The sequence below is a fragment of the Pipistrellus kuhlii genome, unplaced genomic scaffold, assembly GCF_014108245.1.
Source record: "Pipistrellus kuhlii isolate mPipKuh1 unplaced genomic scaffold, mPipKuh1.p scaffold_m20_p_22, whole genome shotgun sequence".
Taxonomy (NCBI): domain Eukaryota; kingdom Metazoa; phylum Chordata; class Mammalia; order Chiroptera; family Vespertilionidae; genus Pipistrellus; species Pipistrellus kuhlii.
In genome coordinates this window covers 3,928,711-4,069,123 of record NW_023425521.1, presented here as the reverse complement: position 1 = coordinate 4,069,123, position 140,413 = coordinate 3,928,711, and the positions used below count along the sequence as shown (strand labels likewise).

Sequence of the window (140,413 nt, the reverse complement as noted above, 5' to 3'; positions counted from 1 at the left end):
TTGTCCAGAAAAGGGGGGAGGGAGGTGGGTATCTTGCTTTGGAAGGAGGCTCTGGGCAGGCTCTTTGTGACTGTGGGGGTGGGGTTGAGTGTTTACATGACATTCTATATCACAAGATTGATAGAATGTTTATAACAGATGTTTCTTATCTTCCCCCTACCCCCCTCAAATAAAAGTCAAGACTTTTTCTTAAAAGTATCTTTGACACTGGTATGAGAATTGCAGTTTCCAATACACATCCTCTCCCTCAACTATTTGGAATATTTTAGAACTTTAATTCTAAAGGATTGATTTGAGGACCAAGTGGGGTGGGTGGGCCAAGTATGCCACAGAACTCAATTTTTCACCATCTTTTGTTTCTTGGTAATAGTGCAAATTAAAAGCTAATAATCATAATAATAAAGTGCATTTAATTATCTTCTAGAGATCTAGCCCTTTAATTGTATTTAACAGGGTTGTAACATTTTATTAGTTTAACCAAACCACACCTCCCCCTCCCCTCTACCCACAACTGCTCTGTTGGGGAAGGGGGAGAGAAGAGGCCCCCTGCTTGGGGTTTTGCTGTTTTAGCTAGATGCTGAGGGGGAAAATGGTGCCTGACTACCCTTTGTTGAATGTTTGGGACAAGGGAGAAAGTAAGTTAGAACCCCTACTTCCAAGTGTTAGTTTATGTTGGGGGAGGGGATCTGGAAATGTTTGGTGGTAATTGAAGTCGTATGTGGGGCTTTGTTTAGAATTGTATGAAGTCTGAGGATTTCAGCTGAGCCCCTTTCCCAAAATACAGAACCTTCTCCCAAACCGTCTGTGCCGAAGACCAGAATCCTACATTAAAACTAGCTTTTCCCCTAAGGGCATATGCGAAGTTCCAACGTAAGTCTCCCTCAGCTATCAAATAAGCGGGTAGGGTGTTACCGGGCTGCAGCTCCATTTGTTGCAGGATTTCTAAAGGAACCCCACAAGGCCAGCAGGAAAGAGTTAAATTACAAACAAATTGTTAGTGCCCCTCCTGGAAAGAATGGTGAAAGCCTGTGAAGGGGTGTGTGTGTGTGTGGGGGGGGGGATAGATTTTGCAGTGACTGGATGGAACCCAGTGGGAAGAGGAGCGCTGAAGATTTGGGCGGGGGGGGGGGGGCCCTCTCCCACTTCTAAGGCCTCAGCATCCCAGCTCTGTGTGCTGTGGGCATTTGTCAGTGGACACCCGTGCTATCAGCGGAAGGAGATGGCAGATGAGCCACACTGACCTCTTCCTTCCCTGAGTAGGGGTGAGAGGGAGAGAGTTTTGGTAAAGATTATTCTTCTCAACCCCAGAAGGAAAACATTTCACCTGAGGCCCCGGGCCTGGGACAGATCTCAGACCACAGCTGCTTTCTACCTGCCCTCCCCTCCCCTCCCCTCCCACAAAGCAGCAAAGCTGCTCGTCCGCAAGATTCAAGGCATCTGTCTCCGAACTCCGCCTTCATTGATCAGACTTGGGCTTTTCTTCCCCTTCGCCAAACTCCCCTCCTGAAAAAATAGCCCCTTAGCTACAAACTCTTTGTCCTTTAAGAGCCAGCAGGAAAGGATAGGAAAGTTTTCCAAAACAAAATTCTTCTGAACATCCCCAAAGAACGAGGACCAGTAGAATCTGGAGCTGCTGCCTTCTGGGTAATTTTTAAAGCCCCTCCAAGAGTGTGTTGGGGACCTCAGACCTGGGATGGATTCTAGAAGTGGGGAGATGCTGTCCCGGGGTGCAGGAGGCACATGTCTGGCTAGGGGAGCCCAGTCCCAGCTCCTGCCGCTTCCTAGGCATTGTCCTTTGGTAATTCCACTGCTCACTGAAATAGGGCCCTTCCTCTTCGAGACCCACCCTCCTCTCCTCTAAATGGATTGAACTGGGGTCCACTAACCCCTCTGAGCACCTGAAAAATCTTTGGGCCTCTGGGGATAAAATGGTCAGATCCCCTCAAGAACACACAAGTTTGCATTTAACTTTAGAGAGTTTATGGACCTTCTAGCTGTAAAACCCTCCTCCCCCCAATACCCTGCCCCAAGGTAGTTTTCCAAATTTTCTGATTCCTAGTTTAGACATTTCCTAGTCCTGATTACTGGGTATCTCCAGTTCTCCAAGGGGCAGCTTTTATCTTCTCAGGCTAGTGTTCCCACTCTCTAATCACCTCTGCTGGGAAAAGGGTATATAGCAGGGGAAGCCATCAGGCCTACAAAACCAGGAACACTGAACCCAGATTATTCATCGATCCGGTTTCTCTCACCGGGAACAAGTTATCTAGATGCAGCAGTGGAATGAGTGTGTAATATGTGTAGCGAGAGAAAAGAAATAGGAGAAAGACAGAAACACACAGACCAGCCATGTGTAGAGTACAGGCTTTGACATGAGAAAGTGCCTAGCTCTGAGTCCCAGCCCTCATCTGTAAAAAGCACAGAGTGACTGTCCCAGCAAGGTTGTTGCAAAGATTAGATCAGATGGTACACCTACAGAAGCCAGTACATAGTAGAAGCTCAACAAACTCTTCCGATCTAGGATAAACTCCTAAAAATACAGGAGAATCCCTGGATCAAAGGATGTGCATTCTTTGAGGACTTTTTAACCTATTTTGTTCCTGGCAGTTTTAATAGACTAGAATGATTTTCTGCGCTTCCAGTTTTTCTACTTGACTCAGGGTGCCAGCTCCCAGTCTGGAGGCTCCTTGGGGTGGTAGTGGGCAGTGTTTCTCTCCCCCCTTCCCCTGATTAGGACAGAAATGTCTTACCCGCCTGAGTGAACAGGGCACGAAGGTGGGCGGGCTCTCTCTCCAGCTGGCTTTGAAGCTGGCTAATTAGGGCGAGGGCTGTCACAGCTGGCTTCCCCGGTGCCTCCCCCTCCCCCTGCTCTGCCCCATCCCCAGACTCACAGCCCGAGTGCCCCTCCCTGGGCTGCCTTGCCTTCCTATGCAGACGTGCTGCGCTTCCAGGTTCTACGGGAAAGGCTAGGATTGGAGGCCGGAAGAAAGGACAAGATGGGACTTGGGACATGGAACAAGCTCAGAGACCATTGCCTGGGTTCAGAGAGGGCCGCCAATGGCCCCAGGCCCCCTCCTTATTCTAATGAAGCCTGGAGAGGAGCCGGCCTGGGCTGGGGGCTGAGCCCTGGGTCCTTTGTTTGAAAGCCAAGCTTTCTGAAGGCTCCAGCCTCCCAACCTGGCCCTTGTAATTAGCCCCAATCAGAATGTTTATGTCGGGGCCTCGTGCGGAACTCAGAGCCCCGTGATTTCATTCCAAACCTGGGGGAAGAAGGGAGGGGAAGGGATTTGTGTGGGGACTTACAAAAAGGAGGATGGGGATGAGAAAAACCTGGGGTGAGGGGAGAAGCAGAGGTCCTGAGGCTAGGGGCAGGACAGCCACTCCCATTTGACCATCGCAGGGGTCAGTACCCCTTCCAGAATAGCTGGTGCCCTGGCATCCTGACCCTGGCCTGGGCTGCATGCCTTCTGGACAGGCTCTGTGGGTGGGTGGGCTTGTGCCAATCGGAAATGGCTTGGATGTAATTAACCCAGCTAATCACCAGCCTCAGCCTGGTGGAAGGGAGGGTAGAGCCCAGAGCCACAGCTCCCCCAGGAAGCTTCCCTGTCCCTATTCTTTTTCCGATGACTGGGGCCTAGGATGTGCCAGGCTCTGAAGCTGATTAAGATGGTGGAGTCAGAGGGTGGGCAGGGAAGTAAAGATGCTTAATTCTCATCGCTGGCCTTACTCTCAGGAGAAATGTGAGAGGAGGAGTGGGCCTGAAGTGGCCATGCTGGGATGGGGGTGGGAGGTGATAATAGGATGGGGCGGGAGGGTGAGAGGATTCTCAGCCACTGCTCCCAGGTGGCACTGGGTGTGTCCCAGACTCAAAGTGAATTTCCCTCTAGGTCTAGGCCTCCCAGGGAACTCTCTGGGGACGAATGTGGCTTTTAGGGAATTCTGAGTATGAGTATTGGGTTTAGTGCCCTGAGGGTGGGGAAGGGGCAGACTGTGGGGTTTGAGCTTCTAACACTCCTGCTTAAAATCATACAAGGCCTCCAAGAAGTGTTCCAACTCCCTCCCTCATTCAGCCTCTCCCTCACTCAGCCCCTCCCTCACTCTGCACATAAAGCTTTCCAAGATCTGGATCTGGCTTCTACTTCTCTAGACTAATGTCCCATGTCTTTCCCAACACTTGTATGTGCCAGCCTCTGGAACTCTTATGTTCTTCCATGACTTTGCACATATTGTTCCTGTGGCCCCAATGCCCTTCCCTTTCCCTAGCCTAGCCATTAGCTATTGGTGCCTCAGAAGTTACATACGGCCAAGTGGCCCCTCTATAGATAGCCTTTATCCTGTCCCCACATTGGGTTCTCACTTGTGACAACACATCCCATTATTGTTATTCGTCACCTTTTCCTTCTTTCTTTTTTTAAAATATACTTTCATTGCTTTCAGAGAGGAAGGGAGAGGGAGAGAGAGAGACAGAAACATCAATGATGAGAATCATTGATCGGCTGCCTTCTGCAAGCCCCCTGCTGGGGACCGAGCCCACAACCCGGGCCTGTGCCCTTGACTGGAAACGAACCTGGGACCCTTCAGTACGTTGGCCAATCCTCTATTCACTGAGCCAAACAGCTAGTGCTCATCTCCTTTCTTAACTGTGACCTCCTTGAGGGAGTCTGTGTTTGGTCTTTTCTATTTCTCTAAGCCTAGCAATATGCCTGGCACATAATAGGTACGCAAGATCATAGGCTCTGTAGCCAGACTACCTGGGCTTGAATCTTGCTTCAGCCCCTTGCTAGCTATTGACTTTGGGCAAGTTAATTAACCTCTCTGTGCATTGTCTATAAACAGGGAAAGTAATTATACTTACTTGGCTAGACTGGTTTGAGATTAAACAAATTCAAGTAAAATGTTTAAAGCAGTGCCTGGCACATAGTAAGTGCTTAATAATTGCTAGTTAAGCTTATTCATTTATGTGTTGGCTCTGTATATGTGTATTTACTGCTTACCAAGAGTCAGGAACTTGCTAAGCTCTAGAGATGCACAAATTCAACCCCTGCCCACATGGAGACTTATCATCTAGTTTGTGGAATGAATGAATGGATAAGTATCAGGTGTGGTGCTTCTGAGTTTATTTGATATGTGTCTTTGTTTGTTTGTTTAAGTTGTTGGTTTTTAATGTGCAAGCCTTCATTAATTTGTACCCTTGCTCAGGGCTCATGAATGTTAGAGGCTTTAAAAAATGTTTTTATTAATTTTTAGAGAGAGAGGAAGGAAAAGCGAGAGGTAGAAACACCGATGAGAAATATTGATGACAGAGAAACAGGCTGCTTCCTGCACACATCCTACTGGGGATCAAGCTGGAAACCAGGACATGTGCCTTGAATGGGGATTAAACCAATGACTTGTTGGTGCATGGGATGATGCTCAATCAACTGAGCCACATCGGCTGGCCAGGCTGTTTGTTTAAATTCTTAACATGTTATTATTATTATTATTATTTGAGGGGGGGGGGAGGGAGGGTAAGGGAGAGAGAGAGAGAGTGAAACATCGATTTATTGTTCCACTTATTTATGCATTCATTGGTTGATTCTCATATGTGCCCTAAGGATGGAACCTGCAACCTTGGCATATCAGGATGACGCTCTAAGCAACTGAGCTAACCACCCAGAGCTGTTTGGTATGTGTTTTGTTTGAAAGTGTGTCCAGGCTCAAACATGGAATCGTGATGTATCTATTTGGATAGTGTAAAACAAGGAATGAAATTGAGGATGATCCCTTATAAACTTGACATGTGTAATCTAGTGTTTGGAACATGTGGGGAAATTGTCCAGGACAGAGGGTCCTGGAAGTCTTCTGTTTAATCTTCACTGCTAATGAGAATGTTAAAGACTTTTTTTTTTTTTCCTACAAAGCAGAATAATTACTCTCATACAAATATACCCTGAACACATCAAAATTTTTATTTAACTCATTCATTAATGAAGGAACCAGTAAGATGTTCAAAGGAGAACTCAAAGAACAGAAACATAGCTAGGCCATCAAGAATACTAAAATAAATTTGCTTAATGTAAAAGCAGGTAATATCCAGTGGGCAATAATCAATTGCATCTCTACCAGACACAATTTATATTTTTATGGACAAAAATAATTTTCATTATCAATTGTCTGGGTTGTGAAATAACTGTACAATAATAAAACTCAGAGATAACCTGCAAGGACATAGTCTTCTCTCTGACCGTTTTTAAGTCCTTTAACAGTTTTCCTTAATAAGAAGTTCTAAACTCAGATACCTGAAGATGACAAGTGCTATGCACACCTTCCAACCTATGAGCTTTAGAGTCAGTAGGAAGCTCCTTTCTATCCAGAGAGAGCTGGATAGCTTCCAGCCTTCCCCATGTCGGCACAGCCTTTGTCCAACATTCTTCCCAACCCTTGTTCCTCTCTCCTCCCTCCCTTGCCTTCTTCTTTTCCATCCCACCACTCACATCCCCTCTAATTGCACAGCCAATCCATTCACCCCCTACGCGGTAATTACTATTTATTTATTTAATCCTCACTTGAGGATATTTCTTTCCCCATTGATTATTAGAAAGAATGGAAAGGAGGGGGAGAGAGAGAAACATCCATGTGAGAGAGACATATCGATTGGTTGCCTCCCATATCAAGCCTATAATCAAGGTATGTGACCTTGACCAGAATAGAACCCAGGACCCTTCAATCCAGTCTGAGGGCCGATGCTTTATCCACTGGGCCAAATAGGCTAGAGCATAATTACATTTATTGAATACGTTCTATGTGCTAGACACTGTGCTAAGCACTGTATATTCATAATAGCATTTAATGTTCAAAAGAACTATGAAATGAGTTCTATCTTTACCTCAAATTATAGCATATTAAAGTAACTGAAGTTCATGGAAGCAGCTGTTCCAAGAGCATCTAGCTAAGCTAGTCAGAGCAGAGCAAAGGCAATCAGACTCTTAACCACAATACCAGAAATACAAATGAGGTCGGTTTACATGCCAACTGTAATAATTGGTAGTGGCTTCCTGGAGTATTGTGTTCAGTTGGATTCAGTTCTGATTTAGTGGGAGATAGTGATGAAATCCACTAGTGATGTCTGGTCACAGAATCAAAAAGAATGGAAAGGTTGGCAAGCACATTAGGTATTTGTCAGGCTGGCTTTTTTTTATATTGTCACCTGCATTATTTCCTGGACATTTTTTTTTTTTTTACATTCCTGATAGCCTCTTCCTTTAAGACCTGAACCCTGGGCCCTCAGTGTCTGAATCTTATTGCCAATTTTATAGAATTTTGCTATTCAAAGTGTGATTCCATCTCCTTTCTCCCCTGTCCTCCCCAACTCCCCAACAGTCCCATCCCTGTGCTTGTTAGAAAAGCAGAATCTTGAGTCTGACCTCATACCTACTGGATCAGAAGCTGCATTTTAACAAGATTCCCAGAGGATCTGTTTGTACCTTCAAGTGTGAGTCAGAGGATGGGCAGGGAAGTTAAAATGCTATGCATCTAGGGGACTTCCACCTCAATTGCACCTGCCCCCACCTCAACAGCCAGAATTATCTTCGAAGAAGGTGCTGGCTCAGGCCCAGGTCTGAATATTTCTAATAGGCCCTAACACTTAACCCAACAGGACCAGGTGGGTTTACAGACTATTTCAACTGAGGCAGGAAGACTTGAAGACATCCTCCCCACACTGATAAAACCTTGCAGGATTCTCTGACTTTTCCCACTAAGAAAATGAGTGCCTCTGGGGCTGCTGGACACTGCTGTAACTCAACACCACATCTTTTCCTGTTTTCTAAGTCTCCCTGGGGGTCTCAGGAATCCAGCCCAAACCATCCACCCTAGCTTTTGGCACCTTTGCCCCTTCTCATAGGAGCTCAGGGAGTTTGGGTGGATTGGAGTGGAGTTGGATAGTAGTGCAGAGATGTGAAGGGGAAATAGTTGTTGACTCGGAGAGCAATAACTGCTCATTTAATCATTGGTTCAACCGGTAGTGTTGGGAACTATTCCGTGCCAGGCACTGGAGATGCAGCAATGACTAGAGCCTGGTCTATACTCTTGAAGACATGTAAGCAGATAATTGCAGTATCATGTGATAGAAGAGGCAGACACTGAGACTGTCAGGAAAAAAAGGGCATTCTATGCAGAGCAAACATCATGGGCAAAGCAATGGAAGAACACAGCATGATCAGACAATAGTGAAGAGAGTGTGCGGACACAGAATGAGTGTGAAGGAGAGTGGCAGGGCTGATCTAAGTGAGGATTTGGGCTGATCCCCAGCAAAAATTAAATCTCACGCTGGCTTGGCTCTGCAGCACACGTCTGAGCCAACCCTGCCTGCTTTCAACACCAGATCTCATTTCTTTGGTGATTTGAGCCAATCAGAATAAGGAGACATTTACACACACACACACACACACACACACACACACACACACACCAAAGGACTTGTTAAAGCCAAATGTTAGTAGGTTTTGGATTCATGCCCTCTCTCCAATCAACAACTGACTGGATTCCATCCCTATAAACACCCCCTCCCCCTTCTCACACCAACAGGAATGGATAGTGAAGTTTAACTTCCTGGGAAATAATTCTAGGCAGGACTTTGGGTCTCCCTGACTTGAGACATGGCTAGAGATAAGCACAGGCATGGCTATATGTATGTGCCAGATCTGACCGTGTGACTGTGCCTCTGTATGTGTGTATAGATGGATATACATGTGAGTGTACACATGCATACCTCTGGAAAAGTGTGTGAATTGGTTGCCTTGTAAGTCTCAGGAAATATAATCCCTGAGACTTGTCAGAGAAAGAGGGTAAACCATCTCATCTATATCCCTTTGGGATTCACATAATAAACTTTCTGGAGGGTCAAAAGTAAGGTGGCTTTAATACATAATTTCATATCCTTTTTTAAGATATATTTTTATTTATTTTAGAGAGAGAGAAGGGAGTAAGATACAGAAATAGAAACATAGGTTTCTTCTGTAAACCCCCACTGGGGATTGAGCCTGGGCATGTGCCTTGACCAGGAACTGAACCGTGACCACCTGGTCCATAGGTCGATGCTCAAACACTGAGCCACACCAGCAGGCAAACTTCAAATTCTTTGACACTTCCTGTTGAGAGGTGGGGTCTATGTCACTTCACCTAGAATCTGGGCTACTTTGACCAATTGCATACGGTGGAAGTGATGCTCTGTGACTTCCATGCCTGGGTCATGAAAGCCCATGCAATTGCAACCTTGTTCATTCGAGCTGCCTGAGCTGCCAGGTAAGAAGTCATACTGTCCTGAGGCCACTATGCTGGAGAGGCCACATGAAAACACTTAGTTAATAGTTTCAGCTAAGTCCAGCCTTTCAGCCATCTCTACTAACACACCAGACATGTGGGTGAAACCATTCTGAATCCTCCAGACAAGGCCATTCACCAGCTGAATATCCTCAAGTATCCTTAATATCATCTGTGGAACAAGTAAGCCCTACCCAAATTCTTGAGGAAAACAACAGAATGAAACATCCTTTTCTCTCAACACCCCTTTCCTGTGGACCACCATACCTGCCCCCCTCCTAGGACACTGTATTAAAAATCTCTGTTTCAATCTCTGCCATTCACTGTAGATGTACACAAATGACTAGCTCCTTCTCAGGACTTCTGGGTGTGTACATCCACACACACAAACACACACACATTCATTTTCATCAGAGCTTGGTAAAATTTCTGTTGATACCATCTCAGAGATCGGGATTTTTGCTTTCAAAGGTATTAACCTGACTCAAGGTCCTACACTAGTAATTTCTCTTGTCCTTCTTTTCCATTCTTTCTTCATGTCATTTAAAGTATAAAAACTATATGACTACATGTGCTCAGCAGTTCCTAAGTTGGTGCCCAATGATCCCTGCTTCCTAGTGTTCATGTCCTTGTGTAATCTCTTTCCTGCGTGGTGAGGGACTGAGGCCTGCCAACACCATGTGAGTGAGATTGGAAACAGACTCCTATTCCCCATCTTATCCTAGTCAAGTCTTTGGATGGGACTCCAGTCCCAGACAGCAGCTGAACTGCAACCTCAATGGATATGTTGGACCAAAGCTACTAAGCTGTGCCCAATCTCATGACCCACAGAAACTATGAGATAATAAATGTTTGTTATTTAAAACTACTAAGTTTAGGGTAATTTTTTTTACATAGTAATAGATAGCCAGCAACTGCACATTGAGGGAATTTTGGGGTATAAACAATGTATGCACTAAGTATGAAATAGATATAAGAAAATCCTTTTCTCAGTCTATCCATTCGTTCACTTGTTCTTTCAACATGCTTTTATCTGCTTCACCCCTAGGTGTACAAAGATGAATGATACCATTTGTTTCTTTAAAAAAAAAAAAAAATTATTTTTTTTACAGAGAGGAAGGGAGAGGAATAGAGAGCTAGAAACATCAATGAGAGAGAAACATCGACCAGCTGCCTCTTGCACAACCCTCACCAGGGATGTGCCCGCAACCAAGGTACATGCCCTTGACCAGAATCGAACCCGGGACCTTTCAGTCCGCAGGCCGACGCACTACCACTGAGCCAAACCGGTTTCGGCGAATGATACCATTTCTGTCATTGAGGAGCTTTCAGTCTAGTGGAGAGGCAAACTTGTAACTGAATTATTAAAATTTTAGTGAAAAATGCTTATAGGGAAGATTCAAGGTACCGGGCAACACAAAAGAGGGATAAAATAATTCTGCCTGGAGATATGAATAAAGCTTCAGAGAGAGGACATTTATTTTGGGTTTTGAAGAATAAGTAGGGGTTTGACAGACAGATGATGATCCAGAACTTCTTCTGTCTGATCCAGTTGGTAAGAGCTGCATGTACATACTGCTTCCAGAATTCTCTTTCTAAAAAACAAATCTCATCACACATTCATTGGCTTAAAATCTACCTAATTTTCACTTTACGTAGGGTAAAAGCCAAAAGCACCTTGACTGCCTGGTCAAACTTGACAGCCTCCCCTAAACTCGAGTACCGAGATCCAGCCACATGGGATGACCTGTAAGTCCCCAAACATACTAGAAGGGCAGGTGGGCAGGGGGAAGGTAGTAGAATGTTTTTAATGTCAGATCAAGGAAGCCAGGCTTTATGCTGTAGGACGGAAAACCAGTGGAGGGACAGGTAGATGGGTGATGACTATATGGGTAAAATTGTTCTCATTATGAAGTTAGCCACAATATAAAGAAGTCCAACCACCCTGCAGGAAAGGGAGAGGCTATGTAGAAAGAGAGGGAGAGGGACAGCTTTGGGAGATGAGAGAGTCTGAAGGGAAAGAGAGACGCCCAGCCAGCCCCCAGCTCTCCTAGCCATGCCAGAAGAGGCGCCAGACACATTAGTAAAGCCTCTTGGATGCTCCAGGACCATTGGAGCTGCCCAGGCTTCAGCCAACACCACAGGGAGTGGAGGCAAGCTGTCCACACCAAACCCTGCCCAAATTACAGAATCATGAGCAAATAAAAGATTTTTCTTATTTTAGGCCACTCAATTTTGGGGTGGGTTGTTACTCAACAGATAACCGAAAGAGACAGGGAGGGGCAGGGGAGAGAGGCTAGGAGTTCCGTTTCTTGCGCACCTCTTCTTTAGAGTTCCATACCATGGACTGTTGCTTTTCTGTTTTCTCTATTTCTTCCTTTTTTTTTTTTTTTTTTTTTTTTTTTTTTTTAATATATCTGCTAAACACCTGCAGCTTTATGATCCAGAACTTCTTCTGTCTAGGGGGTTCAGGTGTCCTTGTCTATTGCTTGCCCAGTGCCCACATCAACTGCTCTGAAATCCAATTGCAGGTTAGTTCCTATTTCCTTGGTTTAGCCTAGGGTTGGTTCCAATTCCACCTTCAGTCTCAGGAAGGAATTTTTTCTTAAAAATTCTGACCTCATACTCTTGGGGGAAATGTTATTTCTTTGCATTCCTTTATCTTTAAAGATAAAGTAGCTGTTTGCTAAGTGCTAAATGAATGACTAATGAGACTCATTTGGAGAGAATCCTAAATTGGGTCCAGTTCCTGAGTTTCTGCCACTAACCACAACGCTTGTTTCTCCATTCATGCAAGGAGAAAGCCTCACTTCACCTTCTCTCTCCACCTCACGAACTGATCCTATAGCTTCAGGTAGAGATGTATGGTAATGATGAGTTAGAGGGCTCAGACACCATCAGTCAGCCATCCCCTCTGGACCTCCATGGAGAAATGGCAGGGCCCACAGGAGGTCTGTCTATATTCCTCAGCAGGGACCTGGGGAGGGAGGGTGTGTCTTCGCCATTAAACATGAAGGAAAGGGGATAACAGAACCCATGCTTACTCAATGGCCCTCTCTTCCTCTAACACAGGCTGCCACCAAAAATTCAGTCAGTTGGGAATCTGCTGTTATGTGGCTCCATGTCTAGTGTACTCAGCCTACCCACAAATTGGGATTCTGCAGGGCAGGGATCATCCCCCTTCCTCCGAATTGCCCCTCCAGGGCCAGGAGACCCAGGGGGTCTCGAAGTTCCTGCTGACTGCTCTTTGTGACTTGCCCAGAGCCCATTTCTCCCCTGTGCCCTCAAACCCAACTCTAGTCACAAAAGAATCTAAGAAGGGACTCAGGGGACACTCGTCTAGCCTTCTTATATTCAAGATAAAGAAAGCAAGACTTACGTCAGAGAAGTCACTTGTCCAAAGTCCCCAGCTGGTTCATGAGGCCAGGACTCCCACATTTCTAAGCTCCCAAGTGGGTGCCCTCTGCTGCCTACACAGCCTGTTACAGGCTCACCCTCACCCACCTCCCTTTTCTATTCTAAAAATTGATTTGAGAGAGAGAAAGAAACAGATTTTTGTTGTTGTTGTTGTTCTACTTATTTATGCATTCATTGGTTGATCCCTGACCAGGGATCAAACCCGCAATCTTGGTGTATGGGGATGATGCTCTAACCAACTGAGGTACCTGACCAGGGCCCTCTCTTTTCTTTTTACCATTCTTTCTCTTCTCACCTTCTCTCTAGCACATGCCCATGGTAGGGTCACTTCCAACCGGGGTGAGGGTGGTCAGCAGGCAGTCTTTCCTAGTGAGTGTGGGACTCCCAGCATTTCTGAACACCGGAGGCTGACGTGCATGTGTGCCCACATGCTCATCCACTTCCAAACTTAACACAATTGCAGGTGCTTGGGAACCAAGGCACCTGCACACAGGGAAAGCCACACACACACCTTCCTTAGAGTCACTGATGCTATCCATTAGTCCCCCCACTCAGATGGACTCTGGCACAAACACAAGCCATAGGTCTCCTTGCCTGGCCAAAGCCCTCAGTGTCCTACAAACAAGCCTAACTGGTGGCAACTGGGTAAAGACAGCTGAATGGCCCGTCCTGGCCCTTGCTGCAGAAGTGGGAAAGAAAAGACAGACAGGTTCAGAGCTGTCATCACCACAGCACATCTTTGTCCACTTAGGACTTCTGCCACCGGGTCCCTAAATGTCCCTCCCTGAGTGCATAATGGGAGGGTGAGGACCCCACTTACCTTTTTCCTGCTCTATTGCCACCCCTCTCCCCCTTCTTGTATAAGAATCTATATGAATGAAACTCCTGCCAGGCCATGGATTCCATCTGAGACACAGCTGGATCTCTTAAAACACTAGGGGAAATGTTTATCTTTCCTTCAGTTCTGTCCTGTCACCTCCTCCTGGGCATTGCCAGCCAAGGGCACTGCCTGGTGAGACAAATTAGGTAAGACTGACTGGGCCCCTGGTACCTACTGCTAAGAGTGTGAGCAGTGTTGGGGGAGGTTGGGCAGCAGAGCAGGAGGGGGAGGGGCAGGTAGGGCAGGAACTGAGATGTCCCGCCAGAGTTGCTTACCTTTTCCCTTCTAATCTCCTCCCCACCCCACGCTACCTCCAGCCATTCTAATGTCCCCCGCCTCTAGAAAAGCTGAATTGGGATTCGATCCCCAGCCAGTTGTCCGAGTTCCGGAGCAGCTGTCCCAGGCTTGGGGGGCGGGAGGGGGAGGCAGGAAAGGAATGCTGGGGCTGAGGCCTGGGCTGCCCCAGACAGAGCCGGCTCTGAATTCTGGGAATGTTTGTGCAGCTGGAGCCCATTAGGGGAGGGAGCCCGGCCGCTTATTAATCCCAGCCTTGTTCCCTGGGAGGGGCCAGGGCCCTGCACACGAGTGGAGGGGGACGGGGCTCCACTACAGGAGGCCAGCTCCCAGCCCTCAGCCCCCTGCTTGGTGAATCTCAGACAGAAGCTTGGAGATCTTGGGGCCCTGCACCTCGCTTGTGTGGTGCACATGTGTGTGAGGAGTTGGGCGTTTGGCACATGTAAGGGGCCCATAGGGGACACAGTGAAATTTGACAGAAGTGCTTCTACCTGGGGAGACAGGAGGTACACAGTGGAGTTGAAGGGGTACTGTATACTCCCCAAGGACCCTCACCCCCCAGCCCCCCTCTCCCCCACCACGCACACGTTCCCGCTGGCACCCTAGCTAGCAGGAAAAGAGAAGGAGGAGATGAGTTCCTATGCCTCAAGTGTTTGAATATATGCACAAAGAGGGCTGAGGAGTGAGTGTGGAGGCCACCACAGAGGTCATATCCTGCAGCAGCAACGAGGGATGCCATTAACAGAGTCTCCAATGTGAGGAGACTCCAGTGTACAACCTGCTCAACCCACACACAGAGCCTTGGGTGTAGAGTCTGGGAGCCTGGGTTGGTTCCAAGCTAGCGCTGCCGTAGGATATGGTACAGAGTGGTACACTGAAACCAAAAAAAGCCTGTTCCAGCTCCACTGACCAGCTGTGGGGCCCTAGACGCATTTCTTAACCTCTCTGAGCCTTCTTTTATCCACGACAGCCACAAGTTGGGGTAGGGTCTGTCCGATGCACCTTATAGGGTTATTGTACTGATTGTGTTCCTTTATCTGTCTGTGTATCCATCCATCCACCCCACAAACTTGAATGGCTACCATATGCCATAAACTCTGCCGAGTCCACAAAAGCAAATAAGGACCTGGCCATTAGATGTCATCCTTATTAGTATGGGGCGGAATTAGCCACATGCACAAACATAGTATAAATGCGCAAAGTGCTCTCACTCTGTGTCGTGGAGAGTGGAAGAGGAAGCCCTGCTGGCTATCCTGTTACATATGTGTTCTTAGGATGACCCTGTAGAGGTGCCCTGTGTAGGATAAGGTCCAGTGCAGTGTGGGAAGAGGCTGTGGGAGGGTCCTCTGGGACACAGCTGAGGTCCTTTTGTTCTTAAGCATTCACTCAGACCTAGCTCAGGCTGGGGGTCGGGGCTGCTGAATGCTCAGGGTAATAATATCAAAAAGGCTCCTGAATGAACTCTACTAGGACTTTGGTAGCGTGGGAGCTGTGACAAAAATCCCAATGCCTTCTCCAAGGAACAGGGAGGGAGACTATGACCATTTCCTCAGAGAGGGTTAGTTTTGATGCCTTTCCTGAACTACATTCTCAACTCTTCAGGGACATGCTGAGGTGAGGCTAGGGCGAGTGGGAGAGGGAAGGTCAGTGAAGGGCAGGGGCCAGGGGCCTTGGCCAAGGGAAGGAAGAAGGGCTTCTCCCCTCATCTTCATTCCCCACAAGTCTCCCTTCCTTCACAGGGGCTCCAGCTCAGTTCGGGTGAGCTCCTTTCACCACTTCTGAGAACTGCCCAGGAGGACAGGAGCTACAAAACACCAAGAGTGGTAATTACTGTGAGAAAAAAGATTGGAATCTTGGGATGGGCAAGGAATGAGAACAGCTGTCTGAGAATTCCCAAGTCATGTCCCAAAGTGCCGCTAGCCATTTCAGGCACAGACTCTAAAAGGTACTCCTGCCAAGACCGGTTTGGCTCAATGGATAGAGCGTCGGTCTGTGGACTGAAAGGTCCTGAGTTCGATTCCGGTCAAGGGCATGTACCTTGGTTGCGGGCACATCCCCAATAGGGGGTGTGCAAGAGGCAGCTGATTGATGATTCTCTCTCATCGATGTTTCTAACTCTCTATCCCTCTCTCTCCCTCTCTGTAAAAAATCAATAAAATATATTTAAAAATAAATAAATAAATAAATAAAAGGTACTTCTTGTCCAAGTGCCTCACTGCTCTTAGGTCCTAGGCTACATGGCTCAGAGACTAACACCAGGGCTGTCTCTGTTAATGAGAATTGTGGAGGTGAGAAGGAGGCCCACAAAAAATCTGGTGGCTCAGTTTCTGCTTTTAGAGAACCCCAGTCTAATAAGGGAGATGGCCCCTGCCCTCAGGAAGCTTCTATTCTTATATGGAAGGGAGACATCTTTGTCCTCTAGAAACACCTAGTTTGATGGTAGAGACATAGCTTTTGTCTTGGAGAAAACCTCAGTCTGATGCTGGAGGCAGGACATGGACACACACACACTCCTAAGACATACAAAAAGTGCCGAAACTGGCTTGGCTCAGTGGATAGAGCATCGGCCTGCGGAATGAAGGGTCCCAGATTTGATTCCGGTCAAGGGCATGTACCTTGGTTGCGGGCACATCCCCAGTGGGGAGTGTGCAAGAGGCAGCTGGTAGATGTTCCTCTCTCATCGATGTTTCTAACTCTCTATCCCTCTCTATCTCTCTGTAAAAAATCAATAAAATATATACATTTTTAAAAAGACATACAAAAAGTATAAGCATGGAGTGAATGTGAGAAGACCTAATGAACTAAGTATCAATAGTAGAATGAGTGATAGGGGAGGAGAAATGCAGAGTTAATAAAGAAAGGTCCTGGCCCTAGCCGGTTTGGCTCAGTGGATAGAGCGTTGGCCTGTGGACTGAATATATTTATTTTAAACTATATATATATATCGATACATATATATATATAGTTTAAAAGAAATATTCTTTTTTTAAAATAAAAAGAAAGAAAGATCCTGGAAGAAGACCCATAATGAAGGGGACTACAGTGGGTCAGGGAGAGCACTTTCCACAGATGCCCTGACTGTGGACTCTGTAAAATGTCCAGACTGCACTGGTTGATCACTAAGATCACTTCCAACTCTAACTGCCTAGACTTCCTGGCCCCAGCCCTCTCACCCCTGCTTCCTCTCCCTCAGAGCCTCCCCCACCCTGCCCTTCCTTTCGGCCTTCCATTTGGTCTCTCCTGAGGCAGGTGGTCCAGCCAGCTGCTTGGCCTCCGTGGAGATGAGATCCCACCCACAGTGTGGGATGGTGTTCAGTGGGGATGGGCTGTGACCTCAGGAGCTGACAGCTGGGTTTGGGGCTCAGGCTGGGGGCAGTGGGGTGAGAACATGGCTTGTGGCAGCCTTCCCCAATACCCTCAAGACGGAGCGATTTGTGAGGAAGGAGAGAAGGGTTCAGTGGATGTCCTGGGTTCAGGCTGTGGTGGGTCCGGGTCCTTAGTGGAGGTCTGGGAGGAGCCATCAGGGAAGAACGGGTTGAACTCTACTTCCCCTGAGCTAGGGGATATTGGGACTAGAGGTGGGCCAGGCTGGATGGTTCCTGCAGCTGCTGGGTGTGCTTGCTGGGAGAGAGCTGGGAGGCAGTGTGGATTGGAAAGGACAGCTGGGTCTGCCAGGAAGCCCTGCCTGACACCCCTCCTGAGACACTTCCCCTCCTCCACCCCACACACATGGGCTGAGATGGGGGAAGGGGGTACTCTCCACCTATCCAGAATAAGAGGCCAGACAGAGACTGGGAAGAGATCAGAGAGGGGGTTAGGCATAAGGAGCCATGTTATTTCATCAGAAAGGCTTACATGGAAAACACTTGGGTCATCCAGCAATAGATAGCGGCCGAATGACTGAATAATTGGGTGAATAGAGGACTTAATTCCCATTTTCACTGATTTACCCTAGAGTACTTCCCACTAATCTTTTGCCCTCCATGCCACTGGTTCTGAAACTTTAGCAGTGCCTGAGAGTCAGCTGGTGGGCTTGTGAAAACATATTGCCACCAAGGCCACTCACGTGAGAGACTTTGATTCAGTGGGTCCAGGGTGGGGGCTGAGCACTTGAATCTCCAAGTTCCTACGTGATGCAGATGCTCCTGGTCCACAGGCCACACTTTGAGTAGCACCCTACCCATTCTTTTTTCTCTTCTTTTTTTTTCTTTCTTTCTTCTCTTCTTGCTCAGCTGTCTCATCCCTCTCCAAGCCCCTGCCTGTCCCCCCATCCCACAGCACAAGCTACCTCAGCTGTTAGGGTCTGAGCGCATGGCTGGGGGCAGAGGGCCAGGGTCAGAGTCTCCAGGAGGAGAGGGCTGAGCTCAGCCTGGCTTCTTTTGTCTGACCCAAGCCCTGGCAGCATACTGGGCTGATTCTCTATTTCCTCTTTTCCTCTCTTCCCCAGTGCAGTGACCTTCAACCTGTAGGGGCCCCGAGAGTTCATAAGTGGACCAAGCATTAGCTGTAGAGCACACAGTTTCCAATGTCATCCAGGTTTACATGCTGTTGTTCTTCAAATATGTGTGGATGGTGTTGTGGTGAAAAAAACATAAAATCCTTTAAACATCTTAATGAATTTATACTTTCTTTACATAAAAAATTATAAAATATATTGGCACTTTGTCAAGCTGTCTTTTGTCCAGATGAATGATCCTTAACGCAGACTATGAGAGTGTGAGGTCTTGGTCTAAGCTACTGCTCCAGCCTCATCTAGGCTCCCTCTCTGTCCTCACCACAGAGGCCTTATTGCAAGTACACAAATGGACCTCTGGCCTCAGGGCCTTTGCACATGCTGTTTTCTCTGCCTACAATAATGCAGTAATCTATTTCCCTTCACACCCACCCCCTCTACTTCTTGGCCTGGTTAGCTCTTACTTTTCCCTCAAATTTGGGCTAATCACTTCCTTAGGGAATCTTCCTTATCCCCTTAACCATGTTAATCCCTCTACTAGAAGCTCTCTGCCACACTCAATGTTGTTTTAATTTTACATTATGTGTAAATTGATCAATTTCTGATTCCCCCATCAGTTTGAAATTCCTGTGAGGCAGAGCCAATTTGTTTTTCCCACTTATTATCCACTTTCATAGCTCTAGAGCCAACCACAGTGCCTGGCACAGACCAGGTGTTTAATAAACATACGATAACCAATGCAGTCAATTAGCCAAAGGGCATATAAAAGATCCAGGGGCTTGCAGCCAATCTGGCACCAAAACACAAAAGTTAAAAACAACCTGTACACATGGACAGCTGCTTATTGGGATTTCTGACCGCCTGTTCTCCTGGCTTTGGCTCCTGCAGTGAAGGCGAGAGAGAAGCATAAGTGACTTGCAGGCATCCAGAATCATAGAAGTGGGAAGAAACAGAGAAAATTGGAGGGAGAAGGGCAGATGAAAGAGAAGGCAGAGAGAAGAGATGGAGAAAACAAAAACGGATCTGAAGAGGAGAAAGAGGACAAAGCACCCTTAGGACAAAGTGAAAGGAAGAGAATTTCCAGAGATCAGTATGGGGTCACAGGGTGGGGTCAAAGGGTGTAATTTGACTGCCTTGCTTGTGACCTCCTCCAGCAGCTCAGCCACCTTCTCTCTTTCCCCATCCCCACTCCCGCCCCCTCTGCCCCAGGAACTGGGCTAGTTTATTTTCTTTGGGCAGGCTTCCTGAAAGGGGAGCCTGGTTTTCCTGACACATGAAAAGTGTCTCAGACTGCCGTCTGACCTTTCCTGCAGAGCCCCAGCTCCAGGGAGTTTGTCTGACACGCAGTCACACACGTGGACACAAGCACATATTCTGGCACATGGTACACACATGCACCCTGGGGCCCCAAGGGTGAGTCTGGGAGTTGTGTGACACAAACGAGTCTATATACAGGCACGCTTCACATGTAGATAAGATATAAGGCACATACACCCGAAGCATACATGAGCACATGGTACCTATGTTTGTGTGCTCAGCACATAGCCTTACTTGCTCACACATGAAACATTATTTCAAACACTCAACTGTGCCCCTTTCTACTCTTCACTGTACCATTGGTGGCAAGAAGAGTTAGAGTGATGGACATGTGTGGTGTGACTGGCAGTGTAAGTGGCTGCTGTGGCCCAGGGCCAGCTGCAGCTTCTCCTGAGTCAGAGGAGGAGCTGGCCAGAGAGACCACCCACTGTGCTGGGTTGGGCCCACCCCTGCCTGTGGGTGGGAGAATGGGTGTCTATGTCCCTCAGGGCCCCCCCGTCTGTACTTCCACAGAGGGCTCCTGGGAACTGGAAGGGAGTTCTCTTCGGTACTCACACTTCGTTTGCCTACCCTCATTATCTGGCGTCCAGTCCACTCTGCTGGGCCCAGGGTTCCTGCCCTCTGAGACCATCCTTGTCAAGCAGTGGAAAGCTCAGGGGCTGCTCTGCCCCCTCCCCAGTGATGGGACTGCAGTGATAATGCTAGCCTCTACTACATACCACTTGCTAGGTATTTCATGCACATCATCTTATTTAATACTTCTACCGAACCTTCGAAAAGCCTTATACCCTTCTCTTAGGAATGGGGAAATTGAGACTTTGGGGGGGCGGGTAAAGAAACTTGCTTCATTCATAGAGCTAATGACATCAAGAGCTGGAATCGGGCCCAAGGTCTAATGTGGCCCAAGTCCATGGGCTTAAACACTGTGCCATACCACCTTAACTTTACTTGCTGTAAAAACACCCACCTCAAAAGCTTTCTGGGAAGAAATTGAGATGATTTTTGTAACATGGCCTAGCACAGTGCCTGGGACACAGGGAGCATTTGAAAACTCAGGGTTTTTTCTTCTTCTTTGGGTTCCTGTATGGAGAAAAGGGGACATGCAGCACTCCCCTGACCAGTGGGTGGAGGCTTCAGCAGCAAGGGGTGAAGGGGGTAGGGTAAGCAAAGAGGCATTCCTCCCCACTCTGCTCCAACCACCACCCTCTGCTCCAACCACCACCACTCTAACCTCTGGAGCCTGGTCCTCACGGGAAACCAAAGAAACAGTGATCATCATACCAGCCCCCAACACTCACCCACATCAACCTACCCACTATTGGGGTGATGAGGCTGGAGAGGACAAGGAAACTCCCCACCTACTGCTTGTCCTCCTCCTCTCTGACACCCCCGGAAAAAGGAGGCATTCCCAGACTCCCAGACAGAAGGAGGAAGGGGAGGGGCAGGGTAGAAGGGGAGGAGGGACCGCCACACACTGAAGCCTTTGTGGGACTCCCAAGCGTGGAGGTGGAAACACTTCATATATCAAGTGTGTTTGTCCTTCCCTGGGGAAGGTAGGGCAAGGGGGAGGGAGGACAGGGTGGAGGCTGGGCAATTGGCAAGGGCCTGAAATAGGAAACACCAGTGTGTAACTTGAGTCGGTGAAGAGGGGGCTGCTCAGAACCTTTCTTGAGGAACTGACCTGTTCTTGGCTTCTGGGATCCCCACTCAGAGGCTTTGACTCCCCTTCTCCAGGCCCCTATTCACTTTGCAGAAACACCCCCCCTCCCCCGCCCCCGTCACTCCTTCCAGACGCTGAGCTCTTCCTGCCAGGCTCCACAGTTCCCTTCCCTGCTTCCCACTCCTGCTCATTCCTTAGCCTGCCCCTCAGTCCTTCAGCCAGCGTTTCCCTCCCCCATCTTCTACTATAAGCCCTCGCCCCCTTCCAGTCCCTGTCCTTTTTGAGCCTAGGGGACTCCTAGCTGCCATCCCCCTGGTTCTCCTTCAGCCCTGTCCTTGCCTTCTTCTCCCCAAACCGCTCAGGATTCCAGCTCAGTCTCCTCTAAAGGTTTCCTGTCTCTGTTCCTGACTCATGGCCCTGACACGGTCAACATGCTAACAGGGATGCTGGGGCTGCACTGAGAATCACCGTCCCAGCAATTGTAATGAATAGCGCTGCGATGACTTTGGAAAAGTTAGTGCTCTTCATTTGCTTATCCAAGAGGTATTTACTGAGGGCCTCCCAAATGCCAGATCCTCTGCTAGATGCTGGACGCCTTCCTGGAGCTCACAGTTCGTACGCAATCCCCTTAGGCTCGAGGCAAGCGGGTTCCCTGTCCTGGGAGTCTCCAGTAGCTCCCACCCCACACAGCAAAGAGTTCGTGGGATGTGCCTACCCAGGGAAGGTCCCCTCCACTCTCCCTTCTAATACCATGCTCTAGGTTCCTAGCCCAGGGTGGTATGGATCATATTGGAGGCCGAGGAAAAAAGAAATCAGTGATACAAATCCTGTCTTTGTTTAAAAATTTTGATATTTTCCTTATTATGGATCTTTTGCATTAATTTTTTAAAATATTGCATTAAATATGATTTTTCTTTATTTCTGAGTTTCTTGGTATCCCATAAGTTTTACACTTGAGCTGAGGGCCTCAATGATCTCCAGAATTCCCTCTCCTCCCTGCATAATGTCTTCAGTGATGCCTCTTGCCATTGATGGCCTCTCCTTTCTCCAAACTGTGACATTTACTGCCAGTGCCACTCCCTGGGTCCTCACCCACACTGCCTGGTATCAGCCCTCCAAAAACTACTTTGTGCTGTTATCTAACTTGTGAGTGTGTGTGTGCATGCGAGTGCGTCACCATGTCCAGGGAGCTGGATTATTAGTGTTTTAATAGCAGTGACGATGTATTATTTTATTCTTTAAGTTTCCTACAGTGTTAGGCTTGGAAAAGAATGGGTTTGAAATGAGCCAGAGACCTAGGGTTTATGCTGGCCCTGCCCCTTATTAGTTATATGATCTTGAGCAAGCTAAGCTCTCTGAGTCTCAGATTTCTCATATATAAAACAGGATAATAAGGCCTGCTTGGCAGGGTGTTATGAACATAAGAGGTAATATATATATAAAGGGCCTGACAAAGTGGGCAGTCAATAAAAAGTTAACCATAATAATTATATTACTACACATAATACATTAGTACGGAGTTTATATTTTTTCTGTGCCTGCTATTATATTGTTAATGTAACAGTTATAATCATGTATCATTAAAGGCATTACATAAATTAAACAACTGAATAGGATGATCAGGAGGCTCAAGAAACTTGAGGGAAAGGAAATGGAGCCTTTCTGACTTGAGGCTTTTCTGACTGGGAGAGCCTGAGGAGGCCTGGAACTGGACTGCTTTGGTAAGGGGATCCTTGGAACCCGTGGTTCCTCCCTGAGCATTTGGCACAGGAATGAGCAATACAGGGCTCAGATTTAATCCTTCCACGTGGCTAAAGCCTCTTGACCCTGAGCACTTCATTTAGCCATACTAGCCACACCCTTGGCACATCCCTGTCCCTGCCCCACTAGCAGAAGCAGCTGCATACCAGGCACCACCTCCATCTGCTGCAGAGTTGGCCAGTCTTCCCTAGTGGTCCCACTACCCCAACATACCCCACAGTGCCTGCCTAGGAGAAACCACGGGAACGGAGGGCTGGGAGAACAGGAGACACTGGATCCCAGCTCCCAGGACCACCCATCCTGACCTCCTCCCCTATGATTATTAAAAACATATTTCCAAGGGATTAGCAACTATGCCAGGGATGTTGATCACTAACCCTCATCCAACCAATGGTTTTAATCACCAGATGCAGCCATATTAACATTACTAACTAATGAGCAATCTGCTAAGGCAGAGTGGACACTGGGTGAGGGGTTAGGGTAGGGAGGGAGGCACCTGCTATATGACCGAGTCAAGGGGCCACCCTGGGAAAGAGTGACTTAAAACCACATCCCCCTTAATTAGGAGACTAGCTTCTTAGGACATTGAAGACACTAGTTTGAAGATGGGGAGCCTGTGTCCAGGTATTCTGAATTAGCACATCTTGGGGGAACCCTCAGGTAAGCTTCCTTTGGGAGAGTCCACAGAACAGGGAACTCACCTATGCCTAGCGAAATTTCTAGACTGAATCTCCCTATAAAAACCTAGCTCTTGGCTCCAAATGTGAACAAAAGTGAAGGAGATTCTGATTCAGAGCTTGCCCATTGTCTCATGATATCTAAGTCCATTCCTAGTGCTACCTCCATCTCTTCCAGCTGGCGTCCCACTTTCAGCAAGCAGCTGTAAAGTATCATCCAATGACTCAGGCATTGGTGCCTTCAGGTGCCCTTTGTCTGGGAACATTGAGAGAACATGGACAGTTAAGAAAGCAGAAGGACATAGGCCAGGAAGATGATACAAGAGAAAAACAGCATCAGATGAGGTTGTGGAGGGAGAGGAGAAAGGTTAAGGAAGGCGTGGAGACCCCTCTGGTTCCTAGGGACACCCTAGGAAAGAAGGTCTTGGGCCCAGAGAGGACTCTGTCTTTGTAGAGCATTGTTAGAACCTGTTGCTTTCAACAACTGATTACCAAAGACCTGGCTCTATTACTATGCTTACTCTTTCTCTTTGTTACTTATTTCTCTCTACTTCTCTCTCTTTCTCCCCTTCCCTGTGTCTTTTTCCTTCCTTGTTTTATGTTTTAGCAAATGGCTAATGCCTGGAGTTGGCTTTCTATTCACCCAATGCAGATCCCCCCCGGAGACTCCAAGGAGCTCTGCCTCCACGCAGGCCACCAACTCTGCATCTGTAATTATCTGCCTCCGTCAAAGTAGCTTCTCCATCTGCCGCACCTGGACAGAGCAACCCTTCTCAATGTACATACTCCATGCTAGGCACTGGGGAACGTGTCACAGGAAGAAGTGGACCTGCTAGAACCTGCAGGATCAGAACTAGGAAAAGTTCAGGTTCCAGAGCCAACTGGAGCCAAATATGAGTGCAAATAGTTGAGTACACATTCAGTGAATCAGATTTCAGAAAGCAGGGAAAGGCTCCCCTGAAGAAGGGACATGGGGTGGAGAAGGAGCTGGGATCTAGGCCACGCACAGAGGGGCAGAGATTGGGAGCTGGAGAGTAGAGAGCTGTTAACCTAGAGTGAGCCCATGGCTCTAACATGAGGGCTGGTGTGGGGGAAGGGAGATGTGGCAAAGGCTTGACCCCTGGAAGCCCAAACTAAAATGTCTGGTATAAATTTGAGGGGGGTGGAGGCTCATCTGGGAGCCCTGGCAAAGGAAAAAACCAGTCTCCTTTTGTGTGCCCCTATGTACCAGGTAGAGGGAGGCTTGGGGGAGACAATGTCCTGGGGGCAGCCGTCACGGAAATTGTCCCGTCACCTTCTCCCCCCCCCAGGCCAGTTTCACGTCTCTGAAACACAGGGCCCCAGCAGCCCCTCTTGCCCCACCCTGCACAGGCACAGCCGGTGACAGCAGAACCGTCTCTGAAATAAACACCATATAAGAACAACAACCCCCAGAAACTCCAAAAGGGCTTTGATGTTGGGGCCAAGGGTTTTGACTAAACAAACTGGAAGCGATTTAGGCCAGAGAATGCTGGCGGCAGCGTGCTGAGTCAGCTGCACTGGGGAATTGAGTCAGGCCGCCAGGAGCTAGTTGGGGACTCTATCCTCCCCACCCCTCAACCAGCCACCCTGGGACCACAGAGACCAGTCCAGAGAGGAAAGGGTGTGTGCATCTCCCTGCTTCCCTTCTTCCTCCTGCCAGAGGGGCTGGGCCATCTAAGGACGCCATGTCCAAACAGAGAATGCTGGGCTATGAAGCAGATGGGTGGGCAGAGCACGCATCGATTGCCCTCTACTTCTACCATGTCTTCCCCTCCCCAGCCAGTCCTCATTTCACATGTCTTTATGAAGAACTAATTCTAGGAATAAATCTTGCCCCAGTCTGAAATGTTCTCAGCCCCACAACAACCACCTCTCTCTAGCGCTAAGAGTGAGAAGTTCAATCCTTGGAACATCGTTAATTCCCTCCCTAGAGGGTGGCCTCTGTGAGGGCAGGAACTGTGTCTTGTTCATCTTTTTATCTAGGGTAGTGCCTGATGAATGAACAGATGAATTATCACTTGGGGGAATCTTGGAGGGTTAAAGTCCTAACTTTATCATAAGCCTCAGTTTCCTCTGCAGAAAGCTAACAAGCTCATAAGTGCTTTTATATACACCCATATACATACATACATAAGTGCATATGATGATACAAAATGTATGTAAAGCGAGTGCCCTACCCAGTGTCGGACATGCAGCAGGTACACAATGCTGGGTTAAGTGTTATGATTTAGGCTACTTCCGAATTGATCTGTAGCTCGTTTGTAGCAAAATAAGACACTACAAGCCCTGGCCAGGTAGCTCAGTTGTTTAGAGCAACATCCAGATACACCAAGGTTACAGGTTTGATCCTCTGTCAGATCATATACAAGAGGCAAATAAAAAAATTTTTAATCCAGGTCTGGGGAGCTCTCTAGAGCATACTTTATAGAATTAATGTTATAATGTTTCTTAACTATTATTTAAAATAAACAGCAAAATATATATATTTTTAAAAAGACCCTACATTTGTAAATGTGCACAGAGGAGCTTAGGAGAATGCGGCCTGACTCTCCTTCCAGGGGAGCCATTCAGGCAGGAAGGCAATAGCAGCTCCCTCCCCAGCCCAACCCCAGGAGAGTGGAGAGAGCTGAACCCTGTGGTGCCTTTGTCCATTAGAGAGTAGGGGGACCCCCTAAAAGAGATTCTCTGCCCTATAAGAAGGTTCCTCTTTGCTCTTCCCTCTGACTGTACTCTGGCTGTTTCTATCCCTCATATCCTCTCCCTGAAGGCCATCTGTCTTCCTGCCTTTTATTTTGAATCTTAATTATTGTTTTACATTTAATCACCAAGGATCTTGAGTAATAAGATCCTGAAAGAGCTAGTGAGGTCTCCCCGGCTGGACTGACTCTCACAAAGGAACAAACCAAAAAACAAAACAAGGGAGCCACTCCCGGAGGCCCAGACACGTGCTTACACAGTTTCTTACACACACACACACACACACACACACACACACACAGTCCTATACACTAACAAAGAAGTACAAGGAACATGGCGTGCCACACAAACACACACGCACGCACTTAGATGCACACACTGTTTCAAAACATAGCATCTACACATACACACACACACACACACACACACACACACACACACACACTCAATATTAACAAAGAAAGCAGGCGCGCACGGACTCACAGGAGGCCCGATGACTGTACTTCAAGCTTCACCTCCCAACCCAAGCCCAAAAATCTGTCTCCAATTATCTGGCCCGTGTTGGGAGCAACAGGAAATCCAGAGCTGCCTCTGTCTTCTGGGGGAGATGCCAGGATTTCAGCCATTTCTCCATCATTGGAAAACAAAAGCCTTCTGGCCTTGCCTCTTTCTCCCCGCTTCCAAGTCAGCTGGGGCTAGGAGTGGGAGTGGGGGTGGGGGTGGGAGGCGGGTGAAAAACTGAACCTAAGAACTGCTTGCCGAGCCTGGGAAAGGGGCCAGAGGTCTCTGCACCCTGATCATGTGCCTTTCCAGCTTTCCCCCATACACTGAACAGGGCAGTTGCTTGGGTCAAGGACAGGGGCTTACACTGGGGACCTCAGAATCAATACTGACCCAGACACCAGCCTCCTGGAGTGACAACACAGCATAGAGGAACAACCACCAGACTTACAATCAGAAGACCTGGGCTTGGGTCCCAAATCTGCAGTAAACCAGCTGCCAGTGATTTCACTTCTCAGAAAAGAACCTTCCTTAGAAAATGGGAGTAATAACAGCGACACGCCTTACAGGATGGTTGTGAGTAGTGAGCTTGTCCAAGTATAATACTTATGTAACTGGGAGAAATAACCACACAGGTGTCATTATTGGCTATGGAATGGCATCCCAAGCTACGTAAATGGCTGACCTCCCCACAAAATAGGAACCTCTCCTCTCTCCTCCAGAGGCACCTGGCTATTCTCACAGAAGAGAAAACACTCTTTTGAGAAACATGGATCTGCTCCTTCATCCCTCTTCCCTTATTAGATGGAGCAGGTCTCACCATCTTGTGGTTTTCCCACTTGACTGCACAGCCCACTCCCCACCATACCCACTCTCTCTGTTCCTCACGTTATCTGGAGACAGTGGAAATGGCTGGGGGTAGTGGGAAAACTACTGAATTTGGCCGTCTTTCTTGTTTTTAAAGACACCTAACCCAGGGCAGCTTATCTTACCTCAGCCCAGCATTAACTTCCCTAGACAATGGGCACCCTCCACTTGGCTTTGTTTAGGGGAGTGTTAGAAATTGTGACCATATTCCTGTGATGGTTCCCACAAGGGCTTTACTGAGCTTTTGAGGGACTCTTGCCACCATCCCAATCAATCTCAAAGTGCTTCGGCACTTTGTAGGATGAACAGTTGAGAACATCTGCTTCTGTGAAATAGTCTTTCATTATGCTAATTTGAGTTCCTCCTCCAGACTGGGCGTTCCCAGAGACCAAACTCTGCCTCCCCCATCAGACAAGGAGTTTTGGGTCACCCTCTCAACACTCCAGTCAGGCCCTGGCCCAAGCACGGAAGGCGAGCAGGGCAGTGTGATGTGCTGGAGTTGCACAAGGTAACATTCAACAGCCCCCTCAGGCTTTTCGACTGAGACAATTTTGTCAGAGATCTGTACTTCAAGGAGGACTCGAAATAGAAGGAATCTGAAGACAACTGAGTCAGATGGAAAAGGAAGATTCCATCCCCAGCCTACTTTCTTCCTTATATTATGAAAGATCTGATGGGCTGATGTGCTGAATGGGAAGCAGAATGATGGAGAGAAACCAGAGGGGGTAGGAGGAGAGGGGAATGAGAATGTGAGTGTCACAAGGAACAGCCTTGAATGGGGGGAAAAGAATAATGAGAGGCTCCCTTGGAGGGGCCCTGCTTGACTGTCCCTGACTCCAGAGCTGGGGTCTGGGCCCCACAGTTAGTCAGCAGAGCCCTGATTTCGGGCAGGGTCAGGTGCTGAGATACCTCCCTCTTCTCTCTTGGAAAGCACAAAGAGGATAGCTTTTCTTCTCCTTTTAGGCTCCCAACACGTGGCCTTTTGACATGTGGAATTCTCATGTGGGGTCAAGGGGCATGCAACAGTCCAGCTCCACAATTAAGAGGTCCCAACTCTGCTTGCCCAACCTGGCCCTTGGAGGATTGCTCAGAGGGTCCACCCACAGTCCAAGCGGCCCTCCTTTGAAGACCAGGCTGCGAGGTTCAGCTTTCCAGACTGCCGAGGGGAGTGAGTCACGGTCTAACAATGTGATCTGTCAAGTACTGCAGCTCCCTGGGCTGGTCCTGCCCACAGCCTCCTGCTGCCTGGATTCTCATTGGGCGTTCCTCTACAAAATGTGGAGATCACACTGGTGGCTTTGCTGTGCATTCCCCACCGTCCTTGGCTCCAATTATTACTTTCCATGTAACTGATTTAAGGGGGGCATCTAGCCAAAGAGATGGGTTAGATGTGGAAAATGCCAGAAATATGGGGCAACTTTTCCAGAATTTGATTCCAAACTTTTAGGGAGTTAAGAATTGGGGTAGGGGGAGAGCAAAGAGGGTCTATGTGGCAAAGAAGCTCGATGGGTATGGTGTTCAGTACAAAAGATTACGAGTATATACTAAAACCCATGAATGGTACACTTTAAAAGAGTGAACTTTAGTCCTAACCAGTTTGGCTCAGTGGATAGAGCATTGGCCTTCGGACTGAAGGGTCCCGGGTTCAGTTCCAGCCAAGGGTAGGTACTTTGGTTGCGGGTACATCCCCAGTGGGAAGTGTGCAGGAGGCAGCTGATTGATGTTTCTAACTCTCTATTGTTCTCCCTTCCTCTCCGTGAAAAATCAATAAAACATATTTTTAAACAAATAAATAAAAATAAAAGAGTGAACTTTAGGGTATGGGTTATCCTATATAATAAAAACCTAACATGCTAAGTGTCTGGTCATCCAGTCAGCTGTTCAACCAACCAAAGTGTAATATGCTAATGATATGCTAAGGCTTCTCAACTGCTCGCTATAATGTGCACTGACCACCAGGAGGCAGATGCTCCAACCCTTAGGTTAGCTTACTGCTGGGGTCCAGCCTATTGGGACTGAGTGAGATGTGCTGGACATGCCCTGGAGTCCTCACAAGGTCCCTCCCCAGCTGGCCAACCTCCCATGTCCCTTCCTGGCCCTAATCGTGCATTGGTGGGGTCCCTCAGCCTGGCCTGCACCCTCTTGCAATCCAGGACCCCTAAGGGGATGTCAGAGAGCCCGTTTCAGCCAGATCCCACAGGCCAGGCCAAGAGACCCCACTGGTGCACGAAGCTGGTTTGTTGTTGTTGTGTGTATGTGTATATGTGTGTGTGCTTAATATATTCTATTGATTTTTTACAGAAAGGAAGGGAGAGGAATAGAGAGTTAGAAACATCGATGAGCCCTGGCTGGTTTGCCTCAATGGATAGAACTTTGGCCTGCAGACTGAAGGGTCCCAAGTTCAATTCCTGCCAAGGGCACATGTCTGGGTTGTGGGCTAGATCCTCAGTGGGGGGCATGCAGGAGGCAGCTGATCAGTGAGCCAAACCAATTAGGGCTACTGTTGTGTTTTAATGAGTGCCTGAGTGGGAGGTAGGTGAGTCCATTCCCAGAGGGAAGTAATGCTGGTTGTGTAGGGTGAGTTGCGGGATGAATAAGATGGTTAGAAGAACTTACTGCCTCCAATTCAAATGGATCTGTATTTGTCAGCCCTACTATGAGCCTTCAATCTCTACGCTGGACATCCTGAAACACCACCACTCAAGTGACCCCTTTCACCAATTCTGATAACACTTCTCAGTGTTATCTGTAAACAACCTTGAGATCCACCCATAGCAAACAGGGTGTGCATTTAACCTCATTTTGGACTCGTTGTGTTCAGTCTTTTTTTTCTTCTGCCTTTACTCTCACTTTTAATTTATGCCATCTTACATCTTGTGTATCTTTTAAGTCTCTGTAAATCTATTGCACAACAGGCAGGATAAAAATAACATTTTTAAAATATAAAAATGTACTCTCATGTACATTTTTTCTTTTAGTGCTCTGAACAGCCCACGTGGAAGGTTGAAACGATGAAGCTATTTCTATTTTTAGGCTGAGAGATTAAGGGACTTGGTCAAGGTCATCTGGCTTTTGAATGGCGAAGTAAGAACTAAAATGCCGGTATTTGAACTCCAAGGCACCAATCTTGCCTCTACAGAAGGCACAGAAGAAAGCCCTGGAGGAAAACCAGGCTGTCTTCCTCCAGCCTTGCCAGTGCACACATCACCATCTAATACTGCAGACAGGCCTTTTAACAAGTGTCTGTGCCCATTTGCTGCAGCGGGAGAGACCAGGGCTGCAGGGAAGGAAAGAGTTGGCTTTCCATTTCTCCTTCCAAGAGCTCAAAGCTAACAAACACCCCTCCTTTAGGTCAGTTAGATACATCACCATGTTAGCTTCCCTCAGAAAAGGAGCAAACAGGACACTGAGCTCCCAAGCCTGAGGCACAGGTTCCCACTCTTCTCTATAGGGTGCAGTACAGGTTGACATTATCTCCTGACTTTAGTGGGGTGGGGGTCTCTGAGTTGAGAGAAGACACCTCTTATTGGAGGGTCTGAAGGGATGGAGACAGCCGTGGCAGTGACAAGTCCCAAACTTTTTCTCATCCTCAAAGGCTCCTCTGACTTAAGAACGTCTCATTGATAAACATTGACCAACTGTAGGGGACACATAAATGGGTCTCGCCCAGTTTTACTGTTTAGAGCTTGGTGTGGGAGAGGGTGGGAATGATAGAGCAAGAGAGAGCAGACCTGTGTCAAGAGAGAAGCAAAAGCAAAGCCTGACCGGAGAGCTAAGCAAGGAAAGATTATATCCTGCTGGGGGATCTGAACAGGAATCTTTGGGGGCCATTTTATTTTAGAAGGATCCAGAAAGATATATAAATTTTATTTTCTTTTTTCTTTTTGAAAAACTGATTAGCCTAGTTTTTATTTTATTTTCTTAAATATGTTTTTATTAAAATTTTAACTCTTCTTTTTTTAGAGAGAGAGGGGAAGGGAAAGAGGGAAAGAGAAATAGAAACATCAACCAGCTATCTCCTGCATCCCATTTACCAGGAATAGAACCAGCGACCTCTTGTGCATGAAACGATGCTCAGTCCACTCAGAGGATGACCCCAGTTTTTAAACAAAGGATGAGGTGGGAAGAGAGAGAGAGAAGAAGGCATCAGTGATGGAAGGGGAGCAGAGAGGAAGGTGTTCTAGGCACAGGAGACCCAGCAAGGACAAAGGCACAGGGTGGAGTGTGGGCACACTTGAGAAGCGTTGAGTAATGTAGAGCATGAGGTAGTGGAAGAAAGATCTGAAAAGGTAGACGGGAGCCATATCACCACAGAGGCCCTTAAATTCCAAGCTAAGGAATTTGCACTTCATTTAGTAGGCCACAGGGAACCTCCACAAGTGACTGGATTAGAAGTGTGCTTTAGGAGGAGAACTCCAGCAGCCGTGCAAGGGACACACTGGAGGTCCCATTAGAAGCTACTACAGAATAATGCAGGCCTTCACATGGATGCTGTCTTGGGAACTGTTAGGCAGGAAGATATTCAAAATTTCCATGTGTTGATCCCCCCCTTTATTGTGAGGAGAGATACAAAGATGAACAAGGAAGAAAGACGCGAGCTTTAGACAAACTGATTCATAGCGTTGGGAGGAGGCAGGTGAAAAAGCTTTTACTCTGCAATGGGGCCAAGGATTCTGGGACACAAAAGAAGGGGCGTTTGAGAAACAGTTCAGAAGTCTCCTACATAGAAGAGAACATTGATCCTAACCTCATGCCTTCCCCATTTAATCTAAATAGTACCGCATTTTCCATTTAGCTGGCACCTCAGCTGAAGAAGTTTCAACCAGCCAGTCATGAAGCAAACAACATCCACATCCACAGACAAGTGCTCAGGTTCCTGCTCTTTGTCCACCTTCCTCACAACCTAGAGGGGCTCGGATGAGAAAACTGAAGCACCGACTTGCCATTGGACTCGGTGTGTCTGAGAAGCCCAGAGACTTGGGGCTAATTCTGACCTCAAGGCACATGTCCCTAATTGGGTTACAGGAATTAGTCTAGAGAAACAGAGAAAAGGCAAGAAACTACATTCTCCTCACTCCTAAGCCTCTAAAGAAGAGGTCAAGCGAGGTCACCCCTGCCTGACCTAGTGAGGATGGCCAAGCAAGGAAAATGGCTTATTGGGGGTTATGATCAGGCTAGTGCAGGGCAGGCAGGAAGACAGTGAAAGTCAGACCAGGAACAGCTGGGGGAGGATACCCAACCTGGTGCCTGGCTCCCAGGAGGCACCTGCTAATTACTTACAGATTGCATGAATGAATCTCAGAGGTCAGGGGACACTCATTTTAAGAGAAATGCAATAAAAACTGTGACGAGGAAGCATCTTTCACCTATGAGATAGGCAAAGACGAAAAAGCTTGATAAGACTGTGTCTGTGAGGGTGTAAGGAACAGACCCTTGAATGCCCTGCTGGTATAGCCATAAGTGAGTAGCTTCTGTGCAAGATGATTTAGCAATATTGATGGACATTACAAATCTGTGTGATGTGTAGGCAAATGATTTCACTTCTGACAATTTTTTAAAAATATATTTTATTAATTCCTTACAGAGAGGAAGGGAGAGAGACAGAGAGCCAGAAACGTCAACCAAAGAGAAACATCGACCAGCTGCCCCCTGCACACCCCCCACCGGGGATGTGCCTGCAACCAATGTACATGCCCCTGCCCGGAATCAAATCCGAGACCCTTCAGTCCACAGACCGATGCTCTACCACTGAGCCAAACCGGTTTCGGCTGAAAATTTATTTTGAAGAAATGCATATGTGCACAGCAGCCTATGTACAGTGTTTTAATTTGAAGATTTGTTTGTAACTGAACACTATAGAGAAGAATAGGGGACTAGTATATTAACTATGAGCTATCCACTCAATTAAATATTATGAGTTATGATGTGGACTAATCAGCAATATAAATTACCTAAAAAAAAAAAAACACTAGAAGAAAAAGAATAGCGTGTATAACATGATGCCATTTGTGTGAACAATAAAAACACTGTGTGCATGTTTGTATGCTACCATTTGTGTGTGGGGAAATACATATTTGCTTATATAAACACAGAATATCTCTAGAATGAAACATTAGAAAAATTTGGGGTTTGTCCCTAGGTTGGCAAACTGGGTAGCTTTAAACTTTTTTTTTTTTTTTTTTTTTTTACCATGTACAAGTATACTGACTAAGACTTTTTAATATAAAGAAATTTAAAAAGAAGAAAATGTCAGAGAGGCAGGCCTATGGCTGTTTCTTTCAAACGGGGCTCCTGAAGCAGGGCCGTGCGGTACCGGTGTGACAGTCTGCAGCACCCCCTGCTGTTTGTGAGCACCCACTGCACAAAGTGGGTGCTAGCTGACAAAGCAAGGGATTCATTGACTGAACACTTTAAGAGAAGAAAGGATATCTTGTGGTGTTGGAGCTAGATGAGACTTAGAAAGGACAGGATGTGGCCTGTGGCATTGGGAACAGGCAGTCCGGGATTTGAGTCCCCACTCTGCCGTTGCCAGCTGTATTTCCTTGGACTCATGACCCTCTTAAGTCTCAGTTCTTGCCCCATAAATTGGACTAATAATGTATACCCTTAGGGTTATGAAGATCAAATAGAATACAAAATGTGAACAGTGCTTTAGAGTTGAAAAAGTGCTATAAAAATGCTCGGGGATTATTTTTAACTAGCCTCCCTCGTTTTATGAGGTAATAAGAGGTAGAATAGGGCAATGGTTAAGCTAGAAACTCCACAGCCAGAATACCAGAGTTTGAAGCCCAGCTCCACCACCCACTGGCTGGGGTGACCTAGGGTAAATTACTTAATTGGGAGACCTCTGTTTTTTCATCTGTGAAATAGGTTAACGTTTTCTTAGGGTTGTTCTGACAATTAAGTGAATAAATACATGCAAAGCATTTGTTATAGTGACTGGCACACATTAAGTATTTTGTAAGCATTTGCTATTATTGATTTCTTATACTAGAGGCCTGGTGCATGAAAATTCATGCACTGGAGGATGGGGGTCCCTCAGCCCAGCCTGCCCCCTCTCAGGAGCCCTCAGGGACAGAAGGCAACCCGGTAATCAGGGGAAGGTGATGTCCCCATCACACCTCTGCTGCTGCCACTGCCAGCAGCACAAGCCTCAGCCGGCCCTAGCTTAAACCTGAGCCCTGGGTGGTCCTGAGCAGCTGGGCAGCTGCCATTGGCAGCTTGCCTGCACCTCAGGCTGGCCTTGGGTTGTTGGGCAGCCAACATCCAAGGCTTGCCTGTGCCTCAGGCCGGCCCTGGGTGGCTTAGGGGGCTGAGAGGACTGGGGGACTCCAGAGGCAGGCACACAGAGCAGCCAGACCTGCCTGGGAACGGGTCCGACTGTGCCACATGCCTGCTGCCCCGGCAGGGCTGAGGGGACTGGGCAACACTATTTTGTGGCTATGGGCACTGCCACCTTTGAGAGCATGACAGTCAATTAGCATATTCCCTCCTTATTGGCTGTGGGCACTGCCATATTTGTGAGGGTGTGACAGCCAATTAGCATATTCCCTCTTTATTAGATAGTATGTAATGCTTATGTACCTTATGTAAATGCTTGATAAATTATGTCTTACCGCCAAGACCGGTTTGGCTCAATGAATAGAGCGTCGGCTTGGGGACTGAAGGGTCCCGGGTTCGATTCCGGTCAAGGGCATGTACCTTGGTTGCGGGCATATCCCCAGTGGGGGGTGTGCAAGAGGCAGCTGATCAATGACTCTCTCTCATCGATGTTTCTAACTCTCTATCTCTCACCTTTCCTCTCTGTACAAAAATCAATAAAATATATTTTTAATAAATAAATAAATAAATAAATAAATAAATTATGTCTTACCACTCTATAGGTGAATAAATTGAGGCTTCGAGAGAAATGTGACTTGCCCAAGTCACTCAACTAATGAGTAGTAATAATTCCACCCCATAAGAAGCCTAAGGCACCTCCTGGACATAAGCACTCCAGTGTAGAGGACATTCCCAGGTAGGGGTGTAGTTCTTCATTTCTGCTACCTGAATTAAATGTGGACTAGTTGGGGAGTAAGGAAGGGAAGCCATGAGGTAGAGAAGGTTTAGTGGGAGGAAGACATTGAGAAGAACAGGGCTTGTGGGTGGATGAAGAGGTGTGCTGTGTCAGGGTCTATGAGAATTTAGCAAGGAGATGTGGCACTAATAGGAAACTCAGTGGGGTTTAGGGGTATAGGACACTAGAAGAGCTTTATTTATTTATTGACACTGGAAGAACTTTAGGGGAAAGAATCAAGGATGAGGGATTTTCAGCTAAGTCCTGGGGAGATAAGAACTGAAAGATGATGCTAATTATCATCCTCAATATGAACAAATATTTCCTAAGAAAGACAATATACAATAGTATAGTGGAAAGAACACTAACAAGTATTTATTGAGCATTTACTATGTGGCAGGCATAAGCCAAACAGTCAAAAGACTGCTATTTGGCTCTGGCCAGTGTGGCTGGGTTGGTTGGGTGTCATCTCATGCACTGAAAGTTTGCCGTTTCGATTCCCTGTCAAGGCATATGCCCAGTTTCAGGTGGGGGGCATGCAGGAGGCAGCTGACCAAGGTTGTACTCTCACATCTCACTCTAATCTTTTCTATTCCATTCTGTTCTTCTTCTTTTTCTTTTTTTAATACTGGTTATATCTCACCAATTGATTTCACAACTCACCAAAGGGTTACAATTTGCAGTATTAAAAACTGGTAACGAGTGTGTGAAAGGCATAAGGACTAAAAGCTGGGTTTGAGGTCTAGCTCAGTCATTAGCTGTGTGGCCTCAGGCAAAATTAGTTTGTCTTACTGCGCTTCATTTTTTATTTTTAATCTGGAAAATGAGGAAATTGAATTTAATGATGCTTAAAGATCTTTATTTTTAAGAATTGGGAAAGATCACCAAAAGCAAAGGCAAGTCATTAGAAACGAAGGCTAAGATCATCTACACCCTCGTATTCTCAATGACTATGTTATGGATACAAAGTTGGACAGTGAAGAAGAGTGATAGGAAAAAAATTGGCTCACTTGAAATATGGTGCTGGAAGAGAGTGCTATGATACCCTGACCCACCAGAAAGATAAACAAATAGGTCCTGGAGCAAATGACACCTGAGACATCCCTGGAGGCAAACATGACAAAACTGAAGCGTTTCCAGTTTGAGCACATCATGAGAAGGCAGGATTCTTTAGAAAATACAATAATGCTGAGGGAATAGAAGGCAGCAGGAAAAGAGAAAGAAACTATGGGATGGATTGACTCCATAAAAGAAGCCACCGCATGAGCCTACAGGAGCTGAGCAGGACAGGATAGGATATTGTGCACATCACTCATTCACAGGATTGCCAGGAATCAGAACTGATTCAATAGCATGTAACACAACACCCCCACTCCCAATGCCACACACACACACACACACCAAAGAAAATTCATACACAGTACTGGGGACTGGGTTTCTGTTATTATTGACTGAATTACTATGTCATCTAGAAGGCTAAGCTGTTAAAAGATCATCTAATAAAAATCGTTATTGATGTTAGTTCTTATTTAATATTCCCTTGAAGGAAAGGTCTTATAGACATTTTATAACGTGTCAACTCATTTGACCTAATTTGGTCATTATCATCACTTATTACCTCTTCAAAGTCTTTATTATGCAGTTAAATGATGATAATGGCTTAATCGTTTATAGCAAACTATAACCATGACATCACAAAAACTTTATAAGCAGGTAGGAAAGATGCTATTATTTTTCTTAAAAACAAAACACTTTTTAACAGATAAGGAAATTAATTAGGACTAAGTGTCTGCATTCACAAAGGTCACAAGAGCTGCTAATTGGCATGGCTGCATCATAAACCCATGCCTTGTACTTCCACATCCAGGGCCTCTGTCCTCTGAGAACACAGATCCAGGACTAGACATCCCAGAGGTGGCCTATCTTTCTGTAACTTTGAGGGGAAGTTGGGCTGGAAATGGCAACTGACTTGGATCTCTCTGACATCCCTGAGCTTCACACATTTTCTAGAAGACAGGAAATAGGGAGATGCCAAGTGTGGGTCGATTAGGAAGAGTTGGAACTTCAGGTACCCACTGGGATTCTCCTGCTTAGGAAAACGATTTCTCCTATCTTTACAGTGGAACTTGCTGTGCCTGACTTCAACTTTATTTACCAATTCCAGCTCCAGCCATGATGACAGTTGTAACACCTGGGCCAGCCATCATGGGACTCCATCCAGAACATAGGACATATTAAAGCAAAGAATGAACTTGATTCTTGATAGCTTGACCAGGGCATGACATGAGGTCATGTGTGAGAGAAGCAATGATTCTTTGGTGCTTCCTATTTTATTTATTTATTTTTTAAATGGTTGAAATTTATTTATTTATTTTAAAATATATTTTATTGATTTTTCACAGAGAGGAAGGGAGAGGAATAGAGAGCTAGAAACATCGATGAGAGAGAGACATCGATCAGTTGCCTCCTGCACGCCCCCTACCGGGGATGTGCCCGCAACCAATGTACATGCCTTTGACTGGAATTGAACCTGGGACCTTCCAGCCCGCAGACCGATGCTCTATCCATTGAGCCAAACCGGTTTCGGCTGGTGCTTCCTATTTTAATAATACACCTCAAGCAGGAGGGCTTAGCTGTTTCCTTAAGTAAACCGGCTGTAACAATGAAAGTAGATACATGAACTGGAGTAAGATAACAGGTAGCCCTTGATGGCAAAAATATATGGAGGAAATACAGCATGATAGAAAGTGCTGTGTCACCCTTGCCAGTAAGTCTCAGTTGGTTGAAGCATTGTCCCATGCACCAAAGGGTCAAGGGTTCTATTTTGGGTCAGGACACATACCCTGATTGTGGGTTCTATCCCCCAGGCAAGTGCGAAATCAGCTGATCAATGTTTCTCCCTCACATCTCTTTCTCTTTCTAAATCAATGGACATATCTTCAGGTGAGACTTTAAAAGAAAAAGAATTAAACAAGACAATGTGTATGGCAATTAATAGGCACTTAATAAATGGCAACCAGTAGTATTACATTATCTGAAAGTAATATGCCATATGCTGAATTCCCTCTTTATTCCCATTTAAATCACACTCTAGGCAGTCTCCTGACACCCTGCTGAGTCCAATATAGAAGTTTTGGTAACAATCAATCAAAAATAATTTAATGAGAATGTGACGGTGTAAAGCCAGTGCCAGATGCTATGAGGGTGGACTGGAGAAAAGAAAAAAGTAGCAGGTTTACAAGGCTGTTGAAGAGCAATAACACAACTAGCAGATGCTTAGAAAAATCACAAAGCAATTTAGCAGCAGATTAACAGAATCCAAGTTGAGTTTTGGGCTATTGGGTATGCAGAAACAAGCATGGGGATACAGTGGCATGATGGAAGATGGCCTTATTCAGGTGAGGTTTCTCTATGATTTTGAACTTGAATGTTAAGTTTCCTAAATGCACAGTAGACCCTGAGATTTTATAATAAAAATTCAACTTTTTTGTATGTGTTAAAAATTTGTGGAGAGGGTGGAAGGGAGTGCTTAGTGGGTATGGGGTTTACTTTTAGCGTGATAAAATTGTTTTGAACCAGAAAGAGGAGGTGTTACATGACAGTGTGAATGTACTAAATTGTTCATTTTAAAATGGTTAACTTTAGGTCCTGGCCTAGTAGCTCAATTGATTAAAGCATCATCCTGATACACAAGGTTGTGCCTTTAATCCTGGGTTAAGACACATAAAAGATTCAACCAATGAGTGCATAAGTAAATGGAACAACAAATTAATGTTTCTCTCTCTCAAATCAATCAATAAAATAAAATAGTAAAATAAATAAAAATGGTTACTGTATGTTACATGAATTTCAACTTAGTTTTATTTTATTTTTTAAAAACATTTTTATTTAATTTAGAGAGGAAGGGAGAGGAAGAGAGAGATAGAAACATCAACAATAATAGAGAATCATTGATTGGCTGCCTCCTGCACACCCCACACTGAGATGTGAGCCCACAACCCAGGCCTGTGGCCTGACAGGGACTCGAACCGTGACCTCTTGGTTCATAGGTCGACACTCAACCACTGAGCCACACCAGCCGGGCTCAACTCAATTTTAAAACTCATGGTATGAATATATGCATAACCCACAGACAATAGGGTGCTGAAGGCCGGGGAAGGGGGGGAACAGGGTTGGGCTGGAGGGGCAAATGGGAGGGAAAAGGGGACATATGTAATACTTTTAACAATAAAGAATTATTTTAAAAAATAAAACTCATGGAAATAAAAATTAATAGTTTAAAGACATAGGCTTCCCAGTTATTAGGAAATATTTTAAACTACAGAAATTAAAACAATGTGTTATTAAGACAGGAATAGACAATAGACCAAGGTAACAGAATGGAGTCCAAAAGTAGAGACAAGTGTATTTGAGAACGTAGCTAAATAAAAGTTAAAATCAGTGGGGAAAAGATGAATCGGTCAATAAATGCTATTGGAACAAATGGCTAACAATTTAGGAAAAAATAAAGCTAGACCCATACCTCTCAGTTTATACCAAAATGAATTCCAGATGGATTAAAGAATTAAATGCAGGAGAATGAAACCATGAGAGTTCTAGAAAAAAAATACGATAGCTCATTTTATAATCCTCGGGTAATGGGAGATTTTTATAGGTTTGACATGAAGTCTTAGAACCCAAAAGGAAAATATTGATAGGTTTGACCATACACACAAAACACACAAATGAAAGCAACTTCTGTATGTCCTGCATGGTAAAAATTACTATAAACAAGGTTGAAAGACAATTAACAAATTGGGAAAATATTTGCTACTCATGATAAATAACTAACTTCTTAAATATACAGAGAACTTTTACAAGTTACTAAGAGAAAATTAATTACTTCATGGGAATCATTAGTTTTTTTAAAAATGAAAAATTTATAAAAGAAAAACTGAATGGTCAATAGACATATGAGAATATGTTTAACCTCATTAGTAATCAAAGAAATACAAATAAAGCCAACAAGAAGATAGTATTTATGGATTACTAAATTAATAAAGAAAAAAATATGACACCCAGAATATGGATCCTCTTACACCTCTGGTAAAGGTATAAAATGGTATAACTTTTCTGAAAGGCATTTTTGTCTCATGGATCAACATATTAAATAGACTTAATCTTCAATCAGAAATACCACTATTATGACTTTATCCTTAAGAGTTATTAAGAGAAGTAAACAAAAAATAATGGGTGAAAATTGGGGGGAAACCTAAATGTTAATCAATAGAGGATTGATTCACACTACTGGAATACTATGTAGTCATTTAAATAGTGTATACTTTGAGAGATGTACCATGATATATTGTTAGTTGAAAAAAGTAAGTTGTAGAATCACATTACACTATACTATAATCTCATTTTCATAAAAAATTAAAAGCTGTAACTGAGTATGTTTGTTTGTATTTAAAGTAAAAAAAGTATGGAAGGATTCATATAAAACTATTAATACAATAGTAGATATTCCTAGAAGGGAGTGGAAAGATGAGGGGAAGAAAAATTTTAGTTTATACATTTCTATAATGTTTTAAAGCAAGCATGTATTACTTTTATAGTCAAATCAAATAGATTTTAGGATTTATGATAAGTTATAGAATATTTGCATAAGAAAACACTTCAAAGAAATATAGATAGATAGACCTAGATCTACATAAAATATTGTCTGGTGAGATATTGTCTGTTTCACAGTGTGTCTCCCATCTCTTTTATAACATTAACCTTGAACTTGTTAAACATGCAAATTCTGGAGTCACACCCCAGATCTATTCAACCAGAAGATATGTGTGTGTGTGCGTGTGTGTGTGTGTGTGTGTGTGTATATATATATATATATATATATATATATATATATATACACATATATAGAGAGGGGAGGGGGAGAGAGAGGATGAAAGACAGTGAGAAAACATATTCTTATATATTATGCTCTTTTTCCTATAAAAAAAACTGATGTAGCTTCTAAATTTATGGCTAAATATCTAATTACCTGTCAAGAAATCTGATCTACATGATGCCAAAGCCATCTAGATAAAAAAAAAATGAAACTTTCTGCAAATAAAATATTTGGTGCTATGTAAACTTAAAAATGTTAGTTTTAAAAACTTATATTTTATCTCTTTAAAAAAAAAACACACAGTAAAAACCCACATTTTACTGATCATTTTCAAAAGACATCAGTACTATTCTGGCTAGCAGGAAATTATCTCAATGATGGACTTAAAAACAAAGTGACAGTGATGTTATAAATGTCAATTTCTCCAGGAGGCAGCAAGTTCTAGAGTCAGCTCTGGCACCCCAGCTCTGTGATCTGGACTCCTCTGAGGTTTTTCATGTGTACATTTGAGGATTGGGTCAAATGATCCTCAACGGCCCTTCCAGATCTAAAATTATATAATTCTGTGGTTCTAGTAATTTGAATTTTGCTATATTCTATTTTGTGAGAAAGAAAATAATAAACAAAGCTTTCAGAAAGTAATTTTAATTATATATTGTTAACTGAGTCCAGTCTCATTTCATCTGTAGCTCCAGTGCTGTACAATTATTATAAAAGTTCAGAATCTATCCTGAGAGCACTGTAAGAGGCTGAATAAAAAAATTTATCCGCCAAAACTGGTTTGGCTCAGTGGATAGAGCATTGGCCTGTGGACTGAAGGGTCCCAGGTTCGATTCCAGTCAAAGGCATGTGCCCTGGTTGCGGGCACAGCCCCGGTAGGGGGTGTGCAAAAGGCAGCTGATCAATGTTTCTCTCTCATCAATGTTTCTAACTCTCTATCCCTCTCTCTTCTTCTCTGTAAAAAATCAATGAAATACATATTAAATTTTTTTTTATCCTGGCCAGTGTGGCTCAATGGATTTAGCATCATCCCATGCACCAAGAGGTCGACTCCCTGTCAGGGTACATACCTGGATTGTGGACTTGATCCCCAATAGGGGGCATGCAGGAGGCAGCCGATTAATGATGTTTCTCATCGCTGTTTCTATCTATCCCTCTGCCTTCCCCTCTCTTTAAAAATCAATTTAAAAACTGCTTATGTCATGGTTATCATAATTCTACTATTGGGTATTTTATTCTTTTCTAATTACATAAATATTTGCTAATATTTATAGGGTATATAACAACTTCCATTTAACCAACATATGGAATACATTGGAATACTTCATTTCTTGCTCATTCTGATTAAGTGGGAGTTCAATGAATCTGTCTCTCGTTTGAGGAATTCAATAAGTTTTTATTTTTGGCAGTTCATTAACATTACTCAATCTTTGAGGCTAGAGTTTGTCGTCTTTAGGTGATAGATGGGGATGTGGAATCAGAACAATTTAGAGTTGGAACTTTAAAGGTTGACTGATCTAGGGGTGTCGAACTCAATCAGAGAAGGGGCCAAAATCTAAAATCCAGCCTAAATCGCGGGCCGAATGGTTTACTGAACAGTCATAAACTGTCATTGTGATGGAAACGCATCGGAGTGCAGTGATGACAGCGCGGTGCGGGCCACATTGCAAGGCCTGGCAGGACGGATTTGGCCCGCGGGCCTTGTGTTTGACACATGTGGACTTAGACCCTTTATTTACCGATGAGAAAAGTAAAATCCAGAGAAGACAAAGGCCAGATATTTGGAGATTATCTAGACAAGAGCTGCAATAAAACATTAGGCCACTCAATCCTCAGCTTATTTTCCAATGGGAACCTCCCAACAGATTTCCCTGTTGGTGCCCAATATTTTACGATGTGCTTCATATTAAAAGCCAGGCTTGTTTAGGGCTATCCTATGTGACAGGTGGTTCCTGTCTCTTCCCAGCCCCAGCCAAGGGCCTAATTTCAACTCAACTATAGAATCTAAGGAAAGAGTTCTTAAATGAATAGAGATATAAGGCCCTTCCTTTACTTTGACAATGAAGTGTGGTTGAAATGGGGAGCAATAATTCTCAGTCCCCTTTTAATCATTGATATTTACATCTTAATAATGTTCAAGGAGCTTGCTTACAAAGTAGTTCATATTAGAAAGTTATACAGTCCTAAATATAATCAGTAGAGCAAGGAAGAAAGGAATGAAGGTGGTGTGCATAGGGTGGGACTGGGAGAGGGGATAGGATGGAGGGGGGGGTATTGAGAACTCCAGACGAGTGCAATCTATTAAGAAGTGATATCATGGGTAGAAGGAGCATGTTAAGGAGGGAAAGTCATAAAGAACACTATTGCCAAGAACTGTTATCAATTAACATTCTGGAAACCACAGCCATACTTCTCTTCTTTGAGATCCTATAAAATGAGACCATAAAGATTCATTGAGCCAACAAGGCTGTGGCTGCGGGTGGTAAGGAATAAGGATCAAGAGGCTCACAAAGGAATCCAGACGTCTGCTTCACTGAAGTGGAAAAACCATAATATGTGGCAGGACAAGTTGCTTAGAAGCCAACTAAACTAACAGAGAGTAGGCATAAGGTGGAGAGAGAGAGAGAGAGAGAGAGAGAGAGAGAGAGAGAGAGAGAGAGAGAGAGAGAGAGAGAGAGAGGGAGAGAAATTCAAGGTGTGTCACTGAGTTGGAAAGAAACAGCCAGTCCTAAATCATAGAACAGCCAGCTCTAAATCATAGGCTCACCTCTCAATTTGATGGAAATGCCAGTCCTGGGTTCTCTTGTCCTCTGGGAAGGAAGGCCCTACCTTTGGAGAAAGAAGCTATTGAACATCTCTGTTCCCTTTTGCTGAATCCATAAGTTCCTTGTGCAGTTCTAGGAAAACAAGAACATTTTGGGCTCACTTCTTTGTAGGTTAAATATTGCATTAGGTCAAAATTTGTAACCCCAGCTGGGGAAGGTTAATGGGGGGGGGGGGGGGGGGAGAGGAGATATATCTACTACTATAATGTAATATTTTAAACAATTTAAAAATTTTTTGTAACCCCAAAATACTACTAATATTTGGACAAGCAGTTGGGCCTAAAAGCTACGCAGAGGTTAGGAACAAAGAGTAGGATCAAGTTAAAAGTAAGATAAATATATATATATATATATATATATATATATATATATATATATATTTTTTTTTTTATTTTTTTTATTTTTTTTTTTTTAAAGTAGGATCCTCTCCCGGGGAGTATATGGCAGCTGACAGTCTAGAACTTTTTCTGCAAAAGGCCAAATAGTAAATAGTTTAGACTGTAGACCATGGGGTCCTTGTCACTTTTCTGCCATTGTAGAGCAAAAGCAACCATAGACAATACACAAATAAATGAATTTGCTCATCTACTCTCTCATCATTGATGTTCCTATCTCCCTCTCCCATCCTCTCTGAAATAAATAAAGAAATTTAATAAACAAATACTTGTTGAAAAAGTGTTAAAAAAAAAAAAAAAGAGTGAGACTTAAAATAATATAGAAATTGGGGCTGCTCAAAATTTGCAACTATTAGGTGGGCTGTGCATTTTCAGGAATATTCTATAAATACAGAATCTATTTTGCACCTTAAGAGTAAATAATCATCCAATTTGGAAACCACATCTTTCGTGAATGTCCGTTGATTACCCTTTGGTAGAAAGCTTGCTTGCTGTGGTATATTACAATGTGCAAAGCTTTAATGAACTTTTAAAATAGGTCTCCTCATAAGTCCTTGAACTTTGTGACCTAAATTAAAACTCTGGATCATAATTTTTAATTGGTAAAATATTCATAGTAGTTTATTAAAATTATTAAGCACTTTGATATCGATACAGGTATATCTTTATTAACTTTTTAAATTTTTTAAAGAAGCTGTTTTCTGGTCCATTGATGTCAGAAGACCCCAAATATAGTTTGGGGATCTCTAAAATTCAGGAGAAACTTAAAGGCCTAAAGAAAATTACTTGTAGACATTTTTCTATGGTGCCTTTTTCTGGTGGCATTGCTATGAACCTTTTCTAACATCTGGTTTCAATCAACACTGAGAAATAGAAACTCAGTTTTGGAGGGCAATGAAACAGATATTCAGAACTCTTACAAAGAAACCCCTAGTTCAATGTCTAATTCTTTGTTTAAGTATCAAATACAATCCCATTAAAATCAATTCAAGAAATGCTATATTTAGAAAAATATCGCCCAACCAGCATGACTTGTTGTTTGAGCATGGATCTATGAACTAAGAAAGAGGGCATAGGTCAAGGTACATGGGTGTGGGCTCCATCCCCAGTAGAGGGCATGAAGGAGTCAGCCTATCAGTGATTCTCATTGATGTCTCTCTCTCTCTCTCTCTCTCGTTTCCTGCTCCATTCCCAGTAAGGAGGAGTGCAAAAGGTAGCTGATCAATGACTCTTTCTCAACATTGATGTTTCTATCTCTTTCACCCCCTTCCTTCCTCTCTCTGAAATAAATAAAAATATTTTTTAAATTTTTTATGGAAATGGATAGTGGTAATAGTTGCACAACATTGTGAATGTACTAAGTGCCAATGAATTGTATACTTGAAAAGGGTTAAAATGGTAAATCAGGAATCCAAGATGGCTGCTCGGGTAGGCAACTAGCCGCAGCCGCACACAACAATTTCAACAAAATACAACTAAAATATAAAATGGACATTACCCAGAACTACAGGAAAGTCGACTGACTGGAAATTCTACAACAAGAAGCAAGGAGAAAACCAGAAGGAAGCGCGGAGGAGCTGTAAAAGCCCAAGGTACGGAGACACGCTGTGCGCGCAGAGAGGACAGAGCCGGAGAGGAGGGAGGCCGAGTGCCTGGCTGGCGGTCCCAAGCGGGAAGGAGAGAAAAGCTCCGACTGTGCTGGGCCCAGCTCCAACTGCTCTGAACCCCAATTCTAGGCCAGACCCGGGGGACCCAGGCTCATCCATAGGGAGCCGGGCTGTAAGGCGGGACTCCAGGGAAGCGGCGAAAGGAGGTCCCGGAGGCGCCACACTGCGCACAGAGAAGGGCCGGCCGGCTGTGCCGCGGGATTGCCCTGACAGGAAGGAGACAGGGGCTCCAGACTGCTCTGAACGCCACCTCCAATCCCACTACCAACTGAACTGAACCCCAATACCGGACTCATTGGGGGAGAGCATAGACAGTTTGGCAGCAGGCGAAAATCGAGGGCACCTTTCTCTCAGAGGCGCTCGCAACAAGTACTGAAGGATCCTGAGTCTCAGGAGTCGCATAGGGCGAGGCTGACAGAAGCCAAGGCTGTAGGCTCCACCCTGAAACCCCGCCCCATCAGGAAAGCTGCCTGCGAAAATGCCTAAACCAAATAGATCACAAACGAAAGAAATGGAGGACAAAAAGAGACTGGATATAGAGTTCAAAACCACACTTATAAGTTTGTTCAAGAATCTCCTAGAAAAGGCCGATAAAATAAACAAGACCTATGAGGATATGAAAAGAGATCAACTAGAAATAATAAGGGATCAACAAGAAATAAAGAACACATTGTCTGAAATAAAAAATATTTTATGGAGTCCTAAAAACAGAATGGAAGATCGCAAGAATCAAGTCAAAGATTTGGAACATAAAGAGCCAGAAGACACTCCTCCGCAGATGCAAGAAGGCCAGAGAATCCAGAAAGTTGAAGATAATGTAAGAAACGTCTGGGACAACTTCAAGTGAACCAACATCAGAATTATGGGGGTCCCAGAAGATGAGAGAGAGCAAGATATCGAAAACATACTGAAAGAAATAGTGACAGAAAACTTTCCCCACCTGGTGAAAGAATTAGACTTACAAGTCCAGGAAGCGCACAGGACTCCAAACAAAAGGAATCCAAAGAGGACCACACCAAGACAAATCATAATTAAGATTCCAAGAGCAAAAGACAAAGAGAGAATATTAAAAGAAGCAAGAGCAAAGAAGGTAGTTACCTATAAAGGAGCACCTATACGATTGTCAGCTGATTTCTCAACAGAAACCATGCAGGCCAGACGGGAATGGCAAGAAATATTCAAGGTGATGAATAGCAAGAACCTACAGCCAAAGATAATCTATCTAGCAAAGCTATCACTCAGATTCGAAGGTCAGATAAAGAGCTTCACTAATAAAAAAAAGCTAAAGGAGTTCATCACCACCAAACCAGAATTATATGAATTGCTGAAGGGGGTTCTTTCAGAAGAGAAAGTAAATAAAGATAAAAATTATGAACAACAAATATGTAACTATCAACAAGTGAATCTAAAAACCAAGGAAACTAAAAAAAAAAAAAAAATCTGAGGAACAATATTAACTGTTGAATATAATAGAATCAGAGGTATGAAAGGGGAGTGAACTGTTTATTCTTGGGGAGAAGGGGAGAGGGGGATGTGGGAAGAGACTGAACATAAACTGTGCACCTATGGATGAGGACAATGGGGGGTGGGGAAAGGGCAGAGGGTGGGGTGAGAAGGGGGGGAAAGGAACATTTGTAATAATATGAACAATAAAAATTTATTTAAAAAATAAATAAATAAATAAATAAATAAAATGGTAAATCATATGTATATCTTATTACAGTAAAAATACATTAAAAGATTCATAACTTTTCAAGCTTTTGTGGGTACTATGAGACAGAGAGAGACAGGCAGAGAGAACAGTAATTTCTCAATGCAAGGAAGGGAAATGAGTTTCATGCCAGTAATTTTAAGGGTGAGGTAGGAAAAGCCAGGTCACCTGGTCCACTTTCTAAAATCAAAACTAAGTAAAGATCCAAAATAACTATCAGGTCAATATGAGCCAATAAAACTTGTCCCCTTTTTCTATTTTAATTTGTGCTGAGTTAAAAGAGCATCTTCCACTTTACTGCTTCTCCAGTTTTCTGGGTTTGTTTGGCGGGGGGGTTTTGGTTGTTTTTTTTTTAAATTTATTTCTTGTTTATTATTTATTTATTTTTTTAGAGAGGAAGATTGATTTGTTGTTCCACTATTTTATGCATTAATTGATTGATTCTTTTTAAATTTTGTTATTTTTATTGATTTCAGAGAGGAAGGGAGAGGGAGAGAGAGAAACATCAATGATGAGCATGGATCAGCTGCCTCCTGCATGCTCTCTACTGGGGATGGAGCCCACAACCTGGCATGTGCCCTTGACAGGAATCCAACCTGGGATCCTTCAGTCTGTAGGCTGAAGCTCTATCCACAGAGCCAAATCGGATAGGACAATTAGTTGGTTCTTGTGTGTGCCCTGACCAGAGATTTAACCCGAAACCCTGGAATATGGGGACCATTCTCTAGTTCAGTTGAGCGACCCAGCCAGCATTCAAGTTTTCGTTTTATTTTATTTTTAAATATATTTTATTGAATTTTTACAAAGAGGGATAGAGTTAAGTACATCGATGAGAGCACACCCCCTACTGGGGATGTGCCCGCAACCAAGGTACATGCCCTTGACCAGAATTGAACCCGGGACCCTTCAGTCCACAGGCCGACGCTCTATCCACTGAGCCAAACCGGTTTCGGCTCAAGTTTTCGTTTTAAATATAAACAACCTATAAAGTGCTTATTTCGTTTACTTTTATCATCTTCAATATTCCAATGCACACAAACTTTTTTTCAGCATTGTCTTGGAACAAAAACTCGTTTTTCTCTGAGATACCACATCTCTAAACGGGACTGCCAATGGCTTGTCCGGTGCATATAGAAATGAACTTTGTTCAAAAGTTAATTTTGAACAAAGTGCCTTCACCCCTCACTTCCTGGGACCTAGGACCGAGGGCGGCTCTCGGGAGTTTCCCAACACCCCATTCCATAAGGGTTTTCTCACCCTCTGTAAACGGGCATAGGTCTATTATTCTCCGGGCGGCTCCAAAAGATTCTGGGAGTTGGGGGAGGGGCTTAAGGGACAAAAAAATTAAATGTTGGCGACAGACGGGCAGCGGATAGGTTTACGATTATCAGCCAGTTGCTGAGCGATTTCTCAAACCTTTCCACCAGCTCCCTCACTTGTCTCACTCGGTAAGCGCGCGTTCTTTCCCTTCCACGCCCCGCCCCTCCACTGCCCCATTAGCCAATCATCAGGCTGGTGCTTGCCAGTCCTGGCCAATCCCGAACCCGCTTCCTCTGAGCGGGAAAAGCTCAGAAACTGCGAGAGAATGAGGTCTGCTAACCGCCCGCTCGCAGCCTTGTCTCTGGGGGGTGGAAGGTAGCCGGCCCTAGAGGCAGTTGCCCATTGGCTAGGCTGCGGGCCAATGAAGGGGGTGCAAAGCGGGGGGCGGGCCTGGGCGGTTCGGTGCGGGGTCGCGAGGAGGGGGTGGGCAATATAACGGCCTCTCCCCCCCCACCCTCCTTCCCCGCTCCGAGCCCCCCACCCACGGACCCGCTCCAGGCAGCGCCCGGGGCGGCGGCGGCGGCGGCAGCGGCGGGGTGCGGGCTGAGGGAGCCGGGCCTCGACGCCCCCCCTCACCCTGGTGCCCCAGGAGCTGTACCGAGTCCCGGAGGGGCTGAGGGTCCCATGGAGGTGAGAGGCGGACACCCCTGGCAGCTCCCTCACCCTCCAGGCCTAAGGGAGGGACTTGAGGTAACCGGTGGGGACGGTCAGGGTCTGGGTGGCGACCGGACTTGGAGGATGGCGACCGTGAGAAGAGGCTGAGGAGAAGGCGCGTCCCTAGACGCCGTTCTCTGAGGAGGTCGCCTGAGGGCAGGTCGCTTTTGAAGAGCCTCGACGGGGCGCCCGGGCCGCGCCACGGGAAGGGGCTGAGGGCGCGGCGACAGGTCGGGCGGGGGTCGTGGGGTTCACGGCGGCGCGGCTGTCAGGACTGGCCGGGAGGCGGCGACGCCCGGGCTGCCGTGCGGCCTCCTCGTCGGGCGGCGGGCGGCGGCGGCGGCGGCGGCGCTGAGGCGATGGCCGGCGGTGTAGGCCAGCGAGGGCGGGCGGCGGCCGCGCCGCGGGGATAGAGGGCTGGGAGGGGATCCGAGGGACGCGCGCCCCGGCCCCAAGTTAGCGTCCTGGTCGGGGATTCGGAATTGAGTTAGGCTGTTAGGGGAACGGCCGAGGTGAAGAGTGATGCCATTTCCGCCGTGGCTTCGCCCCGCGTAATGTCTCTCTCCGGTTTCCTGTTCCTGCTCGTGCAGCCCAAGGTGGCGTTCCGCGGAGGCGCGAATCGCTGCTGGAACCTCAGTGCCGACCCCAGCGGCAGACTAACGGATGTGTTCGGCGGCGTGATGTCCGGCTCCTCTTCCTTCTATGATTGCTACAAAGCGCAGGTGCATTAACCCGCTCTGCCCTGTGTTAGACGGTTTATGTATTCGAACCAGATTCATTGACCTGAGCCGAGTCATAGGGGTGTTTTTAAATCGCTCCAAGTTTAAGACCAGAAAGCCATGACAACATTTCACAGAATACATACTTTGCTTTGAAAACAAGTTAAGGAATACGATTTTTAACTGATTGTTGTTTTCGTCCTGTCTTCAATGATGTCAGAAATGTACGAAAATACGTATTTACTTAGTAAGACCTTAAAAATACTCCCCCCCCCCTTCAAGCATTTATTGTAAATCCGTACAAACATACTTTTGATAATTTAAAGATGAAACTCTTGTCACTTCTCTATTATCTGGCTTCAACAGTGTCTTTCAATACTACCTTTTACCTCTCCTAAAACATTTAAATTTTGTTAGTCATATTAAATTGGTCTTAGGATAATAATGTAAGTCATTTTCATTTGAAATTATTTAACCAGGACACCAATGTTGATATTGTTGTACTTTGAATTATAACAATATCCTGAAATAAATTATTTAATCTACACATAGCCTTACAAAGTGTTATGCCCATGGTATAGATTGAGAAACTGCGGCTCAGAAAGCTTAATTTGTGTCCACAGTGACAAAGCCCAAGTGGAACCCAGGTCTTTTCACTGCCAAGACCAGCATTTCACTGCTCTCTATAATGTTGACATCACTACTAAAATGTACTTGAATTTATTTTTAGTATATCAATAACATAAACAGTAAATTTTGCAGTTACCTGGATCTAATTAATATGCCAGCCCCAAGTATTTGCACATTTAATTTCTGTAAATGTTTTAACTGAAAGAGATCCATATATTTAAAGTATAATTATGTTTGAATTCACATTACTTTAGTTGCTTGTTTTATCCTGTAATATAAAATTTTAATCAATCTTTAAAATATTTAACTTCTCTAATACTTAAAACTTATTTTAAAATATGAAATATACTTGAAAGAATTCCCAAAATATATTTGGTTTCCAGTACTCTTTACCTCATTTGATATTTGAATATGAAAATGCTCTTTTGTTTAAGCAATAATTTAAAAATTATGGACAACCCTGGCCCATATGATCAGTGATTAGAGCAACCCCCTGTGCACCATAAGTTCTCAGGTTTTTGGGTTCTACTGTTTGCTTCCCAGTCAAGAGCATGTACCTAGGTTGCAGGTTTGATCCCTACCCCTTGTGCTAGAGACAACCAATTGATGTGTGTCTCTCACTTCATGTCTCTTGCCCTCCCCCCTTCCTTTCACTCTGTATCAATGGAAAAATATCCTCCATTAAAGGATTAAAAAACAAGATGGACAATAACTTATGGCATTTTGGATTCTTCACACCTAAAAAAGAGTTAAGGTGGGCCTATGAGAAAAACTTCAGAACTAAAGGAGTAAAGTTATGAAAGGTTCTAAAGATAAAAGTTACTAACATCTAGAAAGATAGTTTTAGTGGCACTCTTAGCAAAATGGTTGTAAAATCTTTGAGATTTTTTTTTTTTTTTTTAGATTCTTGATGATGGATAATTTGAAAGTATTTTCATATTTTATTAAAGTATAAAAACAATTTAGGAATACGGGAATACTTTATGTCTTCTCTTTTTATGTATTTTTTTTCAAATAGGTTTTTATTGATTTTAGAGAGAGAGAGGAAGGGAGAAAGGAGAGACAGAAAAATGATGAGAGAACCATTAATTGACCTCCTGTACAAGCCTGGTGACCTCTGGGTTCATGGGACATGCCCAACCATCTGAGCCAAACTGGCCAGAGTAATCTAAATTTTGATTAAAAGAATAAAAGCAGCCCTGGTTGCCCTAGCCCAGTGGTAGGCAAACTCATTAGTCAGCAGAGCGGCAAACCGCGGCTTGCTGCATGGGACTCTCGAGCCACAGTTTGCCAACCACTGCCCTAGCCAGTTGCTCAGTGATTAAACCATCCACCTTAGGACTGAAGGGTCACGGGTTCGATTTCCAGTCAAGGGCAGTACCTCAGTTGCAGGTTCCCCAGCCCCAGTAAGGGTGCATGGAGGATACAACCAATCAATGTTTCTTTTTCACTCCCACACTCTAGAAATCAATGGGGAAAATATCCTAAAATATATCCTTGGGTGAGGATTTAAAAAGGAATAAAAGCAATTAGAAAATAATTTTGTCAGGATTATATTCTTCTGTATTTATAAAAGTACAAGTGGGACAAAAGTAGGTTTATAGTTGTTTGTATGGAAAACAATATAATAATAAATAATAATACAAGAATAAACTCTGTGTTTCACATACTTACAACGGTAAACCTACATTTGCTCCAGCTTGTATAAAAAAAATAATTTCTACTGTGTTATATCTGAGATTTATACTGTCATTATATCTCAGGTTTTATTCCTTATTTAGAGAGTTAAAAATTGTGAACCTATACTTTCAGACTTCTTTAAAGAAGCATTTTCTAGAAAAAAAATGCATCTAAGTGTTTAATCTTTGCCCTAGCCAGTTTGCTCAGTGGATAGAGCCTTGGCCTGTGGACCAAAAGGTCCCAGGTTTGATTCTGGTCGAGGACATGTACCTCGGTTGCAGGCTCCCCTGGGCTCATGCAGGAGACAATTATTTCTCTGTCTTTTCCTCTCCCACTCTCTCTAATCAATGGAAAAATATCCTTGGGTGAGGGTTAATATATGTTTAATCTTTTATTATTATACTTGGAGCCTGTTTGCAAGAAGATTCCTGCAAGCGGCCACACATGACACTGCCCCGCCCTGCCCGAGTTTTCCCTCTGGCAGCTGCCTTGCTTTCTGCTTTTCCTCCCTCTTCCTTCTAAGCTGTCTTCAGTCTTCATTCCTCCCTCCCTCAGTGTATGCAAATTAACTGCCAGCTTTGTTGGGTTAATTTGCATTCTTGCTCTGATTGGATGTGGGCGTAGCAAAGGTACGGTCAAATAGCATTTTTCTCTTTTATTAGTGTAGATTCATTCTATAATACTATTTCAAATATTTTAAATTATTTTTACTGCTCAATTGTTTTTGGAAGGAGATAGGATTTTAAATCATTAACATCTTAAAATTCAAACTTTCACTTTATTTACTCAGAGTTCATTATATTGTAGAACTGTTCATGCAAAAAAAGAAAAATTAATTGCCATTTTTCTCCTAATTGAAGTAATATCTTTAAATTTTCTGAAGAGATTATAATGTTTTATATATCATCTCATTTTTATAATATATCTTAGAAATAAAAATGAGACTGAAAATTAAAGATACTGTTTTAAAATGCCCTAGACTCTAGGGCCTAGAGGCCTAGAGCTAGTTAGCTCAATGGGTAGAGCATCGGTCTGTGGACTGAAAGGTCCTGGGTTCAATTCCATGTTCAGGAGGCAACAAATTGATGTGTGTCTCTCACATCAATGTTTCTCTATCTCTTTCTCTAATCCTCCCTTCCACTCTCTAAAAATCACTGGGAAAATATCCTTGGGTGAGATTAACCAAAAATAAAAGAAAATTGCCCTAGAATAGGAATAAGAAGGCCTTGAGTTTAGGTTTTAGTTTTGTCACCTTGGGCTCAGTAACTTGTAGCCTGTTTTCTCATTTTTCTATTTTAATAGAATACCCATGTCTCTGGGTTGACTGAATATAAGAATGTATATGAAATTTGTTTGAAATTCTATATAAATGTACATTAACTTTTTTAAAAAGATTGGGAACATTAAGACTTTTATAAGTAATATGTGAAATATAACATTGCTAGTGTCCGCATTATGTTCAACAAATTAAAACTACAATAATTATAGGTATTTTAGACTAGGTATAAGCAACAAGTACCTCCAGGGATCAGATTAGATCTGCCAAGTGCCTGTTTTTTGTTTAAAAAACAGCATTTTTTGGAATACAGCTGTGTGCATTTGTCTTCATGTTGTTATGTTGTTTATTGTTGTTTCCTTTGTTGTTTCCTTTTTCTTTTTTCTTTTTTGTAACCCAGCTATTGTTTTTCCCCATTGATTTTTAGAGAGAATGGGAGGGGGAAAGAGACAGACAGACAGCCCTGGGATTGAACCTGCAATCCATGTACCTGCCCTTTACCAGGAATTGAACCTGTGAACCAGCCAGGGCTATCTATAGTTGCTTAAGGAGACCTTATCAGTCAGCAAACCCTAGTATATATTATTTGGTTCTTTTTCTTTTTTTTTTTATCTGGCTCTTTACAGAAAAAAATTTGCCAATCCCTGGTATAAAGTAAGCTTAAATGGCTAAATCTAGATTTGATTTTGTCTCTCAACTCTTACGCATGTATTATTTCCTCTTATTTCTTATTTACCACTAATATTCTATAATAAAAATGGCTGATACATAAGCATTTCTTTAAAATTTCAGAGTGAAGACAATGTTGACCTAAGGCAAACCTATAATCCACTTTCTTCATCAACTGAATATGCAAGTTCTGTAGATTCTTCAATTTTCTATGCACCATGGTCTACTTATGGAGATGATATTAAGCCGCCTTCTAATTCTCAGATTAATGTAAAGAACAGGTAAATTAATTAATTTTATTTTTCAGGCTAAATTAAGTATTTTTAAATTTGATTACATGGGAACCCAATTGTATTAGCTCTGTTCCCTATATCAGCATTTTAATTTTATCTTATTAATTTTTGTTATGACATAATTTTGTGTTTATCAAACTTTTAGGAAACCCTAAACTCGGCAGTTATCTTATACTAGAGGCCCAATGCATGAAATTCATGCACAGGGTGAGGGAGGGGGTGTCCCTCAACCCAGCCTGCACCTTCTCCAATCTGGGACCCCTTGAGCGATATCCAACTGCCCATTTAGGCCCGATCCAGCCAGGATCAGGCCTAAATGGGCAGTTGGACCTCCCTCTCACAATCCAGGGCTGGCTCCCAACTGCTTGCCTGACTCTGCCTGATTGCCCCTAACCGCTTCTGCCTGCCAGCCTGATCACCCCTAACCTCTCCACTGCCAGCCTGATTGATGTCTAACTGCTCCCAAGCTGGCCCAAAAGCCCCTAACTACCCTCCCCTGTCAGCCTGGTCACCCCTAACTGCCCTCCCTGCTGGCCTGGTCACCCCTAACTGACCTCCCCTGCAGTTCTGGCCCCCCAACTGCCCTCTCCTGCAGACCTTGTCCCCCCAATTACCCTCCCCTGCAGGCCTGGTCCCCCAAAACTGCCCTCCCCTGCAGGCCTGGTCCCCTCAACTGCCCTCCCCTGCTTGCCTCATCTCCCCAACTGCCCTCCCCTGCTGACCTAGTCTTCCCAACTGCCCTCCCCTGCTTGCCTAGTCTATCCAACTGCCCTCCCTTGCTGGCCTAGTCTCCCCTGCAGGCCTGGCTCCCCCCAACTGTCCTCCCTGCAGGCCTGATTCCCCCCCCCCCAATGGCCTTCCCCTGCATGCCTGGGTCCCTCCCAATTGTCCTCCCCTGCAGGCCTGGTCCCCCCAAACTGCCCTACCGTGCACGTTGGGTCTCCCCCCAAACTGCTCTCCCTTGCTGACCTGATCTCCCACAACTTCCCTCCCCTGCCAGCCATCTTGTGGCAGCCATCTTGTGTCCACATGGGGGTGGCCATCTTGTGTCTTGGAGTGACAGTCAATTTGCTTATCACTCTTTTATTAGATAGGATAATAAAAGCCCAGCAAACCATATCAGCAGAATGACCACTCAGCCTATCACTATGAGGTGCACTGACCACCTCTTGGTCCCTTTCCCCAGCAGGCTCCCATTGCCCTGTGGTGAATAGGGAACTGGAGTGGGTAGCGAGGGTGGGGGTGGTGGTGATGGGGGACTGGTGAGTGAGTGGAACAGCCAACCTCTTGATCCCTCCTCCTGGCCAGCAGGCTCCAATCACTTGATGGCGAATGGTGACCTCGGGGGTGGGTGGCAGATTCTCGTCATTGTAGTTTCTGTCTCTCCCTCTCCCTTCCTCTCTGAAATCAGTAAAAACATTTTTAAAATGTTTTTTATTGATTTGAGACAGAGAAGAAGGGAGAAGGATAGAGATATAGAAACATCAATGAGAAATATAATCCATTTGCTGCCTCCTCACTCCTACTGGGGATTAAGTCCTGACTGGTAATCAAATCAGTGACTTCTAATACACTTTTCTTTTAATATATTTTTATTTCAGGAAGGAAGGGAGAGAGAGAAAGAGAAACATCAATGATGAGAAAGTATCATTGATCAGCGCCTCCTACACACTCCCTAGTGGGGATCAAGCCCGCAACCTGGGCATATGCCCTAATCAGAATCAAACCAGGGGACCCCTCAATCCGCAGACTGACGTTCTTTCCACTGAGCCAAACCGGCTAGGGCTAATACAAGTTTCTTAATATCTCAAATGATCATTCAACAGCTAAATGATTACTAGTACTTGCCCATCTTATGTTATGAAGATCAATGAAATGTTTTGAGTGTTATGCAAATATAAGGTATTTTTATTTTTAAAATGCCCTAACACTATTAAATGTTAGAAAGGAAATATGAGAAAACAAGAAGTTACAATTTTAAAAAATGTATTACTTCTAGGAACAAATTACCCAAAATCCATAAAGGGTAAAAAGGCACCAATTTTTCTTCTACTTATGGTTTTTACATTTTGTATTATTTAAACAGTGTTAGTCACCAGGTAGCATTTCAGATATGTGGAAGTCTAGTCACCTCTTTGGCAAGGATTTAGAGATAGTCTCCAATTCTGTTATATTTAAGGGACAACTGCAATAGTGCTGTGTTATCTAGGATGACCATATCACATTTTACTTTATATTCCAATATAAAGAGATACAAAAATCAAGCAACAGGTTCACATGGCTTTCAAATTGCAAATGAAAAGTCTGAGTAAGTGTTGGTGGGAGGATGTATAATAGGACCGAAAATGCTTTCAGGAGCAGCCATAGTACAGTACCAAGCATCATAAGTCAGAGATTTGTATTTTGGTAACCTAAAATGAATTGTGTTTTGGAGAAATAAGAGGTAAGTATACATTGTGACTAGACATAGGATTTGAAATGAAGGAGAAGTATTTATGTAACATAGTAAGCTAAAGTGGAAATTATTCTTGAGTTGTTCCTTTATTTGAAATTATGGTATAGATTCAATCCAAATATTTTATAGAAAATAATGGTAAGATAAATCTAGAAATAGAAATCAATATATTATATTTCAGTGTGAGTAAAATTTGTTGTGTAATATTTACTTTTTAGGATTCAAACAGAAAGAAATGACTATGGCAGTGAAACAGACTTATATGGACTTGTATCTAACATTTTAGAAGAACAAGATAAGTCACAGCCATATTTTGCTGATGGGTTAGTATGTCATATAAACTACACATTGCATAGTGAGCTTTCAAATTCACATACAGGATGGTGCAAAAGTAGATTTACAGTTGCAAGTATACAAAACATGGTTTATTCTTGCTATTATTATTGTATTGTTTTCCTTGCTATTGTTTTGTTTTCTTGCTATTATTTTGTTTTCTTGCTATTATTGTATTGCAAACAACTATAAACTTGTACAGTAAATTATCCTATTAACTATTATTTTTAGTTAATAGAGGATCATCTAAGAGTACACATCTTTTTATATATATTTTTTTTAATTGATTTTTCACAGAGAGGAAGGGAGAGGGATAGAGAGCTAGAAACATCGATGAGAGAGATACAGAGAGATACCTCGACCAGCTGCCTCCTGTACAACCCCGACCAGGGATGTGCCCGCAACCAAGGTACATGCCCTTAACTGGAATCGAACCTGGGACCTTTCAGTCCACAGACCAATGCTCTATCCATTGAGCCAAACCGGTTTTGGCAGAGTAGACATCTTAATTCAAATACTTGTTTTTAGGAGTCGATTTTGCTGAGATCATTGCATACAATTAAAAGTTTAAATCTAAGGTTTAATTTGCTATTAAGAACTTTCATTTGGAAAATTATTCTTGCATAATTCAAAGCTATTTCCCTTGAGTTCACAAGCTAAGGTGTAGCTTAAAGAGTATAAATTCCAAAGGGAGAGAGAGAGAGAGAGAGAGAAAGAGAGAGAGAAAGAGAGAGTGTGTGTGTGTGTGTGTGTGTGTATATCCCAAAGAATAAAACTAGCATTTCTCCTGTGCAGAAATGCATATGGATTTTATTCATTTGGTAAATTTTTAAAAAAAATATATTGTTTTATTTGGGTATGGAAGCCATATTACCCAAATGCTTTATTTCATAACTAGGGAAATATGCAGCACATATGTAAACAAATAAAATATTTTAATTTCAATAATAGTTTCAACAAAACACATCCTTTTTCATTGAAAAAATTGTAGTCAATGATACTTTTTGTATTATGTAATAACTCTTAATTAAAGGAAAAATTAACTTTGTTTTCTATTTACTATAGATAAAATATTATATAAGACTATGCAGTCATCAGCCTCAGGCCTTAGTTAATGCTTGTTAGAAAAGACATATTAAGATTAAAATACATATTTATATAGCACATTTCAAGCAATAGAGAATTATTTGAATGTAACGGTAGCATACAAGACAAAGTTGAAAACGATTAGAGAATGGGGAGGTGGGTGAGATAAATGTTTTTGAGAATCTTTCCTACCTTTTCCACTAAGGACATAAAATCTTTTAAAGTCTAAATTGTAATTAAATATATTTACTTGTTCTAGGACCTGCTCCTCCAATTTAAAGTCAGTTTGGCCAATGAACACAAGCAGATTTGCAGATCACCATGACCTGTTAACAGAAACAAAAAGGCCAATAGATCCAGCCATCTCTCAGCAAGCTTTTTATACTGGTGAATCTGTGTCAGCAGTGGAAAAGCAATACCTTCATAATAGTAATATCACACCACAACAAAAAATAGATGAACTTTATCATGGATTTACTGGTTTAGACCTTGAAGAACAATGGATGTACCCCTCACGAAGTGATCATTCTAATTGTTACAATAGTCAGGCAAATGATACAGCTAAGACAACATTCCAAGAATATCCATTTGTTAAAAACTGTTTTACACCACAAGCTGGCCTCTCTGAGGTCATGAAAGAATCAGGAGCTGATACTTACCCTTATGGAAGAGATAAAATGTGTGTTAAAAGTCTTGAAGCACCATTACAGCAGAAAAGGGCAGAGATATTTCTTTCCCAGTTTAATAGATACAATGAGAGTGCAGATTATTGTAGATACCCAGAATATGCTCATCCTAATAAGGCTAAACTTACTAAGTGTTCGAATTTTACTGTCCAAGATAGTAAAAAATTAGCCAATGGCACACCTGAAACACCAACTGTAGAAGCAGACAGCTACACAAAATTATTTCAGGTTAAACCAGCAAATCAGAAGAAAATGGAAGAAACAATGACTGACCAGCAGAATTTCACATTTCCAAAAACTACTCCACACCTGACAGAAAAACAGTTTGCAAAGGAAACAACATTCACTGCTGATTTTGGCTTAAAATCAGAATATGGACTAAAACCTCATACAGTTTGTCCAGCTAATAATGATTTCACTAATGTCACAGAAAAGCAACAGTTTGCTAAAGCTGACTCCCCAAATTCTGAGTATTTTAAATCAGTGACTTTATTGTCAAACTCAGCAACATCTTCAGGAGGTATCAACTTAAATAGGCCAACTTGGATGAATGTCCACACAAAAAGTAATACTCCTATTCCTTATCGAAATCAAGGTAACTTGATGAAATTAAATAGTCATTTAAATGCAGCTTCAAAAGGTTCTAACCATTCTTCAGATTTCCCCCAACTATCATCCACAAATTTAACTCCAAATAGCAATTTGTTTCAGAAGTATTGCCAAGAAAACTCTTCAGCATTTTCTAGTTTTGATTTCAATTATAATGGTGCAGAAAGAATTCAATCTGTCAATCACATGGAAGGACTGACAAAGACTGCAGAAGAAAATCTCTTTGAATTGGTTACAGATAAAAAAATAAAGCAGCCAAACGGATTTTGTGATAATTACTCAGTTCAGCAGTTTGGGATCATTGAAAATGTAAACAAACATAATTTTCAAACTAAGCCTCAGAGTGGACATTATGATCCTGAGGAAGGTGCAAAGCATTTAGATGGATTATCTCAAAATACATATCAAGATCTGTTGGAGGCACAGAGTCATTTTAATAGCCACAGACAGGGAAGTGGAGATAACAATATTAATATCCGTATAAATCGCACACAGGCGTCATGCTTTTCTAATTATATGATGGGAGATTTAAGACATAATCAGAGTTTTCAACAACTTGGTTCAAATGGGTTTCCCCTAAGGTCCACCCACCCATTTGGCCATTCAGTTGTTCCACTCTTGGATTCCTATGATTTGTTTTCTTATGATGAGTTAAGCCATTTATACCCTTATTTTAATGATATGATGTATGGTGATAATTCCTTTTCTGGTTTTGTGCCAACTTTTGGATTTCAAAGACCAATTAAAACCCGTAGTGGACCAGCCAGTGAACTTCATATTCGTCTGGAAGAATGCTATGAACAGTGGAGAGCATTAGAAAAGGAGAGAAAAAAGGTAACACAAAGCTATCCAGTTAGGAGTAATTTGGTATGGCCCCTACATCTTTTATCTTAGTGTGCTTTGAGTACTTGCTTTATTTCTAAGCTGAATTCTTCTCTAATGGCAGTATTTGTTAAATCCATGACTATAAGGAATTAAGTGATTTAAAGACAAAAAGCTGAGTGGGAGGAATGGAGACATCTGTAATAGTGACACCAATAAAAATAAAGCTTAAAATAAATATGTAAAGAATAAAAAACTAAAAAAGTTTGGGGTTAAACAGAATTGTTACTTATGTAAAGCTTATTTTGCCAATGAAGTAGACTTTTTCCTTAATGGGTGTAAAGTTAATTTCTTTTAATTTTGAAAGTATTAAACTGTTGGAGTGTCCAGGTATTTTATTTGAATTAAGTATGACAGAAAAATACTGTAGTTTGTATTTGTTGCCTTTTGATACCAAAACAGTTACTTAAAGCAGCAATTTTCAATTTATGCTTAGGCCTAAGAAAAATATTACCATTGAATCATCTTTGGAAAATTCATCATCTAAAAATTACATAATTTTTTACAGACTGAATTGGCCCTTGCCAAGAATTATCCAGGAAAAAAAGTATCCAGTACTAACAATACTCCAATTCCAAGGCTGACTTCCAACCCATCTAGAGTTGATCGCTTAATTGTGGATGAACTTCGAGAACAAGCCAGGGTAAGTTATAAAAACTTCCAATAGTAGACTTTTAAATTGCTTGATAAATTCTTATAACATTTCAGTAAGTAAGAATTCTAAAGGATTTTAAAATCACACTTATGTGTAACTCTCTGACGTATATTCTTTTCCATGTTTGGTCCTAGAACTGATTAATATTTAGGAAAGGAAAAATAGCCCCACTCAATTATTTAAAGCTAGGTTTAATAACTTAAATGGTTCCTCTTCAAACCGAAATTGGCAATGGAGTTAACAGAAAGAACTATTTCAGTGGAAAAATATTGATTTTACCTAGCTTTCAGCCTAGGTCAGTTGAGATTCTTTTATCAAATTTGTAAATTTGGCCCTAGCCGGTTTGGCTCAGTGGATAGAGTACCGGCCTTTGGACTGCAGGGTCCCAGGTTCAATTCTGGTCAAGAGCACATACCCAGGTTGTGGGCTCAATCCCCAGTGGGGGGCGTGCAGGAGGCAGCCAATCAGTGATCCTCTCTCATCACTTATGTTTCTATATCTCCCTTTCCTTCCTCTCTGAAATCAATAAAAATATATATATTTTTAAATTCGTACAATGGAATTTATCGATGTGTATACTAACATGGATTATAGCCAGATGTTATGTTAATAAAAACTTCAGTCTTATATTTTCTTAATACCATTCCAAATTAAAACTCCTTTTTCTCAGTAATATATTTCTCAGCAATAAATCAAAGGATTCAAACTGTGATTAAGAAATATACTTTTACCAGCTATTTAAAAATATTTTTTAATTGATTTCAAAGAAGGAGGGAGAGGGAGAGGTAGAAACATCAATAATGAAAGTCCCCCACTGGGGACTGAGCCCGTTGACCAGAATGGAACTCAGGACCCTTCAATCCACAGGCTGACGCTCCATCCACTAAGCTAAACCAGCTAGGGCTTGCCAGCTTTGATAATGTGTCACATTAAGTTAGGTTATGTTTATAGTTGCCATAATTTTTTAAATCTATATTTAGCAACATTAGATCAATAATACATAAAGGGAAAAATATTTTCACATGTACTATTTTCTAATATGCTAGTTTGTAGAATTCTGAAAAGTTTTTAGAGTTTATTAAAAATCACCAGTGCAAATTTACATTTATCGCTTATTCAAAATGAGTGTCTTACTTAAAAAATATGTAATTGCCCTACCTGGTTTGACTCAGTGGATAGAATGTCAGCCTGCAGACTGAAGTTTGATTCCAGTCAAGGGCATGTACCTTGGTTGCAGGCACATCCCCAGAAGGAGGTGTGCAAGAGGCAGCTGATGGATGTTTCTCTCTCATCGATGTTTTTAGCTCTCCCTCTCCCCTTCCTCTCTGTAAAAAATAAATAAATAAATAAATAAATAAATAAATAAATAAATAAATAAATAAAATTAATAAATATAAAAAATATGGAAAGTTCATTGAAAATTTTTATATTGGGATTTTTTTTCTGTTGTTATCCCTTCAAGGATCTAGCTTAGGGGTGTCGAACTCAATCAGAGAAGGGGCCAAAATCTAAACTCCAGCCTAAATCGCAGGCCGAATGGTTTACTGAACAGTCATAAACTGTCATTGTGATGGAAATGCAGCGGAGTGCAGTGATGACAGCGCGGTGCGGGCCACATTGCAAGGCCTGGCGGGACGGATTTGGCCCACGGGCCTTGTGTTTGACACATGTGATCTAGCTGGTTGTACAATTGGGAGGAAAATATTTAGTACCTGTATACTTTTTTTTCTATGGACCTAAACTGGCATAAACCTATTTCAAAGAAACTTGATATGAATGTGAGAGTAGAGGCTTTGATTTAGGTGCCTTCAGCTTCTTGAGAGGTATTTTACTATTTCCAGTCACTGAACATCAAGTGCTTATGTGAATTTTAAATATTTTTTAAATTGATTTTTGGAAAGAGGAAGGGAGAGAAACATTGACTGGCTGCCTCCTGCTTGCCCCTCACCGAAATCAAACCTGTAACCCTGGGCTTGTGCCCTGACTGGAAAATGAACCTGTAATCCTTCGATGTAAAGGACAATACCCAACGAACTGAGCCACACTGGCCAGGGCAGTTTTTTGTTTGTTTGTTTTTTAATAAATTTTTATTGTTCATATTATTAATGTTCCTTCCCTCCCCCCCTCCATTGCTCTCCTCCACCAGGTTCCCACCCCACCCTCTGCCAGGGCAGTTTTAAATCATTTAGTTAACAAGGGCAGTTATTCAAAAAGTTCTCTTTCCTCATACCTTCCAAGGTTAGAATTTGGGAAACAAGTTAGGAATATGAAACATACTCCCCTTACTGATCTAATATACCAGTGCCCTTTTAAAAGGTTAATTAACCAGAAGATTGAGAAATTTCCTAATTTTTCTTAGCAGTTCTGATTTTATTTCAATATAATTTAAGTCAACATTTTCTGAATTATTGATTCTTTAAAACTGCCACTAGCTCAGTACCATTATCTAAATGTTTCTGATTTCCAAAAGAACACTGGAGGCCCATAAAGGATTTGTTGAAGTGAGGATTGATCAGTCTAGGATTTCTCCCTTTTAGTTTATTTTTTCCCCCTTTAGATGACAGTATCTCTTTTATTTTATTTTTTTTAGAAGATAGGATCCATCTTTTTTATTATTTTATTGATTTTTTTACAGAGAGGAAGAGAGAGGGATAGAGAGTTAGAAACATCGATGAGAGAGAATCATCGATCAGCTGCCTTTGCACACCCCCTACTGGGGATGTGCCCACAACCAAGGTACATGCCCTTGACCGGAATCGAATCCAGGACCTTTCAGGCCACAAGCCGACGCCCTATCCACTGAGCCAAACCGGTCTCGGCTAGATGACAGTACCTCTTTAATAACACTAGTTGCCAAAAACAGTGTTGGATCTTGTATTTGCACTTCCTGTTAATGATATGGGAATGTTAGGTTTGAATTTCCCATTGTTGTGTATTCCCATTAACTGATTACCTAAAAAGCTTTTAGAATTAATAAATACAAGTAGGCACAAAAGACAGACTTTCCATCTTTGTTACCCCCAATATGGTGTCAGGATATAATAAGCATTCAGTTATTTATTGAATAAATATTATTACTCTCATGTCTATTCTGTTTTTTTGAAGATTTGTTTTTAAGTTAATGACAGGGCAATGTGGTTATGTGCCTTATCAAAATTTAAAATCTTTCCCCAGGTTGTAACTTTACTAGGCAAGATGGAACGTCTTCGAAGCTCTCCCCTTCATGCCAATATCTCTACTGCTCTTGATAGACACTTGGAGTCTATTCACATTGTACAGTCACGTAGAAAAGACGAAATTGTTAATGCTTCAAATCGTCAAAAGCAAGGAGTCCCTAGATGCCAAGATGACAGAGGTACAAATATTAATGCATATTACTTTGATAAGGCAATGAGATTGTTTGAATGATAATAAAATCATATTCTAAGGTCAAAGGTCAGAATTCTAAGATTTCACTTATCTAAAGAATAAATTGGTAAAGGTGCCCACATAATCTCCAAAAGTATCTACCTTGATCTGTTTTGTTAGTTTGTTAATTATAATTCCATCAAAGTCTATGTTCTATCAAAAGCATAGTCATCATACAAGTCAGAATAAAGTGTCAACACTTTCAAGTATTAAGAACTTTGGTTAACTTAGTCAGTACCTACCCTTCTTTTATAAAAAATCACTAGAGGCCTGGTGCATGAAATTCATGCACAGGTAGAGTCCCAGAGCCCGGCCAGCGATCAGGGCCGATCAGGGCCTTCCTTTGTTCTGCACCGCACCTAGTGGTCAGCACACATCATAGCAAGCAATCAAACTCAGAGGGGACACTTTGCATATTAGTCTTTTATATATATATAGATGATGTTTGATCATGTAGTAGCTCAGCACTGGGCTTTAAGAGGTAATGGGAGGGCGGCGGGCGACGCCGGGAAGATGGAGGACTATCAGAGTGCGGAAGAGACTACTTTTGTTGTTGGCGAAGTGAGCAACATCGTGAAAGAGGCCATAGAAAGTGCCATTGGCGGCAACGCCTACCAGCACAGCAAAGTCAACCAGTGGACCACAAACGTAGTAGAACAAACTTTAAGCCAATTCACCAAGCTGGGAAAACTGTTCAAATACATCGTGACCTGTATAATTATGCAGAAGAATGGAGCAGGACTACACACGGCGAGTTCCTGCTTCTGGGACAGCTCTACTGATGGGAGCTGCACTGTGCGATGGGAGAACAAGACCATGTACTGCATCGTCAGCGCCTTCGGACTGTCCATCTGACTGACTCCTCATCCCCCCGGGCTTCCTCCTCTGTCTCAACTTTTCTGTCTGACCTTCTAACCACCAGCCATGAGTTCTGAACAGCTTTCCCTGTTTTCTGTGGCACTGTCAACATGCAGAGAAAAATCCAATGACTGCCTGTTCTGTGATCATCCACCCAGTCACAGGATCCTCCGTCGGAACCTGGACTGCCATGTGTCCACACTCTGAATCTCTCTGTTCAAAGGTGCTAAACACTCAGCCTGCTAGTGTGAACCTTTCTCTACTCTGAAATCATTCAACACACTTTTTTCCATACTTTGTATTTTTATTAGAATAAATTATTCCAATTTAAAAAAAAAAAAGAGGTAATGGAAACTTAAATGGTATCTAATGTCAACTGACTGTAAATGTTTCTTTTACAGATGTTTTTGCCCTTGCTGCAGCAATTAAAGAGATGTGTGTCGCTACTCGGAAGGCACGCACTACTCTGTGGTGTGCACTGCAGATGACCTTGCCTAAAACAGCCAATACAACTGGCCAAACAGATGTGGAGAAGGCTTTACAAGATATAGTAAACTGTGAAGATAAAGTTCATGAAAACATAAATAGTAGCAACCAAATGAATCAGAGAGGTGACACAAACAAACATTAAGGAAATCCCAGCAGAAATAAAAAGCTGATAAGTAAATATATCAAGACATGCTCAACAATTATAATGAACTTGTCAAACTTGAAAATTTCAATGCATTTTTTCAGACTTAGAGTTTAATACCTTAATGAAGTATACCTTCAATTTATAAATCTATTTGGAATGAATCAAATATAGTTTAAAGTGAACTCAAAGGGAAAGTTGACTACTCAGAATTCTGAGTAGTTGAAGATAAGTTTAAGTAAATATTTCCTAACAGCTAAAATATTGCTTAAACCTATTCTGCAGTGCAGGTAAATGCAAATGTGAAATTCTTCTAGAAGATAAGTTTCATTTAGGTCTGCCTTAGTAAGTATAATTCCAAATAATGAATCTAAATGACTGTAACCCAATTATGGCTACAGTCTAGTAACCAAGACAAGTTTTGATTGTGATTTAAAAGTGTTTTCCTTACAAAACTGGATAATACCTAGGAAACAGAGGAAAACAAGAATGAACCCAATATTCATGTAAAATTTTAATATTTAAACTACTACCATATTTATAATTTGAAATCTTAGTACCTAAGTATACGGAGGGAAATGCATCTGATTCTCCTAAATTAGTGGATAAAAGTGCCAGTGTAAAAACCATGCAAGTTACTGAATATAAAATCTGTTCAAATCATTTGTGTATATTAAGATTTAATTATACTATCAATTATTAAATATTTCCAATTTTAAAGTACATTGAATTGAAACAAAACATTTCCTTTACCTGGATCTTTTAGATTTGATGCACAGTAACTAAAATAATGACTATTGTTTTAATACCCTTAGTTGCTGCCTTTTATGAGGGTATCACGAAGTTTTAAAAAATGTATTTTTTTAAGGTTAGCCTTTAACTAGTTTAGTTTGCAATTGGTTAGTGTATATTTTGTGTAGTTGTGTTCATTAGTTTGCTTCTGTATTTTTTAAGAGCTCTTGAAAGCTTGGCTTTTGCTGTTTCTCATCACTTAATATCTTTGTATGGAACCCAAGTAATTTATTCATTAATATGAAATGTTGATATTATGTGACTCAGATCTTGGGTTTTAACATTTCTAGCATGAGTTAAACTATGATATAATGTACTGATGAAATTTAATTGAACTATCCTTGACTAGGAACACTGATGTTTTAAATGTTCGTGTTTTTCCTAGTTTTAGAAATCCTGGTATAAAAAGAGTGTAATCACACCACATAAATTTTCTTTAGATGATGTGCGGAAGAAACTGATTGAGAGAATTCAGGAGTAACTGTGGGGAGAAACATTTTGATCACTGATATGCCTTAGAACTACCAAATTAATTACATTGAAGGTAGTCAAATAAAATAGATCACCCACCACAGTCACTGCATAGAAAGTGGTTAAGTTTGACATAAGACATGTTGGATGTTATAATAACAAATATTGTACTAATTTAGTCTCTCAGGAAAATAAATTATTTTGTTGAAAATATTTGGTTTTATTTTTTACATTTGTATCAGTTTCTAACTTGCAGAGTCACTCACATCAGAAAACCAAATTTCATTTAATTGATAAAAACTGGTGCTACACTGTCAAATTACAGCGGGGAGGATAGGGAGATATGGGGGAGATAAGAGATCAACCGAAGGCTTGTATGCATGCATATAAGCAAAACCAGTGGCTGAAAAACTCTGGGGGGAGAAGGGGAAGGCATGTATGGGTGTGTGTGTGGGGGGGGGGGAAACAATGGAAAGATATGTACACATATAATACCTCAATAAAAATAGTCAAAATTAAATAAAAAATAATAAAAACGTGCTAAATTTTCAATTTCATTACAATTAACACAGAAGTAAAAATGTTGGTAGATAAATCAATACCATTCAGATACCTTTGCATTTAGTCTTATTTCCTTCAAGATGAAACTTCTGTCCCCACTTTATGCTGATCCAGGCAAACTAGGGTAAAAATTCTGAGGAAGCTTTGACATGACAGTGGTCAAAATGAAATATTAGTCCATTAACAAAAACCAAACAAAAATTCTTTGAAATTTCGTTTATCATGTCAACCTGTAGATAATTCTCAAGTTCTAATGGATGGCTCTTATGTATTGTACTTCTGAATTAACAACCTATGAAAACCTTATAAACTTAATATCACACAAGACTTGTAGTGAAACTGATAAAACTCATGCTCCCATCATTTCTAACCCAAAAGAATTTGGCATATACTCAATTAAAAAAAAAAATAGAAAAAGCAACATAGAAGCATGGAACAGACTGTCGAACCTCAGGGAATGTGGGGAAGGGTAGGTGAGTGAGAAGAGATCAACCAAAGAACTTGTATCCATAAATGCATAACCCATGGACACAGACAATAGAGTGGTGAAAGCTTGGGGTAACAGGCCAGAAGAGGTCAATGAGGGAAAAGGTGGGACATATGAATATTTTCAAAAATAAAGATTTTTTAAAAATAGGAAATGCACTTTTTATAAAGGTGGTTGAAAACTACCTTGAATTATATCTGTTCTTCCCATTTGAATGGGAATTAATATTATGATTGAAATCCCAAATGTGGCTTTAAAGTATCAATCATACCATGTGATATTGTTTAAAAGTTGTCCTTTGCAATAATAAACATTTTAGATGTAAAGATTTATTAGCTCTTGAGTTAAATGAATAAACTTAAAGCCTAATGAACTAAAAAAAGCTTAATGAGCTGACCTTTTTTTTCTGTTGAAACATTAGTTCAAGTGTACACTTAACATACATTGAGCCAAAAGACATTAACGGGCTCCAAAAATTGTCAGGCCTGGGGCTCTATTCAAAAACCATGGAAGCTTCTGCTTAACTCCACACAAAGAACCCAAAGAGCAACATGCCATAGTCTAAATGGGCTTGTGCCATACCACTTTAAAAGAGTAGATAGCAAACGATAAAAAGACTGGCCATGCAGCCAAACACCACTGATCATAGACACCAAACTAATACATAACATCCCAGAAGAAAGAATTAACTGCTGTTATAGCAGATTGAAACAAGTACCCTTCAGGGGTCCATGGATATAACCCAACACTGCTCCAGAGACCCAATCAAGGTGAGAATCAACCTAAAGTAAGGATTTACTAAAATATACAATCTGTAGACACAGGCTATTGCTACTGCCACATAAAGCTCTAAGATTACAACAGTACTTCAAAGCCAATTTACTGACTTCCCCAATATACAAGGTAATCTTTCTGATCTCCCAATACTCAACCTCACAAACAGGAAAACTGAGGCAGAGAATTTATGGATTTCAGCAAGTTCTACTTGTAGAAGAAGTTCTTAGGGCCAAGCATAAGGTAAAATTCAGCACATTCCTAAGCACAGCATTCATCTCCAAAGGTAGCTGAAAAGAATCAGAATAAGTCAGAAGACATTGCTTTAAATAAAGTTTATTTTTTAAAAAGGTTATTAAATTTTGTGAATGCCACGGTTATAGGAGTGTATAGTGGTAACACATATTTTCCTTAACCATGCTTCTTTTTACTTTCTGCACAAAGGTAAAAACTTTTGTTAATCTCAATGGTATAAAACAGAGGTCAGCAAACTTTTCTTCTGAAGGTTCAGATAGTAAATATTTCAGGCTTTACAAGCCACATAAGGTCTCTGTCATATATTCTTTATCAACCCTTTAAAAACAAAATCCATTGTTAGCTTGCACCATATAAAAACAGACTAGGCCAACTTTGTCTTGCAGGCAGTAATTTGCTGACCCCTGGTATAAAATATCTACTTTGTTTTGTTGGAGAAATTGTTCTCTTCAGACTGCTTGACAATCTTGCCCGAAGGAGAAAGACCTGATTTAAAATTGAATGTAATTTGTGACAAAAGTAGAAATAGAGAATTCCTGCTCACTTTTGACTCTCCCAGGCAATTTTCCCACTCACTCACTCATTCAATTAATTCGTTGAGCACTTACTATGTACACTCTTAAATTTCTGTGTGTTAATAGAGATTTCCAGTGTTTCTTCCTGAAAAGGTAGTTCCTCTAAACCTGTAATTATCAGGTCTTCATTCTCATGTTTTAGGGCAAATCAGGACTAAAATCTCTACTAGCAATCAAGAGAAATCTAGCTAATAATGATATCCTTGCACACAATACTGACACACCCTTCTTAAAATCACAACCTAGAGGAAAATTATAACTATTGTTACTTTAAAAAGATACTTCCTTTCTTCCCATAGGGTAAATTTGTATTTTAATTCTCTAATCTAGAACATCCATCAAAAAATTTCTTCTCATTTTCCTAGTTTGTTGCCATGCAACATAAGGTCTGACTTCATTAGCTTTCTATTTGAGTCTTAATACATTTAGGAGTGAATAGTACTTCTGAAGCAAATTATACTCCCACATTTCATCTCTGGGAAGGAGTTGTCATGATTCTGCTCCTTCAGGATAAAAACTGTAACTGTCAACTTTCTGAATATTCCTGCTGTTTATCCAAGGTGAGGGAAGACTTTTGAAAGTGGCCAAAAGGAGCACAGGACCTCGGTACTAAAATATAAAGGTTGCCCTCACTCCATATCTTTGGTACTAATATCAGCTACAACAATCTGAATACTCACACCACAGAAACATGGCACATTTTGTAATTACAAGTGTTTGTGATTTTCCTTTTGACCTTGTAAACAAAAGGGGAAATGCCTTGAGAAACCACTCTGCCATGTTCTCTCATTTCTCTTAAATTACACATGTGCACAACCAGTTCTCCCTTTGATCGTTCACGAGGAGAAAGAAGAGAGTTGACCACGGTTATCGCTTTCGTTCCCCTTTTTGTGTCCTTTTCTTTTCCTTTTCCTTGCGCTCCTGCTTGGCTAATTTGTCCTTCTCCCTCTGCAGCTTGTCCTGTTCCTTCTTCCTTTGGGACTCATCTCGAAGCGAGTCTCGCTCCAGTTTTCGGGCATTGAGGACATCTTCCAAGTTGGTATTTCGGAACAGAACTACAATGAGTTAAGGGATGAAGGTAGAGGTCACACAGGCCCAGCTACTGCTCTCTCTCTTCATTCTATATGCTGAGTCTTGAATACTTTCTACTAGTTGTTGTTGTTTTTAATCCTTATGTTTATCTTTGGTCTAATGGGAAATCCTACAACTATCATTACAAAAGTTAAAAACTAACCCTCAGAATAAAAATCTATTTCAGACTTATCTAAATCTAAATATTTTATGAAAATAAAATGTTATTCTAGAATAAGTACCTGTCATTCAATGGCAGAATATTGTTGTAGTATCTATGCTAGTTTCAGTGAACAGAGTATTCATATAAATGGCAAAATATGTACTTGACATTGTTAAAATGCTTGAAGAGTAAAATAAATTGTTTAATCTTATTATATCGTTTTCTTAGGCCACTAAAGCATTAATGAAACCATGTTCTATTAACTACAAACTCTGAACTTATAAAATAGTAAGTTTAGCCACAGTTAGAAAATACCCAGCCAAAAATTTTACCCTTCATTTCTTATGACTTTACAAACATAACCTGTTACTACCAGACAAGCTCCTCTCTGCTCTTAAAACATAACTTTTCTGCCCTAACCAGTGTGGACCCATATTTAGAGTGTTGGCCCATGCACTGAAGGGTCTTGGGTTCTATTCCCGGTCAACGGCACATACCAAGGTTTCATGTACCTGGTGGGGGCACATGCAGGAGGCAACCAACTGATGTGTCTCTCATATCGATTTTCTCTCTCTCACAGTCTACCCCCCACTCCTTTCCACTCTCTAAAATCAATGAGAAAATATCCTCGGGTGAGGATTAGCAAGAAAAAAAAAAATGTTCTGCTTCAGTGCTTTAAAGTAAATGTCTCTCTAAACTACCCAGGTCTCCCAGATAATCCACCATATTTCTCACCTTTATGAAGAGGGATTTCTAAATCCATGTTCTCTGGGAAGCTTCTCATAAGTGATTCTGCTCTTAGGAACTTTCCTAGGCAAATATGTCTCAATCTGTCCATATCAGGTTGGAGAAAGTAGGTTAACAATTGTAATACTAATAAATAATAATATAAAAATAAACTCTGTCCCAGCCAATGTGGCTCCGTGGTTGAGTCTGGACCCATGCCCCAAGAGGTCACCGGTTCAATTACCACCTGCCCAGATTTCCGGCTCCGTGCCCAGCAAGCGTGTGCAGAAGGAGCTGATCAATGTTTCTCTCTCATCAATGTTTCTGTCTCACTCTCCCTTCCTCTCTCTCTAAAAATTAATAAAAATGTATTTTAAAATAAATAAATAAACTCTGGCAGTCGCTGGTGTGGCTCAGTTGGCTGAAGCGTCATCCCACAAACTAAAAGGTCTTGGATCAATTCCTGGTCATGGCAAATATGTGCACAGGTTGTAGGTTCAATCCCAGATTGGGGCACATACAGGAGGCAACTGGTCAATGTATCTCTCTCACACTGATGTTTCTTTCTCTCCCTCTCTAAAATCAGTAAAAACATATCCCTGGGTAAGGATTTAAAAAAAGAATCAACTCTGTGTTTTGAGTATGTACAACTGTAAACCTACTTTTGCCCACCCATGTTTTTAGCTTAAAAGCATTTGGTATTTATGCTCTATTTCCAACAAATAAGGTCTTTGAGGACAAAGACCAAAACGTCAATGTTATGTTAACTGCTTCCACAGTGCTGGGAAACTAGTGCTTTATCAAGAGAGTGCAGATTCTGATTTTCCCTTAGAAATCCTTCCTCAAAGCTCACCCCTCACAGTACATGTTAGTATGTCTTCTCTGGGGCAAGTTCTTGCTAAATTGACCACTTAGAGCGGTACTAGGAATGGGACTTACATGCTGGCCTGACATGAGTGCCCCCAGCAATGACAGCAAAATAAAAACTGATCCCCAGGAGCATTCTGCGTAGAAGCACATGGGATGGGCACAGAGAAGGATACGTTTGTCAGAACCGATGTTCATTGTGATGGCACCTGACTCATCCTTCTCACCTGCTTCGGTAAGTGATGTTAAGGAAAATAGGATGGAAAACAGGTTAGCACATCCCGACCCAACATGAGAAAACAGTCAATAAGCTGACGGGCAGGAAAGGCGCCGTGAATGGAAGGCCACTGTCAGGGATGTGGAAGTAACCCAGGGGAGTCATCTTAGAAGTCTCAACCTAGGGAAGACTGACTGTTCAGAGCTTCCGTAAGTTCCTTCCCTTGGAGGCTGAAGAGAAACTTAAGCTGGTGTGGGTGGAAGCCAGGGGATGAAGAGATGACCTCTACAACAGTGGTGCTCAAAACTCCCTGGAAGCTTGGTAGGAATGCACATTCCTGGACCTGATTCTGGATCTACTCAATCAGAAACTCTGGTAGGTAGAGCCCTATAATCTGCATTTTAAAAAGTCCCTCAAAAAACTATTACTTGCCGAAACCGTTTTGGCTCAATGGATAGAGCATCGGCTTGGGGACTGAAGGGACCCGGGTTCGATTCCGGTCAAGGGCATGTACCTTGGTTGTGGGCATATCCCCAGTAGGGGGTGTGCAAGAGGCAGCTGGTCGATGACTCTCTCATCGATGTTTCTAGCTCTCTATCTCTCTCCCTTCCTCTCTGTACAAAATCAATAAAATATATTTTAAAAAAAAACACAAAAAAAACTATTACTTAAAAACACTCTTTTATAGCCCAAGGAATGAGCTTTGGTAACTAGAACCATAGCTCTGCCAAACCTAGCAAGAAAAATCAAGAGGCAAAACTAGAAGAGAAGTTGGCCCCAAAGAGCCTAAGAATTCTTTCCTAAACTCATTAGGCGGCTTACATTTCTGGTACGATGTCCACTCTATTCAAGAGGGCACAGTGAACTTAAGCTTTTCCTAAACAAATGTCAAAGTCACAGGGACCCAAACCTGCTCCTACCAGCAACACTTTCTTTTCACGCAGCAGCAATTCAAATCCCAGGCTTCTCCTGGGGTCACTCGGGGGTTCAGTCTCACTTTTAACTATGTGGTCACTGGAATTTTTTGTTTAAGATTCAAATGAAACTCCTCCAAATGTGGGAATCCGTTACCCCAAAATATCCAGGTTCTAGTGCTGGCTTTACCACTAACTACATGAATGTCTGATTAGCCATCCATCTGCTGGGCATCAGTTTCCTTAACAACTGTGAAAGAAATCCTGTATAATAAAGATGGAATATGCAAATTGACCATAACTCCTCACAAAGATGGTGGTGCCCACAGCCAATAAGGTGGGAATATGCAAATTGACACAAGGCAAGAGGTGGAAGGCGGAAAGGCAGCTCTGGCCAGAGGGAAGGCGGTGTGAGCAGCCAGGAGAAGGCCTATTCTTGCACGAATCTTCATGTATTGGGCCTCTAGTAAAGACTATAAAGTGACATGCAACTTTCTGTGCAGTAAGTTACATGTTACTACACAGAGAAGTAAAGAACCACAGCTATATCTTATTTTCTAATAACACAATATAAACGGTCCATTACTAAGGCATTATTTGTTTTACACTGAAGTTTTCAGAAACATACTTAACTATGTGATAAAATATGTAAGTCTGGTGTCAGCTATTCCAACTTCATTCCTCACACCCACACAAGGCCACAGATCACTGCCATTTTAGAGAAAATTAAGCTACAGAGAGGGATTGGCAGCCTCCCAAAGCACACAATAAACCAGCAAATGCTTCTGGCTTGAGCCACAGGAAATGGTGCTGAGACTCCAAAAAGGATATTCTTCTTCATCCGTTACATCAGCATACTGGGCCAGGAGGGCAGCTTTTCTCTGCTTCTCCTCTTCTGACACCGTCCTGGGCTTCACCACAATCTGCGCCTGTTTCTCAATCAGAGTAGCGATGGCCTGTATCTCGTCTGGGAGGTGGTGGAAGGGGGAGAGGACAACAAGGTTGTATGTGAGAAAAAACAAGCTCACCGAACCACTAGTCCACCCAGGTAGTGCTTCCAGCAAAGACAATGGCATCTGCTGACTCCCGAGAGCCCTGGGGCTCAAAGGAGGTGCCGCTGAGAAAAGCAAGGTGAGGCCATGCAGGCCGGCTTTGGGTCTTGTATCTGTCTTCTATCAGAGCAGCCCTGCTTTTACTTGTTTTCTATATTGAAGTTTAGCTTTTTTTTTTTTTTTTTTTTTTTTTTTTTTTAAAAAAAAAAGGAGGTTGAAAAGCACTACATTAAAACCATAGGAGCCGGGACCAGTTTGGCTCAGTGGATAGAGCGTCGGCCTGCGGACTGAAGGGTCCCGGGTTCGATTCCGGTCAAGGGCATGTACCTTGGTTGCAGGCACATCCCCAGTGGGGGTTGTGCAAGAGGCAGCTGGTCGATGTTTCTCTCTCATCGACGTTTCTAACTCTCTGTCCCTCTCAATTCCTCTCTGTGTAAAGTCAATAAAATATATTTTTAAAAAAAAACAAAAAACAAAACAAAACAAAAACCATAGGAAATTAAGCCTCTAACCATGCATCTTTCTCCCTTCTCAACCCAGAGACCTCAGACTTAAAATCAACTTAAGCTGGTCCCTTCCATGGTGATAATTATGCCAGGTGAGGTTCTTGGATTATTTTAAAAGAAAATCAACTGTTACGTTCTCCATTCTCAAAGGAGAAGGAATGGTGTCAAGTAGTGGTTCTCATGCTTAGCTGCATAATAGGATCATCTGGTGGAACTGGAGAGCATTATGCTAAGCCAGTGGTCTGCAAACTCAACAGAGCCAAATATCAACAGTACAACGATTGAAATTTCTTTTGAGAGTCAAATTTTTTAAACTTAAACCTCTTCTAACGCCACTTCTTCAAAATAGACCCACCCAGGCCGTGGTATTTTGTGGAAGAGCCACACTCAAGGAGCCGAAGAGCCGCATGTGGCTCGAGAGCTGAAGCTTCCCCAACCACTGTGCTAAGTGAAAACAAGCCAGTCAGAGAAAAATAAATATCACGTGATCTCACACATATGTGGGATACAATGATCAACATAATTTGATGAACAAGAATAGATCCAGAGATAAGTGGTAGGGGTGGGGACAGTTAGAGAGCAACTAAAGGACTTGTATGCATGCATATTAGCATAACCAATGGACAGAGTCACTGAGGGGGAGGGGGCTTGCCTGGGGTCGGAATGGCTGGGTTGGGGGTGACAATTGGGGTAAAAGAAGACACATGTAAAACTTTAGACAATAAAAAAAAAAAAAAGAATCATCTGGGGAAACTTTAAAAAAAAAATACCAACACCTGGGACTCAATGCCAAAGATGTTTATATAATTGGTTCATGATGTGGAGCAGCAGGCACTAGCATTTTTAAAAGTAAACCAAGTGATGCTAAAATACAGCCAACACTGAGAATTACTAGTATAGAGAGTTTAGAATAGATTCTCTTTACTAGTAAGTTTGGCTTTAATTATATGCGTTTTCTGCATCCTAATGCTGAGTAAATTCACTCATTTCTTTTTTCATTTTAAAGGGTTAAGGGTTTAGCTGAATAAAGCAAAAAAACCAATCACAATTTGTGTTATAAAATGAGAATATAAAAAAAGGCAATCCTATGCCTGCAATGCAAATCTGTAAAGAGAATTAAAAAGAAAAAGAAAAAAATAAACCACAATGAAGATAATTATGGTCAGCTGAAGTGAAAACGTAGGAAAGGGAAAAGTTAAAAAGTTAAAGCTGTTTGCCAGGTTAAACTCCCTCAGGGAAAATGAGTCTTCAATGAGAAAAAGGAAAACTCTCTCCCTGGCAGCTGTAAGGTTACAGGTAAACACAAAAGAGGCAAGACATCAGAGCTACCTTCTTCTTTCACTTTGGTGACAACATTCTGAGTTTCTGACCATCGCTCCACAATCTCCTTGCATATGTTAAGAAGGGAATCTTCTTCCTGAGTGGAAAAGTAGACCAATTAATTAATTTCCTAAAGAACCCTCAACCTGAACAAAGCCTACGCAGAGGGCACCACTGGTGATGAGAAGAAACCACGAAGAAGGTTTGGGAACCACAGAACAGAGAGTATATTTCTCTTTCGAAGCTCTGGACGCAGAATCTGTGAGTCCCAGAATCCACACCTGCCAGGTCAAGGGCGCCCACCTCATCCTGCCACAATCCAGAGGAAAGGATTCCCACCGGCTCAGTTCAGTCTTCCTCGGGATTTTAGAGCAAAAACCTGTTGCCTACGTCAAAACCTTTTCCTCTGTGAAATCTTCTTTGGCCAATATATCCAACCCAGTACCTTCTCCCAGGTTTATCACTTTCATGCCAAGAGACTGTTAATAGTCTAAGGCAAATCCATGCCCTTCTTTACCGGCAGACATACAGGTCCAAATAATGACACCACACACACACACACACACACACACACACACACACAAAACAAAAAACAAAAACAAAAAAACCCACAGGTCAAGAAGTTGGTACCAAGGGGTAGCCAGTTACTTCAACTTCTTTTTCATAGGTTCTTTAGAAACTTCCCAACTGGAAATAAAAACTAACTTAAATTGCTTACCTCCTACTCCTTCCCTCTACAACCTATAATGTCAGGGTCCAAGAAAAGAATTTATTCTACTGTGTTGAATTTCCACTGAACTTATGAGCTGCACCACAAGCTGTGTTAAGGCTTTCCCAAAAATAAGTCAGTCTCATGAGAGCTTGCTCTGGGGCCCTTGCCAGAAGGTCCCAGGACAGCTGCATTAGTGTTATATTTCAACCATGTACCTACTCCATAAACTACCCTTTCACCAAGTGAGTGTTAGTAGAGTTGAAGGCAGCAGAAATAAGAAAAAGCAGACAATTTGGTGGCTACTTAAACAGAGCTTAAAGCACACATTTCTGAATTCTTGAATCTGCCTCTAAGAGGCTATGTGCCAAATTTGTCTTTCTTTTTAAAAACTCTGATCTTTTATTCCAACTCCAACTCACTCCCCCACCCCACCCCCAAACACAACAATGAATATTGCACTTGTAAATACTATAAAGGATAAAGCACAATATTTGCTTCAGTTTTGCCTCGGCGTGAATAGACCTCTACCGTGAGCTTACCTTTTCTGGACTCCTACCTCCAAATTAGGAGCCCAGACTGGCTTTTGTCCTGGGACAGTCCTGGGCACTGCCTCTTACAGGATAGAGACGCCCAGAGCACTTTCTCTCTTCCCTCCCAAACCCCCTACCCCGCTAGCCGGTTCTCACCCCCATCCCCTACTCCACACCGTCAACGGATGGGAATGAAGCTGGTCGTTAGGTGTTTATGATAAAACTCCGATTTAGGCATTTCAACGCCTTCCGAATACTCACCCACAGGCATCCGAGAGAGCCATTCCTCTCTCTAAGGACCTATAACCTTCCTGGTTCCCCAAACCCTGGATAGGGAGTAGCCGCATTCCCCATGGCCCAGAACTCAAGAAGAGCATTCCTCTCCCAGTAACACCCACCCATCCTCTGGGATTCCGGCAGGGGGACGGGGATACAAAGCACTGACAGGGGCTGGCCAGAAATGAGTTGGGGCTTCTCACCAGGAAGGCAGAGAGAATACCCTGCAGAGCGTCCAGCTTCTCTTCCTCCTCCTCCTCCTGCAGCACACCCAGGATGTAGGCGCCGTAAACAGCTCGGTCCACTCCCAGCGACTCCAACCGTCCATCTAGCCAGGACCCGAAGCAGCAGCCCACAGCGTTGCCTTCGCCGGAGGCAGGCGCGTCCACTTCACTGGGCGCCGCCATCTTGGGGTCAGGGTCCTGCCAACCCCTAGGGCGCCTAACGCAGTGCCTGACGGGCCGCGCCGCGGGCGCACTGCGCATGCTCACCAAGGAAACTCGCGCTCTTGCGTATGGAGCGTAGAACCCCGTAGCTCCATAGTGACTCGCCTGGGCGTCTTATAACTTCTAAATGGAATGCACCTTGGCCGGCACTGTCAGGTGGTCTCTGCAGAACCCTGGCAGGTGGGTATTCTTAACAGACTTCTTCACTGTTGGGGAAATTCGGAGAGATTCAGGAACTTGGCCAAAGTCAAGCAGCTGATGACTAAACAGGACGGAGCTCAACTTCGATTCCACCTCCCACTCCCACGCAGCTTTCAAGCAGGAACCTGCTGACTGTGTCCAGAATTCCCACCTTTCCCAAACTGCTCCCCTAACAATACTCAGATTTCAGGAAACCTTCCCTGATTCCGTGCCACCTGCTTTAAGACCATGCCGGTGTATTGCTTTTGCTTCTCTGCACTTCACACGATGTATTTACCGCAGACACCGACTTATAGCGGGTGCTCAATAAATGAGCAGGTAACCTCAAGTCATTTCTCGCAGTCATTCTACATTTGATCCTTTGCCAGACACTGTGCTAAGAGCCTTGGATGCATTATCTCCTGTAGCCCTTCCAACAACCCTGAGGAGATGCTTTCATTGTCCACTAATTGAAGATAAGGAAATTGAGAGAGTCACAACCACAGGGAACCTCACCAGAGACAAGAGCTTGAAACTCAGCTGACCCTGTAAAACACCTGGCTCTGGGCCGAAGTGAATTACTCAAGCACCTGGGTTGGCTTTCCCTGAATTACTGGCAGGTCACTGACCTGACTCCTCCATTCACTCAATATTTATTGATTACCCACAGCATGTCATTGCTCTTGGGCACTGAAAATATTAAAATGAATGTCACAAAGTCTCTTAAATGTGTTAATGGAGCTTGCTTTTTTTTTTTTTTTTTTTATGGAGGTTGTAGTATGATTCCTAGGAGAAGATTTCGTTAAATTTGCCTGTTGGAATAGGGTTGAAAGCTGTGAAAGTGGGGGATCCAGAGAGGCTTGCTAGTGGAGATGGGAATTACACTCCTTGAAGAATAGGAGTTCTTTAGACAAAAAGACTGGAAGAGAAAAAGAAACATCCATATACAGGGAGCCGTGTTCAAAGATTTTTTTAGGTGGCCTCCCTAGAATCATGCATGGCTTGGGCTACAGAGTTCAGATAGAAGCTGTTCAGGGGATGGCAAGGAAAAGAAAGGGAGGGGCTTGTCTACCTTGCAAAGGGCCTCTCGAGAGAGTTCTCTACTGGTATTATCTTGGTCTAATGTAAATAGACATGGAACCCTACTACTCAGTAGAAATATAGGAGGGGGCATTTAAGATCTTGCTTCCTGGCATTGCTGTTAGTTTTGGTTCAAATAAAATCTTAGGAAAATTCTCTAATCAAAGAAAGAAAAGACAAGAAATGCAGGATAGAGTGAATATTAGCCTCATGACTTCTGTGAGCTTAGAGTCAGAGTGTGACAGTAATAGAGTTAGAAGCCAGAGGCAGTCCCCAAAGACTTGCTCCTGTTTCAAGTCTTCAAACTACTAATCCAGTGGCTGTGTCACAGGTGGGGCTGAATCCCCAGTAAGGGTGGTGCAGGAGGCAGCCAATCAATGATTCTGTCATCATTGATGGTTCTATCTCTCTCTCCCTCTCCCCTCCTCTCAGAAATTAATTTATATATATATATATATATATATATATATATATATATATATTCTTTAATATTAAAAGAACATTCTGATTGTGCATGAAGAATGGATTATTTTGGGGAGAGATAGGAAGCTACTCGAGAATAGAAGTAATGTTAGAAATTGACCTAGTATTTTGGACAAGAAATTATAGTGGCCTGGACTAGGGTAGTGGCAGTGGTCAAAAGATGTCCTTTAGAGTACTAAAAGATAACTTCTAGGTTTGGGGTTTGAGCAACTGAGTGTGTAACATATTTCCAGAGATGGGGAAGGCTGGGAAGGGGCAGTGGAAAAAATGTTCTGTTTTGAACATATTAAGAATGTCCAATAGGCACTTGAATATATACATCTAGAGATCAGGGGAGAGGTTAGACTTGGGATAGAAATTCTGCTGGCATTAGCATAGGGCTGAATTGTAAGCCATGGAGTCGCATGAAGTCACTAGACAGTGTTAATAGGGAAGAGAAGAGGGCCCAGGGCTAAGGGCTAAAGCCGTGGCTACTCCAACGTTTCTCGGTGAAACAGAACCTTTGGATCCAGCAGTGGAAATTGAGGAGGAGCCACTGAAGTAAGGTGAAAAAGGTAGAAATGGAAGCAAAAAGAAGAAAGTGTTCAAGAAGGAAAAGGAGTCTGTTTTAGTGTCCTAAACGTTGGGTAAGATGAGAATACCAAAATAACCATAGAATTTGGGACCATGGAAGTCACAGTTGACCTGCATAAGTATAGTTTTATAGGAGAGGTGAGGACCAAAGTCTGATTGGATGAGTTGGGGAAAAGATGGGAGGTGAGAAATGGAGACGCCTCTTGTGAGAAATGTTTGGTTGGATGGGTAGGTAGAGAAAAGGGAGGGAGACAAAGACGTGAAGATGAAATGGGTATGAGAAATCTTCATTTAAACTGTACATGTTCTGTACGTGTTAAGCTTCTTTGATTATTTATCATCGAACTCTTGGGACTTTCAAAGTAGCTTGTGTGAAGGATCCAGGAAGGGCCCTGGCTGGTTTGGCTCAGTGGACAGAGCGTTGGCCTGCCGACTGAAGGGTCCCAGGTTCTATCCTGGCCAAGGGCTCATGCCTGGGTTGTGGGCTCGATCCCCAGTAGTGTGTATGCAGGAGGCAACCAATCAATGGTTCTCTCTCATTATTGATGTTTCTATCTCTCTCTCCCCCTTTCCCTTCCTCTCTAAAATAAATAAAATATATTAAAAATTAAAAGAATCTACCGAAACCGGTTTGGCTCAGTGGTAGAGCATCGGCCTGCAGACTGAAGGGTCTCAGGTTCGATTCCCGTCAAGGGCATGTACATTGGTTGCTGGCACATCTCCAGTGGGGGTGTGTGCAGGAGGCAGCTTGTCGATGTTTCTCTCTCTCTATCCCTCTGACGTTTCTGGCTCTCTATCCCTCCCCCTTCCTCTCTGTAAAAACATCAATAAAATATATTAAAAATAATAATAAATAAATAAATAAATAAAATAAAAGAATCCAGCGAGGGTCCAGCTTGCTGGCTATTAAAGCTTGGAGTACCTCCAGCCGAGGATCAGACCAGAGAGAAAGCGGAAGAAAAAGCGAAAGGAGCTGGAAGAAGTTACCTCGTTAAAATTGTCCTCCCAGGGCCACCGTAGGGCAGTCTCTGAGCTATTATGTTGTTCTAGGGGCGGAGCCGAGAGGAAATTTAAAACGAAGCGGCGACGGCGGCGGCCCCGGAGGATGGTACCTGCTGTGGCCGCGGGTCCGCACCGGGGGCTCTGGGCCCGGGCGAGCTCCCGGGGTCCGCGATGGTGACGGAGCAGCCTTGAAGAAGGAGCACGGAGGCCGGGGACAGCCGACTATTTGGGGGCCCCGGGAAAGGGTACGGGTGCCGGGGAAGGGAGAAGGGGCAAGAAGGAAAGCAAAAAGGGGTCCAAGGAGGTGCAGAGAGGCCCCGCCAGCGTGGTGCCGTGGTAGAGCGTCCCCCTGTGAACCGGGAGGTCACCGTTCGGTTCCCGGTCAGGCCACATGCCCGGGTTGCGGGCTGGACCCCAGTAGGGGGCGTGCAAGAGGCAGCCGATGGATGATTCTCATTATGGATGAGAATCATCCATCTCTCCCTCTCCTTTCCTCTCTGAAATCAATTTAAAGTTGTATTAAAAAAAAAAAAAGTTGTAGAGAGGATAACGGGTCTGAAAGTGGAGCGGACAGATGCAGAAGCGGGGAAGGCAGTGGGGCCCGGAGGGGTCACAGGAGCTGGGTGGACACAGGGACGGAGGAACTGAGGTTGCCAGGGCCTGGAAGGTGTCTCCGAGTTGGGATGGGGTGTGGGTAGGGATGCAGTTGAGTCTTGCTATTCTTGGTACCTGCTTTGGGGATTGTGGGGGCTTGGGAGGTGAGGTGGGGATGTGGGGGAGGGGGTAGTGGAAGGTCGTAGGCCAGTGAAGGTGATTCAGCTGGGTTTTTGTTTGTTTGTTTTTAAACATTTTTATTGATTTTTCTTTTTTCTTTTTTCTTTTTAGAGCGAGAGGAAGGGAGAGGGTGAAAGAAAGGAAACATCGATGTGAACGGAAGGAACATCCATGGGCTGCCCCCTACAGGCCCCCTACTGGGGATCGAGCCCGCAACCTGGGCGTGTGCCCTGATGGAATCACCAGCGACCTTTCCGTGCACCAAAGGACACTCGACCTACTGAGCCACACAGGCCAGGACTGCTTCAGCTGTCTTGTCCTTCAGGGACCATTGCCTTGAGCTGGAGAGTTCAATGGCTGAGAGTAGGTTCTGGGCTCCGGACCTAGGTGCGTAACAGGTCAAAACTAGGGATGCAAGGTCAAATGTGCTACTCCTGCCCCAGAGCCTCTTGGGAGGAAAAAGGCGAGAGATGTTAGCCCTGTTGGGTTTTTTTTGTTTTTTGTTTTTTTTTTAACGATTTGTGGGTTTGTGTGTGACTTACAGGACTCTCTCAGCTCAAGCTTCTCACTGTGTTCGTCTTTGTTGTTTCTTAGGGGCTCAGCTGGGGGTGTCCGGTTGTCTGAAAAAATGCCGGAAGAGCTCACCAGATGCTAGGAGGCAGCAGCCCTTTTCTGGAAAGTCCTTTTACTTGGATCTGCCTGCTGGCAAGACTCTCCAGTTTCTGTCAGAGGCAATTCAGCAGCTGGGCGGGGTATGTTTGCTTCTCTCCGGGGTCCCCGGGTGGGAGGGCAGGAGCCAGAGAAGGACTATACCTGTCTTCCAGGTATTGCTACATTTTTCCAAAGCACTTTTCAGTATAAGCCACTTTTTAAAATAAAGTTACTATTGTTCTCCTAATTGGGGGGGGGGGGGGGGGATTATCTGCTCATTCTAGAAATGTTAGAAAACGTGGAACTGCTGCAAGTGACAACCATCGTTTTGATGTATTTATTTTTTCCTGTAGTCTCTCTTTCATTTTCTTTCACAACTTTCTTGAGATACAGTTCACCCATTTAAAGTGAATAATTCAGTGGTTTGTGTGTGTTTTGGATAGTCACAGAGATGGCCAAGTGTAATTAGACAGTGAACTTTAGAATATTTTCATCACCCTAAAAAAGAAACTCAGACCCATGTCAGTCATTCCCAATTTCCTCTCAATACCCCCAACCCTGAGCAACCTTTTATCTTACTTCTGTAGTCTGTCTTTTTTAATGCTTATTTTCTGTGTAGCTATGATCATAAATACATTTTTATTACCAACTTTTTGTTGGCACTTCCCTATCATTATTGTCCTTCATATGCATTATTTGTAATGAAAATATAATATTCTTTTTTTTTTTTTTAATATATCTTATTGATTTTTTACAGAGAGGAAGGGAGAGGGATAGAGAGTTAGAAACATCGTTGAGAGAAAACATCGATCAGCTGCCTCCTGCACACACCCTACATGTGCCCGCAACCAAGGTACATGCCCTTGACGGGAATAGAACCTGAGATCCTTCAGTCCACAGGCCGACACTCTATCCACAGAGCCAAACCAGTTTCAGCTATAATATTCTTTTGAGTAGATTGTTAATTTACTTAACTTACCCTATGGCCATTCAGATTATTTCTAAATCTGAGCTCTTACAAATAACACTGTGGTGAACAACTTTGGGTAAAGAGCATTTACTGGGTTTGAGTCCTTTTTAAAAAATCTTTTTAAAGCAGATGTATGTCATATGGAACGTTTAGTCAGGGTGGGCATGGACAGCTCTTGTGTTTAGAAAATAGGATGATAGTGCTTGGCCCAAGAGCGGTAGGTCAGTGGGGAAAGTGCTTGAAGAGACTTAGGATGCAGACTCTTCGCCGTCAATCTAACAGAAACTTAGGGATGTAGAGACTCAGGACTGAATGACCATCATCTACCCAAACTGGCCCCAAAATACATTTTGAACTTTTAGTCTTTCCTATCATTTAGCCTTTGCTATATAAAAAACAAGCAAAAACACCCCAGGATTTGGCCTTAAAACAAGTTATTTCTCACTATTCTCTGGGTTGGCTTGGTGGTTTCTCTTGCAGCCACATTTGGTGAAGGGTTAGCTGGGCTGGAAGGACCAAGTTGACCTCACTCACGCAGCTGGCAGTTGGTGCTGGCTGCCTCTGTGGCTTCTCATACGTATGAGAAGCTTCATCCATGCATTGTATGCATGTATACTGTCGTGTGCATATACAGTAAGCTAGGCCAGCCAGTGGTCTCAGGGTTTTCCCAGAAAGTGAAGGGAGAAGCTACGAGGCCTCTTGTAGCCTAGGCTCTAAGAACTCACGTATTTACACCATTATATTGGACAACAGGAGTCCTGTTCAAGGGGGTGAAGAATAGGCCTCTACCTCCTGATAGAAAGAACAGCAAAGTCACACTGCAAATAAGTGGATACACTGGGATGGGAGGAATGTACAGCCATTAAACTACCTACCAGCTCTGGCCGGTTTGCCTCAGTGGATACAGTGTTGACCTGCGGACTGAAGGGTCCCGGGTTCAGTTCTGGTCAAGGACACCTACCTTGGTTGAAGGTTCCCTGGCCCTGGTTGGGGTTTGACATGGATGTTTCTCTCTCTCCCTCTCCCTTCCACTCTTTAAAAATCAATGGGAAAATATCCTTGGGTGAGGATTAACAACAAATAAATACAGCTGTCTGGTGTAAGCAGTGCTACCCCAGCTTTCACATTTTAGGACGGTGTCTACGTGGGGGCCCAGTGCAGCGCTGCGTTTGGTCTATTTAAAGACATTGATTCTGGAACGTCTAGCAGCCAAGATTTCCTCTCCAGCCTCTCGGTATCGATGATTCCACATCTGCCTTTGGGTTTCAGCCATCTCTGTGATCTGGTTCCAGGTCATTGAGGGTTTTCTGAGCAAAGAAGTAAGCTACATCGTGTCCAGCCGCAGGGAGGCGAAGGCAGAGAGCAGTGGGACGGGCCACAGGAGCTGCGCCAGCCCCAGCCCCGGCGAGGTCAGAGTGGAAACACCGTCCATGGCTGACGCAAAGGGCAGCCACCCCAGGCCTCCCCAGAAACCCGCAGACTTGGTAAGGACCTCGTGGAGCCCTAGCCAGTGTTTCTCAATGGGTAGAGCATCGCCCTGCGGACTGAAGTGTCGCAGGTTCGATTCCGCTCAAGGGCACGTACCTCAGTTGCAGGCTCGATCCCCGGCACCGGTCAGGGCACCAGTGGGAGGCGACCAATAGCTGTGTCTCTCTTACATATTTATATAGGATAGCCACTTCCCCACTCCATGGCTCTAGCCTTTGTTTTTGCCAAATTACAGAAGGTAGACAGAGGTACTCCTTCAAGCCGTAACTTTTAAGATGTTTTAAAATTGTGGTGAAATGTACATAAAAATATGCCATTTTAACCTTTTTTTAAGTGTACAGTTCATTGGCATTAATTATATTCACACTGTGGTGTAACCATCACCACTTTTTTGTTTTCCAAACAGAAACTCTATAACCATTAAGCAATAGCTTTCCATTTCCCTTCCCTACAATTCCTTTCTGTCTCTATGATCTTGCCTATTTTAGATACCTCATATCTGTGGATTCACTGATATTTCTCCTTTTGTTTGTAGCTTATTTGACTTAACATGTTTTCAAGGTTCATCCATGTTGTAGCATGGTTAAAATGGCAGCTCCTGTGTTGAGTGTCTGCCCCCTGGTGGTCAGTGCATGGCAGAGCGACCAGTCAGGTGGTCAGACATTTAGCATATTAGCCTTTTGTATAGATAGATAGATAGATAGATAGATAGATAATCCTTTTTTAAGGGACTGCAGAGTCAGGGGTTCAGAAACAATAGGAGGGTCCTCTGAACCAGAGAGGGCTTGTTCGAATTGGCCTACATATAAATGTGGAGAGTGCAGAGACCCTTAAAGGGAAGTCTTAGAACATTTGTCACACTTAGATCTCTGGTGAATTCAAAAAAGTCCTCCACGAGGGTCCAGGCCACAGCATGGATGATCTGAGCGTGGGGGTGGCTTACCTTTACCTCCAAAAGGCTCTAGGCTCTTTCGGCCACTTCTGAGCTGTGGTTGCTCAAAGTTTTCCAAGACATGACTCCTGGCCAGCACCCGTGTAAATGTCTGTCTTTGCACAGGTGGTGTATATAACATCTCTCATTGCTCTCCTGTCAGGTTCCTCTGAGCAGAGGGAAGGAGTTACTGCAGAAGGCCATTAGAAATCAGGTGAGCGGAGGGTCCCAAGGTTCTTCTGAAGTACAAATGACCCTCACACAACACAGATTCACTTATATGTAGGCTTCTCCCCCCCCCCCCCCCCATTAATACTTGTATTGTTTTGATCCATGGTTGGGAGTGCGCAGGTGTGAATGGCCAATGGTATTCGTTGACCTATGCCATTTTATATAGGGAACTTGAGTATCCGTGGATTTTGGTATCTGTGTGAAGTCATGGAACCAATCTCCAGTGAATCCCCAGGCACAAGTCTTGTGTGGATTTTCAGCTACACAAGGCTCAGAACCCCTTATTGCTGCACTGATCAAGGGTCAACTCTACTAACACCCAACCTATGAGATGTATTGTTGTTTCCTTCCTAAAAATGAAGAAGTGGGGCTCAGAGAAGTTAAGTATTATAATTTGTCTAGAGTCACCTAGGGTGTCAGTGGTAGAGCCAGGATTTGACTCCTTGATTTTTCTGACTCAGAGTCTACCAAGAAAATTTTGGAGGATGCTGTGGGATATGAAGCTAGATTTGTAAACCTATTTTCTTAAAGATTTTTAAATTTTTTTACTGACTTTAGAGAGAAAGGAAGGGTGGGAAGGGGAGAGAGAAACAAACATCGATTTGTTATTCCACTTATTTATGCATTCGTTGGTTGATTCTTGTATGTTCCCTAACCAGGGATCGAACCCACAACCTTGGCATATCGAGACAATGCTCTAACGAACTGAGCTACCCAGCCAGGGCCAGACCGTAAACCTTTTACAAAGTAGCTGTTTATACCTTTTGTGAGAACCCAGAACCATCCAAGTTAAGTGGCAGGAGAGGAATTAATTAACGTGACTTTGTGAGAGGAGTCATTAAAGTGACCTGAGGATGGATGCATTGGCGGTGTGCGGGAGGGTGATGTCACATTTGGGCAGCAGGGCAGGAAAAGTGTGGCCAGCATAGCTTCCTGCTATGATGGTGATTGTCACCGGTATTTATTACTCACTGTGAGCTTTCTGCCCAGAGACTCTCTTATAAGCGTGTGTTCCTTCCTGGTCACAAGGTGGCCGGAGCAGAGTGTGCAGGTAGACCAGCAATCCATCCCGTCCAGATGTGGCCCGCCCACGTGGAGGGTTGGTGTCCAGAGCTGCCAGAAGCCAGGTCGGCCTGCCCCGTAGTTTCGGGCCCTGTGGCGGCTCCTGACGCTGCTGTCTTTCCAGGGGAGCAGCAGCGGAGGCGGCAGCGGGAGTCCCAGCAGCCTCCTGACCAGCGCCCGCTCCTGGGGCGTGAAGATTCTGCATGTGGACGGTACCGTCTGCCCGGGGCTCCTGCGGAGGGCAGAGTTGGTGACGGATCGGGAATGTCTGCTTTTAGAGGGAGCGGAGGTGTAAGCTGGCTGGCAGCCAGGCATGCTCAGTCACCGTATTGATCCACAGAGGTGGGAGGGTGCGGACCAGCTGTAACAATGGCAGAGCGTATGTACTAGAAGGTGCTATCCTGTTTAACCCACTCAGCGGCACGCCTCAAGCTAACGCGGTAATCATGTTTTACAAAAGAGGAAATAACCTTGTTATCCACGGCCGCTTACCGGCTATTTACTCCGTGCTGGGAACTGCCTCATTTAATCCTCACCACAGTCCTCTGCCGAGGGCCCTTGTGGAAGATTGAGCCTTGGGGATTAAGTGCACTATCCATAGTCTCACCAGGAGTGAGTAGTGTGATCCACGTTCCAGCCTGGTTTGGCCCAACTACACCTCATTTCTTTCTTTTTTATGGGGTCGCCTCACACCTGTTCGCAGGTTGTAATAAGTTTGCACCAGAACAGCTGTCCTGAGTGGGCTGGCAGTGTCTGGCCCTCATACCCAGCTCCACTGCTTATTGGCTTTCCTCTGATCCTTGAAGGGGATTGGTCCAGATCCAGCCTGAGATCTGCCAGAGAGATAGAAAATCAACCAACCGCCTTGGCCGGTTTGGTCAGTGGTTAGAGCGTCAGCCCACAGACCAAAGGGTCGAGGGTTTGATTCTGGGTCAAGGGCATGTACCATGGTTGCAGGCTGGATCCCTGGCCCCCGTTGGGGCATATGCAGGTGGCAACCAATTGATGTGTGTCTCTCACCTCAATGTTTCTCTGTCTTACCCTCTCCTCCCCCCTCTCCAACGTTTAAAAAACAAAATCGATAAGCATATCCTCCTCGGGTACAGATTTTAAGAAAAGGAGCTGTAGTCAGTGCTACAAAAGAGCAGGAAGCCGGGATAGGTTCTTTTCCAGGGACAGAGGACCCAGCCCTTGCTTTTACCGGCAGGTGCACAGGTGACATGTAGCCAGAAGGGGGCAGGCAAGGCTGGTGTGACCCACTGTGCCAGGCCTGGGGAGACTAGTCCCCAGGACGGGGCTCTGCTGGGGAAATGAGAGAGGAACCCTTAGCCACGGCCCTCTGTCCTCCGCAGACATGGTGATGCAGGTGCAGCAGCTCTCTCTAGACGCCGTGTGTGTGAGGAAACAAGGGCCCCAGAAGCCAGAGGTAGGTCATCCTGCTGAACCGAAGCGAAGTGGACGGTTTGCAAGCTGATGACAGCTTTAGTAAATCTGTGCCCACCGAGCCCTCTGTCCCTGGCCGTTCAGGAAAAGTAAGAGTGCGGCCTCTCGGTTAGCTCATCCTGGGTGCTTAGCCTGTCCTCCTCTCCCCGCGTCACCTCACATCCCTGTGACGCACTGGACGTTCACTGCCGCCTGGCCTCCGGAAAACAGGAATGCCCCGGCCTGGCCAGCCGCCTTCTGGGGACATCTCTCAGCTGGGAATGAGCCTGCAGACAGCACGGGTGGGGCAGGGCTGGCAGGGGTGGTTTGAAATAGCTGCCACAGTCCAAATCCTGGTTTGGCTTTTCCTTCCTTTGCTGGAGTTAGAACTGCGTGTGTCATATCCAGAGAGCCCGGGCTAACTTACAGCCACGAGCTCTCACCAGCCAGAATCCGAGGACGGACTAAGCCCTGCAGGTCCGCTCAGTGCCTGGCACCCAGGAGCAGGACCACGAGCAGTAGAAAGCCACATGCACACCCAGTGGGGCACTCGGCCTCAGCACCCCTTGCCCTGCACCCTCTGGTCTAGGCATCTCTGGGAAGCAAAACAGATGGTCAGTAGCTTTGCATTGTCGTAATTGTGAGTCTCCCCAACTTCTGTTCCTGGCCACCCCCTCCTGAGATAAGCAGTGTGAACAGTTCGCCAGGTGTCCTTCCAGGATGCTGTGCATGTGCAGCAGAAATTCTCCCCTTTGCCCTTTCTGGTTTGGGCAAAATAGAGCATCGGCCTGCGGACTGAAGGGTCCCAGGTTGGATTCCGGTCAAGGGCATGTACCTTGGTTGCGAGCACATCCCCAGTAGGGGGTGTGCAGGAGGAAGCTGATCGATGTTTCTCTCTCATCAGTGTTTTTAACTCACCCCTCTCCCTTCCTCTTCTGTAAAAAATCAGTAAAATGTATATATTTTTAAATTCTTCCTTTTTTTACACAAACGCAGTGTTTTTACTTGGCTCTGTTCACTTAATGATCCATTGTGCCGGTGCTTGGGAGTCTTCGGGAGTGAGCTCTGGGCCGTCTGCAGATGTGGGAGGGGATGTGAAGGCTACTCTGGTGTCTTTGCCCGGATGTGTGGCCGGAGGAGGGTTTGCAGCCATCCGTTCACTGGCTCTCTCATCTTGCCCCACCCCCAACCCTAAATGATTTCTTATTTTTTTCCCATTTAGTTTTTTTTAAATATCATTACTGATTTCAGAGAGTAAGGAAGAGGGAGAGAAGAGAAACATCAGTGGTGAGAGAGAATCATTGACCCGCTGCCTCCTGCAAGCCCCCCCACTGGGGATCGAGCCCATAACCTGGGCATGTGCCCTGACCGGGCACTGAACCAGGACGTCCTGTCCTGGTTCATAGGTCAGTGCTCAAGCACTGAGCCGCACGGGCTGGGCAGCTGCCATTTATAAAGTCAGCGGGAGATTCACACACAAGCTCACCCTTCATCGTGTCCCTGGGGAGGCGGAGGGAGCCGTTGTACTCAGGTCAGTCCTAGCTCAGAACCCAGCTGACAACAGGAAGCAAAATGGGGCAGGCTCACAGCGACTCAGCTCGCCAGCCCGCTTCCCCGAACCCCTTAACCTGTTTTCCTTTCCATTTAGGGAACGTGTCCCGCAGCGTCAAGAACACGGAAAGGTCAGTGTGGGAGCTGTTCCTCCTCTAATCGCAGTCCCTCCCCTCCTAAATGCTTCCCGCGACTCCCTCTGTGGCAGCATCTGCTCCCTCTTCTGCGGCAGGAAGCGGGCCCAGGTTGTGTGGTCCCGTCGTGTTTCCAGGGCCTGGGTGGGCTCCGGAGAGGGCCTGGGTGGGCTCCGGAGAGGGCCGTGGCAGAAGAGGGGCCTCCCTGAGCGAATCCAGAGCTGCGGGGCTGGGGCTTCCAAAGCCAAGCCCCCCTGCGGTCACGCTGGCTCCTGGCCCCGGCTGCTCGCGCCATCCGGGAAGTTCCGCGTCCTCTCCCTCTGATTCAGCCGGGAGTGGGCAGGGGACAGCTGCCTGCCGCGCGCAGAAATGCCAGCTCCCTGAACTGGCAAACAGGCAGATTGGCAGGCCGGCTCCGCTCCCTCGGACAGCGGGAGACTCTCCTCCGGGTGATTCTCCCAGAGATGCTCTTTACGTGGCATTTTCTCGGGCACAAGCAGGAGCTAAAGAAGAGGCACTTGGCACCTCCCGTGCTCGAAATTGGAGGAAACCTGTGGGGGAACGGGTTGTATAACTGTCTCCGTTAATTAGACAAGGACTCGCCCGGAGAGAAGTAATTACCGGGAGAAAGGCAGCTTTTTTCGCGTGGAAGCTGTGAGGTGCCGGCTTCTTGGAAGATTCGGAGGCTGTTAGTTCTGGCCAGGCTCCCGGCCCCTTGGGCAGGACGGACTTCTGGTCACCGAGGAGGGGAGAGCTGGTTCTCGAAGCCTCCGGGATGTGGTGCCCTGGGAGGCCACTAGCCGGGAGGGGGCGAATCTCCTGAGTAACTGCCTCCAGATCTGTCCTTCCAGGACCCTTGGCCCTATTCTGTTCATGAACCAGATTTCACTTTTGATGTTTGTTTGTTTTTTTACCATCCTTCTGCTAAGATCTCTAACACTCTTTAGTTCTCTCCCTCTCTGCTCCTCCCCGCCCCCAAATAAGCCAGGGTCCTCCTGGGGAATTCTGGGAGTGTTCGCAGGCCCCTCAGGACTGTGACCTGGGAGGAAGGGTCAGGGAAGCAGCTTTTAGCAGAAAGCAGCAGGGGCCGGATCTCTCCCCCTCAGTGCAGTGTCTGGTGGTCGATTCCAGCCTCCGGGACCCACGTGAGGAGGCTCCTCCATCCTGCGGAGGGAGGGCATGCCAGGCCCCCGGGCACCCTGCACCTCTGCCCCCAAAGTGGACCTCTCCCAGGGCGAGGCGGGAGGGGGAGCGGCTGCCTCACTCCCAAGTGGGAAGGCGCACCTTGGGGCAGCACTTCCTGTGTGCCGCCCCGTGCGCCCTGCACCGGAGCAGACGGATGGCTGATGTGTGCCCTCTTCCTTCCCAGTGGCCAGACTGAAGGCGCCGTTCCTCAAAATCGAAGATGAGAGCAGGTGAGTGGGGCCTCCTCCCCCTCCGCTCTCCCCCACCAGGCCCGCACGGAGGCCAGGTCCCCGCTGAGCCCCTCAGCCCTGCACCCGTGTCTTCCCAGAAGCCACTTTCTCCCGTCATGGAGAAGTCTCGCGTAGACCAGGGGAGACCTGAGGGCAGCTGGCACTCCCCTTGGTATGAATCAGGTCAATGATCCTGTGTGTGAATTACTTCCTCCTCACACTCTGCTTTTATGATCCCATTTGCTCCTGAGTGTATGCTGACACTTTATGGAATGGTTGTCAGACCCAGTGCAGGGCTAGTGCAGTCATCTCAGCGGAAGTGAGGGTGCTGGGGTGGTGCTGGGATTCCCTTGCATTGGAAACGCTTCTGTTTTGCGGTGCAGGGCTCTCTCCTGGCACGTGCCATTTCTCAGTGGGAGAGAGTCCCTCTTCCTAGTGGGGAAACTGAGGTCAGAGGAAGGAAAGACTTGCACATACCTACTTCACTAGCTGAGGCTAGAAGGTATACTAACTGTCCCATCTGGCCCCCTCTCTGCTCTGCCCTGTCCACCATCGGGACCCCTTTGTACCTGGAGCAGGAGAGTCCATTGGTGATAACCTGATGAGCTGTGAGCCACCCGGGTTATCGCTGACTCTCCAGTAAGCACTAGATCAAAGTCCCAAAGAAAAGGGTTTTGAAAAAAAAAGCTCGTCTGGACCTGGGACCAGAATTTTCTGGGTCCTTCAGCCTCATGCAGGGCAGCCAGAGACCCAGCCCTGTGAGCCTGGCATGCCTGCCCATCCCCCAGGGGGGCCTGCATTCCCTTCTCTTTCCCCTGCACAGCACAGTACACACGTGGCCTTGGTGGCCCAGAGTGAGTGGAAAGAGCATAGGACGGCAATGAGGTGCTATCCCGTCCGGTTCCGGTGGGATGGGGTCCACGTGTGCCAATCCCAGCCCCTTCACAAGCAGTTAAACCTAAGTCGTCATGACTCATACGGCAGCTGAGAGACACTGTCAGTGCCTCAGGACCTCTCCCCGCACATGGCAGCACAGGTGATGCCGCTGTCGCAGGAGCATCAGAGGCAGCAGAGGAGATCCAGGGGAGCTGAGGTTCCTTGTGATGCTTTTTATGTGCCCTTCTGAGTCAGGTGCTCTTCAAAGCCTGGTAGCCTTTCCAACCTCAGCATCCAGCCTCCTAAGCAGGAACAGAACAACTTTGAAGAGAAAGAAACGGGGTACCAGGGCTGTGGAGGGCACCCTTTTCCCTTTAGGGGTCCAAGAAACCTGTTCACTCCTGAGGCCACAGGGCTGTCACTGCCCTCACCCCGAGCACAGGCCGGGGCACCAGACTCGGGGTGCCCGCAGTTACATCACGGGGTTTGCTGAGTGTCCACACAGGATCCGATCTGGCTCCGAGCTGGGACGTGGGCAGACACCAAAGCACCCAGTGTGGTCTGACCCTCCGTAACCTGCTCTGGCCTCCTTTCTGTTCAGAACTCTCCCCTGCAGAGGGGGCCGAGGACCAGCCCAGAGCATGTTCCGCTGTCCGTGGAGCAGGGACATCACTGCCGAGGTTCAAACATCCTTCTGTTTAGATTCTGTGAGGCCAGAGTCCCCCAAGGTGGTTCTGGGTCGGGAGACAAAATGGAAGGGCCGGGAGATGTGGCTTCCGGTCTGACGTTGGCCGCATCCGGGCTGTGAGCTCCTGGGCGAGTTCCCGAGCCTTTTGTGCTTCGTTTCCCGACGTGTCCACTCTGCGCGGAGCTCGGGGTGGCTGCTGCACTCCGATGAGGCAGGAGGAAGTAGACGGAGAGCATAAGTAATTTCACCTACTAAGGCTGCTGGGAACTGTGTTCTAGAACCTAGAGATGTGCGGGTGGGAGTCCACTTTATCCGGATTGGGACCTAGGGATTTGGGCTGGCACCCTTTCCTTCCCACTATAGTCACCGTGGAAGTTTTCTGTGTTTCAGGAAGTTCCGTCCTTTCCACCATCAGTTTAAATCCTTTCCTGAACTTTCTTTTCTGGGACCCAGAGACGCAAGTCCCTTTGAGGCCCTGACGCTCCCGGGCAGCTCGCGCCATCCCAGGTGGGTCTTTCCGGTTCCTGATGAACAAGGGCTGGTGACAGGTCAAGGTCCTTCCCCTCGGGGGCCTGCTGCTCAGGTTGGGAATGGCCATGTGTCAGCTCCTCAGGCGAAGTCTATTCTGGGAACTGAGCCCAGAGAAGAGACACACAAGGAGTGTAATCCGTTTTACTTGGTGTTCTCCGGCCCTGCTGAAGACGGACTGGTGTCCAGAGGACAATGGGCTGGTTTCTGAAACTCAAATCTGCAGACCACCTTCCATCAGAGTCCCCTGAGGTCCCATGAAAAGTGGTCTCTGGACCCACTTCACACCTCCGGAATCACAGTCTCTGATTATGGAGCCCCAAAGGCTGCATCCTCAGGAGCTCCCTGGGCGATGGGATGCACATCGAAGTGGCGAACAGGCGCACTGGTGTTCCTGCTCTGCGGGTGTGTGACGTGGGCCTCGCTAATCAGCGGGCAGGAGTGCGGCTTGCTGCTGGACTAGGTGCCTCAGGGACCCTTTAATTTCTGGGCCACAGGAGGACAACACAGAGCAGACTCAGCCGAGAGGACCCAGGGCCGAGGAGAGCCTGCTGCCCACCAGCACAAAGGAAGCAGTGCCCATGGGAGGGAAAACAGAACGGGGTGTGGCAGGAGGCAGAGGGGAGGAAGAAAAGAAGGAGCTGAGGTGAAGTTCAGGTGCCCTTCACATCTTTTCTAGAAGGCGCAGGGATACCAGAGCGCCAGCCAGGGGCTGCGGGCTGCGGCTGGAAGGTGGTGCTATACCTGGGAATAGCAGAGCAGCCTCGGGATTGTAGAAGGAAGATGGTGAACAATGAAGCTTTGGTACCTGCATGTGAGAAACAGGGAGGGCTTTGGCCAGGGTTCCGTGTGTGTGTGTGTGTGTGTGTGTGTGTGTGTGTGTGAGAGAGAGAGAGAGAGAGAGAGAAATCTGGGAGGAAATGTTTGATTTTTTTTATTTATTTAAAAATGATTATTTTGGCCCTGGCCGGGTGGCTGAGCTAATTGGAATATCATCCCGGACACCAAAAGGCTGCAGGTTTAATTCCCAATCAGGGCACGTACGGGAGGTAACCAATCAGTCTCCCCTCCCCTCTCTCTCTTTTTCCCTTTCTCTCTCTAAACATATCCTTAGGTGGGGATTAAAAAATAAAAGATTATTTTGGTTCAAAATCCAAGCATTACAAAGGGTTTAGAGTAGAGTCTCCCCGGCCGTCCTCTAACTCCAGATCGCGGTCTCTCTCCAGAGACGGCCTCCGTCCACAGAGGTGCATGGTGTCTGCGCCCTCGTCCTCCCTGGGGGCAGCACAGTGTTGGCTGCGCTCATCTTGCTTTGGCCTCTTACTGTGTCTTAGGTTAATTTCTGTTCGTACCTGAACAGCATCCTTATTCCCTTTGATGGCGGTAGTGAATAGTCTTGTTAAGGAAAATTTGATTGTGTAAGTATATTTGCAGAATAAATTCCTAAAAGTGGAAATGCTGGGTCAAAGGGTACCTGCATTTATAATTTTGATAAATGCGGCCAAATTGCTTTATGTGGAGATGATGCCAGTAACCGCTCTGACGCACCTCCCACCACACCCCCCACCTTCCCTCCCCCCCCCCCCCCCCCCCCCCCCCCCCCCCCCAGAGAGCCTGTTTCCATATCCCGTGGCTAACGCTGAGCTGTCAGGCTTGTTGATTTATGCCAATCTGATAGATTAAAGACTGTTATCTCGGTGTGATTAGAATCTTCATTTTTTTCTCATTACGAATGAGGTTCAGTCTGTTCTGATGGATCGTTTGAATTTCTTTGTGTGCATCTTCTGCATGTCATTTGTCCATTTCTCTATTCAGTTATTAATCACTTTCTTAGGGGTTTGTAAGGAGCCCTTCCTATGGCGGGGAAATGCTATCGTGCTGGTTATAAATAACACGGCCCCCACAGCCCCAGTTTGTGGGTTGTCTTTCAACTTTGCTTGTTTTCTGCTGTGCATACATTTTTAAAAATGTGCATGTAGTTAAATTTATCACTTTTTCCCTATGTTTCCTGGGTTTTGTGTCATACTTAGAAAGTCCTTAAAGGGGAGTATTTTAGATTTGTTGAGTTTGCCCATAGCAAAAGGGAACTGAAATTCAGATAGAGATTTGAAAGTCCTTAGCTAAGATTGCGGCTGTGCAAGGGACCTGTAAGCACAGGGACAGACCGAGTCCAGGGACATTTGAGGTGAGGGAGGTCAAAGGCAGCGCAGCCCCCTTGTTGCTGTTGAGGCCGGTCCCCTCTCATTTTCAAGTCGAATGAACGAGGGTCTGGGTCTGAGCACAGAGCTAGGACTGTTCTTCCAAGAGTTCTCGCTGTCAGCCGCCACCACCCATTGTCACCTGTGGTTTGAGATGTGTGGAGGGAGAAGGGCAGAGCTAGGACAGGGTGCCCCTAGGAGGTCTCAGCTTCCTCGTCGCCCCTCCTGCCATCCCTGCGCCTGCCCAGCTCCGTGGCCCTGAGCAGTGAGCACCTTCCCCCTGTACCCTCCCCAGGGGACGCCAGGACCGAGAGCCGCGCCTCCGCCCGGCCGCCCGCACCGCGCTCAGGAGGAAGAGGGGCTTCTGCGAGTGCTGCCAGCAGGCCTTCGAGGAGCTCCATGGGGTGAGCCCTGCCCTGAGCAGATGCTTCCCAGGCTGTTCTGAGAGCCGCTCCCGCCCAGTCTCCCTGTGTGGCGGGGTCTGCTGGCCCCCCCCCCCTCCCCGTCTGACGCTGTGCCTCCTCTCAGCACCTCCAGAGCGCCCGGCACCAGGCCTTTGCCCTGGAAGCCCACCCGTACGCAGAAGTCGATCGGATCATCGCCCAGCTCAGCCACAGCTTTGCGGAGATCCCCTCCCCCGCCAGCCTCCCCAGGTGAGCGCCCCGCCAGCGCCCGGCCTGCTCCGCCCTCACTCCTCTGCGGCTGCCTCTCTAGGTGGGGAGGGACCTCAGGGGTGACAGCATGGGCCAGGCTGTGCTGTTTTCCCTTCCCTCACCCTTCTTTCCAGTCACCTTCTGTTTGGTTTACTGTAGAAGTGGGTGGGTGGGTGGGTGGGAGAGACCGCCATGGGTGTGTAGCCTGCTGGGTTGGAGCCAAACCAGAGAGCGGCTCCCTTCCTGACGTGAGAGCCTTGCCCCAGCCGTGGGGCTGCAAGGGCCTGGCCTTCTCCAAGTGTGGAAGGACACTCTGGTGGGTGAAGAGCAAGGTCTTTCTGCCTCTAGAAGTTACCCCAGAAGGGGATTGCCGGGGTTCCGTGGAATTCCAGGGTTCTCTGAGCTTCCACCAAGGAAGCTCAGCCCTCGTCTCCCCCTCGGCCTCTTCCTGGGCCCAGCCTGGACGGCCAGGCTCTGGGCTGCCGCCTCCACCCACCGAAGGGCCCAGCCTCCTCTGGGAAGTTATTAAAAGGAACAGCCTGGAACTTCAGGCCATCCCTGACCACAGGCCCCAGAGCTCAGAGAGGGGCAGCACTGGCCACTGCTGCCCGTCAGACCCCAAGAGCGAGCGTTTCCCGGGGCCCAGAGCGGGCAGGTCTCTTTGGCACCCCAAACCCCAGCAGGGCAGCACCATGCACGCCCCACCCTGCCCTCAGCCGGCCCGGGAGGACCCCGCTTACTGCCCACAGGGTACGTCTGTCCCCACAGGCAGCCAGGCTCCCCGGCTTCGGATCGTGACCCTCTGTCTCCTGAGACTGCGCCTCCCGGCCAGCCCTCGTGTGGCCGGGCAGCATCTCCCAGGAGGAGGAAGGGGGACGGTCACCCGGCCCCTGGCATCCACCAGCAGGATGGGCTGGCGGGCGGCCGGAAGTCACCAGCTGAACTCGTGGGGGCTGGTGAGATGCTCGGACCAGTAGCGAGCTGCCAGGACCTGGGGGGCTCAGGTGATGTTGCTATGGACCCCCCAAGGGCAGTGCTGTCGAGAAGCCCCACTTCTCGCTGCCTCCTGACCAGCTCTGACTTTGCCGACCTCTCCTCTGGCCCAGACCCGGCACGCGTCGGCCACAAGCGGAAGGTTCGGTTCCCCAGTGGCAATGCCGGGAAGAGGCCAGGGGTCTCCTGGCCACAGGCCTCCCTCTCTGTCTCCGGAGCCCTCAGCCCCTGCAGCACCGGGACCACCGATGGCAGACATCTCTTCTCCCTGCCCCTCCCAGGCCCCGAGTCCAGGCCTCTGACCTCGCCCCTGCCCTTGTGCTACCCACAGACCAGCCTCTCCCTCCCAGACCCCTTCCCCTGGCGGCCCTCAGACAGGCCAGCAGAGCTCTGGGCCACACAGGCCCCCTGGCCTGGAGGAGGAGATGCCCCGGGCTCTGAGGGCTCTGAGGGCTCTGAGGGTCCAGCCCCCGGCCCCAGCCCTCAGCAGACTGACCGGCTTCCCAGCTTCTCGGCTGCTCAGGGCCGGCTGTCCGCCCACCTGCACTCAGCCGCAGGCACGTAACCCCCAGGGGGGCTGCAGAGAGCAGGCTACCTCCCCCTCCTCTGCCTTCGGTGGGGGAGCCAGCCTCTGCCAGCCCTGCCTCCCTGTGTCCCAGCACCAGCAGCAAACTGCTCCTGTGAGGCCCCAGGGCACGCAGCTCTTCCTGGGGCCGGACAGCTCCCAACGTGAGGGCCAGGGGCACAGGTGTAAGTTATACCTCTGCTGACGGCTGCTCACCCAGCCAGGCAGCCAGATACACCGAGGGGCAGCGCCCGGCCTCACTGATGGAGACAGAAGGCCAAGTGAACAGCTGTTGTCATGACCAAGTGCAGGGTGGACCGATCGAGTCCTCCCACCCATCCAGTCTTCAGGTGGAACCGAGCGAGCCAGCTTGAGGGCTGCCCTCTCTTACCCAGATCTCCAACCATGTTCCCCACTGGCAGGGACCTGTGCTGGGCTAGCCCGGCCATAGCCAGCTGCCCACTTGCCAGGAGGCAGAGGCAAGGCTGGCACAGGAAGGGATCACAAAGAAGCTGGAGCAGCAGGAACCCTGGCTGGCTTCCCGCCCTCCGCAGAGCCCAGGGTAGGTGTCCCCACCTCCACCCCCCCTCCTTTCGCACAAGCTTGTGGCTCTCCTGCTTTCCAAAATGTTTGTCCCCTCCCCCAGCACCCCACGCTGTGCACACAGATCTCAGGAACATATGAAGCAGAGGAGGGCTCGGCTGCTGCACTCACAGAGCTCCCTGCTGCACTGAGCGGGCCCAGCGCTAACCTGCCCCCTGAGCCCCAGACCTGGCAGATGCCCTCCGGGCACAGACCCCCTTGGCTCTTCCCCGCCTCGGCCTGGGTGCCCACCGGGGTGCTGCTCCAGGGTCAGTGGTCCACCTGCCAACCTCCCCCCATTTCTGTTCAGCCGAGCCATTAATCTGGAGATGGGGATGAGTTTGCTATCGATTGTTTGGCCACATTTTTTTTATTACATTTTGTACTGTGGTTCTTCTCGCCCTTCTCTGCTTCTGTGTGTGTGTCTCTTTAAGTGTTGGAGCTACCAGAAGCCTGGTGCTATTCTGTTCTCATTTCGGAGGAAGAAGTGGGGGCCTCGCTGTGGGTGAGGACCTGAGTTGTTAGTTTGGAAATAGAGCAAGTGTGTGCACAGCCCTCACAGAGGGCATGTTAGGCCTTTTATGCCATTCCTGTTACATTTCACAATTAATCTTGAGTCGGAAACTGTAAATAAATTTTTTAATAACAAATAGCTAAGAGATGGGGCTGGAGAACAGTGTTGGCCTTCCTCTGCCCTCCGGCGACCTGAGGCAGAGCCCAGGGCCCATTGACAGAGACAGTAGCTGGCTAGCAGGACAGGAGCCTCCTGCAAGCGAGAGAGCCTGTGAGGGCCACCCTCCCCAGAGGCCTAGCCCCCAAGGGCTGAGGGCAGGTGGGCCTGCGTCTCTCCGGCCTCGGGGTCCCTCACGTGGCTCTGCTGTTCTCTGCGTGGCGGCCTGTGGAGGGCATCTCAGCACCCCCTCCCAGGAACCCTCTCTGCCGAGCGCCCTGCTAACAGGTCCTGGACAGCCCGCTTCCTCTGGTTCCTGAGGTGACACATGGGGATGCCCCGTCCCCCACGACACAGCCCCGCTGGGTGAGAGGTCCCCCACCTCTCCCTCAGGCCACACGTCCACGTGCTGCTGCTTCCAAGACACCAGGTTCTGACACTTGTCACCATCTGCCCAGGGCCTCCCATCCAACGGTGTGACTTTCCCATCTCACCGCTCCTGACCTTGGATATCACATCGCAACCAGGTCAAGGCCCAAGGCTGCATCTCACCTAGCTGTGTCTGTTCCGGCCTCCAGGATACAGATGCAGAGGGCACCCAGGACAGAGGGTGCTGCTTGACATACTGGGCCCTCGGTGGCTCCTTGGCAGGGGACTTAAAGCCTCCTCCTCCCTCAGCCAGTGATCGTCACTCGCACTCGGCAGGCTCTGACGCATCCTGCTTTCGGGAAGTGTCCCTTCCCCTAAACCCAAGTCAGCCAGCCCTGTGTCCGCCCCACCCCTGCTGGCCTTGTCCACTTCCTCCTCAGAGAGCTCCGGCCTGGAAAACACTCCCATTGATCCAGTAGCTCGAGGAAGGAGTGCTCCCTCCTGTTCTCTGGCTCCCTCCTTGGTCTACAGCCATAGCCGCCTCCTCTCACCTCCCGCCCCCTCCAGACCTCCATCGTGGAAGCACCGCTGGGATTGAACATTCCAAGGTCACTGGGTAACCTGCTAATTACCAAAGTCCGGTTTCTTGTCTCCTTTCCCATTTTAATGGGTACCCTGGCTCCCCCTTTCCTAGCAGCCCCCGATTAGCCTGGTCGCCCTTCCTCTCCAGCCTCCCCCTCCTTACTATGTGCACCCATCAGCATAGGCTGGGATGCCTATGGCTCCAATGAGCCCTCCAGCCCTCACTGCTTCCCCCTTGTTCTTACCTGTAGACACGGGCTCCTTCACTTGAAGTTAGGACCTGAATGCGTAGCTCTGGCCTTGACCTAAATTCTAATCCACCTGATGGAAGGCAGATCTTGCCAACACCCCAACTCGCACTGACTTTGGGCAAGTCCCTTCACTATGGGCCTGTTCCTTCTCTAAGGGGATTGGAGGACATGGTTTCAAGGGTCCTTCCTTCCAGTCCCTCACACCCCTCCCGTCCTGCTGCCAACACAGACCCCCTTACCTGGTAACTCATTCCTGGTCCAAGACTGGCTGCCTTCCCACTGTCCTGTCTCCTGGCATTCGCTAACACCTGCCCCCGTGGCCAGCCACGCCAACCAATTCCACGTCCTCCTCCTCACTCCCTCTGCTGACTGTCCCACACCCACCCAGCCTCCTGGTATTCTCTGCATGCCCCCTCCCCCTCCGCCCGGACCCCATCCAGGCAGGCTGATCCACTTGTGTCTGATCATAGTGAGTCTTCTGCTCTTGGTCTCTGACCTGGAATGCCCTCTCTTCAAGTTTATATTCCATATTCTCTCTGAACCCTGTCGTATAAGCCTTCAGGCCACGGAGTTCTGAGTTCAAACTTGTGACCTTTGGCCAACTCCTGAAACTCCGTTTTCTTCATTGGGAAATGGAGGTAATAGTAGTTGCCGCCTCACTAGGAAGTCGCAAGAATTAAATCAGATTGTTTGTGAGGCCCTGGGCCAGAGCATGGCACTCTGAACCCTCAGTAACCACCACCACCACCTGCACACGCACAGCGCACACGCCTGTGACCTAGACATTACAATAGCGTTCATTTTCACTCATCTCCAGGCTAACGCTGTGGAGGAAGCTGCTTGGGGCTCTGTGAGTCACCTCCTACGGGGTCCCCACTCTCTGATGGGTGGATTCCCAGAACTATGGAGATCCCTGAGGTGGGAGAGGAAACCTGCACACCCTCCCCCCAGCACGCGTGCCCTCATTCCTGGTTCAAGAATGAAGCTCAAAGGATTGGGGGGCCCCCCCCCCAGGGTTTTGACACCCTGAATGCCTCCAACCCCCTGAGGCAAGGGCTGCAGAGACTAAAGAAGGCGGCCAGTCAGAAAATGGGGGGGGAAGAGGGGAGGGGCTCCCTCAGAGGAATATTCAATCACAAGAGCAGTTCTCCGCTGGAGGAAAGGGCAGACGCTGCTGGGATCCGGGTGAGAACAATGAGTTCCCTGTCCCAGCACTGTGGGCCTTTCTGCTGCTCCCCACTCACCAGCACCGCGGCACCAGGCACAGTCTCTCCCTGCTCTGGGCAGAGTGGGCCCTAGGTCCCCAAGCCATAAAGGAGTCCCTTGGGCCCTGGACTTTCTCCTTGGCACGAAGGCCAGCATGGATGGAGCGGCCCCTTCTGTGCACCAGGCACTGAGGATAAATTAGTCCCGAAGCTCGAGTCCCCGGCCGCTCTGAGGCACATCCCTTCCCTGTGAAGGAGGCTTTTCACAGATAAGGAAACAGACTCAAAGCGGTTGGGGGACTTGCTCAATGTCACAGCCATAACCGAGATTGGAATCCCAGCCCCCGTGCCTGGTGTAGGCCCCACAGACTGGGCTCAGGGCCTGGACATCCTCCGTGGGCAGGAATCGCCACCCGTCACTTTGCCCCAGGACTGAGGCAGCTGAATCCCCACCCCAACCCTTACCTGCAGCTGCTAGACTAGCTAGGTCTTGGCTCGCCATCAACCCAGCGTGGCCCCGTGCAGAAAAACTGGAGGGAACCGGCTATAGGGCAGGAAGAACCAGGAGAAAGCAGCTCCAGAACTACCTGTAGTGGGGCCTAAGGGAGGTCGGGACCAGAGCCTAACAGCTTCCTCAGCAGGAGGGACCCTGAGGGTGACAGCAGACAGTGACCACCAACCTTTACTCTGGGTTCCCAGGCCTCTTGGGAGAAACAGACAGTAGGGCAGAGGGACCCAAGGAGCCCGCCATTGCGGTGGGGTGAGGTGGGTTTAGTGGATGAGGGAACTGCAACAGGCTTCCAGCCTGGGAGAGGCTGCGCTGTGGCAGAGCTGACATGGAAGACAAGAAGGGGGCCTCGGGCTGAGGAGTGGGTTGTGGGCAGGTGAGGGCCAAGATGCCCAGTGGGCCTGCTTCGAGCTGGGAACTCGGGAAGATAAGGAACTCTCGGGGCCAAGGACCATAGAGGGAGCCTCCACTGGAGCTGGGCCAGAATGCCAGAGAGAATCCCTCTGGGGGTCCAGGAAGGTCTCCCCAACAAGAAGCCCAAGGACCCTGGACACAAATGGTAAGGATGTGCTCAGTCTGGGAGGCCCAGGCCACGGATTGGGCTTGCTGTGTGGCCCTGGGCGTGTTGAAGGAGGGGATCCAGACTCCCGCACGCCCAGGGACCTCCTTTGTGAAAGGACAAACCACCTGTCCCTTTGGGAGGCACATGGGATCGGGGCTTCCTGACTTGACCTGGAACTGGGCACAGGTGGGGCAGTACTGATTCACCCCGGTGCTGTGTTGGGGGAGGAGGAGGGGAACAGATGGAGCAGAGGGACCAGTCTCCTCCAGATCCAGGTAAAGGGCAGAGGTGGGGGTAGAGGGGGCCAGAGAGGAGTGGGGCCTGGAGAACGGAGTGCCCCTCTCTGACCAACTACAGGACTTTGGGAAGCTCCAGCAGCTGCTTGGAGCCTCAGTTTCTCCATCTGTAAAATGAGGAGCACAGTCTCTCCCTCCTGGGTAATTGTCAGGGAACATCACACAGTAGGTCCTCATCTCTGAGAGGCCCCTCAGCCCTAAGAGGTTCCCAGAGCGAAGGAACAATGGTCTCCGCCTTCCTGGGCATCTGGGTCTGCAGTGGCAGGTGGTTGGAGGGGAGAGTCACCCGCTCCCAGCATTGATGTCAGTACTAGCGGGAACTCGCCTTCTCACTTCTCCTTAGCCCAAAATAGAACGAGGGGGGCTGCCACCCGCCGCAGGCGGCTCCCCCATTCCTGGGGAGGCCCTGGGTCCTCAGGAAAGCAGGCACCCAGGAAGGGGTTCCCTGCCACCACTCCTCTTCCTCGGTGACCTGTGGTCTCCCAGGGCGGGTTCCGGGAGTCTCTGACTTTGGGCACAAGGTCAGAGCGGGGTTGGGGGCCCTCACCAGGGGTACCCACTTCCACCACCTCTACCCCAGCTCAGTCTGTCAGAGATCCCAGCCCCCGTCAGGGACCCATGTAGCCCAGGGGCTCAGCCGCAGGGCTGGGGTGCAGGCAGTTCCGGTGGTAGGCTGGCAGGGCAGGTGGTTTGTGGGCGCGGCAACCTGGTCCTGCTAGAGAGGGAAAGCTGGGGGCTCCACAGGTACCTTCTGCCCCTCAAAGATTTGGGCTGACAAGGGAGGGGCAGAAATGGGACGAGACAGCAGCATGGGAATGACCTGGCTAGTTCGGAGGATGTTTAGGGGGAAGGATTGCAATGCCCTGTGTGAGGGACAGGGAGGCTGGGCAGGGACGGGGGTCGGGGGGTGGGGGGGGCAATCGTCCTGGGCTCAGGGACAGGAAATCCTGAAGCTCTCCCGGAGGCCGGGTCATCTCTGACCAGGAAAAGGCGCCTGTGGGTGGGAAGGGGTCAGGACCTAGGGTGGGGCGGACTCCACAGGGACCTGCTCCTCCAGGTGCTCAGAGATCTCAGAGGGTCCGCGGGCGGTTAGCCAGATGAGCCTCTGCCCTCCAGTCCAGTCCCCCCTCCTCACCCCCCGCCCCAAACCTTTCCAGCTCCAAAAGCCTAGTCGCGGACAGGGGGCTTGGGGTCTCGGGGCTGGTCCCTCCTCGGTATGAAGGGGGGACTGGGCCGGGGACAGCCACGCCCCCGCATGCCCATCGCACAGGTCCCCGGCACCGGGTCAGAGCCCGGGGGTTCCGTGCACCCCGCCTCCTTCCCCCAACACCTGCCGGTCCCCGGAGCTCCCCTCCGGGGACCGATCGCCGAGGAGGGGGTCGCGCGATGGGAACCGGTGCGCCGGCCCCGCACCTGCCGGGGAGGCCGGGGCGGAGCGGGAAGGCGGCCCCGGGGCGGCGCCTCTTTTGTCCTCCCGTCGCGGGCCCGGGCCTGCGGGCTGGGGGGGCCGGGGCGGGGGCCGGGGGCGGGCCCTGCGCTCACGTGCTCCGGCTCCTCTTAACCCGGCCCGCGCCGCCGGGATGGCCGCGGCCGGAGCGCTCTGAGCCCGCGCCTCCCGCCGCCGCCGCCGCCGCCGCCGCGCCCCCGCCCGGCTCCGCAGCCCCCGCCGCCGCCGCCGCCGCCGCCGCCGCCCGCCGCCCGCCGCCCGCCGCCCGCCGCCCGGGGCCGGAGGAATGAACGAGCCATGAGGCTGCGGCGCGGGGCGATCGCGGCGCTGCTGCTGCTGCCGCTGCTGCCCACGCCCGGTGAGCGCCCCCGCCCCGGCCCCCGCCCCCGCCCCGTGCGGTGTCCGCTGCAGCCTCAGCTCCCGCGGCGCCGGGAGGACACGGGTCCGAGCGCGGGCGGTGGGGGCGGGGAGCAGGGAGGACGCGGACACCCACCTGTCCCCTGGCCCGCCCCGCCGGCCGTCCCGGCCTGTGGCCAGCGGGGTCTGCCGGTCTCTGCGGGTTTGGGGCTGGGGGGGGGGGGGTGCAGTCGTGACAATGGGGCAGAGGGAAGCTCCGGCCCCCTCCCCACCCTCCGGACTCTCCCTCTGCAGGGCAGCTGCCTCCGCCCCCAGGCCGCCCCGGGCAATGCCAGGGTGGAGGCTGGAGGCTGGAGGCTGGGGGTGCCCAGCCCATTCCCAAGCCTCCTGCCCCACGGTGGGCATCGGCCCATAGCCATGGCCTTGTCCCCAGGTCTGGGCACCTGGGGTCCTGCCGGCGTCCTGCGTTGGAGGGCCGCCCCTCAGCTGCGGGGCCCAGAAGTGCCGGAGGTCACGGAGCCCAGCCGGCTGGTGGGGGAGAGCTCGGGGGGAGAAGTCCGAAGGCAGCAGCTGGACACGCGAGTCCGCCAGGAGCCGCCCGGCGGCCCAGTGAGTGGGGCTGGGGGAGGCGGGGGCTGGAGCAGGCCTCGGAGCCCACGGGAGGCCAGGGGTGCGGGGTGTGGGTGCCGCCCAGGCAGCGGGCTCGGATGCTTCCCTTTCGTGCAATGGACACCCGCCGGCCCGCTCCCGGCTCCTGCACCGGCACAGGGATCCCTGCCCTCAGCGCCCTGAATGCCCGGGCTCAGTCCAGCCTGGGTCAGCCTCCTGCCGCCCCCACCCTCTCCTGCCAGAGCAAGTGGTTCTGTTCCAGTCGGGCCTTGGGGAGGGCAGGGAGGGCCGGGAGAGGCATCTGAGAGCCTGGGACCTGGGTTCCTGGGTTCTTGCCACAGCCACCCGGAGTGGGATTTTCCCGAACGGCTTAGTGCTTGCTCCTGCCTCGGTTTCCCCCTTGCGCTGATAGGCATGCTGCTCTCCTTCCTGCCCTCGCTGCGGGAGGGGCCTTGGGAAAAGGTTCCAGGCCCCACGCACACCCACAAATGCCACCCCCCACCCCCACCCCGTCCCTTTCAGCTGCCAGGCCCCTCCTGCCTCCCAGAGGAAGGTTGGGAATGAAGGAGATTAATTGCAATTAATAATTAATTAATATCATGTGAATAATAATCACCCAGATGGAATATTCATTCAGCACTCCTTGCCTCAGCTCTCCAGGAGCTCGGAGCTGAAAGTTAGCCAGGCCTGGGGGCGGGCTGGGACGGGGAAGGGCTGGCAGAAATAGAAGGAGACTCGGAGGAGGCCTGGAAGTTTGGGTGACTGAGTCTCGGAGCGGTCGGAGGCCATTGAACTGGGCAGAGGGAGGAAGGGGGAAACGGAGGCTAGCCTGGTGGACATCTGTCAGACTGGCATCTGGCCCTGCCTAATGCACTTGGTTAAAAGCCCTGAGCAGGGGGTGGGGGGCGGTGGGGGTGCAGGGGCGGCACTCGGGAAATGGAATGGAGCAGGAAGGCAGCATGCATAATAGATGGACCATCACTCAGGGCCGCGCAGAGTGGGGGGAGGGGAGCTAATGGTCCTGAGCAGGCAGGCCTGGGGGGGGGGGGGAGAGGTGGAGGCTGCCTTCAGCGCCTACCCAGGCTCCCTGGGGGGGGGGGGGTAGACGGGCAGTAGGCATGGTCCCAGTCTGACTCTCTTCCCTCGTGTACCCCCACCTGTGAACGGCACGCCCCACGGCTGTGCTGGCCAGGAGTTGACTGCCGGGCCTGAGTGCCAGGACTCCTGGCTGGTGCGTTGGGGGATGTGCAGAGAGGGCAGTGGGTGATGCTGCAGGTGGGGTCAGAGGAAACGGAGAGAAAGCACAGGCCTGAGAGGGAGGAAGAGTGGGAGCTCCTTCAGCACCGTCCACCAGAAAGGGGGGCCGTTCTGGGCGATGGTGGTGCCTGTGCGTGTGGGGAGAGCTGGGTGGGCCCAGCTGGGCTGAATGGACTGGGTGTGCAGAGGAGGGGAGTCTCTGTGGGTGTCGCTTAGCTGGTGAGCGGGTGGCATGAGTGATGTGTGTGTGAGTGACCAGGTCTGAATATGCCCAAGGGGCTGTCTGAGGAGGTGGGGGTGGAGGGGGTGGGTCTGTGAGGCAGCGGTCACCTCAGCGGGGGGGGGGGGGGGGGGGGGGAGTCTCTCTGGGATTCAGCCTTCACAGTTATCCCTCTGCAGCCTCCCCAGGGAACTTACTCATAGGCTGACCTCTGTGCCTCAGTTTCCCCTTAGGTAGAATTTTTTTTAATTTTATTGATTTTTTACAAACAGGAAGAGAGAGAAATGTCAACCAGCTGCCTCCTACACGACCCCCACTGGGGATGTGCCCACCACCAAGGTACATGCCCTTGACCGGAATCGAACCTGGGACCCTTCAGTCCACAGGCCGATGCTCTATCCACTGAGCCAAACCGGTTAGGGCTTAGGTGGAATTCTTACAAGTCTGTAAGGCAGGTAACTTTTGTCTGCCCATTTTGCAGATGAGCAAACTGTGGCTCAGACAAGTTAAAATTAACTTGCCGAAAGTCCAACAGATCCTCGGAAAACAAGCAAACAAAAGAAAGCCAATCAGATCTTAAGCAGTGGAGTCCTTTTCTCACGGCCAGCCACTGCCCACTGCCCCCGGGGGCTCTGGACTTTGGCACTGAGGGCAGGCCCCCAGCCCCACCCAGTGCAAGGTGGGAGGCCCAGGGAGACAAAAGAACATTCCGGAATATTCCCCATGACCAGGAGACGTGGCAAACCCCCTCTCTCCCACCTGGCTCCTCTCCCCAAGCACTTGTGGCCTCAACCTCGGGGCTGATGGTGGAGACAGTGCAACCTTGAGCCCGAGTGCCCAGCAGGAACGCCCTCCGTGGCGCCCGTGGGCTTTGTCCGAAGCGAATGCACTGGTTTAGGACCTCAGGCCACGCAAGGCGATGGCTCAGCAGCAAGACCCCCATCGCTGTGGGTCACGTGGGGAGTGGGGAGGCACGTGCTGGGCCGGAGCACTGACCTGCTCTGGCCTTGGGCTGCTCCTGGCGCCTTTCTGAGCCCATGGTAAGATCAGGATGATAACAATCTCAGCCCACCCCTACCAGGAAGCGGTGACAGGAAAGGGTTTGGTGTGCAAGGACTCCTGCCTTGGGGAGGGGGCGCGGGGGGAGGGAAGGTGGCCAGGCAGGAATTAGAAGCTAGAGAAGTTACAATGTTCTGGGAACTTACGGGGTCAGGCACTCTTCTGCCTTTATGTGTGTGTGTGTGTGTGTGTGTGTGTTTTAATTAATTAAAAAAATATTTTGCTGAAACCAGTTTGGCTCAGTGGATAGAGCATTGGTCTGTGGACTGAGAGGTCCCAGGTTCGATTCCAGTCAAGGGCATGTACATTGGTTGTGAGCACATCCCTGGTAGGGGGTGTGCAAGAGGCAGCTGATGGATGTTTCTCTCTCATGGATGTTTCTAGTTCTCTATTCCTCTCTCTTCCTCTCTGTAAAAAAAAAAAATCAATAAAATATATTTTTAAATATTTTTATTGATATTTTTAGAGAAAGAGGAAGGGAGAAGGAGAGGGAGAGAAACATCAATGGGTTGCCTCCCTTACGGACCCCAACCTGGGCAAGGTCCCTGACCAGGAATCAAACCCAGGGAGCTTTGGGTGCATGGGGCAATGCTCAACCAACTGAGCCACACCGGCCAGGGCTGCGTTTGTTAATTTATTTTATCCTCACAACTCCAGGAGATGATGCTGTTGCTGTCCCCGTTCCACAGACAGGGAGGCAGGCACAGAGAGGTGAAGTCACTATCCCAGGCCACACAGCACTCAAGTAGCAGAGTCAAGATTGATACGCAGAGAAGCACTCTCTTTTTTTTCCCCCCCCCTTTTTAAATATATTTTAATGATTTCAGAGAGGGAGAGAGAGAAACAACCTCAGGGATGAGAGAGAACCATTGATGGGCTGCCTCCTGCACTCCCCTTACTGGGGACCAAGCCCACAACCCAGGCCTGTGCCCTGCCCGGGAATTGAACCGTGACCTGGTTCTCAGCTTGCCAGGGCTATGCAGTCAGAAGCCAGGGACCTGAGACCCACGGAGGCTTAACCTCTAAGCCACGCCGGCCGGGCTCCAGAGAAGCACTCCTAGCCAGTGCATTGTCTGCCTCTCGCTCAGGGGGATAGGGGAGGGGGGCACAGGGGACCCATGTTCCTCTTTGCAGCTGCTCTTTCACCTCACTTCTGTCCGGAGACGTCGGGTTCTGGAAGTGCAGAAACCTGTGGTCGCAGGGAGCCCGCCGCTGAGGGGTGAGGCAGGCGGACGAGCAGGGCCGCAGTGGACCAGGGAATTGTTTGGAAAAGGGGTGCCCGGGCCAGTGGGCTGCCTGAAATCAGTGGGCTCGAGAGGCGGCCTGCGTCCTGAGGGGGACCCTTCTATCCACACTGAACTGCTGGGTGGGCTGTGCTTGCCCCCGAGAACCCCAAACGCCCTCCGAGCCAAGGAGCGGGCAGGATGTGGGTACGAGAACAGGGCTGTTTGGGTGCAGGGTCCCAGGCCCAGGAGACGGAGCCAGCGGGGGGCAGGACCTGGGTCACTGGGCTGAGCTCCCAGGGACTGCGCAGACCAGCGGGACTGCAGATGCCGCCCTGCAGCCTCGGGCAGCGCCTGTGACCTGAGCGCTGCCGTGAGGTGCACAGAGGGAACGGCCACGCAGGCAGCTGAGCAGCTCCTCCCTGAAGGGCTGCCCCTGTGGCTTTGGAGCAGGTCAGGCTCGGGGAGGCCCAGCCCCCCTGCTTCTGACTGCACGGCCTGGGCAGGCCGCGGAGGCCTCCTGAACCCCACCTTCCCCGTCCGTAAAACGGGGAGCACGGTCACCTCCACTTTGCCCCTGCAGCTGTGAGGATCAGGGCTGAGGTGTGCACGGGTGTCCTGCCGAGAACCCAGCGAGAGCAGATACTCAGTGTCTGCGAGGCCCGCCCTCCCTCCTGGGTGTGGGGCCAGGTGCTGGCATGAGGGCTCGTGTCAGAAACAGGAGCCCGGGCATTTGGTGGTGACCCGTCAGGCCCTGGGCGGGGTTCGGGGGAGCCATGTGAACCAGAGTCTCGCCTCTCCGGCCAGACTCAGGCCTGTGCGTTTGGCCTCCCCGCTGGCTGCCTGGGGGGACCCAGCTGTCCAAAGTCTGTCTTCAGAGGGACTGATGACCTCTGAGGAAGTGACTGTCCTCAGCAATGTAGGCCGAATCTGGTTATCGGGAACGCATCCGATTCTCCTACCTGGGACTCCGGCTGCCCTCCCTGGTCAGGAGTGGAGCCTCATTGCGAGGTGGGGGACTTGGGGGGAGTTGCAGCTGGGGGAGGGGATTTCTCCCAGGTGGGCCCCTGCTTCTCTGGCTCCTCCCCATCTGCCGCCAGCTCATGCAGTTTAGCCAGTTCCTGTTCAGCTGGGCCATTTATACTTCCTTCTTTTCACTTAGTGTTATTACTAATCCCTGTGATAATAACACGTTAAAAAGGGCTTTTGCTGAAACCGGTTTGGCTCAGTGGATAGAGCGTCGGCCTTCGGACTAAAGGGTCCCAGGTTCGATTCCGGTCAAGGGCATGTACCTTGGTTGCGGGCGCATTCCCAGTGGGGTGTGTACAGGAGGCAGCTGATCGATGATTCTGTCTCATCGATGTTTCTAACTCTCTATCCCTCTACCTTCCTCTCTGTAAAAAATCAATAAAATATATATTTTAAAAACATAAACTAAAATAAAAAGGGCTTTCATGCCCTAGCCGCTTTGGCTCTGGATAAAGCCCCAGCCTTCGGACTGAAGGGTCCAGGTTCAATTCCAGTCAAGGGCACACACCTGGGTTTCGTGCAATTCTCAGTGGGGGGCGTGCAGGAGCCAGCCAATCAATGATCTCTCTCATCATTGATGTTTCTATCTCTCCCTTCCTCTCTGAAAGCAATAATAATAAAATAAAATAAAGTATTTTTAAAAAGGGGCTTTCATGTAATCCTTACAAAAACCCTATTTCACTGCCGGGGAAACGGGCTCAGAGCGGATAAGCCTTCGGGTGCCTTTCTATTCGACGTGAGCAGGGAGCCGGCCAGGGAGAAAGGCAGGTACAGCCTGTGCCCCGGGGCTAACGGTCACCCAGGTGAAAGCTGAGTCCAGATGTGAAGACCTGCCTCACCGTTAGGCAGTGGTCGGCAAACTCACAGACAACAGAGCCAAATATCAACAGCACACGGATTGAAGTTTCTTTTGAGAGCCGAAAACCGACTTCTGTGCATGGGCCACGAAATTTCAATCACACTGTACGTGGGTGCCCGCCCACGGTATTTTGTGGAAGAGCCACACTCCAGGGGCCAAAGAGCCGCATGTGGCTCGAGAGCCGCGGTTTGCCGACCACTGGCCTAACGGCCAGGAGCAGAGGGGCCGAAGCCTCTGTGGGCTGTGGGGGCAGCTTTGCAGAAGAGGGTGAGGAGGAGGAGGTCGAGGCAGGAGGTGGAGGCTCTGGAGGAGGATTCAGGGTGACTCTGGGGGACAGTGCCTGGATGTCCACATTTCCTAGGGCCTTAGGGGACCCTAAAGAGCTTGTGTCTCCCCCTTCCGAGACTGACCCTGTAGGTCTGGGTGGAGGCCTGGCCTCCGTATTTGTATTTTGGGATTTCAGCGGGATCTTTGCCTCCTTCCCTCTTCACTCTGTGTCTGGTCAGGTCCGACCCGGGTGCGAGGAAGAGTCAGATGGCCAATGAGCTGGCAACAGGGTAGCCTTGGGGAGGGCACGTCACTCCGGCCCGCTGGCCACAGCCGCCGAGGCACCGACTCCGGCCTGAGAGTGAGACTTGACCCCGTATCTCCCCAGCGGGGCCCGGGCCGGTCACCTCCAAGTGTCTGTCCCCAAGCCTCGGCCTGGCGCTTGTAAGGCGAGCACCAGACATCCCGGGCCGGCTGAGATCGAATGCACGTGAGAGTCAGGGCGGCCGGGGAGCCAGGGGGCAAGAAGCGAGAGCAGGGCACAGGGTCGGGGCCTAGCCGGCCAGCCACCAGCTGTGCTGAGCTGGGCCCGGCGGAGGGAGGGTGGCAGGGGACAGGGGAGGCTCCCGAGGAACGGTGTGAGGGGTCATGGGCGGGTCAGGGGCAGGAGGCTGGCCCGGCTGGGAGCAATCTGGCTTGGATGGAGCATGGACCTCAAGCTTGCCTGGGGGTGGGGGTGTGTGTGTCTTAGACTCTGGTGCCAGCAGGAGCCCCCTTCCCAGGTGCCTGGGGTACAGAGACCTTGGGGACCGAGGTGGGTTTCCCTGTTCTTTCTCATCCTTCTGAGAGATATAACCCTCTCTTTGGATTGGAACAAACCTGCCCAGTTATTTGGTCTCCCCTGAGGGGCAGGGCTGGGGCAGAGCAGAGATGTTCCAGGCCAGTGAGGAAAAGAGGGAAGCAGTGCCTACTTGTCCTTGACTTTCTAGTTCAAGTATGACCAATGCTCTGCAGTGTTTCCCAAAGTGTGGGACACGTACCCCCAGGGGTACGGAAAGAGTTTGGTGGGGATACGTGCTTAGCTGTGCCTAATTCTTCTACGTTCTCATGAGTACGAGGGGTACTCAGCGTTACGAAAATTATAGAAGGGGTACACATATGTCAAAAGTTTGGGAAACACTGGTCTGGGGGTTCAGGGTGGAGCTTGGAGCCTCGGTCAGCCTGGGATGGGGTGAGTCAGTGTCCTGGAGGCTCAGAGGGCTGTCTACCCAAGCTCTGGCCCTTTTCCCCATCACACCTCCTCTCATGGATCCGGGCCATTTCCATGTCACCTCACCTTTGGGGTCAGAAGGCCCTGGAAGCTGATTTGCTAGGCTTGAATCCCAGCTTCACCACATCTTGGTTTTGTTGTTGTTGTTTGTTTTTAAATATAGTTTTATTGATTTCAGAGAGGAAGGGATGGGGAGAGAGAGTTAGAAACACCAGTGATGAGAGAGAATCATTGATCGGCTGCTTCCTGCACACCCCACCCTGGGGATCGAGCCTGCAACCCGGGCCTGTGCCCTGACCAGGAATCAACCCGTGACCTCCCGGTTCACACTGGGCCGTGCTGGCCGGGCTCCACCACTTCTTAGATGTATGACCTTGGGCAAGTCAGTCAGCATCTCTGCGGCTCCGTCCACCTGTCAGATAAGGATCGCAGAAGCATCTACCCCAGTGGGTTGTTGGGAAGATCAAATCTGATAAGACCTGAAAAGCATTTGGGATGGTGCCAGGCACAGAATAGCGGCTCAGTAGAAATCGAGGTGGTGGATGAGGAAGCCAGCTAGCCGGGGACGGTGGGATTTCACGACTCAGGGCTTCCTTCTGCCCTGCAGCCTGCTCCTCCCCAGGGGAAGGCACACATTCCCCCCCTCTTCCTGGCCCAGGGGTGGGAGGGGGCCTGGATTCCAGTCTTCTTAAACTCCAGCCTCTCCCGTACTCCCTGATCTTTGTAGGACCTGAGGCTTGGGGTGGGACCCGGGAGCCGAGGAGCCCAACTCCCCCTCCACCCAAACCCTCCTGCCCCTTCTTGTCTTGGGGCGGCTTCCCTCTGGGCACACGGCTCAAAGTCTGGAGTCTCCAGCCCCCACTGTCAGCTTGTTCGGGCCTGGTGCGTTGTCATGACAACCTGGAGCCTCCCAGCCCCACTGCGAAGGCCCCTCTGAAAAATTTATCAGGAAAACTTCCGTGTTTAAAAATTAACCATGGGATTGAAATATTAAAGATGAGCTGCTTTGGGCAATGGAATTGGGGTACAGGAGCCAAGTTCTTTTGCCCTGACCGGGTGGCATCAGCCCATCACCCCATTGTCCAGGGGCCTGTGGCCAGCTCCAGCCATCCGCCCCGGTTTGCAGAGTCCGAGGTCCTCCTCCCCAAACGGAGGCTGGGCCGGGGCAGGGAGGCGGGAAGGCAGGCACCGCGTCAGCAGGTTCCCAGGGTCACACTGCACCCCGTCTCCTGTTGGCCCCTCACCTGGAATACTTCAGAGGACCCCCCTTTAGTCCACCGGAGGGTGGGGCCCTGCCAACGTCGGGGAGGGCCTGGCCTGAGGTAGTGAGCAGGCCAAGCTGCCCTCTCCGTCCTGGCTGCTCCCGAGACCGACCCCACGCTGCACACTGTGCCCTGGCCCAGAGGGCAGAGTGGGCTGTGCCAGGTGTGCACACTCCTCAGGGAAGGAACAGGGTCTTTTTTTAAAAATATATATTTTATTGATTTTTTATAGAGAGGGAGAGAGTTAGAAACATCGATGAGAGAGAATCATTGATCAGCTGCCTCTTGCACGCCCCCTACTGGGGATGTGCCCGCAACCAAGGTACATGCCCTTGACCTGAATCGAACCTGGGACCTTTCAGTCCGCAGGCCGATGCTCTATCCACTGAGCCAAACCGGTTTCAGCAGGAACAGGGTCTTATGCAAAGCATTCCCCCCCAAAATTAGTGGTCCCCACAGCTGCTGGACTGGGCCCTCCCTTCCCCAGGGCTGCTCCCTGTTCTGGGGTTCCCCCGACTCCCCAGTCCCCACTTTCAGGCCTCCCCAGTTGACCCTCCCTCTGCCCTCTGCCCACCCCCAGCCCGTCCACCTGGCCCAGGTGAGTTTCGTCATCCCAGCCTTCAACTCCAACTTCACTCTGGACCTGGAGCTGAACCAGTGAGTGCGGCCTTGAGCCTGGGAGGAGGGGCTCCGGCGGGAGAGCCAGGCGGCCTGGGTGGGCCCCGGATGGGTGTGGGGGAGACTGAGCCAGGGCAGGGGATCTGGATCGGAGCTGAGGCGGGAGGCAGGCCTGACCCAGGCCCACCTGTGACCCGCTCCCTCCTCCTGCCCGCTCTGCTCCAGTCACCTCCTCTCCTCCACGTACGTGGAGCGCCATTTCAGCCGCGAGGGGACCACCCAGCGGAGCACGGTGAGTGACGCCGGGAGGGGAGGGGCGGGTGGAATGAAAGGACCGGAGGCCACTGAGACGGGGTCTGGGGTGCACTTGACGCTTGGGGCGGGCCTGGCCCCTCAGGGCCCTTCGTTTCTCCCCACCTTGCGGTGTTGAGGGTCGCAATCAGGGTGGCACACCAAAGGGCAGTGGGGCCCTGAGCCCTCTGCCCCGCACGGAGGCATTCAGGCACCTCCCTGCCCCACGCCCAGGCGTTCCGGGAGGGGGCTGTTGGGGAAACGTCCGTCTGCTCAGCACCGAGGCCCTGGGGATCCCTGGCTGCTTGGGATACTGGGGTGCCAGCCCCGGAGGCCCCGGGACCCAGCCGGGATGAATGAGCGGCTATAAATAGCCCGGTCAGTAACTGGAGCACAAGTAATTGTGCAGGAAGCGAGGGGAGGGCGGCTGGTCCCCTCGGACCTGCGGGCCGGGCCGGGCCGGGCCGGGCCGGGAGGACACGCTGCTCGCCGCTCCTCAGACCCAGACCGGGTGTCCGGGGGCGGCCCACGGAGGCCGTGGCATCCGTGGACACACCACGTGTGACGGCGTGGGCACACAGCAGGTGCTCTGTGAATGCTGTCCTTCCCAAAGGAGTCTGGGGCCCGGCCTCAGCCTAACAGATGGTTAAGAACCACAGAGGTGGCCCAGCGACCTCACTTTCTAGGTGAGGTGAGGGAGGCCCCGGGGGGCAACAGCCAGTCGGGAGTAAGCCGGGAGGTGACACCCCGGGTGCCCAGGCCGCAGCACCTGCGCGCGGGGCACCTGCAGCCGCCCTCCCCGCCCTCCCCCCTCCTGCCAGGGCCCGGGCACGTCCGCTGACGCGCTCCGCTCCTCCAGGGGGCCGGAGACCACTGCTACTACCAGGGGGGGCTCCGAGGGAACCCCCACTCCTTTGCTGCTCTCTCCACCTGCCAAGGGCTGCAGTGAGTATGGGGGGGGTGGGCTGGGCGGCCGGGAGCCGCCTCCAGCCCGGGCCTGGGGCCTGGGGCCTGGGCCTGGGGCTGGGGCTGGGGCTGGAGGGGAGCCGCCTCTCTCTCCGCAGTGGGGTCTTCTCGGACGGGAACTTCACCTACATCGTGGAGCCCAGAGACATGTCCAGGCCTCAGGGGGCCGCCCTGGTGAGCACTCCCTGTTCCCTGCGATAGCCCTGACAGGCTCATCCCGATGGCTGTCCCTGTCCCCTCCTCCCCCCGGTAACCTCAGCCTCACTGCCCTCGGTGACCGCAGCTCTGATTCCCTGCCTCTGCCCCCAGCTCCAATGTCCCCCCTGGCCCCCAAGCAACCTTCCACTGGGATCCAGTGTCCTTTGCCCTGATCTCTCAGGGCGCCCCCAGGTCTTGACCTGGGAATCTGAGCATCTGCGAGATCAGATCTGACATGGGAGCTCTGGCCAGTTCTGGGTCACTCTGGCCGGTGGGGGTGAGGGGGGTGGCTGGAGCTGTCCCTGCCCAGCTGGGCCCAGAGCCTTCTAAGAACTCATCTCCCCTCATACAGGGACCACATCCCCACCTCATTTACCGGACCCCCCTCCTCCCCGCCCCCATCGGATGCCGGGAACCAGGTAAAGGAGGAAAGGGGGGGCTGGGGCGGGGCTGGCTGTGCCCCCCTCACCTCTCCCTTCCCCCAGACTGCCTGTTCGCCGCCCCTGCCCGTCCTGCTCCTCCAGACCGGCCGAGGCTGAGAAGGAAAAGGCAGGTACGGGGCCCGCACAGACCTCGGGCTGCAGAGACCTCGGGCTGCGGTCCAGAGCAGGAGGACACCCCCAGCCGCGCTGGGGCAGAGAGCTCAGGCGGATGTGGCTGGGGCCGGGGAGCTATCCCACGGCGGGCTAGCAAGGGCTGCCTGCCCTCAGACCAAGGCTGGGGAGGAACGGTGCCCCTGCCCGGGGGGCTGGCCTTGTCCCTAAGTCTGTCCGTGGTTCGGCCATGACGCCAGGCGTGGAGGGGACTGATTCCAAGTGCCCACCCCCCCACCCAGGTCCGCCGGGGCCACCCGACAGTGCACAGCGAGACCAAGTACGTGGAGCTGATCGTGATCAACGACCACCAGCTGGTAAGTTGCCCGGCGGGGGGCTGGGGCGGCTCCGGGGGGAGAGGCCAGCAGCAGCCTGGCCCTCCATCCACCGCGCTTCCTCCAGTTTGAGCAGATGCGCCAGTCCGTGGTCCTCACCAGCAACTTCGCCAAGTCCGTGGTGAACCTGGCAGATGTGGTGAGCAGCCCACCTCTGCCCTCCCTCTCCCCCAGGACCCCCTCCGGCCACACATATCCTCGGGGGTGAGCAGTCCAGGGCACTGTCAGCCACTGAACCCCACTTCCTGGAAGCACAGACGGAAGCCCTCCTCCGGCCTTGCCCCCCACCCCCACTCCCCCCTCCAGCTCTCTCCCCACCTTCTCCCATCTGGGCCCAGATGTACAAGGAGCAGCTCAATACCCGGATAGTGCTGGTCGCCATGGAAACGTGGGCAGATGGGGACAAGATCCAGGTGCAGGACGACCTCCTGGAGACCCTGGCCCGGCTCATGGTCTATCGGCGGGAGGGCCTGCCCGAGCCCAGCGATGCCACCCACCTCTTCTCGTGAGTCCGTTCTCTCCCCCCACCCCATGCCAGTGCGTGCTGCCAGCCTCTGCTGGTGGCTCGGAGCTCAGGGTTACTGAGCCCCTGCTCTGTGCCAGGAGATGGTACAGTCCCTGCCCCCAGCCACCTGCAACAGGCCGGGCATCCTCCCCTAAATCTTAAGGCGATGCCCCTTTTCCCTGTCCCTGGCCACTTCTGCCCATCTCCTCCCCTTCGTTGGCTCTTCCCTTTTCAAACTGTCCCACGTCCCTTCCTGATACAAGGTCCTTGCAGTTACACCTCTCCTCTGGCTCATGGGCAGACAAACCCAAAGAGGGAAGGGCAATGCTGACCTCCCCAAGGAGGGGCTGTAGCTGGGGAGGCTCCTGTCTGCCCCTCGCCGCCCCCAGGAGCCGCGATGGGGCGGGCAGGAGGCTTTGCTGACCACCCGCTCCCTTCCAGGGGCAGGACCTTCCAGAGCACCAGTAGCGGGGCTGCCTACGTGGGAGGCATCTGCTCTCTGGCCAGGGGCGGGGGCGTGAATGAGGTGAGCAGGGTGGGGGCACAGCTGGGGCAGGGGTGGGAGGGCTGAGGGCGTGAGCCCTTGTGCCTTTCAGAGGGATGTGAACCTCTTTGTGCTCCATATTTCTCGCCCCAAGTACGACAATATGGGGGCCATGGCAGTGACCCTGGCCCAGACGCTGGGGCAAAACCTGGGCATGATGTGGAACAAGCACCGGAGCTCAGCAGGTACCGGTGAAGACCCCACGGCCAGCCCAGACCCACCCCCAGACGTTCCGGAAGTGAGAGGGGTGCGGGGTGGGGGGCGTTGTTATCCACCCTCCTTCATATACACCTGCCTCACCTCTTAGGGGACTGCAAGTGTCCGGACAACTGGCTGGGCTGCATCATGGAGGACACTGGGTGAGTTTTGGGGAACAAATCAGGGGAAGGCTTTGGACGAGGAGAGTCCCGGAAGAGCACTGGGTGACAGTGTGGACTTAGTGGCCTCAAGAGGTCCAGCTGTCAGGACCACTCGGGATTCCACGAAACCCAGTTTTCTGTGGGATCCTGCACAGGGAGACCCAGATTCCCCTGCGAGACTCCAAAACTAACCAGGCTGTAGTGCCCACTGTCGCCACTAGGCGCCGCCAAAGCCTTGTTCCTCCTGGCGCTCCGACTTCTGGCTCTCGGAGTCCTCGCAGGAAGGGGACACGAGGGCCGTGGCCCAGCCGCCCCTGCTAGACGGGCAGGCTGGAGGATGTCTGCAGTCTCCGTGCACACAGACCCTCAGCCTCCGCGGCAGGGTGACCGAGTCCGCGGTGCAGCCCACCCCCCATCTTGAGAAGGGGCTGGAAGGGAAGGCGCGGGCCGCGACCCAGCGGCACCGGCTCCTCTCTCCTGCCCAGGTTCTACCTGCCCCGCAAGTTCTCGCGCTGCAGCATCGATGAGTACAACCAGTTCCTGCAGGAGGGCGGCGGGAGCTGCCTCTTCAACAAGCCCCTCAAGGTACCGGCCCCAGGGCGGGGGGCGTGGGAACCGGGAACTTGGGTCGGGTCCCAGTCCGACCCCTGACCCGCGGTCCCCGTCCAGCTCCTGGACCCCCCCGAGTGCGGAAACGGCTTCGTGGAGGCGGGGGAGGAGTGTGACTGCGGCTCCGTGCAGGTGAGCGCCCCGCGCCTGCTGGCAGCCGGGGAACCCGGGAGGGTTGGAGGGGCGCCGCGGGGAGGTAGCGAAGGAGGACCCGGGGGGGAGGGCCCGGGCTCGCCGGCCTCCCTCCCTCCCCTTCTCCCCGCGCCCCCAGGAGTGCAGCCGAGCGGGCGGGAACTGCTGCAAGAAGTGCACCCTGACCCACGACGCCATGTGCAGCGACGGGCTCTGCTGCCGCCGCTGCAAGGTGAGGGGGAAGGGGCGGGACCAGGAGGGCCCCCGCTGCTGACGATTGGACAAGGGGCGGGACCTAGTGCGGAGGAGCAGCTGGGGGCGGGCCTTGGAGCGAAGGACGCGCCAATGGGGAAGGAGAATGGCGGGGCGTGCGGGGCTGTTGTGGGCGGGGCTGCGAGGAGTGGGCGGGCACTTGCTGGGAAGGAGCGGGAGGGCGGAGCCGGGATCGGCCCGCGGTGAATGGGGGCCGGGCGGGGGGAGCCGTGGGCGGTGGGATCACAGACCAGACCTCCGGGCAGGATCGGGGGGCGGGGGCCAGCCGTGCCTGAGCGCGGAAACGCATCCTTTCTCTCCTTAGTACGAGCCGCGGGGCGTGTCCTGTCGGGAGGCCGTGAATGAGTGCGACATCGCGGAGACCTGCACTGGCGACTCCAGCCAGGTCTGCTGGCCGGGCCGGCGCCCCCAGAACCCGGGGCGGGGCAGCCCCTCATCCCACCGCTCGGCTGTGTCGGGGCGAGGCTGTCCCCCGCACCCTCTGTTCCACTGCTGGCGTCGCCGCCGCTGCTGAGCCTCAGTTTCCTCATCTGAGAAAGGGTGGTTCTGCCTCCCGGCTTCTCTCTTTCCGCTATAAACCAGTATCTGCAGTCTGACTGGCGTTCCCAGCGCCTGCAGCGGTCCTGGCGTGTGCTAGGGGTCGGAGGGGATGATGATGATGTTAGTGAACATCTCTCTCTTCAGTCCTTCCTGGCGCCAGGCATTTAATTCTCCCGGCCCTGGGAGGGAGGGGCAGGACTCGGGAGCCACCTGTACCATCTGAGTCCCAATCCAGACCTTTCTTTGTCCTTGACATGGAGGAACCCGACCGCGAGCCCCGCCTGGGGGGCATTAGGCCTCCCCTCCCCTCCTCCCTGAGGCCAGCCTCACCTCTCAGTCCGGGGGCCGCTCTGCTCAGTGCAGCCCCTCTCTCTGCAGTGTCCCCCCAACCTGCACAAGCTGGACGGTTACTACTGCGACCACGAACAGGTATGCTGGTGTGGGGCTCCCCACCCCCCGGAGCGCCGGGCTCAGTACTGTTTGTGGCCTCCACTCTGACCGCTCAGAGTGTCCGTCCCTTTTGTCTCAACCCCTTAGGGCCGCTGCTACGGAGGCCGCTGCAAAACCCGGGACCGGCAGTGCCAAGCCCTGTGGGGCCACGGTGGGTCTGGCTGGGTGGGAGAGGGGACTCTGGAGAACCCAGAATGGAGAGTGAAGAGGGGGCAGGTTCTGGCTAAGCGTCCCTCCACCAAACGTGCGGCCCCCAGGCTCGCAGGTCCCAGGGGGCTGGGGTCAGCCGCGGGGCTGGAGGGGCAGGCCTGAGGCGGGTGGTTCTGTGACCGGGGTGACCTCTCGGCCGTCTCTTTGCAGCGGCCGCCGACCGCTTCTGCTACGAGAAGCTGAACGTGGAGGGCACCGAGCGCGGCAACTGCGGGCGCAAGGGCTCAGGCTGGGTCCAGTGCAACAAGCAGTGAGTCCCCAGCTCTGGGCCCGGCTGTTTTTGTTTGTTTGTTCGTTTGTTTCCAAAGATTCTTCCAGGTCACAGTGGTCGGCAAACTCATTCGTCCACAGACTCACCTCTCAACAGTGCCACGATTTTTTAAAATCTCTTTGGAGAGCCAGATTTTTTAAACTTAAACTTCTAACGCCACTTCTTCAACAGACGCGCCCAGGCCGTGGTGTTTTGTGGAAGAGCCACACTCAAAGGGCCAAAGAGCCGCAGTTTGCCGACCACTGTGCTAGGCTATGCCCATGAGTCCCGATGGGAGAATTCGTAAAAAAAAACAAACAAAAAAACAACAGGGTGTGGGGAGAAGGGAATGAAGTTAGGTCAGGGGTCAGACGTGGGACTCGCTGCCTCCGGCCGCCCCCCCACCAGGGACGTGCTCTGCGGCTTCCTCCTCTGCGTCAACATCTCGGGGGCCCCGCGGCTGGGGGACCTCGGAGGCGACATCAGCAGCGTCACCTTCTACCACCAGGGCAAGGAGCTGGACTGCAGGTGCCGGGGGACCCTGGCCCGGGAGGGGGCGCTGTGCGGGGGGAGGGGGACCCTGGCCGGGGAGGGGGCGCTGTGCGGGGGAGGGGGGACCCTGGCCGGGGAGGGGGACCCTGGCCGGGGAGGGGGCGCTGTGCGGGGGGAGGGGGGCTGTGCCGGGGGAGGGGGGCTGTGCGGGGGGAGGGGGGGAGGGGGGCTGTGCCGGGGGAGGGAGCGCTGTGCGGGGGAGGGGGCGCTGTGCGGGGGGAGGGGGGCTGTGCCGGGGAGGGGGCGCTGTGCCGGGGGAGGGGCGCTGTGCCGGGGTAGGGGGCGCTGTGCGGGGGGAGGGGCGCTGTGCCGGGGGGAGGGGGGAGGGGGCGCTGTGCCAGGGAGGGGCTGCTGTGCGGGGGGAGGGGGGAGTGGGCTGTGCCGGGGGAGGGGGGCTGTGCCGGGGAGGGGGGGAGGGGGCGGGGAGCACGTGCGGAGGCCGCTGTGCTGTGTCCCAGGGGCGGCCACGTGCAGCTGGCGGACGGCTCGGACCTGAGCTACGTGGAGGACGGCACGGCCTGCGGGCCCAACATGCTGTGCCTGGACCACCGCTGCCTGCCCGCCGCCGCCTTCAACTTCAGCGCCTGCCCGGGCAGCGGAGAGGGCCGCGTCTGCTCCCACCACGGGGTGGGTGCGGGGGCCGCGGTGGGGGCCGGGGTGGGGGCGGGGGGCCGGGGTGGGGGCCGGGGCCGGGGCCGGGGTGGGGGCCGGGGTGGGTGCCGGGGGCCGGGGTGGGTGCCGGGGTGGGTGCGGGGGCCGCGGTGGGGGCCGGGGGCCGGGGTGGGGGCCGGGGTGGGGGCCGGGGCCGGGGTGGGTGCCGGGGTGGTGCGGGGTGGGGGCCGGGGCCGGGGCCGGGGCCGGGGTGGGTGCCGGGGTGGGAGTCGGGGTGGGGGCCGGGGCCGGGGTGGGGGCCGGGGTGGATGCCCGGGGTGGGTGCCAGGTCCGGGGTGGGGGCCGGGTGGGTGCCGGGGTGGGTGCCAGGGGCCGGTGGGGGAGGGCCTGCCCGGAGGGCGCGGGGCCGCTCACCGTGACTGCCCCCCCCCCCCAGGTCTGCAGCAACGAGGGGAAGTGCATCTGCCAGCCGGACTGGACGGGCAAAGACTGCAGCATCCACAACCCGCTGCCCACCGCCCCGCCCACGGGGGAGACGGAGAAATACAAGGGTGAGGCCGCCGGGCCGCGTGGGGCTCGGTCTGTCCCGTCGGCCACGCCGGCCCCTGCCAACCGCGCCCGCCTCCCCCGCAGGTCCCAGCGGCACCAACATCATCATCGGCTCCATCGCCGGGGCCGTGCTGGTGGCGGCCATCGTCCTGGGCGGCACGGGCTGGGGGTTTAAGTAAGAGACCCTGCCCCCATCCCCTCGTGTCCGGGGCCCAGCGGGCCCGCCTCCCTGAGAGATTCCCTGAGTCGGAGCTCTGACACCGTGGTCCAAGCCAGACACAGGGTCTTGCTTTAACATTTCAGAAAATCAGTGGCTCCCATTTTAAAAACCCAAATATTTCACGTGAACCATGCTGACTCCCAGCTTCTCTTGAGAAATGAGACAACGGGGCCCCCGGGGCCTCAGTGTGATCCAGCCACAGAGCTGCTGAGCAGCACTGCCCAGACGGCCGTGTCCGCCCCTCTAGCCCCCCCCACCCCCAGCCTGCAGGGCTCTGTGGGCGCCCGGCCAGGGCCCTGGAGCTGGTCTCGCACCCTCAGTGCACCAAGGAGGGACCTGAGGCCCCGGGCCACCCAGTGAGTGCGTTTCCGGGTCCAGACTCAGGCCCAGTCCCTCTCCCTGGGCCTGTCACAGTGTCCAGCCCCGGGGCCCCTGCCTGAGAGGAGGAGGAGGTCGCCAATGGCCCCTTTTCCTCTCTCCCCGCCTGTCCCGTGCTTGTCTCCTGAAGAAACATCCGACGAGGAAGGTATGACCCGACCCAGCAGGGGGCAGTGTGACGCTGGCCAGTCCCCGCTCCGCTGTGCCTGTCTCCATCTCATTGTCACCTCGCATTCTGTGGACGGAGCTGAGGGCGGGTTCCCCGCCCCCACTGTCCCCCGTCACTGCAGGGGAGGGAGGGGGGAGATCCTCAGCCTGCCTCTGCCTCCTCCTCTGGCCCAGCCACCCCTCCGGCCCTGGTCCATGTGCTCCTGCTCTTCCTGCGGCCACACCCCTCCTGGCCCGGGAGGCGCTGGAGCTGTGCCCCCTCTCCGCAGCCCCCTCCCCTCGAAGGGAGCCTGCCTCTGCATCCCATCTGTTTTGTCTTTCATGTCTCCGCTGTCTGAGCCCCTGCCAGCCCCCTCCGCGGCCAGCCTTTGACTCGCTGCCCCCAGGGCCCAGCTTGGGGGCCCCCTCACATGGTCCCCTCACACCCCCTCTCCCTTCCAGGTCCGGAGGTGCCTAAGTGCCACCCCTCCCTCCCGCCTGGCGCCCACAGCTCAGCCATGACCCAGGAGGCTGCCTCCACCGCCCCTGGAGGAGGCTCCGTGCAATGTCTTCCGGGCCAAGCCTGCCGGCTCCTGGCCCCGTGGGGTGTGGGTTGGGGGTGTGGCCCTGCCCTTCACACCGTCAGGGGGACCCGCCAGGGCCATTTCCCTGGGGGTCCCCCACCTCACCTCCCGCGGCCCTGGCCTCGCACACACCTCTCCCGGTGAATGTAGCTTCCATCATCAGACCCCGGCTCCGGCGGCGAGGGAGGGCTGTCTCCCCCCCCCCCCCCCGCCCCCAGTCCCCGCCTGGGCCGGCCCCTCCTCAGAGCCAGGCGCTGGGCAGGGCGTTAGCTTTCCGGGACCTAGGGAGAGGGGCTGAAGTCTACCTTTTCCAGACAAAACAAAACTGAACCTTAGCGGACAAATGTAACTGTTGGGGTGCCAGGCCAGGCCAGGGCAGGGGGGGTGATGTGAAATCTGGGGGGGAGGGGGGGCTGGAGGAGCTGAGACAGGGCCTCCCGGGACGGCCACGCTGGGCTCTTCTCCTGAACGCGGACGCCCCCTGCCAGGCGGGGCCGGCTCCTCGCTCGCTCCCTCCCGCCTCGCCTCCGAGAGACGTCTGAGTGCTGATTCACACCAAAGCTGCCTGTTCCGTTGCCCCCGCCCGGATGACGGGCCGGCGACCACGTGGCCCCGCTGTCTTTAATTCTGGAACGGCCCTCCTGCTGTCCTCGCCAGGATGCGTGTGTCCGAGGGTCTACATATAGGCCCTGAAATCAGACGGCACCTTCCCCCTTTCGGAGGGTGGTTCTGGGGCTGACTCAGGGTTTAGGGCCCCCTGGTGTGGCCCAGAGGTTCCAGGCGGGGCCCTCTGTTCCGGGGGCACTCTCCCAAGCGGGAAGGCGGGGGAGGGGGGGCGCCCAGTGCCTGGAGGGCGAGGGGCTCTGCCTGCGATGTGCGTAAGGAGGTAGGAAAGGCAGGTCTGTAGGATCCTCAGCTTCTAGAAAACCCCTCAAGGCCCCGTCACACCCATCCCACCGCTCCCCAATCCCAGGCCCAGCAGTAAGTTTACAGTTGTTCCCCCGTGGCCTCTGACGCCCGTCACGGCAGTGCCGGGCAGGTGGCGGCCAGGCGGAGCTCCTGGGCCCTCCTCCACGCCCTGCCCTGGCCTTCCCTCGTGGCCCTCGCTCCGGACAGGAGCTCTGGAAGACCAGCCGGCAGGGGCAGGGTGGGGGTCAAACTACCTACGGATGAAAGCCACAGACGAATGGAGGCCCTCTCCCCAGGGATACCCACCCCCACAGCAGGGATCTCCAAACCCCCGGCCTTTGCAGTCCCTCTGCTTCTGGGGGAATCCTGGAGGAGAGGAATCCTGGAGGAGAAGGCTCCCTCAGGGCAAACTGGGACTGAGACCCACGGTCGCCCTCCGGGTGGCTGGGTCCTGATACTGAGCTTCAGCTGGCACTGCCCAAGCAAGAAGGATGTGTGGAGTACCCCGCTAGCCAGTCCTGCTGCACCAGGCCCCCAGGCTGGGGCAGGAGGGCGGGGGTGGGTTGCACTGTGGCTGCGATACCTTATGGCGCCCTCTGGTGGCGCACCCGTGCGCACAGGTGGCCGGTGCATCCGGCACAAGCATTTGGAGCCGCATCTGCGCACAAGTGTGAATACCTCTGCACACACGGCCCTGGCTGTGCGTGCGTGGGGGTGGGAATGGGGCGGGGTGGGGTGGGGTGGGTGGGGTGAGGGTGTGGAGAATTAACTTCCTGTGACCAGCTTTTAACTTCCTCGTGGCTCCCAGCTGTCTGCATCCTCCGGCCCGGACCCTGGCAGTGCCCAGGGGCGATGAGAGGCTGGAACTGGCTCCATAGAGCATCTTGTAAATATGTCATCTGGGGCTCGGGTGGGGAGGCAGGGACAGAGACATCAATTAAAGGTCCTGTCTGGGGCTCACACCAGCCTGTGTCTCTCTCCTTTGTGTCAGTGACGGCACTGTGGCCCGGGACCCTTCCCTGGCTTTCCTGGCCGGAGGGAGGGTGCTGGTGTGCGGTGATGGAGGGGTGGGGGGACACTGAGGCAGGAAGTGAGCACCTGGGACGGCGTGGGGAGGCCGTGGCAGGAAATACCGGCTGGGCAGAGGGCCTGGCCTTCGCTTCCTGCTCTCCTGAGAGGACGGCCTCTGGTTCCCAAGCAGAGCGGCGGGAAGGGGACTGGAAAGCATCTCGCTCAAAGGTGGGAGGCCCAGAAGGCCATCCTCACCTCCGAGAGACCCCAGAAGGCCATCCTCACCTCCGAGAGACCCCAGAAGGGGGGCAGGACTGCGGACCTCAGGGCCGTGCCCTGGGGCCTCGGGAATGTGCCTCCCACTCCGCTGCCTCCGGGCAGGAAGGCGCTGGGCCAGCTGAGCACTCCTCCCCCAGGGGACCCGGTGGGAGCCGGAGGGCATCATCCTTATCTTCCGCTCCCGACCAGCTGGGCCTGGGGAACTGGCTCCGGGAGTCCTGCTCGTTCAGGGGGAGATAAGGGAGCGGTGGGGACAGGGAACAGGACAGAGGAGATACTGGGAGCCAGGAACAGCGGCGGCAGCAAGGGCCGGGGAGAGGAGAGCTGGAAGCTCCGGGGTCAGAGCCCCTCCCCATGGCCGGGACCACAAGGCTAGTGCTCAGCCGGCGCCGGCCTTCCTGGCTGGTGTGAGGCGAGCGACTAGCCCAGCGGTCGGCAAACTCATCAGGCCGCAGAGCCAAACATCAGCAGCACGACGATGGGAATCTCTTCGGAGAGCCGCATTTTTAAAACTCAAACTTCTTCTAACGCCACTTCTTCAACATAGACTCGCCCGGGCCGCGGTAGTTTGTGGAAGAGCCACACTCGAGGGGCCAAAGAGCCGACCACGGCTCTAGACAACAGCTGACGCTGTTCAGCAGCAATAGCTAAACTGGAATCAGGTGGGACCGACGAGCGGGCACAAGCTGGGCGAGAAGGGTTCGGGTCAGCTGCCCCCGATGAGCCCCCATGGAAGGCAGAGGGTCTGTGCGTCCTTCCGGAAGGCAGGCGAGGCGCCGGGCGGCGGGGCAGGCCGGGGATGGTAACGACTCCGTAGGAGACCGATGTGCCCGGCCCAGTGCCCAGTGAGGCTGTCCCCGCCCCGCGGCCCCGGGAACGTGCACAGATAAAGGCGGTTTCTGCCAGCCCTTCCCGAAGGGGACCGGGGGGAAGCCCTGGCCCCGCAGCCTCCTCCGGCCTCAGGGAGCCTGTGGCGCGTCAGTATCGTCTTCAGCGTCACGTTTGGTCTTTGAGGTGGAGATTCAGTCTCATTTCTTGAGAAACCACAGGTCCGTTTACGAGACCTGCACACCTCCTCACACAGGCCCCGAGGACCCCCAAACCCAGAACCCCCGGGCCCCACTTCTCGGCTCTCGTGTTCACGGGTGTGTGTGTGTGAGACCATTAGGCTTTCTGGGGCTGAAAGCGGAGGCCGGACAGAAAGCTGGTTTGTGCTGTGACAGGCTGTTGCTGTGGCGTCTTTAGGATCCGAGATAGGACGCCAGGGGCCATCCCTGGTGACAGCGCAGGCAGGTGCCCGGCAAAGGGCAGAGGCAGAGAAGGTGTCGCTGCTTCGGGAGGTGGGCGAGCCCAGCGGCCATGGAGAGCCTCCTCCGCCGCCCTCGCCCCCCTCTGCCCCCCAATCACACGCTGCATTCCAGCTCGGCTATTTATGAGGGGACAAGGTGCCATCAGCCCCCTGAGAAAGCTGACATAACAGCCCTAACGCTCACTGCCCCTTGCTCTTCCCACGGCCCATCTGACCGTGAATGGAGACCCAGCCTGACCCCCCCCCCCCCGGGGCAGGGGGAGGATGGCAGGGCCCAGCGCACCCCCTGGCCCCTGTGCTGCCCCGGGCAACCCTGGCCCCGCGCCTTCTCAAGCAAAGCTTGTCTCCGCTGCCCCACCGCCTCCGACCCCTCTGCACGGTCCTGGCCTTCCGCCACCTGAACCCCCGCCCACTTGGCAGCCCCCGGGCTTCCTGACAAGTGCCTGACCAGCTGCCAATCTCTATTCTCCTCAAGAGCCGTCTGCTTCCCCCTGGCAGCTGTAGTGCCCACTTGGGTTTAAAAATAGACTCCCTGTCTGCCGCTCTCCCGCCCGACCCCGGGCGCCGCCTCCAGGCTGGCCGGAGCCTGGCGGCCGAGACGAGGGGCCGCCGTCACTCCGGCGGCAGGGACTCTGCCCCCGGCTCCCCCGAGGACGGACGGACGGACCCCTCCCTGCTCAGGAGGCGCCGGCCGGCCCTTCTGCCGTCCGAGGGTCTTTTCTGGTTGCGGGCTTCAGCCCAGGAGAGGGCGGTGGGAGGCAGGGCTGCTGGGGGGAGAGACCCTCGGGGTGGCCCAGACGGACGTCATTCCAGAACCACGGCCTCCGACCTTTACTGGGCCTCACAGCAAGGACGCGGGGGCCCCGGCCTCTCCGGGCGGCGTGCCTCCCGCTCCGGCCATCAAGTCCACCCTCCTCGCTCCAGCCCACCTCTGCCCAGCCGATCCTCTCCCTCCCACTCCACTCAGTCTGAAACCCCCTCTTAAGGCCACGCGGAGTCCCACTGCATTCTGACCGGGGCCCGTGGGTCCTCCCGGCAAAGGTCACCCCTCCCCTGTACATGGAACCCCAGGGCCTCCTGCCTTCTGAGGACACCATCCTGCCCCTCACCAACCCTCTCCCCTGACATCTTCTTCCCAAAGCCCCCAGGCGTCTTCAAACTACGGCCCGCGGGCCACATGCGCCCGCAGAGGAGTCTGATCCGGCCCGCCAGGTTTTCTGGGCAGTGAGCGCAGCGGAGGTGTTACAGTGGGAATCAGTAGTTCATATAGTCCGGCCCTCCAGCTCTCTGAGGGACCGTGATCTGGCCCCCACTTTAAAAAGTTTGAGGACCCCTGCGACCTTTTCGGCCTTAATAACCCACCTCTGACCACCAGCCCCACATCTTTTTTTATTTTTTTACTATATTTTTTTACAGAGAGGAAGAGAGAGGGATAGAGTTAGAAACATCGATGATTATCCACTGAGCCAAACCGTTTTTGGCTACAGCCACATTTCTTTTTTCTCTTTTTTTAAAATTCTCACCCTAAGCTATTTTTCCATTGATTTTTAGAGAGAGGAAGAGAGGGGGAAAGACAGAAATTTAAGCGTGAAAGAAACGCATCGATTGGTTGCCTCCTGCAGGTGCCCGGGGAGTGCAACTGAAGTATGTGCCCCTGGCCGGAATCGAACCTGGGACCCTTCCGTCCGCAGGCTGACACTCTACCCGCTGAGCCAAACCGGCCAGGGCACAGCCACATCTCTTGATAGAAATGCCGGCGGCCATCACCTTTCCTCAGCACTCGTTTGCGGAGCCCGCACGGCCAGGGGCGAATCTGAGCTCAGCCCAGGCGCCGTGTGAGCCGCGCCAGCTCAGCCTGGTTCGGGGAGCTGGAGAGGGGCGGTGAAGGATGGAGAAAAGACAGACAAGAGAAGAAAGCTGGGTCTGGACGGGACGCTGCCATCTTTGATAGAGAGATTGCCACGTCCTGCAAGCCGCGCCTTTATTTTATAGCCGATTCCCCGAGGCAAAGTCAGGGCAGGTCAAGATGTTTACAACCTTCTCGCGGGTTTCGAATCTACTCAGTTACCTGCACCTGATCCAGCTTTGTTTACTGGCTGCACCTCCTGCAGCCCGTCTCCCTCAGCCACGTGTTATCACTCAGCCACGTGTTATCACTCAGCCACGTGTTATCACTCAGCCACGTGTTATCACTCAGCCACGTGAATCACTCAGCCACGTGTTATCACTCAGCCACGTGAATCACTCAGCCACGTGTTATCACTCAGCCACGTGTTATCACTCAGCCACGTGAATCACTCAGCCACGTGAATCACTCAGCCACGTGCTATCACTCAGCCACGTGCTATCACTCAGCCACGTGAATCACTCAGCCACGTGAATCACTCAGCCACGTGCTATCACTCAGCCACGTGCTATCACTCAGCCACGTGTTATCACTCAGCCACGTGATATCACTCAGCCACGTGATATCACTCAGCCACGTGGGGCCGCAGGTTGGACCCTGAGGTCCAGCTCACAGCCACGGCCTTTGCTATCACTGTGCTGGGACTTGCCCGTGGCTTTGCCACGAGGGGACATGCCCTCTCATTGGCCCCAGCCTTGCCCCTGTCCAAACGCTGCAGCCGCGCTCCTCACTCACCCAGGCCTTGGGGCAAACTCTCAAGGCTGCCGCCTCCGAGTGCACCTCCTTGTCCATCGGCATCGGGGGTCCTAGCAGCCGTCACTCCACTCCTCTGGCCGTCCCTCTCCAGCCCCTCCTCGCCCTGCGCTGGGGCTCAGCTGTCCCCTACATTAAGGTGACCAGACGTCCCAATTTTTAACAATTTGTCCCGAGTCCCGCGGAGTTTTAAAAACGTCGAGGGACACGGGACAAATTGTTAAAAATCAGGGCTGTCCCGCCAAAAGCAGGACGTCTGGTCACCTTACCCTACACGCCTCTCCGGTTCGTTCTAGGCCCATCTTCCCCTTTCAGTTCCAACCTCAGGGATGTCTTTTAGTTGCTGATGGTTCTCGCCGTTGGACCTGGCCCTCATTTACTTCACCCCCACTGTCCCTGCTGACATCCTCTCGGTCTGTTTATGTCACTCGCCCCAGGAAGCCAGCCTGGGTCGGGGGTCTCCCACAGAGCACTCAGCCTGGTGAGAGACGCTCTGCCCCCCTCAGGCATCGCCAGGGCCAGGAAGGGGGGGCCTCAGGGCTGCCTTTGACAGAGTCACATTCCCAGTGAGTAATTTTAAAAAATATATATTTTATTGATTTTTCATAGAGAGGAAGACAGAGGGATAGAGAGTTAGCAACATCCAGGAGAGAGAATCATGGATCACCCCCTACTGGGGATATGCCCGCAACCAAGGCACATGCCCTTGACCGGAATCGAACTTGGGACCTTTCAGTTCGCAGGCTGATGCTCTATCCACTGAGCCACACCGGTTTCGGCCCCAGTGAGTAATCTGGTGCCTGCACATCCGTGGTGTTTAATAGGCGTCTGTGAATGAGAAACAGCAGTGCCACCCTGACTAATGCAGGCTGGGTGGTCGTGTGTTGAGCTAGCACATGTGTCAAACACAAGGCCCGCGGGCCAAATCCGTCCCGCCAGGCCTTGCAATGTGGCCCGCACCGCGCTGTCATCACTGCACTTCGCTGCGTTTCCATCACAATGACAGTTTATGACTGTTCAGTAAAGCATTCGGCCCGCGATTTAGGCTGGATTTTAGATTTTGGCCCCTTCTCTGATTGAGTTCGACACCCCTAAGCTAGAGGGAAAAGTAAGCATAGCATGGGGCTGGCCACAGCTGTCCTGCGTAACGAGTTGAATCTGGAATGGGACTGATTTGGGGGGTGGAGACCAGTTTCAGCTGAGACACGCCCCGTGGCATGTGGTTCCTGTGGAAATGTCTTTCGAGCTGCACAATGGGCAGGATAATCCAAAGAAAGGGTTTGGGTTATATTCCCAATCCGACTAGATTCCTTCTCAGCCTTCCTGGATGTATCAGTGGAAGCATCACTCTCCCAGCACCAGCCACCCCGTCTGCGATGCCTTCAAACCCACTCCCTGGTTATGGGGCTCCTTGGGGCCCGGACACAGCATCACAGGGACCCTCACACTCACCAACTGTCCCGGGCTATGACTAGTCCACTTCACGGGTGAGGAAACGCGGTCTTAGATTAAGGTGACCAGATGTCCCAATTTATTTTAATATTAAAAAAAAATTTTAATGTATTTTATTGATTTTTTACAGAGAGGACGGGAGAGGGATAGACAGCCAGAAACATCGATGAGAGAGAAACATTGACCAGCTGCCTCCTGCACACCCCTCTCAGGGGATGTGCCCACCACCAAGGCACATGCCCCTGACCGGAATCGAACCTGGGAGCCTTCAGTCCACAGGGCGACGTTCTATCCACTGAGCCAAACCGGTTTCAGCCAGACGTCCTGATTTTAAACAATTAGTCCTGCGTCCCGTGGCGTTTTAAAACAGTCCCGATTTTTGGAAAAACGCCGCGGGACAAATTGTTAAAAATCGGGGCTGTCCCGCCAAAATCGGGACGTCTGGTCACCTTATCTTGGATGTGTGCCCTGAGCTATTTGCTCGGCACGCTCACCTGAAGAGGCCTTACTTTCTGCAGCTACATAACCCCACCTGCATCCTCCGCAGAGCCTTTCCGTGGAACCTGCCCTGGTGAGGCCGCTGGGCAGGCCGCGGTGCGCCCCGAACAGAGCCCGCAGCGCTCGGAGGGAGAACAGGCCAGCTGCTCCCACACGAGAGCCGGCACCCCTTTGTGCAGGACTTTTATGGGTTCTTCCTGTTCTGAGCATTTAATGAATGTCAGACGCACAGTGTTTACTTGCCGGTACTAAAATACTTGCCCAGACTCTCCAGAGCCTGCGGCGGAGAGAATGAGAGATAAAGAAAAAGTCCAATAGCCGGTGTTGCTGAAAGGGGGACGGAGCCCAGGATCCGTGCACCCAGACAGAACTTCGGAATCTGAAGAGCAGATCCTAAGTATCAACATCTCACTGGATTCCTCCTGCAAACCGCCCCCTCCTTGACCTTTGTGTGAATTCCTACAGTGATGGGAAACACACGTCAAAAAAGCAACAGATTCTTTTTTAATTTTAAAAAAATATTTTATTGATTTTTTACAGAGAGAGAGAGAGATAGAGAGCTAGAAACGTCGATGAGAGAGAAACATCGACCAGCTGCCTCCTGCATACCCCCCACTGGGTTCATGCCCCTGACTGGAATCGAACCTGGGACCACTCAGTCCGCAGACCGACACTCTACCACTGAGCCAAACTGGTTTCGGCAAGCAACAGATTCTTCACCAGAAAATTTCAAATTGGTCCTGGCTGGTGTAGATCAATGGTTAGATTTGCTTGCCCGCATTTGCACGCGCGCGTTCCCTCCCCCCACACACACTCACACACACTGAAGGGTCTCAGGTTTGATTCCTGGTCAAGGGCACATACCTGGGTTGCAGGTTTGATCCCTGGTCCTGGTCAGGGCACATGCAGGAAGCAACCAGTGTGTCAACGCCTCTCTCTCTTTCCTTCCCTCCCTCTCTCCCTTCCACTCTCTTTGCAAGAGAAACATCACTCAGCTGTCTCCTGCATGACCCCTACCAGGAACTGGGCCCAAACCAGGCATGTGCCCCAACTGGGGGAATCTAAACGGTGACCCCCAGAAGCAAACCAACTGAGCCTCACTGGCCAGGGCTACCTTTAAAATTCAACAAGGATTATCTAGATCAGTGGTAGGCAAACTGCGGCTCACGAGCCACATGCGGCTCTTTGGCCCCTTGAGTGTGGCTCTTCCACAAAATACCACGGCCTGGGCGAGTCTATTTTGAAGAAGTGGCGTTGGAAGAAGTTTAAGTTTAAAAAATTTGGCTCTCAAAAGAAATTTCAATCGTTGTACTGTTGATATTTGGTTCTGTTGGCTAATGAGTTTGCCGACCGCTGATCTAGATGAGCATGGAAATTGTGGGCCACTTTTATTTTCTAAATACTTTTGTGTTTTTGGTGAATAAATGCATGTGTGCTTTTAAAGTGACAATGGTAATAATGGCTTTCTAGGAACTGGGCAATTACTGGTGTATTTTGCTTTCTCTTTATTTTCTGAATTATCCGAGTTGTTTTCTTTTATAAGGAGCATGTAATAATACCTTCATAACCAGAAATAAAGCCATTAAAATAACCAGAAAAACAGCAGGCAATAATTGTGTTTTAAAGACACCAGTTATTGAATTACACCCTGAAAAAGGGCACACTGTCTGCAAATTACTCCCCGTAATTTTAAGAATTAGAGAAAGCTGTAGAGAGCCCTTACATTTCATCTTAAGTAGTCCGTTACAGTGCAGAAGCGCTGTTTGTGGAAATCATCTCATGAATACTAGCAGTGGACGTTCCTGTCCGATTTCTGTGTTCCCAGTCAAGAAAGTTAAATTTAAGTAAGTTCTCTACTTTTGGAGCCTCCAATTTTTAAAAAATATATTTTATTGATTTTTTTCACAGAGAGGAAGAGAGAGGGATAGAGAGCTAGAAACATCGATGAGAGAGAAACATCGACTAGCTGCCTCCTGCACACCCCCCACTGGGGATGTGCCCGCCACCAAGGTATGTGCCTCTGATCGGGAATCGAACCCAGGACCCTTGAGTCCGCAGGCCGACGCTCTATCCGCTGAGCCACACCGGTTTCAGCATGGAGCCTCCAATTTTGGATTTGGGGTCCTGTAGCCTGCTGTCACTAAAGGTAATTTAATTGTTGAATAAATGCTTCTGGAAAGAAATGTTAAGCAGTGATTGCCTCTGAGGAGCGGGAATAGAAAGGAATATGAGGACTTTCACTTTTTTATATCCTTTAGTATTGATCAAAATTCTTTTATTTTATTTTACTAAGTTTATTATTTTTTAATTGTGTTAAAAAAAAAAATACAGCTGTGGCCAGGTAACTCCATTGGTTGGAGCATCATCCCAACATGTCAAGGTTGCAGGTTCAATCCCTGGTCAGGCACGTGCAGGAGTCACTGATGGTACACAAATAGGTAGAGAACAGGACAGTGTTTCTCTTCCTCTCGCTCTAAAACCATTAAATAAGACAATTTAAAAAGAAAACAAAAACCCTTAAAAAGTCACAAAATTTACCCAGCGTGGGAGAGAGGAAAACATAGACGATGAGAGAGAAACACTGATCAGCTGCCTCCTGTACACCTCACACCAGGGATGGAGCCCGAAACTCAGGCTTGTGCCCGGACCGGGAATCACACCGGCGACCTCTTGGTGCCTGGGCCGACGCTCAGCCAACTGAGCCACCCGTCCCAGGCCAGGGCTGCCAGCGACAGCAAATAAAGACACAGGGCACTCAGTTAAATTTGAATTTTGGATAAACAATTTTTAAAAAACTATTAGTATGTTCCACACAATAGATAAAAATTATTCACTGTTGATCTGAGAGTCAAATGTAACCAGGCGACCTGTACCTTATCTGGCAACCCCAAGTCCAGGGTTAGGGGCTCCTGCCCAGGACATCGACTCCAGGCCAACCTGGGCTGCCCTATTCACAACCTTCCCCACAGTGCCTCACGGTGCTATGGCATTCCACATTCCCACTCACCGTACAGACCACCACCCACCCGCCCGCCCACCCCAATCCCCCCGCCACACACACACACACACACACACACACACACACACACACACGCCCTTACCTTGTGGCTATCCTTCCTTCTAGTAGCAGCTTCCCAGAATCCTAGCCCACTCCTCAGAAGAGCTGGCCACACCCCACAGTGTCTCTGTTAAGCCCCCAAGCCCCCAAAGCAGCCACTGGCACTGAACAGCCACATCCCCAGCAGGTCTGTGACCTGGACTGTTCCATCCTCCGTGACCGTGTCCCCATCTGCATGGGAAGCGAACAGCCGCGGCCAATGTGCACTCACCTCGTTCCCAGGGCTTCACCTCCGCCTTGTCCTGAGGGGGCCTGCACCGCCCCAAAGGCACCCGGGCCCAGGGTCTGCACGGCTCTGCCTGCTGGGCACGAGCTTTCAAAGGAAGAGGGCCTCGCCCTGGCTGCTGCTCCTGTGGAGCATCAGCCTGCACACCAGAGGCCCTCAGGTTCGATTCCTGGCCAAGGGCACGTTCCTGGGTTACAGGTTCAATCCCTGCCCTGGTCCCGGCTCATGGAGGCAACCAAGTGACGTGTCTCACTCACATCAATCTTTCTCTCTCCCACTCTCTCTAAAAAAAGTCCTTGAGCGAGGGTTTAAAAAAGAGAGCCAGGCCAAAGATCTTTCCGTCTTCTCCAGTGTTCCCAGAGTAAGGTAAATGTCGCTTCCACAGGAACTACATAAACTAAAAATACCACTTTGGAAAGCTATCTGGTTCTGTACCATTTCCCCTGGGTCAGGTCCCATTCCGGTCACTGGTTATGCAGGCACAGACACCGGTTATGAACAGTTGCTTGGTTCTGCTCTGCCTGGAGTTTAAGGCTGTCAGCCAGGCGTGCCCTGCGATGGCCCGAGAGCAGAGCAGACAAGGATACTGGTGGGAGGTTCAGCCGAGGGTAGAGGGAGCCCGGTCAGCTTTTCCTCCCGGCCCCATGTGGGCTTCCTGAGGCTCCTTCACAATCCCCGCCCGAATCCCGTGAAAGGAGGCGCAGCACGTCAAGGACAGGGCAAGGAAATGCACCGTTTCCTCAGGATCGAGAGGGCCCGGAGCGAAAGCCAACTGGTGACAGACACTTGTTGCCATGTCATTGTCCCTTTCCCCAATTCTGAGTCACTTCCTTATTCCTCAAAGATGTCATGGAAGGTGCGGTGGAGAAATGGCTACACAATGACACCAACTCGTTTACCGGGGCTGTGACACAGTATAAACCAGAAGTCCTGAATCTATACTGACCAGTCTGCATCTCCGTCAGTCATTCTGAGCTGGCAGATGAGATGACACTCATTTGTTACACCCGTTCTAAACCTCCTTGAAACAGAGGAAGTCATTTAAAACAATACCTCTCCCCTTTTTAAAAAAATATATATTTTTATTGATTTCAGAGAGGAAGGGAGAGGGAGAGATAGAAATATCAATGATGAGAGAGAATCCTTGACCGGGCACACCCACACTGGGGATCCAACCCAGGACCTCCTGGTTCATAGGTCAATGCTCAAGCACAGAGCCACGCTGGTTGGGCCCTCTCCCCCTTTTATCTGCAAACCTTAATGGAAGAATTACCGAGAGATAATTTTTGGGTAATGCAACTACTCTCTATCTTCCAGTGATGGTTACTCAACTATACACTACAAAGGATTTTTAATCATCTTGAGAACTTACTAATTTTGATTATGTAGGTCTGAGATGGGTCCAAGGAACCTACATTTTAATCAGCACTCCTGTCACGTCTTACACAGGTGGTCCAACTGTCACATTCGGAAAAAACGCTGTGGCACAGCAAGGCCCACCCAGCAAAGACCCACCCGCCCCCCGTGAGAAAGCCCCAGACAGCTGCCTCTGCACACTCACTAGGAAAAGAGCAAAGCATGCCGAGCTGAGCACTGGCAATCACTGTGCACACCCGGATTCTGCTCTCAGCTCTGCCTCCACCTCCCTATTCCTCATGCCCCTATGTAACATGCTTCCAATCTGAGAGAATTAAAGGAGGTAAACCCTATAAGTATTGGGTATTAACATAAGCCCCTAAAACTTAGAAATAGTGTTCTAAATCCTATGTAGCAAACACATTTTACCTTTGATGCCAACACCTTTTCCAGGTATCAGTCTCTGTTCTGATGGTAAATCTGAACCAAAAATGCACTTTCAAAACTAGCAGTGACTAGCTGCTCCATCAGCTTTCAAGCAGCTCAGAAGTGTATTACCAAATATGGCTGGCTAGCCAGTTTCCAGTCTGTGCTGAGGGTGGGCTCCGGGCGTACACTACCAGCCAGCCATTCTGTACCTGGGGGACCAGAGGGCATCATTGCAATAAACTTGACCTCTCCCACATTCTCTCTCCTCTTCTCAGGAGGCACATCAGATTCACCAAGACTGGCCTGTGTCTGGGGGAGCATCCCCCCAGAAGGCACTCCCCTGGGAGAAAAGGCCTTGAGGAACAAAGGGAGCCAGAGGCAGGGTGTGTTTCTGTGCCTGGACCTCCTCGCACACAAGGCCATCTACCCTCATCATGCCGCCTCAAACACATGACCCCCGCAGCCCAGCAATCCCAGCGGAGGTCTAAGCAGCTGTGAACAAAAGTAATCTGAGTTCAAACCTCTACTGGGAAAGCTTCCTGCTCACCCATTCCCACTGAGATCGACTTACAGGTGGACGTAGGAGAACAGATTTTTGTATCATGTTTTCTGTGTAAGCCATTAAGCGCTTGAGTACTTTTATACAAAGAATGGGGTAAGATCCTCCACGTGACATTTCCTGGCAGCTGAGTTTTCAAGTTTGGGAAAAGATGCACAGACCACAAATGAATCTTCTGAACTGTATTTGGAATGGACAGAAATCTTTCCGGAGACCAGGCCCTGAGCACAGAGTCTGTCCCCCGTGACGTTTTACATCAAACTGTACAAAACAAAATTAGCCACAGTGATCTTTGGCACTAGAATGGGAAATCCTTAGCTGTTCGTACAATATCCAAACTGCATACCACACGACAGGAGATTGCTGGTTAACAGTGGTTTACATTTAGGTTATCTTAAAAAGGTGGAAGTCCTAGCTAAGTTTTTCAGCATCAG

The 140,413-nt window shown here is 49.4% G+C and overlaps 5 protein-coding genes across 10 annotated transcripts; 4 read left to right on the top strand and 1 right to left on the bottom strand.

The window, feature by feature from the left end:
* The first annotated feature begins 50,312 nt into the window (after positions 1–50,312).
* On the top strand, positions 50,313–67,637 carry MEIOC (meiosis specific with coiled-coil domain). Its single transcript, XM_045586196.1, has 8 exons — positions 50,313–50,378; positions 50,933–51,064; positions 55,440–55,597; positions 58,283–58,387; positions 59,743–61,612; positions 62,169–62,303; positions 65,490–65,670; positions 66,983–67,637. The coding sequence occupies exons 1-8, from the start codon at positions 50,313–50,315 to the stop codon at positions 67,210–67,212; spliced, it is 2,877 nt and encodes a 958-aa protein (XP_045442152.1). The 3' UTR covers positions 67,213–67,637.
* LOC118726358 (dynein light chain Tctex-type 1-like) lies at positions 66,203–66,922 on the top strand. Its single transcript, XM_036451015.2, has one exon. The coding sequence runs from the start codon at positions 66,237–66,239 to the stop codon at positions 66,576–66,578; it is 342 nt and encodes a 113-aa protein (XP_036306908.1). The 5' UTR covers positions 66,203–66,236; the 3' UTR covers positions 66,579–66,922.
* A 2,980-nt stretch (positions 67,638–70,617) lies between the features above and the next one.
* CCDC43 (coiled-coil domain containing 43) lies at positions 70,618–79,929 on the bottom strand. Its single transcript, XM_036451012.2, has 5 exons — positions 79,685–79,929; positions 77,973–78,060; positions 75,917–76,052; positions 74,131–74,189; positions 70,618–72,182 (listed from the first exon to the last, which is right to left on the bottom strand). Exons 1-5 carry the CDS (start codon positions 79,886–79,888, stop codon positions 71,995–71,997), a joined length of 675 nt encoding a protein of 224 aa, XP_036306905.1. The 5' UTR covers positions 79,889–79,929; the 3' UTR covers positions 70,618–71,994.
* A 3,372-nt stretch (positions 79,930–83,301) lies between these two features.
* Positions 83,302–101,367, top strand: DBF4B (DBF4 zinc finger B). 2 transcript variants are annotated; one of them, XM_045586195.1, is made up of 13 exons: positions 83,302–83,490; positions 84,131–84,406; positions 84,614–84,771; positions 86,933–87,124; positions 88,223–88,273; positions 89,477–89,564; positions 90,705–90,778; positions 92,423–92,456; positions 93,829–93,874; positions 95,892–95,945; positions 98,460–98,568; positions 98,693–98,817; positions 99,586–101,367. In XM_045586195.1, the coding sequence occupies exons 2-13, from the start codon at positions 84,373–84,375 to the stop codon at positions 100,373–100,375; spliced, it is 1,755 nt and encodes a 584-aa protein (XP_045442151.1). In that variant the 5' UTR covers positions 83,302–83,490; positions 84,131–84,372; the 3' UTR covers positions 100,376–101,367. The 2 variants fall into 2 exon arrangements, with proteins under 2 accessions (XP_045442151.1, XP_036307223.1); XM_036451330.2 differs by having other exon boundaries at positions 95,829–95,945.
* A 5,718-nt stretch (positions 101,368–107,085) lies between these two features.
* On the top strand, positions 107,086–126,378 carry ADAM11 (ADAM metallopeptidase domain 11). 5 transcript variants are annotated; one of them, XM_036451328.2, is made up of 27 exons: positions 107,086–107,205; positions 107,638–107,813; positions 116,840–116,916; positions 117,103–117,169; positions 118,028–118,113; positions 118,233–118,308; positions 118,685–118,751; positions 118,818–118,885; positions 119,168–119,242; positions 119,328–119,399; positions 119,599–119,765; positions 120,207–120,291; positions 120,404–120,494; positions 120,617–120,668; positions 121,154–121,253; positions 121,338–121,409; positions 121,549–121,641; positions 121,987–122,067; positions 122,601–122,651; positions 122,760–122,823; positions 123,033–123,132; positions 123,541–123,660; positions 124,143–124,311; positions 124,733–124,847; positions 124,930–125,020; positions 125,574–125,591; positions 126,053–126,378. In XM_036451328.2, the coding sequence occupies exons 1-27, from the start codon at positions 107,145–107,147 to the stop codon at positions 126,066–126,068; spliced, it is 2,310 nt and encodes a 769-aa protein (XP_036307221.1). In that variant the 5' UTR covers positions 107,086–107,144; the 3' UTR covers positions 126,069–126,378. The 5 variants fall into 5 exon arrangements, with proteins under 5 accessions (XP_036307221.1, XP_036307220.1, XP_045442149.1 ...); XM_036451327.2 differs by lacking the exon at positions 126,053–126,378 and having other exon boundaries at positions 125,574–126,020; XM_045586193.1 differs by lacking the exon at positions 126,053–126,378 and having other exon boundaries at positions 107,087–107,205; positions 118,233–118,302; positions 118,682–118,751; positions 125,574–126,019.
* Positions 126,379–140,413: the final 14,035 nt, after the last annotated feature.

Coding starts and splice junctions, on each gene's coding strand:
- MEIOC (XM_045586196.1), top strand. CDS start 50,313: ATGGAGGTGAGAGGCGGACACCCCTGGCAGCTCCCTCACCCTCCAGGC. Junction 50,379..50,932: donor GCCTAAGGGAGGGACTTGAG/GTAACCGGTGGG, acceptor CTGCTCGTGCAG/CCCAAGGTGGCGTTCCGCGG. Junction 51,065..55,439: donor ATGATTGCTACAAAGCGCAG/GTGCATTAACCC, acceptor TTAAAATTTCAG/AGTGAAGACAATGTTGACCT.
- LOC118726358 (XM_036451015.2), top strand. CDS start 66,237: ATGGAGGACTATCAGAGTGCGGAAGAGACTACTTTTGTTGTTGGCGAA.
- CCDC43 (XM_036451012.2), bottom strand. CDS start 79,888: ATGGCGGCGCCCAGTGAAGTGGACGCGCCTGCCTCCGGCGAAGGCAAC. Junction 76,053..77,972: donor CACCAAAGTGAAAGAAGAAG/GTAGCTCTGATG, acceptor ACCACCTCCCAG/ACGAGATACAGGCCATCGCT. Junction 74,190..75,916: donor GATGTAACGGATGAAGAAGA/ATATCCTTTTTG, acceptor AACATCACTTAC/CGAAGCAGGTGAGAAGGATG.
- DBF4B (XM_036451330.2), top strand. CDS start 84,373: ATGGCTGAGAGTAGGTTCTGGGCTCCGGACCTAG. Junction 87,125..88,222: donor CCCAGAAACCCGCAGACTTG/GTAAGGACCTCG, acceptor CTCTCCTGTCAG/GTTCCTCTGAGCAGAGGGAA. Junction 98,818..99,585: donor TCCCCCGCCAGCCTCCCCAG/GTGAGCGCCCCG, acceptor CTGTCCCCACAG/GCAGCCAGGCTCCCCGGCTT.
- ADAM11 (XM_036451327.2), top strand. CDS start 107,145: ATGAGGCTGCGGCGCGGGGCGATCGCGGCGCTGCTGCTGCTGCCGCTG. Junction 107,814..116,839: donor AGGAGCCGCCCGGCGGCCCA/GTGAGTGGGGCT, acceptor GCCCACCCCCAG/CCCGTCCACCTGGCCCAGGT. Junction 118,752..118,817: donor CATCGGATGCCGGGAACCAG/GTAAAGGAGGAA, acceptor CCCTTCCCCCAG/ACTGCCTGTTCGCCGCCCCT.